This window comes from Panthera tigris, chromosome A1, assembly GCF_018350195.1.
Source record: "Panthera tigris isolate Pti1 chromosome A1, P.tigris_Pti1_mat1.1, whole genome shotgun sequence".
Taxonomy (NCBI): domain Eukaryota; kingdom Metazoa; phylum Chordata; class Mammalia; order Carnivora; family Felidae; genus Panthera; species Panthera tigris.
In genome coordinates, this window is record NC_056660.1 from 186,488,726 (window position 1) to 186,632,904 (window position 144,179).

Here is a 144,179-nt window from a genome sequence, read left to right on the forward strand (position 1 = left end):
CACTTTGTGGGTTCAAGCCCCATGTCGGGCTCTGTGCTGACAGCTCAGAGCCTGGATCCTGCTTCAGGTTCTGTGTCTCCCTCTCTCTTTGCCCCTCCCCTGTTCATGCTCTGTCTTTCTCTCTCTCTCAAAATAAACATTTAAAAAATTTAAATAAATATTATTAAAAAATTTTAAGTGATTTAACTTAAAATATACTGCACTTAATAAAACAAATGATCTTTGGGTATGGCAGAAATTGGAACAGTGATTCAAGAATGACTACAATTTGGGGAAAACTGACATAATTGATTGATTGAAGGACACACTAATCCCTGACTATTCTAAGGTGGTTATTGTTTGTTAACGAGGTGTCTAACAGGAAATTATTTTATGAGATTTACACATTTTGTAGCACGCAGGATAGAGTGCTTTACAAACCCCTGTGGTTAAGTGAAGGCCAAACTCTCTTAGCTTCTAATTAATTCTAATATCAAGATAGTGTACTATTTATTAAGAATCTAAGTATAGATTACATTTAATTTTATAGTATTTTTTTTTAATTTTTTTAACGTTTATTTATTTTTGAGACAGAGAGAGACAGAGCATGAACAGGGGAGGGTCAGAGAGAGGGAGACACAGAATCTGAAACAGGCTCCAGGCTCTGAGCTGTCAGAACAGAGCCCGACGCGGGGCTCGAACTCATGGACCGCGAGATCGTGACCTGAGCCGAAGTCGGCCGCTTAACCGACTGAGCCACCCAGGCACCCCATAATTTTATAGTATTTTTAAAGTTTACTTATTTTGAGAAAGAGAGAGAGCACAAGCAGGAGAGGTGCAGACAGAGAGGGAGTGAGAGAGAATCCCTCTCATGGTCCCACTGACAGTACTGAGTTGAATGCAGGACTTAAACTCGTGAACCATGAGATCATGACCTGAGCCAAAATCAAGAGTCGGACACTTAACTGACAGCCCCCCAGGCATCCCCCAACTCACATACTTTTTTAAAGAACTGGACCTTTAGGTAAAGTAATTCTCTAGTCACCACTTATTACTGCTTTCTAGCCTTACTTCAGTTTTCTTTCCATTTTTAAAATCAATGTTTGCTCTAGCTAACAGGGCACTTGCAAATGTGGCTTCTTTCTAGAATGCTCACTTACTTCCAGACATACACAAACACCACACACACACACACACACACACACACAAACACACACACACACACAAACACACACACACACACACACACACACACATCCCATCCAGTTACCTCGCATTGATGATCCTGATCTTAGCTCAAGCCCCACCTCATCAGCAACAAGGTCACATCCTTCTGTTATGTAATAGCAGTGCACCCTGTTCTCCTTTGTGGCACTTATCCTAGTTGGTGAGTATACACTTGACCCTTGAACAGTGTGGGGGTTAGGGGTGCAGGCACCCCACACAGTCAAAAATCCCCATATAACTTTTGACCCTCCAAAAACTTAACCACTAATAACCTATGGGAAGCCTTTTGGATAACATAAACATTTAATTAGCACATAATTTGTATATGTATTATATACTGTATTCTTATAATGAAGTAAGCTAGAGAAAAAAATATTTAAAAAATAGTAAGAAAGAGAAAATACATTTACAGTTCTATGCTGCATTGAAAAAATTCCACATATAAGCACACACATGTGGTTCAAAGCCATGTTGTTCAAGGATCAACTGTATCATTATTTCTATGAGTGTTTATTTATAATCTGTCAGTCTCACTAGAGTGCAAGTTCCAGAAGAAAAGAGATGTATAGGCTTTACTCACTTGGTACAAAACAAGAGTTCAACAAGTATTTTTTGGCTCAGTGAAAGACTGGTTGACCCCTAACAGTGAAAGTAGAATTTGCCAAAAATGGGGTTTACTCGGTTCATTAAAATAAAAAAGGGAAATGGGATTAATTGGAATGTGGGCTAGGCAAGATGGAGAAAGTTGAGAGCAGGAACAGGATTTGTCAGTAAACTGTACTTAGTATGTTAGGCTAATGGCCCACCATATAAAAATGTACCCCCCTAATACGCCTGGGTGGCTCAATCAGTTGGGCATCCAACTTCAGCTCGGGTCATGATCTCACGGTTTGTGGGTTCGAACCCTGTGTCGAGCTCTGTGCTGACAGCTCAGGGCCTGGAGCCTGCTTCGGATTCTGTGTCTCCTTCTCTCTCTGCCCCTCCCCCACTTGTGCTCTGTCTCTCTCTGTCTCTCAAAAATAAATAAATGTAAAAAAAATTAAAAAGAAAAAAATAAAAATGTACCCCCCTACCATCTAGAGCACATTTTGCCCAGGGGCAAATGATAGTGGTGCTGGAAAGAATTACTACTTCAAGCCAGAAGGATCTGAGTGTAAATTAGTAAAACTAGAATATGTTCAAGTTTATTGTTAGTGGGAGGTACCGTTTCAGAAAATTAGAATGAGAGACTTTATCAGTGACCAGACCTTGGAGAGATTCTTCAGACATGTCCCTCCCTTTATGAAAGCAATAAACTACACCTCAGATCGAAGGATTGCACAATCTCCCTTTGTTTCCTGTTCCAATTTTGGAAAGAAATAGCTTACTTGGAAGAAAGAGGAAGCAATGGGTTAATGAGCTACTTTCCTGTCCTCTCCTGGCCCCCGTCCCCAGTCCATCGTTGTGTGCTTCCACCAGAACAAAGCGTGGGATCCACAGCTGTGGTCATGTGTTTCGATGCCTAAAACTCTTCAGGACTCCTTTATACTCTGAGCATAATAAATAGCCTTAACAGGCCATCTGGTCCTTGTCTGTGCCTCCATCCGCAACTGTGACTGTTCTTTGTCCCTCACTTCATGTATTCTATAGGACACTCCTATGAACTGTGTTTCCAGAGCCAGTTCTTCTACCTGGAACACCCTCGCACAACCTTCCTACCTAGCTAAGTGTGTATGTGTACATATGTATACACACACATATACAAACATGTACATTATTTTCTAAGCCATTGAAACAACTTGCCCCTTTGCTCATAACTACTTTAGGATGGATTTCCTAGGAACAAAAACATTTTCTTACATAACCACAATGTAATTATTATAATGGAGAATTTTGACATTATTGAAATATTATTACTAATCTTCAGTTCATTTTTAAATTTTATGCATTGTCCTATTATGTTCTTTATACCCACTTTATCTCCCCCAATCCAGGATCCAATCCAAGATGGATCCATTTACTTGCCATATCTTTTTAGTCTCTTTTAATCATAAATAGTTCCTCTGCCTTTCTTTGATCTTTGACACTTGAAAAACATAAGCTAGTTATTATGTAAAATAATCCCCAGTTTGAAGTTTTTCAATATTTCCTTGTGATATCAGAAATGATGCCATGTCCTTGGTACATCATATCAGGAGGCACAGAATGTCAAGTTATACCATATTGGTGATATTGCTTTGATCTCTGGGGTAAGGTGGTATCTGCCATGTTACTTCACTGCAAAGTGATTTTTTTGTGTGTGTGGCCATTGTAATTAATGATTTGGGAGAAAGATACTTTGAAACTATGGAAACATTCAGTTCCTCATCAAACTTACGTCCACTAGTTTGGCGTCCATTTTGCATGTGCTTTATTTTTAAGAAAACTTATTTTACAGTGTTAAGAAAAGTAAAGACAACTAAAATAAAATTAAGAATATGATACAATAAATGAACTTTTTAAACCACCCCACCAAAAATACCTGCATCTCCCATATCAACCCAATCTTCTTTTTTGAAGTTCTTATAACCTAAAATTGAGAGAAGTCTGTTATGTATGGCATTAGCCACAGCAAGATTTCTCATTTGCATTTTCAACTCTATTCATGAATTATCTTTTCATTTCCTTTTCTTTTATAATAATAAAAAAATCCACGAAAGGGACATTTTTTAAAATGAGAACGAAGATATACAATATTATTTCTGGCTTACCATCTGTCATAATATTGCTTTTGGTCACATAATAATGGGCATCAGTAATTGCATTTATTTTTTCATGCTTGCTACAAGGATTCACTTAAGACTCTGAAGAGCTCCTGTGGATTGAAAATCATTTGGATTGATTAAAGTCATGAGAATTATGATAAGGGTCCGATCATATGGGCATCAGGAAAGTAAAATATTATCACTTAAACTAGAAATGGAACTTTTTCTCCTTTAAAGGATTATGTTTTCAATGACAGGTGGAGTTTCTCATAATAAGATTAATAATACCTGATGTTTACTCATCCATTTATTCAAAAGAAAATCATCCTGTGAGCCTACTAGGTGAGAAGCACCATTATATACAATTTCTAACCTTTCAAAGTATGTCTGAATAATATCCTTCATGGACTTAAGTAAGAATGGCTAGAGGGAACCTTAAAGTTTTGCTTATAGGTTCCATTAAAAGAGCTCAGAAATGGCAATATCCTAAATAACACAGCATTCGTCCATCATCTAGGAGGATCATCTGAATAAGTGCTCAGTTTCAGAAACCACTAAATTGAGTGGAGAGGAAGGAAGGGGTTTCCCACCCTCACCCCCAATCAACACATTTAAAACAAAAAAAACAAAACAGGTGGTGTTCATGGAACAACATTCTATACAGCCCAGTCACCTCAGGCCAAAGTTTTCTAGGAAAGAAACTATCTCCTTTGTACCACATATTACTCTTCTATGAGGTTCTGATCACAAATGAGGTTCTTCAAAATATCAGTACCCAATACCTGAAAATTTTATAGCTAGGGAACACCTTTCCCTTTAAGACATGACTCAGCATACTTTATATACTATCAATTTCATTCCTTACAAAAAGCTCGTGAAAAAGTAGAATAAGACTAGTTTTCCTCATATTACAGTGAGGAAACTGAAGACCGGGAAGGTAAACAGACAGTTCAGCATTAGGAACAAGCCACAGATAGCATTCTGACCTCTGGTGTCATAGCCCATAGGACCATACTTTTCCTCATAGGCCCAACAAGGTCATCTACACCTTCCCCCCACCTTAAATGCTTTCATGGTACTTGTCACAGTGTTAGTTGTATATTATTTATATATTTATATGATTATTTGCTTTACATCTCTCACTCTTAAACATGTGGTTTGTAGGGATTGAACCTATTTTCCTCACATTGTATTCCATAATCTACCTTGGTTGGATGGGTGAACAAGTGGGTGAGCCAATATACCATATATTTTCTTCTGCCCATAACAACTTCATGTGTCTGTTTTAGACCATAGCTTGCTGCCAGAAATGGCACTCTCAGTGGACTCATCCTGGCACCGGTGGCAGTGGCGAGTCAGAGATGGCCTCCCCCCGTCTCCATCAGAAGCCACACCACTATTGTCTGAAGAGAAGAAGAGGCAAAGCTACATCCTGACACAACAACGGGTCATCTTCCCCAACAACAGCACGTGCCACCGAGATTGGGCAGAGATCACCAGGAGATACTCCGGCAACAGAATCTGCACAACCAAATACACCTTTCTCACTTTCCTGCCTCAGAATCTCTTTGAGCAGTTTCATAGGTACACAACCACTTGGCCAAACGATACACGCTTTAACCAAGTATTTGCCAGTATTTCTGAAACAAAGATGCTGCCCTCTGGGTTACCTATCCTTTAATATCTAAATGCATGTACCTTAAAAAGACTTGTCATTCATTTGCTCATTCATTCATTCATTCAATAAATATCAGATTCTACTGTGTTAGACCATGTGTTCACTGCTGGAGATACATGAGGGGGAAAAGAGAGACATAGTCTTGACTATATTTTCTCATGAAAGAGACAGACATTAAATTTAAGAATTATATAAACTGATGTCAAATTAGAATTTAAATAGATACTTCTAAAAAGAGGTATATGGTGATGTTAGAGTAAATAAGAGGGAGATCTGGGCTAGTTAAGAAAGTCAGGAAAGACTTCCAGGAATAAGTGACAATTGAAATAATCTGAAAGAAGAGAATGCATTAACTTGGTAAAAACAGAGAGAAGTCAGGAAGGGAGCCAGGAGAATGTCCCTGCCAACAGACCTTCATGTGCAAAGGCACAGTGGCAAAAGGATGCTAGATGCACTTGGAAAAGTTAAAAATGTAAGCCATAATTTTGAGATGATACATGCAAGATCGTATTTTAATTATAAAGCAAAATATACACTTAGATATCATCCTAAATTTTGTAATTATCATTACAAGTTGTCATTTATTGAGAAACTACTATGACTGAGAACCCTCTATTACATATGTAACAAATATAATCCTATGTAATATTTATAAGAGCCCTTTAAAGTACATAGTACTAGCCCCATTTTACACAAGTTGAAACAAGCTCCAGAAAGTCACACAACTAATAAACAATTTGAGTTTGAATATAGCTGGATCTGGCTTCAGAGCCCTTACCATAATTCGAGATCACCCTAAAAGAGAATGTCATTTTAGTTGATAAAGGCCAACAATAGGGAAGAAATAGTGTGGAAAGTATATTTCCTTCTCCATGGTTTTCACTCACACTTTTCTTGTCCCTTCCAGATGGGCTAATCTGTATTTCCTATTCCTGGTGATTCTCAACTGGATGCCCTCCATGGAAGTTTTCCACAGAGAAATCACCATGTTACCATTGGCTATTGTGCTGTTCCTCATCATGGTCAAGGATGGCATGGAAGACTTCAAGAGATATCGTCTTGATAGAAAGATCAACTGCTCCAACATCTGGATATATGAAAGGTAAAAGAAATCACCCTTCTCTTTTCTTGCTTCCAAATAGGTTATGAAAACTCATCAGCATTTTCAAAGGATTGGTCTCTCTTGTCACATTTTATTTTCTTAAGTTCACTTAATTCAGTGATTCTCAACCAGAGCAATCTTTCTGAGGAGGAAACATTTGACACTTTCTGGAGACATTTTGGTTGCCATATTGAAGAGAATGCCAATGGCAGGTAGTGGATAAAAGCAGAAGGATGATGCTAAACATCTTACAATATACAGGACAGCCCCTCCACAACAAAGAATTATCATCCAGCCCAAAATATCACTAGTGCTGAGATTTAGAAACCTTAATTTAGTACATGTAAACACTCAAAATATTAAGCACAAAAATGTTGTATTATTGAGAGTAAGGTTAAATCTCAAGAATTGGTCTCTAGAATTTACTGGATCATCTCAAGAGACCAAATTTAAGAGCGGCTCTTTGGAGAGTGACAGGCGACATCTCTCAAACAAGAAAACATATACCATTTTTAAAGCATCTGAGGCTCTTGGCTAAAAATTCTTGTTTTTAAAACTTAACCAGGTAGGTTTTATGACTAGAGTTGGCACACTTGTTCTCAGCTGCCTGGGTGGAAAAGGAAGATCCCTGTGGGTGACGTCTACATTCCAATAGGTGGAGTCCCAACAAGTAGAAGGAAGTGACCTGACAAGTGCACACCTGTTCTCTGCCAGCTTTTTCCTTGTCATTTCTCCCCCAGCATTTGTAAACCAGCCTTTTGTTTTTAATTTTCCTTTTGAAAGAAGAGAGAGAAATTTCCAGCAAAGAACGCAAATAAAAGATATCAGGGACGTGACTCACTGGCAGCTGAACAATGGAACTGATTAGGGGAAAAAACTCTTTTACGGAGAACTCACATGCCATCCCATGAGAATTCAAGAAACGGGATTGAGCAGAGATGGGAAAGGAAGTCAAAAGAAGGCAGAAAAGGAAAGAAGACAAGAAACGCATAGTAATCTCCAATCTGCCCTTTGAAGTATGGTCCTACAAAGAGAATCCCAACAGGCATTATTGTGGGAATCAAATTAAGACCAGCAAGTACACCGTGTTGTCCTTCATACCCAAGAACATCTTTGAACAGCTACACCGGTTTGCCAATCTCTATTTTCTGGGCATTGTGGGTCTGAATTTTGTTCCCGTGACCAATGCTTTCCAGCCTGAGGTAGGTGTGATACCAATCTGTATCATCCTGGCGGTCACTGCTATAAAGGATGCTTGGGAAGACCTCCGAAGATGCAAATCTGATAAAGTGATCAATAACCAAGAATGTCTCATCTATAGCAGGTAAAGCAAAACCCATTGGGGAAGTCTGGTGAGTCCAGAAGATCTTTCTGTGCCTGCTGCCACTGCTGCTACTTTTTATAGAGGGGATACTGTAGGGAGATAGCATCATTTTATCTCATTGAAGCTGTTTAATTCTCCAATGTCAGAATTATTACCTAAAACCAAAAACCACATAGAAAAAAAGGGTTGAGTCCATGTTTATTAAAATTAGGAGGTCTTTATTATTTGGTGTTTTCTTTGCTGTTTCAAATGTGTTTAGCATTTAAGAACTTTGCATAAATTCTCCTCCATTCCTAGTCCAGTGTATGAGCACACTGGAGCATATTTAGAGACCATTGGTGGGAAGAGGCATCACTGTTTTTCAGGGGAGCGGAGCAGTAGAGCATTGTATTAGATGAACTGGAGACACACTGCCTGGGTCGAATCATTCATTAACTACATGACTTTAGGCAGGTTACCCAACCTCTCTGAGCCTGGTTTTGTCATCTGTAAAATTGAAACCTCTCCTGGGGTGCTCGTGAGAATTGCATCCTTGGAAGGTGCTTAGCACTATGCCTGATATATAGTAAATGCTCAATGTGCAAGCTACAATTGCTCTATTTTTATAATGTAAAACTCACAGTAGCGCCATCATCAAGGTTTTCTTTATAATTCCTCTCTGACATCCCAACAAAAGCAAAACCTGCACACCACCCATCTTGCCACATTATTTAAAATTATTTTAGGGGCGCCAGGGTGGCTCAGTGGGTTTAGCGTCCGACTTCGGCTCGGGTCATGATCTCGCGGTTTGTGAGTTCGAGCCCCACATTGGGCTCTGTGCTGACAGCTCAGAGCCTGGAGCCTGCTTCAGATTCTGTCTCCCTCTCTCTCTGCCCCTCCCATGCTCATTCTCTGTCTCAAAAATAAATAAACATTTAAAAAATAAATAAATAAATAAATAAATAAATAAATAAAATTATTTTATACATGCTGTCACTTTACAAAGGTTCCATTGAGCATTTGGCAAAACAGGGTTGTTAGGGAAAGGATATGATCTTGGTCAGTCATATCTATATTCTTCTCCAGTGAAAGAGAAGAAGATAAGAGTTATTATAGGTCTCAATTTTATGACTGCACATATAGCCAAGATAGAAGCAAGAGAATCGAGAGACTTCCATGACTGAGTGCTTTGTGGGCTAGCCTTTGATGATTGAGTCACTAGCAGGTGAGGGCTTGACTTCTTGGCAGATAAGGAAAATGTCCATCTCTCTCTCGACGAGCACCATTCCTGTCTGACTTTTTCCCTCTGACTTTATCAGCCCTAAATGGCAGAAATTCTCCAGTCGCTCTGGTCCCTCTTAAGATGAAAGGGGCTGGCTTCAGGGTGTGCACTGTAGCCATTTAGGGGCTTCTTTCTAAAGAGGGGTTCTCTTCCCCAGGGGAATGGCAGGTAACCAACTTGTAGCTGGCTGATGAGAGGATTTAATGGGAGACTATCGAATGCAAGGGACTCATTTGTCTTCAGGGTACCTCTACGAAAATCTCCATGTCTCCCCTCAGCATCAGATGCACTTCTGGCCTCTTTGCTGGCAGGGCCACAACTGCACGTCTAAAAAAGTTAATCTGAAGGGTGTGTGTGTTTTCTAATTGTCTCGAATGTTGTTAGCACACTGAACATCTAGAGAAGGAAAATAATTGGCAGGCTGCCTTTTTTCAAAGAGACTGTCACCAACCCACACCTTTACTTTTTGTTTGCTACCTTTCTTTTTCCTTAGTTGTTTTTTTTTTGTTTTGTTTTGTTTTGTTTTGTTTTTTTTCTCAGAGAAGATACACAGTGGTGAGCCAGGAAGCTGATTCCTTAGGGAAGAATGAGTGTGGACCTCAATTAGCCTGATCCTATTCTCCCTGCTCTGCCAGAAATCCTCTGCCCTAAGCCTCCTAGAATCAGAGGCCTGTTCTTGGGGATAATCTCAGTGTTTATCAGACCCTAAATTGACCTGTGCTGAGAACTGGTTTGATGTATGCCAGGCTGTTGTTCTGTTCTCAAAATAGCTTCCAGGAAACAGTGAAAAACCAAGGTGGCAGCAATCCTAGCAAAAAGAAGCCTTAGTTCATAGGTTCACTGGCAGGGAGGGACATAAGAGGTTTTATAATAGCAATATTTCCTGAAGTGTATTCAGTGGAATAATAATGACTAAGAGCTGGTCTCTGAAAAAAAAGACACTCATGATCAAAAAATTATACATTAGCCCTCCTAACCCATGTTCCATGGGGGAACTAAGATACGCAGTAAAGATATCTGTCCATCCTTAACTCAGTGTTGTTCCAAACTTACTAAACCTTGGAAATTTGGGGAATTTTACTTTCTTCAGTATAGCAAAATAATTGACTAGAGGGTCAGGCAGGTAATTGAATGAAATAAACTAAATACAAAGAGGGGAGCAATGTTGTCTGTGTGCTGATAAATGGGGACTGATACTCAGCATCAGCGTTAGATTAAGACAGGGAACGGTAGGCATTGTAGCAAATAAGGGGACCCAGGCCCTCACATCAGAAGGCAGAGCTAGCCACCATGTGCAAATATAGACCTAGTGTTGCCAGATTGTCTGAATTTTGTTAAAGGAGCTAGAAGTTCATGTTTTTATTTGAAATAACCTGGCATTTAAGTGAAATAACCTAATATAATTTTTCAATTATTTCACACCTATTTTGTTTGACCTAAAGTTCTTATTTTACCTGTGAGCCCCAAATTTGCAGACTTTGCTTTATAATCGAGTCCTAGGAATCTGGATCTCTGCAAAAGAGTGATTAGATTCTTCTTTTGAGATTCATCTTCAGTGAGGGAACCACTTAACCTCTTAGGGCAGAAATGGGGTATGACTTTGAAGTAAGAATGCAGGCCTCATACTCAGGAGGCCTAAACTTTAAGCCCAGACCTGTGACTGACTACTAACAACAGCTTAGAAAGTCATTTAAATCCTGGATCTCAGTTTCCACTTCCTAAAAAACTTTGTTTAATGTTTATTTATTTTTGAGAAAGACAGAGTGCAAACAGGGGAGAGGCAAAGAGAGACACACAGAATCCAAAGCAGGCTCCAGGCTCTGAGCTGTCAGCACAGAGCCCGACGTGGGGCTCAAACTCATGGACTGCAAGATCATGACCTGAGCCAAAGTCAGGCACTTAACCAAGTGAGCCACCCAGTTGCCCCTCTCAGTTTCCACTTTGTAAAACCTGGGAGTCAGACTAGATCTTGTCCTGTGAAATATGCTAGAAAGAACAGAATCCACAACCAAATAAATTTGGGAAATAGGACATACTTGATCCTACCAGGACCCTCAGTAAGTAGCCTATCCAATTTTGTGTAACTCAGTTGTGTCCTCTGAAATACTCTCTGTTGTAAGCAGCAGAAACCTCAACTCAAATTTAAACAACAAAGGGACTTGTCGCTTTTTAAGTCACTACAAATATTCTGAGATGGGCAAGTGATCAGGCATGAATCTGCATCCTAGATCTCACACTTGGCTGTCCATTTCATTCAGTCCTCTCTGCATCATTTTTACCCTCAGGCATACTTTCCTCATGGCAGTGAGATGGCTGCAACAGCTCCAGCCTTCACGTCTATATGTGGTAACTCACAAAGGGAGAAAGAAAGGCACTTGTGGGATCATTCTTAGAAGGTCAAGGAAGCTTACTTTCCAGATCCTCCTCACACCTCAGTGACCCCAGTGAGTCACATGTCCATCCCTGAACCACTCCTGTGAGTAGGGATTATGCTTATTGAATTTTACCTGAACCACAGAGTTCATCACAAAGTCAGCTTCCCTGAAAGCATATGTGCCACCCAGAGAAGATGTAAAACCCAAATGGAAAAAAATAAGATAGTTTCTAAGTGAAAGGGGAATAGATATTGGAGATGCCACCTTTATGTACTCATCTTAAAATATTTTTGAGCCTAGACTCTTTGTAAATTGCTTTCCACATATTAGGAACATACACACTTGGTGTCATTCTGTACTATAGATCAGTGAAGCTCTTCCAACTCTGAAGTGGATTGATTCTATAAAATATTCCAGAATAGGAAGCCAGGAAATGCTAGATAAGTGTTAGTTATTATCTTAACTGATGGATGCTGAAGGACATTTTCTTTTGCCAAATATCGATGACACATGATAGGATGTTAGGCAAAGGATACAAGATCCGAAAGGACAATTCGTTTGTTCAGGACAAGATAAAAGCTTCTCCCTCAAGCACTAGCTGTATCCATTTTGTCTCAGAATCATACACTTGAGAAATGATATCTTTGTAGCGGGTGGGGGTGGGGGGAAGGGGGGAGGTAGGGGGGAGGATTTGCATACGCTTGTATGTAATTGAATACTAGGGCCCTTAGAATGTTGCTTAACCCAGTCCCATGCATCATACGGTCCAGACTTGTTTATACTGTGAAAGAGTCCTTTTGCAAACAGCAGAAGGCTTGTTAACAGAATTACAATCCTTTTAGAGCATTTTCTTTTAATATAGCAACTGTGCTTGTGGTCTAAAGGTGACCCATTAATCAGATTTATGGAATGACTTTAAGAAGAGATTAGCTTCAGAATTGTATTAGCTTAGTTTCTCCCAGGGCTCAGTTTAATAAATCTGGGAACCATACCCAGCAAGAGATTTCTATCCTTCCATTCAGCTTAGTAAATTTTTATTTGTATTCAGAAAACGTGGTAAGGAAGCAGGGGTGTGAACAGAGGAGATCCATGATGGGCTTTGTCTCCATACTGCAATGAAACAAAAGCCCTCCAGTGTCTCAGCAGCTGAGCAGTCATTTGGTCCCAAATATTCACCCAGATCTGGTGTGTGTGCACCACATGGTAGGCCCTGAGTGCCCTCCGGGGGCTCTCAGTCCAGTGATCACAAGGAACTTGTAAACAGCCACGGTGTCCCATGCCTCTGTACAAAGGGCTATAGTCGTTAAGGGGATGAGGTGACTCATCTACCTGCAGAAAATATCAAGGCCAAGGGAAACCTTCCCCAAAGAGGTGACATTTCCAGAGGCATCAAAAGATGAGTAGCATTAAACAGGCAGAGGAAACACAATTTTAGCTCACAGCCTCTTCATGTGTCAGCTAAAGGTTGTATGTGTGGCTTATGCTGATATCAAAAAGACTAGAATCAAGAAATGTCAGAAACTTAGAAGAATGACTCCGATTAGAAAGTTTAAAATTCTGGCTCTTTGATTAATACTTGGAGATTCTCTTTTCTGGAAGCCAGGTGGCTTCTATAACAGAAAAATAATTCCAGATGATACGGGAGAGTGGCCAGTCTTCAGACAGCCTAGCACTGAGGGTCTGATTTCCCAGTAGTAGCCAGCACTGGTGGGAAGAAAGAAGCCTGGCCTGTAGCCTGTTTTTATTTGTATGTCAGTTGCCTTTCATGACAGAGCCCACATTATTGGAAAGCTGAGAACGAGGAAACCAGAAGTTTTGGTCCTGGGTCTGCCACAATTAACCGTATGATGTCAGTGAAGTCACTTAAGTGGTTGGGGCCCCATTTGTCTCATCTTTAAATAGTGATCATAATCTCTATGGTATATTTTGCAAAAAGACGTGCAGTTGATGAGCAAGAGTGCTTGAAAATAACAGAGCTATAGAAATAAACTATACAATGCAGTACCAAAGGAGGGTGAAAAATGAGTCTCAACAATGGTGTTTAAAATGTGACATCTTACTAGGTGCTTAGCTTCAAGGACTTTGGCATCAGACTTAGGATTGTCCCAGAACTGCTACTTACTAAAGCTGTGAATATATGTAGTCAGTGGATCACTTGAGACTTTATTTCAACATCTCTAAAGTGGGAAAAATACTAGCACCTATTTCCTGGAGTCCTGTGGATTGAATGAGATCATCTTTATAAACCCATTTAAGTCTGCCTCTGTACCATAAGTAGCACTAAGCAATCTTTTTTTAATTTCCAGTGACTTCAACTCTAATTTTTTCAGTGCCAGGCCCAGCCTCAGTTTTGAACTTTCATACCATACTCCCCACACATACAAGGGAGGAATCACTTATATCATTAGTAAAAATCAAGGATTCTTTGAGCTGCATTTATCAGTGGGCAGAGTTACAATGTTTTCAAAGCAAAAACCTATGCTGTGTTCCCTCATAAAATTCTGTATGGCAGAATTTTAAACCTGAAATCAAGAAACCCCTCTGGAGCCTGGCCATCTTTCCCCCTCCTCCTGTTCTACAGCACACCTGAGCACACCTATACCAACATTTACACTCAGGCAAGGGATCTAGATGGCCCCAACCAGCCCAGAGCCTAGGGCACTTTGGCCAATGCAACTTCTAACACAGAGTGTGCTTGAGAATATCACACTTGTGTGGATATTAATAAAGCAGGTATTTGGGCCCAATTTCACTATTATTTCCTCTGGGTAACAGCTCTTTGGGAAACCCAAAGGAGATGAGATGATTGATAAGACAGAATTCAGGCTTTGCCAGGGTTATTCTAACATCAAGACATATAAACATGCTTTCATCCTAAAACTACCTCCCGGGGTTGTTGTGGGTACTAAATGAGAGAATGCATGTAAAATACTTACATAGTGCCTGGCATTCAGAAAATGTTAGCTAAAATATTGCTAAAGAGAGTTCTATAACCTTGCTACCCAGGAGTTGCCATGAACTTGACCCAAGAGGATTAAGGAAGAAATGCCATTGGCTAGCATTTGAAACTACATGAGAGAAGACAAACTCTTAAGCTAAAGAACTTGAATTCCAGGCTCTTAATAACATAGCGAAATGGGCCTGAGGGAAGAATCTGAAAAACGCAGACAACAGAGAAACATCTGGTGTCATATGAAGCATGACCATGAAAAGCACCACTGGCTGGAGTTTACAGACCAGCAGACCATTTCTTTCATCGCACACATCTTTGCTTCACATGTGGCATCAGCAAATGAGGCTCTGCTCTGAAGCATCAATTTTACAAGTGCCCACCCTATACCCACTGCCTGTCCTGTGCTCACAGAAGGCCATAAACTATTTGGACCAATTCATTTGTCATTTCAGTATAGAATGCATTAGGTCTTCTCCAAAACTCAATGGATGGAAAAGTCATAAAACAAGAATTCAGGTGTCCCTGAAGCTCTGCCCTCATGTCAACAGGCATGATTTATATTTATATTTTGGCAGGTGAGGATTTAAAGCTTCTGTTAAGGAGCTCACAATTCCAAAAGGTAAGGCTCCAATTTTCAACCCAGCTTCACTTGTTTATGTCACTAGCTTCTGAGGCTTCATCTGCCTTGTACCTCACTCCCATACAAAACCAAGGGTCCACAGTAAGCCATGAAGCTCCTATGGCTGTCACTTGTATGTCCTTGTAGACATACCTATGTGACCTCACCCAAGTTAGGTAACCTTTCTGGGCCTGCTTTCTCATCTATGAAATGGAGATAATGATAACAAAAGTTGTCTCATTATTAGGCAGCTAAATAAGTAATGTAGGTTAAGTGCTGGGCCCAAGACAGATAAGCGTATTGTATTGTATTGTATTGTATTGTATTGTATATTATCAGAAGTCTCCCTGCTGAGTCCATAACAAAAACAAATTGGATGTTAAAATGGCTAAAGGTTAGGAAAAGCTTCCCTTCTACTGCTTCATGTTCAAGACAGATCTACACAGAATCAGTTACTGAATATTTACTGAACACTTCCCCATATGCTAGACACTCCACCAGACCCTATAAAGGAACAGAAATATAAGGCCCAGGGTCATCCTAGCTCTCCACAAGCTTATTAGAATGTTGAAAATAAGAGATACATGAAACAGCAAATAGGGCCATAATGTGTCAGGAAATGGGACAAAGAAAAGTGCACCATTGACACTCACTGCCCAGAAGTGAAAGTGAAAGGTAGTGTTTGGATCTGCAGAGGCTCAAGGTAACATTTGGGGTAACATCTCATGCCTTTGATGCCCCCAGGCTGTTTCCCCATAGTCTGTGAATGTGATCTTGATGGAGTGCACCTGTGAATCTCCTGTCCCCTAAGCAGGGTGTTTCCATGGCCATCACTGTTTGTGCCATTCTGTGCTCATTTCTGCTTTCTGCATGTGACAAAGTGCACAAAGAGGTTAGAGAGTAGGCTGCTCCTTGGAGCTTCAATAAAGATGGGGCTCTTGGAGTGCTTGGGTGACTCAGTTGGTTAAGCGGCCAACTTCAGCTAAGGTCATGATCTCACGATTGGTGAGTTCTAGCCCCGCGTTGGGCTCTGTGCAGACAGCTCAGAGCCTGGAGCCTACTTCGGATTCTGTGTCTCCCTCTCTCTCTACCCTTCCCCTGCTCATGTTCTGTCTTTCTGTCTCTCAAAAGTAAATAAACATTTTTAAAAAACTTAAAGCTGGGGCTCTCGGTGTAAAGAAGGACTTTAACAGCAGATGTGACCTGTTGTGTTAGGCCTCATTGGCCTCTAGGTGAGGTCATATTAATACAAATACTCCAGTGACAGTTAGACCCAAATTGCTGATTTGAGATGTGTCCTCCCACCCTAATTTCAAGCATCCCCAGATATGCCTGGGCATACTTACATATGGCGAATGTCACTGTGTCCACCAATATTTCCAGCCAAGCCAGAAATCAAGGTATCCTACCACTCCTCTGGCCTCCATTGTCTCCTTCCGGTACTTTCCTCAATCTTGTGAGCCTGAAGGCCACTCACTGTGGTCTGTAGCTGACAGTTAGATGCAGAGGACAAGGAATAGCCAGGCAGGGGGCACTCACTGACCAGGTTCAGACTGTCTTTAACATAACTGCTTTAGCTTCTGTTCCACTTCCTGGGGCCAGGTCAGGGACAAAGGCCACACAACCTGTTGTCCCTTTTCTTTTCTTTTTTTTTAAATTTTTTTAATGTTTATTTTTGATGGGTGGGGCAGGGACAGAAGGAGAGGGAGACACAAAATCTGAAGCAGGCTTCAGGCTGTGAGCTGTCAATACAGAGTCCAATACAGGGCTTTAACCCATAAGGTATGAGATCATAACCTGAAGCTGAAGTTGGACGCTTAACTGACTGAGCCACCCAGGCATCCCTTTGTTGTCCCTTTTCAAGTCTTCTACACTCTCTTGCCAGATTCCTCCTCCAGCAAAACTAAAAACAAAATCCACAAAAAAAACAAGCAAAAAAAAACCCCTTATGTATATGACATCATAAAAATAGACAATTAACACTGTCTCCATAGCAGTGACCCTGTTTGCTCCAAGCTAATAATAACTATAATGGTAATAATAGCAGCAGTAAAGGCCATTTGCTGTGTGGTCATTAGATACTTCTCACATATTATTTTAGTTAGCTCTCACTATAACCTATAGAATATATTTTAGTTGTCCCATTTGATAGATGAATAAATTGAGTGTCAGATAGTTAAGCAGTGGGTCCAAGGCATCACCACATATAGGAGATAGTTCCAGGTTTCAAATCAGGTTCAACTGACTCCAAAGTTTTTAACCACTCTGTGGGACTGCCTCTACCTCAACATACCACTGGCAAAACAATTGGGTAGTACAAGTATTCATGAGCCAGCCACAAGGCCCTTGGTTCTCTTTCTTGGCACTGTAGAAAGAGTAGAGATTCCAATGCAAGTTTCATCACTGTGTATGTTGGCCAGGTCACTCAGCCTCCATTTTCTCAGCTGAGAATTAGAAATCCATCAAATCCCTTCAGCTCTGATTTGTTTTGTTTTGTTTATTAAGACTTTATTTTTTTTAGAGTAGTCTACTGTTGGTTCACAGCAAAATTAGGGGAAAGGTACAGAGATTTCCCATTTACCCCTAGCCCCGCTCATACATAGCCTTCCTCATTATCAACATCCCCCACCAGAGTGCTACATTTGTCACAACACATCATAATCACCCAAAATCTATAGTTTATGGCTCACTCTTGGTATTATATATTCTGTGCATTTGGACAAATGTATAGTAACATGTATCCATCATTATAGTATCACACAGAATAGTTTTAATGTCTTAAAAATCCTCTGTGTTCTGCCTTTACACCTTCTCTGCCTCACCCCCACAACCCCTGGCGACCCCAAATGTTTTTATGCCTCCATAGTTTTGCCTTTTCCAGAATGTCATATAGTTGGAATCAAGCAGTATGTTGCCTTTTCTGATTGGCTTCTTTCACTTACTAACATGCATTTAAATTTCCTCCCTGTCTTTTTGTGGCTTGATATCTCACTTCTTTTTAGCATTGATTAATATTTCATTGTTTGGATATACCAGTTTGTCCATTCACCTACTGAAGGTCATCTTTCTTGCTTCCAAATTTTGGTAATCGTGAATAAAACTGCTATAAATATCCATGTGAAGGTTTCTGTGTGGACATAAGTTTTTTAACTCCTTTGGGTAAATACCAAGGAGCATGATTGCTGGACTATGTGGTCAAAGTATATTTAGTTTTGTAAGAAACTGTTGAACTTTCTTCCAAAGTAGCTATCCCATCTTTCATTCCCACCAGCAATGAATAAGGGTCCTTCTTGCTCCACATCCTTGCCAGAATTCAATGTTGTCAATGTTCTGGATTTGGGCTGTTCTAATAAGAGTACGGTGATATCTCATTTTAATGTGCATTTCTCTGATGGCATATGGATCTTTTCATATGTTTATTTGCCATCTGTATATATATGTTTGGTTAGGTGTCTGTTCAGCTCTTTTGCTCATTTTTCAGTTGAGCTGTTTGTTGTCTTATTGTTGAGTTTTAAGTTATTTGTATATTTTGAATTGCAGTCCCTTATCAGATGCGTCTTCTGTAAAATACATATTTTCTCCCAGTCTGTGGTTGTGTTCTCATTCTTTTTACCATGTCTTTTGCAGAGCAGAATTTTTTAATTTTAATGAAGTCCAGTCTATCAATTATTTCTGTCATGGATAGCACCTTTGGTGTTGTATCTAAAAAGCCATCACCATAGACAAGGTCATCTGGATTTTCTCCTCTGTTAACTTTTAAAACTCTTATAGTTTTTAATTTTTCAATTAGGTCTATGATTCATTTTGAGTTAATTTGGAAGATGGGTGTAAGTTCTGTGTCTAAATTTCTTTGTGGACATCCAGTTCTAGAACCATTTGTTGAAAAACTGTCTTTTCTCTACTATATTGCCTTTGGTCCTTTGTCAGAGATTAGTTGAATTTCTGTTATAAATAGATGAATAAATTGAGGGTCATATATATATATATATATATATGTGTGTGTGTGTGTATGTATGTATATATATGTCTGTATATATATATACATATATATGTGTGTATGTGTATATATGTGTGTGTGTGTGTGTGTGTGTGTGTATATATATACACACACACACACACACACACATATATATATATATATATATATATATATATATATATATATATATATTTCTGAGTTCTCTCTTTTGGCCATTGATCTGTTTATCTGTTCTTTCACCAGTACCACACTGTCTTGATTACTGTAGCTTGAAGTCTTGAAATGAGGTAGTAATCGTCCTCCAGTTTTGTTCTTCTCCTTCAATATTTTATCGGCTGTTCTGGGTCTTTTGCCTCTTTTATATAAACCTTAGAATCCAGTTGTCAACATCTGCAAATTAACTTGGTGGGCAGCACTGATTTTAAGGATACACTTTTCTGGGAGTTTGTGCCAGTAGCCAGATACCTAAGTCTTCAATTGGCTGGATTTGAATCCCTCTTTTCTGAGCTTGAGGGAACGGATTCAATTTTTAGAGTTTCTTGTGTTTGTGTGTTGTATAACTGGGCTCAAGCCACAAAATGCAATCATGGGCATAAAATGGGTGTCCCAATAGCATGAAGGAGAGAGTGCTGGGGCTGGCAGAGTGGGGGGTTAGCACGCACCATGATATTAACAATCATTGTCATCATTATCATTGTGGTCATAGTCATCATCATCATCGTCATAAAAGAAGCTTGTATTTATTGAGTACTTACTAAATGCAAAGCTTAGCTCAGTCCCCTACATGGGTCATGTCACCAATCCTTTCAACAACCCTCTGAGGCAAGTGCACATATTACCTTCAAGTGAAGAAACAAAGGCTCCTAGAAGTTATATAACTTGCCCAACATCACATGAGTAATAAGCTGTGAATCTGGAATTCAAATCTACTCTTTATCCCTCTACTGCACTCATTGTCCCTGACATTCCCCTTTCATTATGGGGTAGTGATGCTGACTGTTCTGCCTCTGGCATTCAAGCTTCCAGAAAGACAGCTGAGGTCAGTTCCTAACCCTGTTTTGAATAGGAAGTCCCACAGATACCTAAACCTCCTGATAAGTCCTCTTTACTCTAGTTCCTTCAAGCCCTTTTCATAAAACCCACACACTTGAGAAATGGAGCCTTAAGCATCCTCTCCTCCCCTATTTCTCTCCTTTCACCTGCTCCCCCATGGACTCCAGTTGGTTAGAAACCTCTCTTGCTGTTTATTTCCCTCTTAATAAGCCCCATCTCCTCTCAGAAAGCCGTTTAGCACGGCACCACTTAATTTCTCCTCGAAGCAGAATCTGCCAGATGGAGTCTTCATCCCAAGCCATGTTGATTTGTCTTATTTTTAAACAGCAGTGAACATCCCATGAAACTAAAATAGCAGTCAGTTCCCAGGTGTGACTCACTGAGCATGGAGGTGATCAAGAGCGTATGGACACATCCACCTGAGGCAGCTGTTCCAAATGACTTCCTCAGGTGGCACCCAGCCAGCTGCTGGCCACATCTGGATGTCACTCAATGCGGGGACATGCTGATTTTCCGCATCAACTGGGTTCAGCCACTCATTACCTCCTCTGGCTGGACCCCTTGGGCTGTGCATCCTTGCCTTTTCCACAGACATACTCATATTCCTGATTATAGGAATATAGGGAGACAAAGTGGACTCCAGAGGACCAGAAGACTAGCACAAAGTAGCCAAGTGAAAGAAGGTCTCATTTTTTACCCTGATATCTCATTGTTTTCCAAAAAAATTCCTTTAAAATTTGACTCTGATTTTATAACCTAACTATGCTAGGGTTAATATAAACATAATTCTTCAAATTATGTACCAGCTAAATTACTAAACTGTATCCTCTCACCCAGCCCCCCAAAAAAACATGTTTTTTGAAACTAACATCCCAAAATCATGTTGATTCCGTAGCCTCTGTATTCCCAGACACACATAATGGGATGTGTGCCTGAAGCATGCATGTCTCTGTTTGAAAAGCACTCATTCTGTTCACAGAGATGTGCATTCTCTTTCTTGGGGATGGTAAGCCTACAACAGGGACTAAGAATGTTTCTTTACCACCGCATATCATCCTAAGGAAAAGAGGATTAATATAAAGCAAAGACAGAGGTGATTGTTACTAGTAAGGCAGTGACTTCCCTGAGATCCAAGAAATAATAGAAGTCAGAGACTGGTCTGACTTACAGCCTCTTGGGCGGCTCCACTTACCACATAACACCTATCATCATGATGGGAATTGACAAGACAACATGCCAGCCCAGCTCACAAAAGTGACCACTTATAAATATGTATATACCATAAGCTCATCTCCATAACCCTCCATCTTCCATCACCCTTATAGCCCAGATCCCATAAGAAGCAGTGGTGTCCTTTATTAGAAGGGGGAAGAATGAAATTCACTATTCATGGATGGAGGTATGTTGGCCTTGCCTCCAATATGTCTATATATACACCAATCCCAACTAGCATTTGACAATCTTCTGAACCAGTGCGCTCTGGAATAGTTGGCAATCAGGATATTCCTCAGAGTCAAAGCCATTCTCACTAAACCCAATCTCAAATACCAGTCAGAATGCTGAGATTATAGCAATCAGCTGATACCCACCATCCCCAAAGGCATTATCTGATAGGACACAGAACTCAAAGAGGGGAGGTGGGGAAGAATGTGGACAAGTTCAGTGATAATCCTTTATCACTTGGAACAATTTTGCTACAATATTTAGGAATTTTTTGTTTTGTTTTAAGCACCCCCTCAAAAAGAACAATAACAACAAAAAAGCAAGAGAGAAATCCAATCTTTCTTTGGCCCTGTGAGATTCCTTTTCCCATGGAGAGTACAGGCCATTCCAGTTTCTTTAAGTAGTCTTATAATTGAACATTTAACAGGTGTTCTCAGGGCTACTCTGAAGAAAAAAACAAATCTTTCCCTGAATCAGCAGAGAAACCATGAATTATTTTACAGTAATGTTCACCTTTCTGATGGAGGGGTATCCACCCTAAATATATCCATAAACAGATAAATATATTTCTGAAGTGCCACTGAGAAATAAATATGGGGGGTGGGGACTGACTGTCCTTGTTCTTCACGGGGGAAAAAGAAGGTGATAAAATAAGCTGATGGAATCAAAAATTGTTTAGAAACCTGTTAAATGTCTTTCCATGGAAAGAAGAAATATTACTAAGATGCTACAGATGCACTGCCTCCCAAATCCTCAGAAGTGATTTCAATAGACATTTGGGTGATACTGCCCATCGACTGATTTTGCCAGTAGCTGCCGTGCTGTGCTTTCTGGAGCCACAGGAACTTCCAAAGAATTCTATGGGTCTTTAGCATGGCAGGGTGTTCCCCAATACTAATGTCCCTGATTATTTTGTAGACTCCGATCAGACCTTCCCTTGGTTGGCCTTCCAGATAGAAGCACACTCATTCAGGGGACTAGGGGAGTCATCTTCATAGATCTTTTATGACAAGGACAATGGGGTCTTAGGAGGGCTTGTTCAGGGTTCTCCAGGGGGCACCAAAGAGGAAGCAAGACCTCAAGCCCTTATCCTTCTTAGGGACTTTTATGAAGTCAAAAGAGAAATGTGAAATTCCAGTCACATCTCTTTCTCTGTGGAAGAGTAGTCTTGTCATGCCTGGGCACCCAGATTCTAACAGACACTGAAGCAATAACATGCCCAGAGGGGTTCAGCATCCGTAGAGAAAAACAGCAAAGGAGAGCTTACCTCCTTAGGCCTGGCTGGTCTGAGAGGCATCCAGCTGCAAGCCAGCTGGGCTCAGTTGAAAAGACCACATGTAGAATATTGGTTTGGTTCCACATCCCATATTTAAAGAGAAATATTTCCAAATGCAGCCTTAGACGAAACAGCTCACACCTCCAGGACAGCTCTTGAAACTATCATTCATACAAGAATAACAGAGGACACTTGGAAAATTAAATTTGACTTGGGAAGCCCAAAAGATTTCAGGGGACACCTGATGAATGCCTTAAAATATTTACAAAATGGTAGAAGATGGAATATATCAGGCTCTCCAGGAGAGCAGATCTAGCTCAATATTTGGCTATGTAGTTGGAGGACTTTCTAAGATGAAAGCTCCTTGAAATAGTATGTCTTGCCTTGGGTAGTAGGGAGTCCTTTTGCTGTTGGTGCAAAAGCTGAGGCTGCATAACCACCTGAGACCCGAGGAGGGAGGGGGATACTTTTGAGGCAGTAGGATCTCCAAGCATTGAAAACTGTAGGGATGTGTGTCAAGCTGGACCTGGTCTCAGGTTTCAGCTCTATTTTTGTAAGACCTTGGAAACTTTTCTTGGACCCTCAATTTCCTCATTTGTGAACTGGGTCTAACAATATCTATTCTAGTGGGTTATTATGCAAGTAAATAAAGTATTAACAAACATTAATGCTTGGCACAGTAGAAATCCTACATTTGTGATTATTGTTGCCACTGTGATATCTGAGCTTGATAAATTGAATAGAAAGAGACAGTTCATAATCTCCTCAGATTTCTTTAGCCCTCTGATTCTATGATCACCATGGGTCCCATCTTGTCAACCTTACTGTTGCTGTCTTCCTAATTCCCTGACTGCCCAGAGTTTTCTGTTTCAGCACAGCCCCAGATCTTCCTCCACAATGGTCTATATCCTCACTTTCCTACTGCCACTTTCCTCTCATAATTAGAAATAATCTTTCCTTGCAACCTGCTTTCTACAGGTTAGCTACCTATTCTGGAAAATTATGTGTATTAAGAGTACTATAATAATAATATAATAATATGACTATGTAGTCACCTTCTCCCTCTTCCTTCTTCGGCTAAGAAGCAAAGCTAAGCACAGTCAACAGCCAGCAGTCAATCAAAACTCTAAATGATCGTGAGAACAGATCTTCTACTAGTGGTATTCTATAGGTCATGCTTAGCTTTTCTAGAGAGATTATGATGGTGGTCATTTGGAGGTAAAATACTAAACAGTCTTGCGACAGGCTTCCTGTGGGACATTTAGGCACAGGTGGGACCTTCTTCTGTTCACTCATTTAATTTTCTAGAGAACCTTAAAACTCACTCTGACCCCTGTTGTTCTCCCACCCAAGAAAACAGCAGAGCTACGTGAAGAAGTGCTGGAAGGATGTGCGTGTGGGCGACTTCATCCAAATGCAATGCAATGAGATCATCCCAGCAGACATACTCCTGCTCTTCTCTTCAGACCCGAATGGGATCTGCCACCTGGAAACTGCCAACCTGGATGGAGAGACAAACCTCAAACAAAGGCGTGTTGTGAAGGGCTTCTCACAGCAGGTAAGGATCTTTCTAAGATTTCCAAAGGTGAGGTCAAAGGGAAGAAGCAAGCCAACTCTACTGGAAAACTGAACTCAATCTGGTGCCAGAGGGAAAGTAGGAGATGCCTCCTTTTCCCAAGCACTTAGGTACACTTAATCTTCCCAGCAAGCCTCTTAATGGGTATTATCCCTATACCACTGATGGGGAAACTGAGGCTTAAGAAAGGTAAATAACTTGCTAAAAGTCTCAGAATTCCTAAATGGGGGCCCACTATGTTTAAGGAAACTGTGGTCTCTGTTCTAAACCAAGGAGTCTAATATCTATTTGGTTACCCTTAGGACCAACCCGCTTTCCATGTTTATGCAGCCCTGCCCATCCTGCCCAGCTCTGCTCCCTCAACCTCTCCCTCCCTGAACCTTCTGTAGTACTACTTTGACCCCAGCATAAACTTATAGGAAGGTATTGGTAACTATTTTTTCACTTGTGTACATCTTACCTTCCCTCCTAGACAAACAGGGAACAATTGCCAACATCTTTATTTAACTCCCACATTTATACATATGGTACCTTGAACATCATGGGGAAGTCATTATTGTCTGGAGGTTTAAGAACCCAGGCTCCGGAGGTTGACAGAGCTACACTACCATTTATTAGCATTGTCACCTCAGGAAAGTTACTCCTCTCTCACTTCTTTATTCCCTCACCTGGAAAATGGGTATAAAAATAGTACCTTCTCCATTAGAGTGATTCTTAAGACTGAACAATATGTATAGCAATTACTTAGTATGAAGGTAAACATATAGTAAGAGACCAGTAAATAGTCTGCAGTAAATATCAACAGTGTTCATAGGCAATGTATTGAGTAATTGAAACTGGGTGTGATTGATATTCCAATTTTTAATTAAAAGTCCCCTTGAAAGGGTTGATTTTCAATCTGGAACCTTTCTCTGCACATGGAAAAGAATAAAATTCTATCACTTTCTTCATTCTGCCAGTCTTCGGCAGGAGAGAAATTGGATGAGTCAGGGGATTTACGGGTGAGAAGGCAAGTGCTTCATTCCTCAGAGATTATCATAAGCTAGAGTTAGGTTATCTAGATCGAAACTTCTTGAGAGAAGACAACTCCACTTACCTCACTTTGCCCCTCCCAAAGCACCGGATGAGCAGTTCTCACAAAATCTCTTTGGTACGATGGATTCCTCAGGAGTCTCTTCTCTCGCCTCTGCGTGTTTCTCCCCTAGTTCTGTTATGAGATTCACATGAGATAAAGGAAGGAGGGAATGAAATATAGGGCTTGGTGCATAGTAGGCCCACAGTAAATGGTCTGTTGCTGATACCTCAGCTGCACTTACTGCCCTGGGCATGGAAACCACCATGACCACATGGCTGCCATCTGCTTTTCTTGTCATTTCTCACGTTCAGTTTTCCATTGGTCTCCAGGCTCCACCCGAGTCAGTCACTGCACTGGTGCTGGGTGTCTAAGTTTTCTCTCCTTTGCTTGTCCCCACCACATTCACCAAATCACCCTAGAGTTTACAAGGGCAGGATCTGAGGAAAGTTCACAAAGCCATTCTAGATACACAGCAATCTATTTCCTGGCTCAGGGCCCTGTGGCCTGCCCTCTAGATCAGAGACTTTTAAGCTTCTTTAAACATAATTCACAGTAAGAAATACATATTATGCATGTGCAACACACACAGGTGGATGTGTGTATGTGAGATGTAAAATTGCCACCTGATACTACATGCAAAGCACTCTGAGACTTTCTATTCTATTTCATTATTTTACAAAGCTCTGGGAGCAGTGAAACTTGTGTTTGCTTACAAACCTACCCCTCTGCCGCCCCTTCCCAATCTCCTCATCTCTGTTCTGAGTCCTCTTTATTCTCTCTCAGGCAGCGGGTTTTCAGGGTTGTTGAGTTTCAACCAGTAGCTTCTCTTTTTGTCTCTGGCAGCAGCTCCCAAGCTGTTTCTTGTATTTTAATTAGTCAGATAGTTTGGGATTTGACTGGAATGAAGAGCCAGATAAAAGGGTCATTCACACTCCAGTGCCATAGACCAGCCAATTTAATAACATCTCTCAAACTCTAACCCTGAATTCTCACAGGGTAGTTGGCATAATGATTTACAAAAAAAAAAAAAAAAAAAAGTTAAATTCATTTGTGAAGGGAAGAAGATTTATTTGAGCTTGAAGGTTTTTAGCGTTCTCTATTTGTTCCTTCATTCTCCCCCTCACTTTGCTTAAGTGTGTTTTTCCATTTCTGTAATAATAGTTATAATGATGACGTACTTAATTATTAAGTCCTTACTGAGCCTTTGCATGATTATCTCCTTTATCCTCACAAATCCCCACTGAGAGAAGGGCTATTATTGTCCCCACTATACACCTGAGGAAAATGAAGCATAGGAAGGTTAAGTAACTTGTCCAAGGTCACTGAGCCAGGAAGTGCTTGAAATAAGATTCAAAACCAAGTTTATCCAAAGTCTCAACTCTTAAGGTTTGTAGCAGCTCATCTCCCTGGCCTATTGACTATTACCCAGAGTTTACCCAGAGATGTTTACTTGAAAGCACACATTTATCATTTTTAATATTCTTTTCACATATAATAGTACATGGTAGGAAGAATAAAAGTAGGCTTATCCAGGTCCCTGAAAAAGGAATCTGGGCTGTTCTTTGCTATCTTGCTTCTCCCTTATGTCATCAGTGCAAAAAGATTTCTGAATATAGGTAGAATTCTCTTCTAACTCTATAGCATTTCTCAAATGTGTTGGGCAGACATTGATGACAGTTGCAGAAAAATACATTTTGCAAAATCAAAAAGACAGAAGACATTAGGTTACAAATTTTCAAATATTTCAAATATTCCTGCCAGACAGCTCAGGTACTTTGGTAAGCCCAAGGAGGAGAGGGGACAGGTACTAGTATGTAGCATTTCTAAACACTTAACCACAGAAACCTTTTATTCCAAGGAACACATTCCAGGACTACTACAGGAGATGTGGGATCACAATTTAGGGATTTGTCCCAAATACATTAGAGGTGTTCAAGATGTACCATAATTACCACAGAAAGAATCTTTTAAAAATATACATGCATCCTTCCACATTATCACTAAGTTATGGCTCACCAGGACTGAGTAGGGGTCAAGCGTTCATATGTTTTATTTTTATTTATTTATTTTTTTTTATCTAAAAGGATCATTTTTTTTTCAGATGAAAATTTGAAGCATAGCGATTTTATTTTTTTTTCTTTTTTTCCCAATATATGAAATTTATTGTCAAATTGGTTTCCATACAACACCCAGTGCTCATCCCAAAAGGTCCCCTCCTCAATACCCATCACCCACCCTCCCCTCCCTCCCGCCCCCCATCAACCTTCAGTTTGTTCTCAGTTTTTAACAGTCTCTTATGCTTTGGCTCTCTCCCACTCTAACCTCTTTTTTTTTTTCTTCCCCTCCCCCATGGGTTTCTGTTAAGTTTCTCAGGATCCACATAAGAGTGAAACCATATGGTATCTGTCTTTCTCTGTATGGCTTATTTCACTTAGCATCACAGTCTCCAGTTCCATCCACGTTGCTACAAAAGGCCATATTTCATTCTTTCTCATTGCCACGTAGTATTCCATTGTGTATATAAACCACAATTTCTTTATCCATTCATCAGTTGATGGACATTTAGGCTCTTTCCATAATTTGGCTATTGTTGAGAGTGCTGCTATAAACATTAGGGTACAAGTGCCCCTATGCATCAGTACTCCTGTATCCCTTGGGTAAATTCCCAGCAGTGCTATTGCTGGGTCATAGGGTAGGTCTATTTTTAATTTTCTGAGGAACCTCCACACTGCTTTCCAGAGCGGCTGCACCAATTTGCATTCCCACCAACAGTGCAAGAGGGTTCCCGTTTCTCCACATCCTCTCCAGCATCTATAGTCTCCTGATTTGTTCATTTTGGCCACTCTGACTGGCGTGAGGTGATATCTGAGTGTGGTTCTGATTTGTATTTCCCTGATGAGGAGAGACGTTGAGCATCTTTTCATGTGCCTGTTGGCCATCCGGATGTCTTCTTTAGAGAAGTGTCTATTCATGTTTTCTGCCCATTTCTTCACTGGGTTATTTGTTTTTCGGGTGTGGAGTTTGGTGAGCTCTTTATAGATTTTGGATACTAGCCCTTTGTCGGATATGTCATTTGCAAATATCTTTTCCCATTCCGTTGGTTGCCTTTTAGTTTTGTTTGTTGTTTCCTTTGCTGTGCAGAAGCTTTTTATCTTCATAAGGTCCCAGTAATTCATTTTTGCTTTTAATTCCCTTGCCTTTGGGGATGTGTCGAGTAAGAGATTGCTACGGCTGAGGTCAGAGAGGTCCTTTCCTGTTTTCTCCTCTAGGGTTTTGATGGTTTCCTGTCTCACATTCAGGTCCTTTATCCATTTTGAGTTTATTTTTGTGAATGGTGTGAGAAAGTGGTCTAGTTTCAACCTTCTGCATGTTGCTGTCCAGTTCTCCCAGCACCATTTGTTAAAGAGACTGTCTTTTTTCCATTGGATGTTCTTTCCTGCTTTGTCAAAGATGAGTTGGCCATACGTTTGTGGGTCTAGTTCTGGGGTTTCTATTCTATTCCATTGGTCTATGTGTCTGTTTTTGTGCCAATACCATGCTGTCTTGATGATGACAGCTTTGTAGTAGAGGCTAAAGTCTGGGATTGTGATGCCTCCTGCTTTGGTCTTCTTCTTCAAAATTACTTTGGCTATTCGGGGACTTTTGTGGTTCCATATGAATTTTAGAATTGCTTGTTCTAGTTTCGAGAAGAATGCTGGTGCAATTTTGATTGGGATTGCATTGAATGTGTAGATAGCTTTGGGTAGTATTGACAATTTGACAATATTTCTTCTTCCAATCCATGAGCACAGAATGTTTTTCCATTTCTTTATATCTTCTTCAATTTCCTTCATAAGCTTTCTATAGTTTTCAGTATACAGATCTTTTACATCTTTGGTTAGATTTATTCCTAGGTATTTTATGCTTCTTGGTGCAATTGTGAATGGGATCAGTTTCTTTATATGTCTTTCTGTTGCTTCATTATTAGTGTATAAGAATGCAACAGATTTCTGTACATTGATTTTGTATCCTGCAACTTTGCTGAATTCATGTATCAGTTCTAGCAGACTTTTGGTGGAGTCTATCGGATTTTCCATGTATAATATCATGTCATCTGCAAAAAGCGAAAGCTTGACTTCATCTTGGCCAATTTTGATGCCTTTGATTTCCTTTTGTTGTCTGATTGCTGATGCTAGAACTTCCAACACTATATTAAACAACAGCGGTGAGAGTGGGCATCCTTGTCGTGTTCCTGATCTCAGGGAAAAAGCTCTCAGTTTTTCCCCATTGAGGATGATGTTAGCTGTGGGCTTTTCATAAATGGCTTTTATGATCTTTAAGTATGTTCCTTCTATCCCGACTTTCTCAAGGGTTTTTATTACGAAAGGTGCTGGATTTTGTCAAAGGCCTTTTCTGCATCGATTGACAGGATCATATGGTTCTTCTCTTTTCTTTTGTTAATGTGATGTATCACGTTGATTGATTTGCGAATGTTGAACCAGCCCTGCATCCCGGGAATGAATCCCACCTGATCATGGTGAATAATTCTTTTTATATGCTGTTGAATTCGATTTGCTAGTATCTTATTGAGAATTTTTGCATCCATATTCATCAGGGATATTGGCCTGTAGTTCTCTTTTTTTACTGGGTCTCTGTCTGGTTTAGGAACCAAAGTAATACTGGCTTCATAGAATGAGTCTGGAAGTTTTCCTTCCCTTTCTATTTCTTGGAATAGCTTGAGAAGGATAGGTATTATCTCTGCTTTAAACGTCTGGTAGAACTCCCCTGGGAAGCCATCTGGTCCTGGACTCTTATTTGTTGGGAGATTTTTGATAACTGATTCAATTTCTTCGCTGGTTATAGGTCTGTTCAAGCTTTCTATTTCCTCCTGATTGAGTTTTGGAAGAGTGTGGGTGTTTAGGAATTTGTCCATTTCTTCCAGGTTGTCCAATTTGTTGGCATATTATTTTTCATAGTATTCACTGATAATTGTTTGTATCTCTGAGGGATTGGTTGTAATCATTCCATTTTCATTCATGATTTTATCTATTTGGGTCATCTCCCTTTTCTTTTTGAGAAGCCTGGCTAGAGGTTTGTCAATTTTGTTTATTTTTTCAAAAAACCAACTCTTGGTTTTGTTGATCTGCTCTACAGTTTTTTTAGATTCTATATTGTTTATTTCTGCTCTGATCTTTATTATTTCTCTTCTTCTGCTGGGTTTAGGCTGCCTTTGCTGTTCTGCTTCTATTTCCTTTAGGTGTGCTGTTAGATTTTGTATTTGGGATTTTTCTTGTTTTTTGAGATAGGCCTGGATTGCAATGTATTTTCCTCTCAGGACTGCCTTCGCTGTGTCCCAAAGCGTTTGGATTGTTGTATTTTCATTTTCGTTTGTTTCCATATATTTTTTAATTTCTTCTCTAATTGCCTGGTTGACCCACTCATTCTTTAGTAGGGTGTTCTTTAACCTCCATGCTTTTGGAGGTTTTCCAGACTTTTTCCTGTGGTTGATTTCAAGCTTCATAGCATTGTGGTGTGAAAGTATGCATGGTATAATTTCAATTCTTGTAAACTTATGAAGGGCTGTTTTGTGACCCAGTATATGATCTGTCTTGGAGAATGTTCCATGTGCACTCAAGAAGAAAGTCTATTCTGTTGCTTTGGGATGCAGAGTTGTAAATATATCTGTCAAGTCCATCTGATCCAATGTATCATTCAGGGCCCTTGTTTCTTTATTGTCCGTGTGTCTAGATGATCTATCCATTTCTGTTAGTGGAGTGTTAAAGTCCCCTGCAATTACCACATTCTTATCAATAAGGTTGCTTATGTTTATGAGTAATTGTTTTATATATTTGGGGGCTCCGGTATTCGGCGCATAGACATTTATAATTGTTAGCTCTTCCTGATGGATAGACCCTGTAATTATTATATAATGCCCTTCTTCATCTCTTGTTACAGCCTTTAATTTAAAGTCTAGTTTGTCTGATATAAGTATGGCTACTCCAGCTTTCTTTTGGCTTCCAGTAGCATGATAAATAGTTCTCCATCCCCTCACTCTCAATCTGAAGGTGTCCTCAGGTCTAAAATGAGTCTCTTGTAGACAGCAAATAGATGGGTCTTGTTTTTTTATCCATTCTGATACCCTATGTCTTTTGGTTGGCACATTTAATCCCTTTACATTCAGTGTTATTATAGAAAGATACGAGTTTAGAGTCATTGTGATGTCTGTATGTTTTATGCTTGTAGTGATGTCTCTGGTATTTTGTCTCACAGGATCCCCCTTAGGATCTCTTGTAGGGCTGGTTTAGTGGTGACAAATTCCTTCAGTTTTTGTTTGTTTGGGAAGACCTTTATCTCTCCTTCTATTCTAAATGACAGAGTTGCTGGATAAAGGATTCTCGGCTGCATATTTTTTCTGTTTAGCACACTGAAGATCTCGTGCCAATCCTTTCTGGCCTGCCAAGTTTCAAAGGAGAGATCAGTCACAAGTCTTATAGGTCTCCCTTTATATGTGAGGGCACGTTTATCCCTTTCTGCTTTTAGAATTTTCTCTTTATCCTTGTATTTTGCCAGTTTCACTATGATATGTCGTGCAGAAGATCGATTCAAGTTACGTCTGAAGGGAGTTCTCTGTGCCTCTTGGATTTCAATGCCTTTTTCCTTCCCCAGTTCAGGGAAGTTCTCAGCTATTATTTCTTCAAGTACCCCTTCAGCACCTTTCCCTCTCTCTTCCTCCTCTGGGATACCAATTATGCATATATTATTTCTTTTTAGTGTATCACTTAGTTCTCTAAGTTTCCCCTCATACTCCTGGATTTTTTTATCTCTCTTTTTCTCAGCTTCCTCTTTTTGCATAACTTTATCTTCTAGTTCACCTATTCTCTCCTCTGCCTCTTCAAGCCGAGCCGTCGTGGTTTCCATTTTGTTTTGCATTTCGTTTAAAGCGTTTTTCAGCTCCTCATGACTGTTCCTTAGTCCCTTGATCTCTGTAGCAAGGGATTCTCTGCTGTCCTCTATACTGTTTTCAAGCCCAGCGATTAGTTTTATGACTATTATTCTAAATTCACTTTCTGTTATATTATTTAAATCCTTTTTGATCAGTTCATTAGCTGTTGTTATTTCCTGGAGATTCTTCTGAGGGGAATTCTTCCGTTTGGTCATTTTGGATAGTCCCTGGAGTGGTGAGGACCTGCAGGGCACTTCCCCTGTGCTGTGGTGTATAACTGGAGTTGGTGGGCGGGGCCGCAGTCCGACCTGATGTCTGCCCTTGGCCCACCGCTGGGGCCACAGTCAGACTGGTGTGTGCCTTTTCTTCCCCTCTCCTAGGGGCGGGATTCACTGTGGGGTGGCGTGGCCCGTCTGGGCTACTTGCACACTGCCAGGCTTGTGGTGCTGGGGATCTGGTGTATTAGCTGGGGTGGGTAGGCAAGGTGCACGGGGGCAGGAGGGGCAGGCTTAGCTCGCTTCTCCTTAGGTGATCCACTTCAGGAGGGGCCCTGTGACAGCGGGAGGGAGTCAGATCCACTGCCGGTGGTTTGGCTCCGCAGAAGCACAGAGTTGGGTGTTTGCGCGGAGGGAGCAAGTTCCCTGGCAGGAACTGGTGCCCTTTGGGATTTTGGCTGGGGGATGGGTGAGGGAGATGGCGCTGGCGAGCACCTTTGTTCCCCACCAAACTGAGCTCTGTCTTCCGGGGGCTCAGCAACTCTCCCTCCCTTTGTCCTCCAGCTTTCCCGCTTTCCGAGCAGAGCTGTTAACTTATGACCTCCCAGACGCTAAGTCGCGCTTGCTGTCGAACACACTCTGTCCGGCCCCTCCGCTTTTGCCAGCCAGACTTGGGGGCTCTGCTTGGCCAGCAGGCTGCCCCTCCACCCCAGATCCCTCCCGCCAGTCCGTGGAGCGCGCACCGCCTCGCCGCCCTTCCTACCCTTTTCTGTGGGCCTCTCGTCTGCGCTTGGCTCCAGAGACTCCGTTCTGCTAATCCTCTGGCAGTTTTCTGGGTTATTTAGGCAGGTGTAGGTGGAATCTAAGTGATCAGCAGGACGCGCGGTGAGCCCAGCGTCCTCCTACGCCGCCATCTTCCACATCTGACCAAGCATGGATATGTTTTAAATGTTCCCCCTTATATCTCAACATGAACCTACTACCTTCTTGAAAACCTGTACAACAGGTGTCACCTGTGTCACCTTGGGCACCTAAAAAAAACACTTTTAATAATAAAAACAAAACTACCATCTCTGTGCTTCTTACATGTGCTAGTTTCTTTGCATGCATTGTCCCTGTTAGTCCTTGCAACCACCCTGCGAGATGGATATATCTATCCTCCTTTACAGATGAAACTCTGAGGAATAGAAATAGCAAATTTTACCATTGTCTCAGAGAAGGTTTTGAGTACCTACAGATATGGTTTGTATGGAAATTTGATATCTTAAGTAATAAGTATCAATGGCTTTTGTTTGTTTTCCTTCTAAATCCTTAGGGGTTAATACCTTCACCTTGCCAAAAGGGTTTTTACTAACAGATTTCTAGAAATTTTCCACCCCATTCGTACACCCACACTCATTTTTACATCTTGTGGATGATGAGAGATTAGTATATTCTGTTAATTCAAAATCACTAAGACAAACTTTGTCCCAGCTCCCCTATATCAGCATTTCTCAAAGTGAAGTCTGCCAAATGCTTATCTCAAGAGAGAGTTGTTGAAAAACAAGGTTCATGGTCAAATCTGGATGGAAAAATCTGTGTCCTGTCGACCTCTCTTAGAGGGTCCAGCATACATCAACATAGTAAGGTCTTTGAGAAGATCTGCAGGCAACAGATCTTTTAAACTTTAACCCTGAGTTTTCAGAACTGTTCTTCAAGACAACAATTCTAGCATTCCCATGAAAATTTGGGGGAAAAATTAACCTGGATTGTGAAGCACACATGATCAAAGCAGGTGAGCAGTAACAGAGAAGTTAACAATCTTCATGACTTAGGCAATTCATTCTCCACTTACCCAAACAGGTGCCAATGAAATTATAAACATAAAAGAGCTTCTCAAAAGTAATTTCCTCCCGTGACATGAGACATCATTCTCAAGGTTTCCAAAGAGTTGCTTTCTTTTTTTTATAATATTTTTAACGTTTATTTATTTTTGAGAGAGAGACAGAGAATGAGTGAGGAGGAGCAGAGAGAGAAGAAGACACAGAATCCGAAACAGGCTCCAAGCTGTCAGCACAGAGCCCAACGCGGGGCTCGAACTCACAAACTGTAAGAATCATGACCCAAGCTGAAGCCAGCTGTTCAACCGACTGAGCCACCCAGACGCCCCCCAAAGAGTTGCTTTCAAATTCTTTTTCTCAGAATTCAACTTGGACCAGGCCAATTGTTTTTTCAATTCAGACTTTTATCATGCTGGGTGATCTTTGAATTCACAAAATTATTGACCTATTCTTGCAGTATTTATTCCTACATCCCATTGCTGAGGAAAGGGAAGGGATCCAAAATTAGTCTTATGCTAAGGTCTGCTGAGCAGGTCAGAGGACTTTATTAGAGAATTAAATTGTACCATTTTCTCTTTGGTGACATTCTGATACCTGAAATCTCATCTTTAAAAGGATTTCCTAGATGAGTACTGGGAATTTAATGCCTGAAAAGGAGTATGTGACATTTATTTTGGTAGATGTAAATTACCAAAGCCAAAGAGTCAGAAATGAATTCTTCCAGTTAGTATTTCAGATCAAACATATTTCTGGGTATATCTTATCCAAGTCACTGAATCCTAAGTCCTACTAAAACATGTGTCAGATCATTTCCCGGTACTAAACAAGTGCTTGCTACAGCAAGTATGATATATGGACTAACCTCTTCAGCATCAATTGAAAGCTTGTTAGAAATGCAGAATTTCAGGCCCTGACCCAACTCAATTGGAATTGGCAGTTTAACAAGATCCCCAGGTGATTCCTGTGCACAGTAAAGTTTGAAAGCAGTGGCCAAGGGCATCAATGATTAATGTAATAATTGTGCTTATCTGTTTATTGCCCAAATTAAAGATTTTTAATTGACTCTCCTTTTTAACTAGCTTGCATTCCATGATGATTAGTGATTTTAAACCATTTTCTCAATTATGAAGAACCATTGTAGCTTGGATCCTCTGCAGTGAATGTGTACACTGACTTTAACATACTTAGGCAGGAGAGCACTTTGCCAAAAGATTGAGATAGGGTAAATGAGTTATTTATCACCCTCGTGGTTCACTGATGATGCACCTGGAATGAAGCAAAAGGTAGATGTTCTCTCAACTCTGCCTACCCTGACAACCAGAGAAAAAGTCCCTTTCCTGGTGGATTTTGTAATGGAACCTGCCCCTGATAGGCTGTTCCAAGTTTCCTTAAGAAAGACCCTAAGGGGTCTTTCAGGGCCCCTGGGTGGCTCAGTTGGTTAAGCGTCCAACTCTTGATTTCAGCTCAGATCATGATCTTGTGATTCATGATTTCAAGACCCACACTGGGGCTCCACACTGCTGACAGCACGAAGCCCGCTTGGGATTATCTCTCTCTCTCTCTCTCTCTCTCTCTCTCTCTCTCTCTTTTTCCCTCCCTCTCTCTGGCCCTCCTCCACTCACACACACTCTCTCTCTCAAAATAAATAAATTAATTTAAAAAAAAAAAGAACGATAGCCCTTCTACCTATTATCCACTGCTTAAATGTTGAGCAGAGATCAAATTTTCTAGTATCCTTTTAATATAAAATCTACATGATGATATATAATGATAATAAATAATGTCAACAGATAGGTTGATTAAACATACTGTGTGCCATAGGCAGTTCTCCTAAGTGTTTTATACCTATTATCTCTTTATACTCCCCATAAATAACCCTGTGAGATAAGCACTTTGATTATCGCCATTTGACAGATGAGTTAAGTAACCCTGCTAGCAGTGGACTAAGCTTGGACTTAAACTTAGGATTATCTTATTTTAACTCTTTACTATGAAAATTTTCAAGCATATCCAAAAGTAGGGAGAATAATATGATAAGTTTCTAATGTGCCCATCACCTGATTTCAACAATCAACTCATAATCAATCTTGTTTTATCAATAGCCTCACCCTCTTCATTCTGCAATTTATTTCAAAGCAAATCTTCAATGTTGCAACATTTTACTGGCAAACATTTTAATATCTATCTCTCAAGGATAGGATTTCTTAAAAATGCCCCTATACCATTATCATTCCTAAAATATTAGCATTAATTCCTTGATATCAACTTTCAATTCAGTGTTCAATATCTTCCAGTTTATTTGAATCAGAATCCAAACAAGTCTAGAGGTGCATGGGTGGCTCAGTCAAGCAACCAACTTCAGCTCAGGTCATGATCTCATGGTTCATGAGTTTGAGCCCCACATCAAGCTCTCTGCTTTCAGCACAGGGTCTGCTTAGGATCCTCTGTCCCCCATCTCTCTGCCCCTGCCCCACTTTTGCTCTCTCTGTCTCTCAAAAATAAATAAAAACATTTTTTTTAAAAAAAAGCAGAATCCAAATAAGTCTAAACACTTAGATAAGCTTAACTCTCTTTTATTCGATAGGTTCCCTATTCATCTTTCTTTTTTTGTTTGTTTGTTTTTCTTGTATATTTAGTTCTTGTTGCTGAATCAATAAGATTGTTTGTCCTATGAAATTTCCCATAGTCTGGATTTTGCTGATCGCATTATCTCCCAGTTATGTCATTTAACATGTCTCCCTGTTCATTGTATTTCTGTAAATTGGTAGTTAGAGCTAGTGCCTAAATCTGATTCAGGTTAGATATGTGTTTGTGGGTGGATATGTCACTGTTGCATGAATTGATTCCCTACCATCCTGCACAGGTGACCAATGAGTTTGTCTATTTTAGTATCAATATGCACTCATGGATTTAAACATATTTGATGTGTGTCAAATCAGTGCGTTTGTTATCTTTATTGATTGCCCCATTTTTAGCCAGCGGGACCTTCTTCACATTGGCTCCTGAGCTCTTTTTCATGACCTCAATAGTCTTCAATAGATCTAGTCACTTTTAAGAGAAAATGGTGTTTAGAAATCACAATAAGTACATGTTGAAGGTACATATTGGTATTGGATTGATCATTATTTCTGTGCCATTAAATGGACAGAACTAGGACTTTTTAAAGATTAAATAGATGAGGATTTATGCTGGTACTTGAAATTCAGGACTAGAGGTCTTTACACAACCTCACCAATATTAAATATGTAAGTCCTTCTCCCACATTAGACAAAGTCAATTAGCCTCTGTAGTACGAAGTATACTGTATTTTGATATTTGACAAAAACAATCCTTAGAAGTAGAAAAGGGAAGAATTAGTAATAATTTCAAGATGGGGAAACAATTTCTAAAAGATTAAATCTTATCAAAGATTACTCAGCTAATGCAGGGTTATGCCAAACTTGGAAGGCAATTTGGATGTACCTGATTAATTTTTCCTTTGCTAAAGTAATTCTTAGATCCCTTTACATGTTTATTTCTCAAATAAATACAATTTCACAAATATGAAAATAATGAAACTATACAATTATTTGCAATGATAATAATGAGACCATGATGGACACAACCCTACAAAAAGCTTACTTTTATTTTTTGCAGTCCTCTGACCTTTTTTTGGTGATTCTCCCCTCCAGAGGTCTTCTAAGGCATGAGTGCGTGCGCGGGCATACACACACACACACACACACACACACACACACACACACCACAAACATGGGAGATCCCTTCTCCTTCCCAGTGTTTAGCACTATTTGAAAACTTCTATTAAAAAGTCTTTTTTAGGGGTGCCTGGGAGGCTCAGTTGGTTGAACGTCTGACTTTGGCTCAGGTCATGGCCTCATGGTTCATGGGTTAGATCCTGCTTCCAGTTCTGTACTGACAACTCAGAGCCTGGAGCCTCCTTCAGATTCTGTGTCTCCCTCTGTCTCCGCCCCTCCCCTGCTTGTGCTCTGTCTCGCTCTGTCTCTCAACAACAAATAAATGTTAGAAAACATTTTTAAAAAGCCTTTTTTTAATTTTTGTCCCTTTAGGGCCTTATGAGGAAGCTCTGCTAGGTTATAGGAAAGATATAATCATCTAAAGGTGTTAATAGATGATAGCTTCAAGTTTTCTTCTTTCCCACTGTCTCCCTGCCCCATGATAACATATTGACATTTTGATAGTGGTCTTCACAGTCTTAACCACTAAGGATAACTGTGAGTATTTCAGCCCAATGTGGGAAATATTTGATGCCTCAAAGGAGAACCATACCAATCTAGTATAAGGATTAGTCAAGACTCTTGACTGCATGTGACAGAACCCCAATTCAAAATAGCTTAGACAGAGAATTTATTGAAAGAAAACAGGGTGAATTGGGCCTTAGGGTCATGTCAACCAGAAATTTGGAATCCATCAGTGCAATGCTCATTTTTTTGTCTGTGTTTCTCTCTGTATTTGGCTTTCATCTCTCACAAACAGACCTACACTCACAGCTTCACCTCCTGAGAGGGACTGGGAAAGAGACACAGATTGGTCTGGCTGGTATTATGTACCCACCCCTAGACCAATTAACTCAGGCCAGAGGGAAAGGCATCCTCTGCTTCAACTGTATGGTGGAAATTGGTCTAGGTGCAGGAGAGTTCTGAGCGGCTCAGTAATAAATATCCATTATATAATTATGCTATATACACCCAACTTACTGTTGACCAATTCCTCTATCCTTAAGGAGAAAGGCCTGAGGTCGTCTGTCTCTCTCCCATGCCCCTAGTGTTATTCCCGCTTACAAAACCTTCCTTCCCTATCTGCCTTCTCTCTGCCTCCAGGACATCCTCTGCAATGTACCCAGAGTGAATCTCTCCTTCCTCTGTGCTTCCATAGACTTATCACTCTCAGCAGTAGTGCCTACCTCACTGTGTTTCAGTCAATAAATTCATTTACCCAACTAGTATCTGATTAGATCTGTGCTAGGATATTTTGTTGTTGTTCATGAGAGGTAACACATTATGGTCATCTCTTCTGTGACTAACTTAATATTGAAGTTTCTCAAACCAGAATTCATACTGGTTTTTTTTTTTGTGATCTTCTTTGCCAAAAATATGAGGTACAAAATATTGGATGTCATGTTACTTTCTTTGGTCTCAGTTATCCACAGCAAGAAAAACGGATGCAGAAAAAATTTGCCAGTTTAACACTGTATTCTGTTAAGGCAGCACTGCCCACTTGGTGGCAGATGTCCATATTTCAGGTATCATGTATTCACTCATTGATTCACCAGTGAGTCCTTGAATATATCCTCTGTGCCAGGTGCTATAGTGTTCAGCTGTAAATGAGAGAGAGGCTGTGACTCTATACTCTAACAGGGAATCACAAAGACATTTATTAATAAACAGTCCCACAAACAATTAGTAATTGTTTCCTTTTAAGAATGACAGAAAACATCATTCTTTTCCCAGTATTTTCTTGCCATGTCAAACCCATGCCTTATAGCTTGGAAAGTGTCATAACTTGATTTTGAGATTAAATTTAGTCTTAGCCCTGAATAAGAATCAGAACATTTGTACACTTGAAAAAAGGCCACACAAGACTGTAAGGAATCCTTAGATTGAATCTCCTGCCCACAGCCCTGTAACCCAGTCTGTGTGCTTTGGTGGGAATCTCTTGGGCAGGCAGGGACACACACCCAGGTGATTGCATATGCAGATCATTTCCTCACCCAGAGTCAGAAAGGAAAGTAACTGCCAGTCACTCTGTTGCAGGTTATCTTGAAAAAAACCTCAACCACTGGCCAGGAACAGGAAGGTTATCAAATGCTGGTAACTGTCATTATTTTTCAGACAGAATTCTCAGAAATCAGAGGGTTGCTTATTTGTATGCCAGGAAGGAAACCTCAGTCACCTGGATCAGCAGCTAGGGAGTGAAGAACATTTGATTTGAGCATTCTCCAAACTAATAAGCTTTAAAAAAGAAGTGAAACTTTAAAGAGTATTCTCCTAAGGTTGCATGCGGTATATCTCCTGTGTAGCCCCTGGAAGGCTGTAATCTGTGTATCTGAAACCTGGCTCCACCTCCATGAGCCCTCCACAAAGACTTCGTTCTGCTTTGCCATCCTCTCTCCAGTATGGGGCTGATTTTCTAGTCATCTACCCTGAGGGTCATGTAGAAACAGAGACAGAGCTGCACCAAAGCTTGGTCATCCCTGATTCAATTCTTTTTCACACATGTCCCTGGATCAAAGTAAAAACTCTGTAAATAAGTACATTCTGTGTTTAAGGAAAAAATTTAGCTGACTTCTGTCTCTCTTCTACTAACAGACTCTTTCTTGAATATTTCCTAATGACCGTGGTGGGGTTTCAAAGTGATCTAAAGTATACTTCTTATCCTCTAAGAATTTAAGACTGTGGGTACCTATTTTTTTTTTAATTTAAAGACCCTTTGTGATTATCAAAAATCTTTGAAAACCTTACCCCTCCCCAACCCTCCTACCTGAAAGCAATTGTCCTTTGAGTGTCCATTATTATGAAAATAAAACAAAAAGCTGTGGATTTGGATTTGTAATTTGCTGATCTCAAGAATCCCTGCAGAAATTGGAAAACCATGTGTATGAGACTTATTTTTACTCTGTCTACAGATGGCTTCTTGCTGCATATAGGGATTTGTAGATAAGTTGCAATGTTGAATCTACCAATTGGCTTGTAGAAATGGCTTGGTATTTAACTATTAAAAGTGTAAGATATTACAAGTTCCAAGTGAGTAGTATGGATATTAAGAATTGTCTGTTCAAAGGAAGGAGAGATTGCTATTGTCTGTGGTGGACACATGGGTCCTTAAGAAGTCTAATACTTGAGCTTGGCAATGGAAGTTTAAGAGAATTATCAATATGGAAAACCTGCAAATAAGCATGAAAAAGGCCCAGAGAGGGGCACCTGGGTGGCTCGGTCGGTTAAGCGTCCGACTTCAGCTCAGGTCATGATCTCACGGTCCGTGAGTTCAAGCCCCGCGTCGGGCTCTGTGCTGACAGCTCAGAGCCTGGAGCCTGTTTCAGATTCTGTGTCTCTCTCTCTCTCTGCCCCTCCCCTGTTCATGCTCTGTCTCTCTCTGTCTCAAAAATAAATAAACGTTAAAAAAAAATTTTTTTTTAAACATTTAAAAAAAAAAAGAAAGAAAAAGGCCCAGAGGGTTTTTTTTTCCTGTGGGCAGATAGCATTAAATGCTTACATTAAGGAAAGGACATGTATAAGCTTTAGAATCAGACAAACCTTGGTGCTCATGAGCTGTGTGACCTTGGGCAAGCTACTTAGTACAATCACCACTCAGTTTTCTTTCCAATAAAATGGGACTAGCCTGTCCTGAACTCTCTACAGGAAATCTGGGAAGATCGATTAAGATCAAGTAAATAAGGGGCAGCATTTTGTGAACTGCAATTTCACCAAATAAATAAAAATCATTAGTTTTTAAAGATGGAGATCTATCCATGCAATTGAATAGGCCACTGTTTTTATCAGACTTCTTTTTGCAAGAAGCAGAAATAGTTCTGGCTAACTTAAGCAAAATAGTATCCTTGCAAAAATGTGGTGGGAGGTAGGGTAGAAGGGAAGAAGAAGCACACAGTCTGGCTCACAGAATCAAAAGAAAGTTGAAACCCCAGCTCCCAAAAAAGAACCAAAAAAAGGAAATCTCAGTGCAATGGGAGAGTATTGGAAGAAGCAATTACTTCATGATCTCATTTGTTTTTCCTTCCTTGAGTCATTGCACTCAAGTCAAAGTCCCAGAGTGAGCGAGTCTAATGGGAAGGGCATCCTGACTTAGAATTCATCATTACAAAGCACAGAGGAGAGGTAATTTCTCAAGAGGAAGTCAAAGGATTGTTAAGGAAAAGAGAGCAGATTGGAAGGTGGGTAGCCAGAAGGCAACTATCTACTACAAATAATTTCAAAAACTCATTCATACATTTATATAATCATATTTATTAATCAACTTGAAATTCATTTGTGAAGAACAGTGGAAAATAAGTCTAGGAAAATAAAAGTTGAGGTCAGTGCAGGGGAAATAGCCTATTCTGGCTACTAGAACATATGTCATCCTGTTTGCTAAACCTTGGCCTTCCCAGCGGTCCTTGGGGGATGCAGCTTGTTGGTTCTGAGCCGTAGGTCAGTGAGGATACCTTAACCCCAAAGAAGGGGTTATACATATTTCCATTGATGTACCTGGGATAATCTGGGAGTTTTGAGTTATTTTATGATTGCAATAATTGACTTGTGTCAGAAACCTCTCCCTGGTGGGGCACCTGGGTGGCTCAGTTGGTTATGCGTCCAACTTTGGTTCAGGTCATGATCTCATGGTTCATGAGTTCAAGCCCCACATTGGGCTCTCTGCTGACAGCTCAGAACCTGGAGTCTGCTTCAGATTCTGTACCTCCCTCTCTTTCTGCCCCTCCCCTGCTCATGCTCTGTCACTCTCTCTCAAAAATAAATATTAAAAAAAATAGTGAAGAAACTCTCCCTTCTTTCTGATTCTCACTTTCCCCCATGCCTCATATATAATGGATATTCAATAAATGTTTGAATACATGAATGAATGGATAAGAGACTAGTCTGGCCCATGTTGGAATGTTGGGATCTAGGACTTTATTTTTTTTAATTAGTTGAGCCAAAGAATTTCCTTACAAGAAGTCCTATTCCCATGAATCAAAGTTAAGATTTGTCCCTGGGGCTTTTCCCAATTGTTTTGGGTGATCTTTACAGAGAGGTCTTCCTTTCATCTCTTCATCCATCACCTTTCAATATATACATTCCTAATATCACCCTCTCCAGTACTAACCTTATCTCAACAAGTCTTGGTGGTATGCCTGTTGCCACAAGGTATTATGGGAGATGCCCCAGAGGCAGCTAGCAGGCTATGAGAGGAAGCATAGATTCAGATATGTAAGTGTTAAATGGAGTCATGAGCAGTGTGGTGTGGAAGCACATAAAAAGGAACAATTCTCATTGGCTGGGTGAAAGGGTCTGTGGAGATTTGGGTGGGCTTCACAGAGGAGGTGGCAAAAAAACCCCTCTTGAGTGCTTAAAAAATTAATATATGTATATGTGTATGTATGTATGTATGTATGTATACAATCCTCAAAAGAATGTCCCCTATCTGGGTAGGGTCTTAACCTCTACCCTTTGAAGGTACCCCACTTTAAAATGCAAATATACTTGGAAAAGATAACACATTGCATTGGTTATTAGTTGTGGTCTTTTCTATATATTTTCTACTATATTTTAGACAAGGAATTCACTTTTTTCCATTATCAGTTCCCTTTTATTTTTAACCTTAGCACAGTACATATATTGCAAGGAAACCCCCACCATGCTTATATAATAGACTCCATAGTTTATATAGTATAGAATGATATATGCAGATGTCTCTTATTACAAGTCATTAGGACCCTCCCTCCCCCCAGTCATAAAACCTAACCTTTTTTTTCCAATTGAAGAGAAAGGAAAAAAAATCCTATCATGTCCTCTCCTGATGGACAGATAGGTTAGAGGGTGTTCTCAATCTGGGCAACTTTATATCTCCTTACCCTGAATTTGTTCTAAAGCAATGCTCAGTTCTATGCAGGAAACACTGGGCAATGTCCTTAAACATTTTTGGTCATCACATCTGGCAGAAGGGGAGAGTGCTACTGGTATCAAGTTCTTAAAGACCAGGAATGCTGCTAAAAGTCAAAGAATTATCCAGCCCAAAATGTCAATAGTGCCAAAGTTGAGATACTCTGGTCTAGAAATGCCTTGACCTGCCTACCAACTAGCTGTCTATATAGATCTTAAGAAAAAGGATGAGAGTGAGCCAATGACTCTAAGAAAAACCTTTTATAAAACATAGAAATCTTTTAGAAACAATCAAAAACATTCAATAGAGGCAAATCAAAGGTCAGTATGACAATATTATGTAATTTAGTTTTTTTATGCTTCCTTATTTGACCCACATTAAAAAGGATGATGCTGATCATGATCATGATAATAATGATGATTTCTAGGCATTGGGATTTGCTTATTTTTTTATTAAGATATAAGTCACTTACTAGTTTTAGGTACATAACATAATTATTTCATATTTGTATATACTGTGAAATCACAATAAGTCTAGTTAACATCCATTACCTCACATAGTTATAATTTTTTTTCTTGTGATGAGATCTTTTAAGATGTACTCTTAGCAACTTTCAAATATACAGTACAATATTATTAACTATAGTCTTGCTATACATTGCATTGCATGACTTATTTTTTAACTGAAAGTTTATTATCTTTTGATCCCCTTTACCCATTTCACCCACCCCACCTCTGGCAGCCTCCAATCTGTTCTCTAGATCTATGAGCTCAGTGTTTTGGGGGTTGGTTTTTTAATTCCACATATATGAATTTATTTATTATATCAGATACTTCAATTATAGAAAGTAGGAAAGGAACATAGGAAAGGAAATGGAGCCAAGAGGAGACCTTAAACACTGATCTTTACTTTGTGCATCAAAATAACACCATGGTTTAAGAGAGCAAACCATATGACATCAGAAGTCCTATGGTTAAATCCTGTGTTCTCATTTTGCTATCTGTGTGTCACTGGGAAAATCACTGGATCTCCTTGACCTTAATTCCTTCACTTGTAAAATAGAGATAATAATCATACCTACCTGATAGCATTATTGTGTAATTTAAAGGCAATAGTGTATATAAGATATTTAGTTCGTTCTTGGCACACAGCAAGCACTCAATAAGTGCTGTGGCAAGAACAGTAAAAATAGGAGGACAAAGAGGATTAAACACATCGATGATGGTAACACCAATTGACCATGTCGACAACAATGATGGTAATTAGCTTTGGATTCCAGTGATTTGAGGGGCAGTCATGGTCCTGTTACCAGCCACAAGACAATTGCTTTACTTCAGTCTCCATTTGCACATCTACCAGTTACTGTGAGAACCTAATGACAGGTGCCTGGCACATTGTGTGTGTTCAGAGGAGGTGGGTCTGGCCTGAAGAACTGCAGAGACATACACCTTCCTCTCTGGAAAGGCTTTATCTTTTCCTGGACCCTGATGGCTCCCCAGGCCTTTTTGCTTATTAGTGGGGCTTTCTCAGGTAAAGGGCTGAGTCGGAAAGAAATGTCAGATAGGTAGGCTACATCCGCAAGCTAAAAAGAGCTGTGTGGTAATGAATCAGAAGGGAATCAGAAACTTCTGACCAAGGTCAGAACCTCTGACCAAGGTTAAAATGAGGACCCTCAGGACACCTGGGTGACTCAGTTGCTTAAGCCTTGGGCCCAGATCATGATCTCAGAGTTCATGAGTCCAAGCCTCACAATGGGCTCTATGCTGACAGCTCAGAGCCTAGAGCCTGCTTTGGATATTCTCTCTCTCTCTCTCAATCTCTCTCTCTCTCTTTCTCTCTCTCTCTTTCTCTCTCTCTCTCTCCCCCTCCCCCTCCCCAGCTTATGCTCTGTCTCTCATAAATAAACATTAAAAATAAAAAATAATGACCCTGACAGATTTATAGGGTTTCATATAGTACCCCCCCCCCCATGCCTTCCTATCCTTGGTTCTCCTGGCAGCTGCCTGGAGTGGCTATAGCAAGTCCTTCAGAACAAGTAATCCTGAGAGGTTATCTTGGAAGGTAGCAAGACCCACATGCCCCTCTTCACAGCCCATCTTGAGGAAGGAAGTAGGAAGCCCAGGGAAAAGGTAATTAGAAAGGGCAAAGTCACTTCTCCAGGATAGAGGGAGACAGAGGACCCAAGGCCAGTTCCCAGAAGAAAAAGAGAACATGGGACACTTGAGGAGGAAGGTGACCAGGAAGCCCCAGCTGAGGGACAAGGGACGCAAACTTCACATTGCTGGCATCTGCTGGGTGTGATTAAACAGACACCGCGGACTGACTGCAGCAGGATCATTAGCTCTGAGACCCGCTGCCACTCATACCTGAAATGAGTTTGGATTTAGAAAGCCTGCAATGAGCCGAGAGGTATAGCTCAGAGTGAAGCACACGGCTTAATCAGAGGCATGAAAGCAGCTGACAAATTACAGCGTGATTTGTCATCATCTCAGGACTCGGCAAGTGTTTGTCCCTGAAAGGATCGATACCTGGAGAGAAAAGGACCATATTTTTAGAAACTCCTGGATGGGTAATTTATTTCAAGTGAGTGGAGAGTTTATTTATGTTGGCGCCCCCACAGATCCAATGGACAGTATATTTATACGAAGCCAGAAAATGCTATCATTTCTTCTAATCAATTTGCCCCTTTGAACAGCTGTACCTTGAAGCTTTTGGCAATAAATTCAGCCCCCATGCCGAAAGCTCTACCCAGGAAACCATTTCTAATCCCATCTTTAACACTCCTTCCTTCTACATAGCATGTTACATCTGCTAAAACTTTCCACATGAATTCTATCTTTCCAGACACAAATGAAATGGACAGGGAAGGTGGTGTTAGCCCCAGTCTACAGAGTAGGAAACTGAGGCTTGAGAATTGAAGGGAGTATTAGCCAACGTGGATAGAAAGCAAGATCTCCTCTTCTCCAGTTGTGTCCCTTGCCCCCAACATTGGATTCTAAGATATTGTACAACTAGATAACCTAATGAAAGAGAAATCATGGAGAAAAAGGCAAGAATGTGTCTGAAGTACTTAGCTATAGGAATGTTTACTTGGGCGGGAGGGGGCAGCATGCTGTGCAAGTAGAAAACAAGGGGCCTGCAGTCATACTTGGGTTCAAATCCCAGTGCTGGTACAGCTATGAGCAGCCTACCTACCCTTCTGAGCCATGGTTTTTCCATCCCTAAAGAGAGGATGATTAGTATTCTTCATAGAATAATTATAAATGTAAAAATAAATAATATGTGGGGCATCTGGCTGGTTCAGTCGGTTGAGCATCCAACTCTTGATTTCAGTTCAGGTCATGATCTCACGGTCATGGGATCAAGCCCTGCATCAGGCTCTGCACTGGGTGTGGAGCCTGCTTGGGATTCTTTCTCCCCCTCTCCTTCTGCTTCTCTCTCACTCTCCCTCTCTCTCCCTCTCCCTCTAATATATATTTATATAATGATAGTATGTCCTCCTCACAGCATCTAGAAGAAGCAAGAGTACAGCAAAGCCTGTTTATTAGCTACAGTTTTCACATCATGTTTACAACAGAAAAACAAATTGAAACAATATAACTGTTCTCTAGTGAAATGGTTAAATGAACATGGTGGCATTCATACACCAGGTTTCTATCCAGGTGTTAAGATGTATAAAAAATTTAAGATGTAAAAACTTTCAGTTTATATGAACACCATCTCATCTTCCAAAATCCATAAATGTGTGCACATTATAGATGTATGTGTTTTGTACAATTTACACACACACACACACACACACACACACACACACGTATATATGTATTTTAACCCTGGAAGTATTATACACACAAGAATATTAATTCTGGTTACCTTTAGGTGGTGTGATTTATAATCTCTTTTTTATTACTTCTGTGCTGTCCGATGTGGTAGCCACCTGCCACATGTAGCTATTTAGCTTTAATTAAAATTAAATAAAATTTCAAAATCGATTTCTCGGTCCTATTTCCACATTTCACCAGGTACACATGATTAGTAGCTTCCACATTGGGCAGTGAGGATTTAGGACACACCCATCATCGCTGTGAGCTCCGTTGGGCAGTGCTGGTCAGGAAACTCAAACCCAGGACTGCCAGAGAAATGTGAGCCAGGCAGGAGCCTCCCTCTGCCCTACATCTGACTTTCTAGCATTTTCATTGCACCTACTTCCTCCTTCTTAATGAGGATTTCACTTTTCTTCTCACATTTTATAACTCTTGCAGTGTGACAAAGCAGGGATTACCTTATTCACAGTGCTTCTAACAGTGATTAGCTCTCCTAGTGATCCTATTAAAACTGGATTCCTCTGAATTAATAACCTCATGGTGATCTCTCTCACACACAGGAGGCACAGTTCGAACCCGAATGTTTCTGCAACACCATCGTGTGTGAGAAACCCAACAACCACCTCAACAAGTTTAAGGGTTATATGTAAGTATCTAATGCCCCTGTGCTGCTGGAAACATTTGTTCTTGAAATGGCCAAAGAGAGAAGCATTGGGGTCCTGAGGATGTGTCTTGCTTTTTGCCTTAAAGAAATGCTAGGGGCACCTTGGTGGCTCAGTTGGTTAAGTGTCCAACTCTTGATTTCGGCTCAGGTCATGATCTCACGGTTTGGTTCCTAAGACTGATTCCTAGTTGGATCTGAGCTGACAGTGCGGAGCCTGCTTGGGATTCTCTGCCCTTCCGTTGCTCGTGCTCTCTCTCTCTTTCCCTCTCAAAATAAATAAGTAAACATTTTAAAAACTGCTAGAGAAACCTAAATTGGGAAACTTTTCCTACTGTTTGTTTTTTTTTTTTTTTTTTTTTTTTTTTTTTGCCAGCATGGCAGTTAATTATCTTGCAGGGTTAAATTTAACAATCAGACTACACTCTCAGGAAAAGCTAGTATGACGTCATTAAGGTCAGTTTTCTAAAAGAGCTTGTATCACATCACAGGTAAGAACAGGGACTTTTTAGTTTGACAGACTTGGCTTTGAGTAAATTAACCTCTCTGGGTCTTGGTTTTCCTATCTGTTAAATAAAGATTCTGAGATCTACATCATAGGACTTTTCTAAGAATTAAGTTATCACATGAGAAGCCCTTAGCACAACAACTAGCACAGAGTAAACACTCAGTTAATGGTGGCTGCGCTGTTGCAATTGTTATTCTTATGCCTCAACTTTGGTTTGGCCTCAGAATCTTACTGTGTTTCTGCTCCCACATCAGACTACTTCATGCAGAGAAAGACCAAAAACAAGCAGTGGTAACAGATGTGAATACATGCCCTTATAATAGCCTTTAGAGTACTTACACGGGACATCACCTCATTGAATCTGTACAACCATCCAAGGAAATGAGTATTATGATCTCCATTTTTCAGATAGGGAATCTGATGATCTGAGGCTTTTCCATATAGACCCAAAGGTGCACAATAGGTACCAGACAACACCAGGACTTAAATTCAGGTCTTTCAACTCCAGTGTGTTTCCTCTTGTTGTGCAGAACAGAGCTCTGCTTGATAAGGGAAACTCTTGACCAAGCAAGTCTGGAATGAAGCTTAAGTAGACTTCTTAGAAGGCAGATGTCTGTGCTTTCTCTCCACCCACATTTTCTCAGGCGTGTATGGGATGTCATGAAGAGCAGTATGAGAGGGGAAAGAATAAGAACAATACAAGATAACCAGCAGCTCTTAAACACATATTATTTCCAAACACACAGAACAGATGGAGACAGGCAGAGAAGGGCCTGAGCTCCTGGCAAAGAGGAGAATTCGTTGCAGACATCTGTTCAGGTAGAGCTTGCCACCTGCCCCAGCAAAGAGGCCCTCCCTCATGCTGTGGTTTGTGGATTTGATTCATCCCAAGTCAGCTGTGAAACATTCTCTTGTTAGAATCAAAAGAATTACAAATCAAGGGCGCCTGGGTGGCTCAGTCAGTCAAGTATTAGACTTCAGCTCAGGTCATGATCTTGCAGTTCATGGGTTCAAGCCCCACGCTGGGCTCTATGCTGACAGCTCAGAGCCTGAAGCCAGCTTTGGATTCTGTGTCTCCCTCTCTCTCTCCCTCCCCTGCTCATGCTCTCTCTCTCTCTCTTTCAAAACTAAGTGGACATTAAAAACAAATAATCCAGTGAAGAAATGGGCAGAAGACATGAATAGACATGTCTCTAAAGAAGACATCCAGATGGCCAACAGGCACATGAAAAGATGCTCAATGTCACTCCTCATCAGGGAAATACAAATCAAAAACACCCTGAGATATCACCTCACTCCAGTCAGAGTAGCTAAAATGAACAAATCAGGAGACTATACATGCTGGCGAGGATGTGGAGAAACGGGAACACTCTTGCACTGTTGGTGGGAATGCAAACTGATGCAGCTGATGTGGAAAACCGTGTGGAGGTTCCTCAAAAAATTAAAAACAGGTCTACACTATGACCAACCAATAGCACTGCTAGGAATTTACCCAAGGGATACAGGAGTGTTGATGGACAGGGGCACTTGTACCCCAATGTTTATAGCAGCACTTTCAACAATAGCCAAATTATGGAAAGAGCCTAAATGTCCATCAACTGATGAATGGATAAAGAAATTGTGGTTTATATACACAATGGAATACTACGTGGCAATGAGAAAGAATGAAATATGGCCTTTTGTAGCAACGTAGATGGAACTGGAGAGTGTTATGCTAAGTGAAATAAGTCATACAGAGAAAGACAGATATATGTTTTCACTCTTTTGTGGATCCTGAGAAATTTAACAGAAGACCATGGGGGAGGGGAAGGAAAAAAAAAAGGTTAGGGAGGGAGGCAAACCATGAGAGACTCTTAAAAACTGAGAATAAACTGAGGGTTGATGAGGGGTGGGAGAGAGGGGAAAGTTGGTGATGGGCATTGAGGAGGACACCTGTTGGGATGAGCACTGAGTGTTATATGGAAACCAATTTGACAATAAATTTCATATTTACAAAATGCAAATGGAAATCACTCTGTGATTCCATGCAAGTTAGTGGGGAACCCTAGTGTTGGAAAAATGCATGAGGGCTGGTATCTGTGGCCTGGGTTTTTGAGTCCTAGGATATCCCATGTACTAGGTGTGCAAACTTGGAAAATTCTCTCACCCTCTCTGGGCTTTATCTTTTTCACAAGGAAGGATAATCACCCTGCTAACTTCCCAGAGCTATCAAGAATCAAATAAAATGATGTAAGTAAACTTAGGTTATAACTACTGTAAGGAATAGTTGGCATTAAAAGGCATATTGAGTGGCAGTATAGCACTTTAGAGCCAGACTTTGTGGACTTGAATCCCTATTCTGCCATTTACTAGCTTTATGATCTTGCCTCAGTTTCTCTGTCTATAAAGTGGGTATGATAACATAACCTATCTTACAAGGTTGTCATGACGATTAACTGAGTTTGTAAATGGAAAACAATTATAACTGGACCTAGAGAAATGAAGCATTTAAGAACTGAACAGAGAAAAGCCCTACAGGTTCAGATTACTATTTTTTTTGTTCCTCCTAATGTTTTGGGGAAGTTATATTTAAATGACCTGAATATCCCCAAGGAAGAGCATTAGGATCGAGTAAGGGCCAGATCCCAAGTAATAACAGGTGTTGGTTGGCCTCAGAAGTTTCTGGTGAGAGGTGGAAAACTGCCATGCACCTGAGGCTAGAGCAGAGAAAGAGCTCTCCCTCTGCTTTAAGGAGCTGCCTCCCATACACTACACAGAGGGCCACGTCCACCTCCTTGGAGGTCTGTTTATTTCACAAGAGACTGAGCAAGAGGAGGGTGATACAGGAGAGAGGCGTGTGAGAGATTTAGCTCCAAACAAGAGGAGCTTTGCCATCTCACAGTGTGAGAAATGGGGACTGTCTGGTGACTTTGATGTTGACAGACTTGCACATTGAACTTGTGCCATCTGGTCCCAGCTGTGGGGTGAGAGTGAGCAGGGAACACTGCCTGAGGAAACACAGCACAATCTTTGTAGGGCCACAAGCCAGTTCCCACACTGTGTCCCAAAAATTGTTTTGAGTGAGAAATCTGAATCAGCCAAGGCTTTTTCAGCAGAGCTCTGACTTGAAGGTGGGTGAGTGATGATTTCCAGAGGAATGGATAATCCCCTTGTAATGGTCCAGTCCCCACCAGGACTCCCAGGAGCAGTGGAGTTTGCACTTGAACATGAAGATTAGACACAAAGTTAATAATGTCCACCGCTCTTCTGAAAATGAGACTGGAGAGAGGTCGAGTTCACTCACCACTTCTAGTTTTACGACACTAACCAGTGACAGCATAGAGAGGCCACCAAACCACTCTCCATATTTCCTCATCCCCAGGGAGCATCCTGACCAGTCGAGGACCGGCTTTGGCAGTGAGAGTCTTCTGCTTCGAGGCTGCACCATCAGGAACACCAAGGTGGCTGTTGGCATTGTCATCTACGCAGGTCATTGACTTATCTTGTGGTTTCCCCTTATCCTCCCCCCTCTTTGTCTTCCAAATCCATCTTCCATTAGTGGGAATTCACATTTATAAGTGGTACAAGAAACTTCCCATTTCTCAGCTAAGCAAAGAGAGGCTAGAATCCTAACAGCTCACTCCATCTACAAGAAATATATTTAGATTCCAAGCTAACACCACTCATCTGAACAGAAAGAGAAATTCATACTTATTCACCTCGAATGGTGTTTTAACACTAACTAAAGGCAGGAAAAAGAGTGTATCTTGAGCCAAACTTAACAACTCCACCTTTTTGTGAGAAGTGTGATGAGTTTCCTCATCTATGCAATGGCAAGAACATTTGGCTCAGACTCATAGCATACTCATGATGATAAAATGACCCAACATAGGAAAAGCACCCAACACTGTGTCTTAACAAACTGAATTCTCAGTGGGTTTTAGTTGTTGCATATACAATTATGCATTTATTATTATCTTTATTCATTTTGAGGTGCTCTAGTTCTCCTTTATGCTTTGATTTTGCTTTCCAATGGGGAAAAAAAGATAACATTCACAGTGAATCTGAAGTCTGAGGGTGCAGTCTTGGGACTGCTATATCCCTCCTACTTCGTGTCCAGCATTCAATTGGGGCTCCATCAATTTCTTTTCTTATATGAACAGCTTCAGACTTCTTCCACAGAGAAAACACAGTCTCCCTTGAGTGTCTACCTTCATTGGAAGATCCTAGAACATGTTTTCCTGGGTCTTCGACTCCCTAGGATGTCTTGATATATTTTGCTTGTTCATTATTTTCCTTGATGTGATTTGTTTCAGAATTCATAGAACTCCACTTTTGATGGACATGGAAGGGAATTTAAGATGCTAAGATTCACTTTTTGGGACTGTCAAAGAAAAATAGATCAAGGAAAAATAATGTCCCAATATATCTAGCTTTACCTAACTTGGTGGAGGCTGGTTGTGCATGTCAGTTCAGGTAACTCTTTTCGAGGGTCTTTGGCAATGGAGTTCAATGCCATCTGGTGGACCTACTAAAGATGAACTCCCCCCCCAAATGTCCACCCCTCCAAAAAACCTCTGGTCACTTTTCTGCCTGATCAGAAGCAAACTCTGAGTGGGTGATGGATGTGGTAAATGAGGGGGCAGAGTTGGAAGAGAGTGAATCATGACTCTGAGGAGTCAGGCTGCCTGGGGGTGAAATCCACTCACTGGATGCATGTTCCTGAACATGATGGTTAAGCTTTCAACACAAGGAGACTAATAGTTCCCACCTTATAGGGTTATAAAGTTCAAATGAGATTGTCTGTGAAAAGGGGTTTAACACAATGACTGGCATATATTAGGCTCTCAAAAATTGTGAGCAAAAATGGTACTAAGTGTTTTTAGTGTAATTGTCTACAGCAAGGGGTTCTCCACCTTGGCACTATTGAAATTTTGTTCTAGATTGTTCTTTGTGGTCAGGGGCTGTCTTGGGGAATGTTTAGCAGAATCCCTGGTATCTAGATGCCATTAAGATGTGACAACCCAAAATTTCTCAAGACATTGCCACATGTCCCCTGGGAGATAAAATCACCCCTGGTTGAGAACGACTAGTCTAGAGTCATATTTTCTCCTCTGATTATATGGATGGAAAAAATAGAAGCACCTCAGAGACAAAAAAGGCCAAAGTTAGCCTTCCAGAAGAAAGAGATACAATGTAGAGGTGTTTGCTCCTCACGCCAAACATTTGAGCCCCTACTGTGTTTAAGGATGTAATTTGTGTACTTTGTGTATATTAATTCACTCTCCTACCCCAACATACCCACAACTATTATCTCTCATTCTGAAAATGAGGAATTGAGGTACAAAGGGATTAATTCACCCAAGGTCATTTATCTCCTGAGATTAATTCCTTATAACCTAATGTCAAGTATCTGCAGGGCCAAGCCCTGTCTGATTCTGGAGACCACATTCCAACCATTATACCATGCTACCTCCCCTATGAACCCAATGTTTTCCAGGAGAACAGAGGAATCTCAGAAGGTGAGAAGCAAGATGGGTGGAAAGGGTGCTCTGAGGACCCCTTACATGGGGTGAGCCTGAAGGTAGGAAGGCCACAGTGCCTTCAGTGCAGTCATCCTGTGCTCATTGTCCTGTGGAAATCCCCCCACAACTACAGGGACTGGAGTCTGGTTAATAAGCCCAGAGTTTCCTCACTCCTACTGTTTTGCTGCCACTTTAAATCCACCAGGCAACCAGCTAAACAGCATTAAAGCCATTCACTGCTGGAGCTGATGTATTGGTTTTCTTTAATTTTGCACAGCAAATATGTGGTGTTTTTTAATTTGCTGAGGAATACAGCATGGTGGTTAAGTTTAGCAGCCCCAAAGGACTGTCTAAAGACAGTCTCAGTTTGGCTCTCAGCTCTTAGCTGTATGGCCTGGGTAACATGGGTTGGTGGAAGGAGAAAGAGAATGGGAATCAGAATCCTGGGTTCTCAGTATGGCTCTGATGTTATGGCTTATTTCCTTTGGGCAAGTCCCTTCTACTGACTGGTCCCCAGTTTCCAACTGGAACAAGGGTGACTTAGATGAGATTGGTACGTTTCAAATTTGTTGTCCTCTCTTTGAACAAAATTTTATGCAGAACTCTAAGATAGGCATGGAGCAGCTCAAGGCTAATGCTGCGGTGGAGGCCCTTACCACTCTTGCACAAGTGAAACCAACACCTTAGGCTAAGAAGCACATAGAAAACTACTGGCCTCAGACACTGTCCTGTCACAGGGCCTTGGCATGTACTGTTCCCAAGCCTAAAACCCTGTTCTCCCAACTCTTCTTTCTCCCTTAAGGTCTTCCTTATATGTCACCTCCTCTGAGAAGCCTTCCCTGACCATGTTCTCTAACACCATCTCTTATTTACCAGCCCATTGCTTATTTCATGGGACTTATTACTGGCTATAATTATTTATTTGTTTTCTTGTGTGTGTATTTTCACCAAAATGTGAGTCATCTGTCTCATCCTTGTATCCTACCATTAGCCTGTAACAGTGCCTTTGTGCAAATTAGAAAAAAATAGCCCTTCCTCCAGAGAGCTTTCTGTCATTTGCATAAATTTATCCTAATAAACCTACAAATCTATGACAACTTAAAAAATGAGGGGTGTTTCTAGAGTTGTGCTGTATACAACCTGTACATAGTAGCTTTGTCAGCACATACCACAGCGTCTGGTGCGTAGGGGATGCTCAGTAAAACACGTGGTAACAAATTGTGTAAGGCCTCTACAGCTGTTCTCAGCAATCTCCCTGAGGCAGAAAATATTTAGGTTAGAGGATGAAGCCTCTTTTCTATTATAAGCTCTTGGAAGAGGTAAAGACATGATCCAGGCCAGAGAAAAACAGAAGCTAAAGGACTTACTACGTCATTTTCTTCCAAAGGCCATGAGACAAAAGCCATGCTGAACAACAATGGCCCACGATACAAACGCAGCAAGATAGAGAGGCGCATGAACACAGACATCTTCTTCTGCATTGGGCTCCTCTTCCTCATGTGCCTCGTCGGAGCTGTAGGTATGGAATGTTCGGAAAGAACAAGACCACAATAATCTTCTGTTTCTTTAGGCAAGTTGTTTCTTTAGGCAAGTTGTTTCAGCTCTCTGAGCCTCAATTTCCTCATCTACAAAAAAGAACTAATAAAAAATAAGTCCTATCATGTATTTGAATAGGATATCAATTGAATAAAATGTTTGTGAAAATCTACATGCCTATATAATCTAAATATTAGGAATATCATCTGTTGTTTATTTCTCTGGGAAATACTAATTAAACCTAGGCACTCTCTCAGAATAAAAGAATAAAAAGATGTATCAGTATAAGGACTGGTCCTCAAAGAGCTCATAGTTTATCAGGAAGGAGTCCAACTGTGAACAGGATTGATAACAATTTGTCCTACACATTGAAGACTGCAGAGAAGTACTGTATTAGTTTTCTATTGTTCCTATAAAACCACAACACAAACTTAGCAGTTTAAAACAACATTTGTTTATTCTGTTATAGCACTGGAGGTCAGAAATCCAAAATTAATTTCACTGAATTAAGGTCAGGGTGTCAGCAGGGCTTACCCCTTCTGGAGGCTATGAGGGAAGAATCTGTCCCTTGTCTTTTTGACATTCTAGTGATTCCTTTCTCTTTCTTCATAGTGCATTACTCCAATCTCAGCTCACATGTCCTTCTCCTTTTTCTATAGTAATATCTCTCTTGTCTTCTTTTTTATAAGGACATTTGTAACTACATCTTTGGGCCCATCTGGATAATCAAGGATACTCTTCCCCATCTCAAGACCTTTAACTTAAATCACATATGCAAAGCCCCTTTTGCCATATAAGATAGCATATTGAGGGGCACCTGGGTGGCTCAGTGGGTTACGTGTCTGAATCTTGATTCTGGTTCAGGTTATGATCTCATGCTTTGTGGGTTCCAGCCCCGCATTGGGCTCTGTACTAATGGTGCAGAGCCTGTGGGATTCTCTGTCTCCCTCTCTCTCTGCCCCTCCTCTGCTTATTCTCTCTCTCTCTGTCTCTGTCAAAATAAATAAATAAACCAAAAAAAAGATATATTGATGGGGCTGGGGAATTAGGATGTGGGCTTCTGGGGAGGCTATTATTCACCCTACTATTGGTAATATGAGAGCATCAGGGGAGGAGGTCTTCCTGGAGGAGGTAGACAGAGCTGATTCCTGAATGCAGTAGGTGTTCATCACAGGAGGTAGGTGGTAGAGGCAGAATGGGCAGGAAGCTTTAAAAAGAGAGAAGTTACTCTTAGCCCTGGAAACAGCACAAGCAAAGCACAGAGATAGGAAGAAGAATCATTTTATGCAGAGAAGCATTTGACTGTTTGGCGTGGCAAGAGCAAAGCCAACCATGGAGACCTGATTAGAACCAGGCTGTGACCAAGTTCTACAAATGCTGAGTGTGGGAAGCTGCAGGAGGTATAGACATTGGTAATCTCAGCCATTTAAAGTTGATTCTCAGAGGGCAAAGAGGACACTTGCTGTTGCCCGCTTTCTCTAAGAATGGCCCTCAAGACCCTAAAGGAACCCTCCCCAAAAGAACGAGGGACATTCAAAAGGAAACACTTATGTGCTGGCTCCAGAACCACCCCCCCCCCGCCCCGTTGACCCCAAAACAGTGGGCAGCAATTGTATTTGCTCTTTATTTGCCTTGGTTGGAAATTGTGTCCATTGCAGTTCTTGGAAAATCATGACTGAAAGGCTAAGACCTCCTAGACCTCAGAGAGATTTTGTGTGCCACCATGGTGAGGACAATGGGATTTAGCTTTGTGAGTAGCCTGCAGTTTTTAACTAATACGCTTCCCAGTTGTGTCTAATGGCACTCCAGGTGAGTGTCGCCCACAGCTGGAAGGAGAACACCTGGAGGGCCAGGGAAGCAGGCAAACAAAACCATCCCCATGTGGCCACCTCATGTCCTCAGAGACACTGCAGGAACTGTTGCCTCTGCTTCAGAAAAGGCTTTTCAGGGAATGTCCGAGCTGGAAAGGACATTTGAGATCATCTCACTGTGTCTCCAGAGAAAGGAAGTTAATGATTAAAAGGTCACACAGTGAGATAAGGTATAGGCAAATAGAATCTACTTGGCAGATGGCCCAAAATAATAAATAAATTGAGAAAGTAACAGGAAGGGGCAGAATTGTATGCTGAGAATCAAGACTCATACACAGTGACAGGCCTCTGGTGGCGCCTAATTAAAGCACAGCCCTTGCTGTGAAAGCTCTCTAGTGAGTGCCATTTCCAGAGTTCTCTATCACCTGCTTACTTGGATTGTGTCAGGGTAGTGTTTCTTTTTTCTCTGCCCAGAATGCCCTCCTCAGGCATTTCTGATCACCTTATACCTTCCTTCCTGGTCTCCAGGACACCTCAAGGACTCCTCCTCTGTGCAGCCTTCCCTGGCTTCCCCTGAAGACCTGAAGACCAATGGTCCTTACTCTGAGTCATGTATTTGGCCCTTGGTCATTTGCCCTATAAAATTACCTTCAAATAACCTCATGTCAGTAACTCCCCTTTCTTCAGCCATATATAAAGGCATTGGGGCCAGCCTCTAACGTCTTGGGCAAAGAAGCATCTTGGGGGCAGGGTACATCCGTTATATCTTTAATCCCCTGTAGTTCCTACCCTGGGGCTGAGAGCATTATACACACTCAGTCTATTTTCATAATAACCCTACAGAGGAGGTATTATTACTAATTGGCAGATGAGAACACTGAGATTCAGAGAGCTCTGAAGCACTTCCTCACATGACAGATCCCTGTCTGCAGGCAAGGAAATGGGGCTTGCTGTGCATTTGCAGATGCTCTGTGTAGTACCTCTCACAATCTGTGGGATTTGTCCCTTTACATCTGGCCTCTGGATTTTTAGCTACCTGCTCAAAGACAAGAACTGAGATTGACTCCTTCCTGAATTAATAAATGGATAGGTGGGTGGATGGATGAATTGTGAAAGGGTGGATGTGTAGATGGATAGATGGGTATGTGCATGGGGGAAGGAGAGGGCCCAGCATACAGGTCTGTTAAGATCCCCGACCATGCACTTTCTGCCACACAACTAAAAAGAACCGTGTTCCCTTTTCTCTTTCCAATCCTTATATAACATGACTTCATCAAAATATAGGTAATCCCAATGCTAGTCTCCTCCAGGTAAGACAGACTTTAATGTCTATCAAGAGATTGAAATGTAGGTTATGTGAAGGACCACTTTAGATGAATACTCACACACTAGGACTAGGATGTAAAGAATAAGAATGGGTTCCTCCAAAGCACACTCATTTCCAGGAATATATTAAGGACTACTATAATAGACCAATTTAGAATTAATTAAGGATTCTGCTTCATCTCTGATTTTGCCTCCTCTCAGGTCACAGCCTCTGGAATGGGACCTTTGAAGAACACCCTCCCTTTGATGTTCCAGATGCCAAGGGCAACTTCCTTCCCCTTGCCCTTAGGGGCTTTTACATGTTCCTTACAATGATCATCCTGCTCCAGGTAGGAAGCCTTCCTTAACTAGGGGCTCAAAAAGACCTGTGGCCAATACTCACTCAATTTTGTGAAATAAAGAAAAATAAAATTAAAAAAATAAATTAGTTAAAAACTGGCTGACTCAATTAGTTAAACATCCAACATTGGTTCAGGTCATGATCTCACAGCTCATGATTTTGAGCCCCACATAGGGCTCTGTGCTGACAGCTCAGAGCCTGGAGCCTTCTTCAGATTCTATGTCTCCCTCTCTCTCTGCTCTCACTCTCTCTCTGCTTTCCCCCCGCTCATGCTCGCATGCATTCTCATTCATTCTCTCTCTCTCTCTCTCTCTCTCTCTCTCTCTCTCTCTCGCAAATATAAATAAACATTTAAAAATTTTAAAAAAAGAAAGAAAAATCAGTGCTGGACCCAGGAAAGAACTAACTGAACTAAGATGAGAATATGGTCATTGCTTTCTTGTGGGTCTTTGAAAGTACTCAAATTTGGGACAATGTCAGGGCCAGCCCTACCTTGTGGAAGGAACCTTGACCCAGATAATAGTGGACAAAAATATTTATCAGGCTTTACTGCTTAAGAGTAAGATTACAATAGTGATCCAAGTATACCTGTACCTTTGCCAGATATAATAGAACAGGTAAAATCCTAATGACCTTGGGACAGAAGAAGATAAAATAGCCCAGAGAACTACAGGGAACTGTCAATCCCCAAGCATGGGAGAAAGGAACCACAGGTTAGTGTTTTAGCATCAAATAGACTGAGAGGGAAAAAACACAACTGGCCCTGTAAAGAAAAAAAACACAAAAGCATAGAGCCACCTACAAGAAAGGGGCAGTAAGGAATAAAAGGATGAATAAATTCTTCAGACTCTGTAAGAAATTACAGTCGGTGAAAAGATGAAGTTGCAGTTTTGTTTTATGAAGCTCCATTTACATTCAATTTCTTGCAGTATTTGAGGGTGTTTTATTGTCCTCTTAAAGGTGAACTTTTTCAGTCATTAGTTCATTCATTCATTCAGCAGAGCAATGCTTTTTAAATGTGAGTTGAGTCATACCCTTCCTTTGCACAGAACCATCCAACGGTTTCACAATCCACTCAAATCCACAGTCCTTATGGCAGCAAATGAGGCCCTATGTGATTTGGCCCCTGACTCCCTCATCTCCTAGCCAACTCCTGCTCATTCATACCAGGCCTGCTTACTCTTACCCCTCAAATACCCAGCCCACTCCCACTGCCCAGGCTTTGCCCACAGTGCTCCTCTTCCCACAGATAAGTTTCTGGTTCACACCCTCATTTCTTCAGGTCTCTGCTCAAAGGTGATCATTTATAAAAGAGTCCCTCCCAGCCACCTTCTACCCTCTTGATTTTTCTCTTTCAATGCCTGATATATATTTGTTTACTAGAATATGAGGTTTTCAAGGCTAGGGATTTTTTTTCTGCTCACTGCCATCTTCAGGACCTAGAACAGGATCTGACACATGGCAAGCACTTGATAGATATTAGGTATTTAATCAGTGGACAGTAATCAACAATGGGTCTGAATACGTTTAAAAGTGAGTGGCAGCCACTGGTGGCATAGAGATCTGAGGGGTGTCAGGAAACTGTGGACAGAGGCACTAGAGCTCCTCATCCCCTAACCACCCAGGCACCCAGATGAGTGCCTACTCCAAACCAGATCTCCCTTATTAAAGAAGGCACATACTTTTTGACTTTTTAAATACAATTTATTGTCAAATTGGCTTCCATACAACACCCAGTGCTCATCCCAACAAGAGGCACATGCTTTTCAAATGCCCCTAAGAATTCTTAGGGAGGGATGAAGTCATTGACCTTTAGTTTCTCAGAGAAAGTCTATGAGGTAAGCTGACCACAGCTTTCCATTAAATGCCTTCACTGCTCACTGGTGAGAGTTCTAAGACTTGGAACTAGCCTGCTCTCTGACACAGTGGGAATCAATCTCTCCACAGGTGCTGATCCCAATCTCCCTGTATATATCCATTGAGCTGGTGAAGCTTGGGCAAATCTTCTTCCTGCAAAATGACCTTGACCTGTACGATGAAGAGACTGATTTGTCCATCCAGTGTCGAGCCCTCAACATCACTGAGGACTTGGGCCAGATCCAGTATGTCTTCTCTGACAAGACGGGGACGCTGACTGAGAACAAGATGGTGTTCCGGCGTTGCACTATCATGGGCAGCGAATATTCTCACCAAGAAAATGGTACAAGGATTCTCAGGGGCTTTCACCACTCTTTCTAAATGAATCACTCTGCTCTCCTAAAAGAATGGTAATGAAAGACATTTCCCTGGTTCCCCACAGTTTTTCCTGGTTCTGTGGCAGGTTGCTTCTTATAGCCCTGTGGGCTTCCTTGTCCTAGATCAGTGCTGTTTTTATCACCCGTAAAGTTTCCTTTGTTCACAAAGGCCATCAGTGATCTCCTGTGTGGTAGCCCTCCAGTCAGTCTTTGGTGCCATTTACACACAGGATTTCTATCTGTCAGGAATGGATTGGGGATATGTCCAAATTGTGTACCCATTATACAGCCAAGTTTTAAGAATTTGGGGGGTCACTTTACCTGACATGCAAGACAGCCTCAGTGTAGGTACATGGTCAGATTCAATACATCCAGGAAAAGCCTTCCATGTTAACTCATCTCTTGGATTTTTACTGAGGGAGAGCTTCAAGTTGGGAGGTGTGGCTGAATAATGCCTGAAATGTCATCATGCATGAACTAAAGCTGGCCTGTAAAGCTGACCTGATTTTCTCAGCAACCCTCTGCCATCATCACCACACACTGCCCACACTTTCTAACTAAAAGAAGGAGTTTCAAGAGAGCAGCATTCATTCCTTTGAGTGAAAGGAACAGAGAAGAAGAAAGCAGGAGATACTATGGGGAGCCCAATCACCTTTGCCATGTTGGTAACCATTTACATGGGAGCTTCTGATCTCTTTTTAATAATAATAACAACTACCATTACCAGTACTTAGAGTATTCTGATCACTTTGACACATTATTTCATTAAGTCTTCAAAATAACCCTATGATAGGTATTTTTTTAAAACCCCTAATTGAGGAAATAGAGGCACAGGTTTAGTCAAAGCTCAGTCACCTAGCTAGGAAGTAGTAGAGTCGGATTTAAATCTGTGCAATTTAGTTGCACCCTTCCCTCTCCAGTCAAGGTAGTCCAGCTGCCCGTGCTCCAGGGCAGCAGAGTGCTCTTATCCTGTGCCCTTTGCTCCCCCCCACAATGTCCGGGATTCCCCCACCTGTGACTTGGCCAAGGTGGACTGGTGCAATAACAGGACTCCTTTCTTGCAGCCAAACGACTGGAGACCCCAAAGGAGCTGGACTCAGACAGTGAAGAGTGGACCCAATACAAGTGCCTATCCTTCCCAGCCCGATGGTCTCAGCGCCCAGCAACAGTGGGAGGCCAAGGACGAGCCCAGCCTCTAAGGAGGTGCCACAGTGCCCGGGTACCTATCCAGGGTCACTCCCGACAAAGGTCTGTGGGGCACTGTGAAAGCTCACAGCCTCCTGTGGCCTTCAGCAGCTCCCTAGTAAGTCCCTGTCTTTTTCTCTTAGAGTTGCAGTGGCTTCTGTTGCAGATAGATGGGAGAGGACTCTGGGGTGTGAAAGAGAAAAGACCGTATAAGCCCTAAAGACCTCTTAAAATGGCAGCCCTTTAAGTCTTATATGCAATCTGCATTTGTGTTTTGTTGGGTAAATACAACTCTCATTCATTTTAAATGTTTAGTGTTTAGAAATTGGGAGATGTCACATAAACATATAGATTTCTGGCTTCTTTTTTATTTAAAAAAAATTAATGTTTATTACTTTGAGAGAGACAGAGACAGAGTGCGAGTGGGGGAGGGGCAGAGAGAGAGGGAGACACAAAATTTGAAGCAGCCTCCAGGCTCCAAGCTGTCAGCACAGAGCCCAACGTGGAGCTCGAACCCACAAACCGTGAGATCATGACCTGAGCCAAAGTCAGACGTATAACCGACTGAGCCACCCAGGTGATCCTCTGGCTTCTCTTTTAAAAAAGGAATTGGAAAATTTCTTGACACTAAGCCAGTATTTCCTTGTGGCAATAATTGGTCTTAATGACCAAGTTGATGCTCCTTAGACATGCTCCTTAGAAGCAGGTGGGCTTCTGTTCAACACAGACTATCCCCCTTCTCTGTTTACCCCCATCACTAAACTGAAGGCCAGCAGTGTGTCCATGATACATGTGTTTCCAAAATACAGTTCAAGAAAAAAGAAACAGTTGTCATGCTATGTTTCTATAAAGTAAAGAAACAAAAGACGGGCCTTAAGGCTTGCAGGTTTCAAAAATGAAGAATGTACTTTTTTTGTGATAATCAAAAAGAGTCTTAAAGCAAAGAACTTCTATATCAAAATCAACCAGTACATTTCATTCCCTTAAATTAATTGCCTGGCCCCTGTGGGGATTTAACTCTGGTCTGGAGTTTTTGTATATGGTTCTTTCACATGTGATCCAATGATAAAGCTATCACTAAACATCCAGGTAGCATGTAAAGAAATTGAGTTTCTTCCCCAAGGTTACACACCATTCCCTCAAAGGCAAGGCCAGAACTAGGGCTTTCTGACTTCTGTTCCATTTTACTTTCCTCCATACCATGTTCTTTCTCTAGGAAACACACCACCTAGAATCTTCTACACTTACAGAAAAGACCACAGGGAGCCCCAGCTATCTTGAACAAAACACACATATTACAAGAAGGACTGAAGTGCTATTATATCATTATTAGAAAATTATCCTCATAATTTCAAAATTATCCTCATAATGAATTTCCTTCCAATTTTTATTTTCTCCATTAATACACACATAACTACATATATGTAACATTTTTGCAGTCATAATACCTATAAATTAAAGGTTCTGGGTTTTTTTTTAATCTGATATGATATCAAAAGTACCAAAAGTGTCTTCCATATTGCTACCTGGTTTTCATAATCCAGGACTGTGTTTTCTGATCATGACAAAGTAATGCTGTGAATCTGTGTGTTCTGGGTTAGAACTTATCTAACTTCAGGTGAGTACAGTTAACTCTCATGTACTGTCTTGACCAACAAATGCAACATTAACAAGGATAAAACATGAGCCAGGTGTTAAGGCCTATGATGCTCATAAACATACAAGAGGAATGATCCATGGATGCCTTTGGAAAGATTTTTTATTTTCTCTTTTCTCAGGTGAGATAACAGGGCATGCATATTGCATCTTTTCCTTCTTTGATTTAATTCTGACCCCTCTGAATGAAATGCTCTTCCCCAGCTCATTACCTAAATATTTGAACAACGAATTTAGTGAATTCTCATCAGGCACATGTTCTAAGTCTTGCACTACTTTGTCTTTTGGCACCTTCCAGTTCTAAGCACCATGGGCATCCCATGTGCCTGAGAATGTCTGCCCCAGGACACATGGGCAGAAGCAGGAAGATTTCCTTTGTAGACCTCAGTTGGAACACACAGATTCACTGCCCCTTGTTCAACCTGACAAATCTTAGTCACCCAGAAAAAGTGCAGCCCTTAGCCAGCCAGTGTGACTTTTATTTAGGACCTATCATTAAGGCCTACAACCATCACTGGCTGTCCTAAAACTTAAATCACATGATGTTTATGATGCCCTGCAAGGTTCCTTCCAGCTATAAATTAGCACATTTGGGGTCAAATGTCCCAGGTTTTCATCTCGGCTCCATCATCTATAATGTGACTTTGGTCAACTTACTGAGCTAGAACCTCAATGTCCCCATCTTTAAAAAGGAGTATTGTTCTGTCTCATTACTTTATTTTGAGGACATAACTCTTAAAATTATAGGTTCTAGATAGATAACCAAAAGAAGTCTTAAACTTCTAAATCTTTCTCAAGGAAATCTGTCTTCCTTGCACAAATGTTTGTATCTGATGATATGGAGTGGGAGATGGGAGCTTTCATAAAATGCGATGTCAAGCTCTCTCCCCTGAAATTCTGGTATATTGGTCTAGAATAGGGCCTGAACATTCATATTTTTTTTAATTTCTGATGATTCTAGTGAGCAACCAAGGTTGAGAACCTCTCTAAGCATAGCATTGCCCCGCTAGGAAATAATCTTCATTTGGCTCAAATGGGTATGTTCTACGGCTTGGGAGGCATTGGCTGAATGGGATGATTCATGCTTCCTTAAGGGACTCTGATGCTAATCCATAAAATATCTGTGGCTGGAGTGGCAGATCCTTGAATTAGCCTATAGAGAATATCTGTGGCAGCCCCAGGTGGACCTCCTGGCTCCTGCCCCCACCCAATCTTGGCAGGCTCTCTGAGCTTGCTTCCTCTTCCACCCGCCCATCTGGCATCCGGTCTGGTAGGGTAATACTCTCCAGGCACCACCAGGTCTTTATCTTCCCTTTGTAAATTAGTCAGAACTTTCTCTGAAACCTCCATGATGCCAAATCCTGGCAGTGCAAGCACCCTTCCACATTCTAAAGAAACCAGTTGTTGGTTTTCTTGGAAATTTGCCCTAAACCCCAAATAAAATGAGCATCAAGGCAAACAGCAACAAAAGATGGCTTTTTTTCTTTTACTACAAAGAACAAGGAAGCATCAGTTATTGCTGTCTAATTGGCTGCTATAAAATCTGTGGCTTTAGGGTGGGGATAATATACTTAGGAAAGTGGTGATTTCTGAGCCAATGTTTAAGAGTACTGGCAGATGGAAAATGAAACCACCCCCCCTCCCCTGGTGTATAAGAAGCCAAGCTTTGAGCAGAGAGTCTTTAAAAGTGGCACTTGCAAAAGGTTTTCCAGAACCATCAGACCAAAGAATATCTTCCTAATCATAAAATTTGCTGCTTAGGCTCCTCCAGATGGCACCACAATTTCCTTCCGTGGGCCTGACTTCTGTCTGGAAAGAACACAGTTAAGGTAAAGGCGGTGTCTTTGGCCCTCTGCCTCCTTTCCTTAACTTGGTTTTCCTTCCTTTCTTTCCAGACTGGCAGGGACAGCCCACAGATACACACTCCCACTTTAAAGTTAGGTAAGAGGGGCGCCTGGGTAGCTCAGTCAGTTAAGTGTCTGACTTCGGCTCAGGTCATGACCTCACGGTTTGTGAGTTCGAGCCCTGCGTGGTCGGGCTCTGTGCTGACAGCTCGGAGCCTGGAGCCTGCTTCTGATTCTGTGCCTCCCTCTCTCTCTGATCCTCCCCCACTCATGCTCTGTCTCTCTCAAAAATAAAAAAAATAAACATTAAAAAAAAAAAAAGTTAGGTAAGAGTCCTGATTTAATTAGCCAAGCACACAAAATCTTTTTGGAAGTAATATGACCACACAGGGCAGTAACAGATAAAGCCTATCTCAGCTGGGCCTACCTTAACTTCCCAAAGGGTCCCAAAGGGCAGCACACAATTGCAGTGACCCTGTTCACAAAGGGTGGGGTCTTGCAAGATCTAGAAAACTCCCTTCTTGCTCACCCACTTAATTTCTTTCCTTGGGGTTATGTCCCTTTTGGACAAAGCTTACCTTAACAATCCACATGCTTCTATTTAAGCAAATATTTGTTAACATTGGGTTCTCTCGGTTCTTGAATGGAAGGCAGTATCCTCTAGGCCACAACCTCAACCTGGGCAAAAACATCACTCCCCTAGGGGCACCTGGGTGGCTCAGTTGGTTGAGCATCCTACTTTGGCTCAGGTCATGATCTCACGGTCTGTGAGTTTGAGCCCCGCGTCGGGCTCTGGGCTGATGGCTCAGAGCCTGGAGCCTGCTTCCGATTCTGTGTCTCCCTCTCTCTGCCCCTCCCCCATTCATGCTCTGTCTCTCTCTGTCTCAAAAATAAATAAACTTTAAAAAAAAAAAATCACTCCCCTAAAACATATTTGAGCCTCCAGCTTCCCAGCAACCAGTTAAGTTTGTTTCCACGATAGTGATATAACCACATGGTTAAGTAAGTAGTGGTAAGTAACTAAACTTCAAAAGGTAAAAAGTAAGTCTCCCTCTCTTCTATGTTCCCCACAACCCCAGCAGCAACCATTATTTGAAGTTTCTCATGTATGACCCAGAGGTGTTTCACCTATATAGAAGCATACAAGTGTGGTAGACACATGAGCACATCCTTTACTGCACATAGGAGCATCCCCTACACATTGATTTGGACTTTGGCATTTTACTTAGTGAATCTGAGGGAATATTTCATATCTGTAGACAGACATTCTGGAGATCTGCCTCATCTTTTTATTAATGGCATTAGAATTTGTTGGATGGTTGAGCCATTGCTTACACATGTATATTTTTCTATAGTATTCATTCTTCTAGCATAATTGTTAAACTGTGTATACCTTTTTTATCTTGATTGATACTTCCCAAGAGGTTGTGCCAGTTTAGACGCTCACCAAAAATATATAGAAGTTACAGCCTAGTAGAGAGGTGAGAAGAACGCCAGTGCCTACAGAAAACTGCTCTTGGTGCTGAGTGTATGGGTACAGAGGGGCTATAGGCATCCAATGAATGATAGTCATCCATGTGAACTTGAGTAAGTTATCATTAAAACTGAGAAGAGACCTGAAATCATTATTACACTCTGTGTTAACTAACTTGGATTTAAATACAATTTAAAAATTTTATAAATAAATAAAAAAAAAAACTGAGAAGAGAGTAGCAGATTAGCGGTTGGCCTCCTTTTCCCAGCCTTCAATGTGGAATATACCCCAGTCATGTAGCATACAGTGTCCATATAAATCCTCACTACTCAAACTGTGGTCCTCAGACCAGCAGCATGAGCATATTTGGGAGCTTCTAGAAATGCAGATGCTCAGGCTCCACTCCTGACCCACTGAATCAGCATCTGAGTTTAAGCATCTGAGTATAAACAAGATGCCCAGTTGATTTGTGTGCGTGTTAAAGTTTGGAAAGTTCTGGCATCATGTTTAAGGGTTCAGCTTTTGGCATCAGGAGGCAGAACTGGATTCAAGACCCAGCCTTTTTCTTGATTTTGTGACCTTGGACAAGTTACTTAAATTCAATGAGCCTCATTTACCTCATAATTAAAATGGGAGAATAATAGTAGCTATTTCAATGCTGTCATGATGAGTAAATGATGTAGATAAACACACTTAGCAAAGCACCTGACTTTGTTGTAAATTGTCAATAAATGTATTCTAATGATAATAATAGGATCTTTGAGGGTATAGTGTGAGGCCTGAGATCACCTTCATCAAAGGTTTGTATGAGCTTTACATGTTCTGCAATAGAAAGAAATCTAACCAGTTGGGTACCTGACTGCCACAAAGCTCTAATCTGAAGAACTGGTAACCCACAATTTTATTTCTTTTCCTTCAGAGAAATAGACTAGCCAAAGGGCCCAGAGGTGGGTGCGGGCACTGCTTTCTCTAAGTATCCTAAGTGCCAAGTTCCTAAATGTTAATGGGCCAGACAGGAAACCAATGGGCTGTGGGCAAGAAGAACCATGAAGAACCTTGCCCCATGAAAACAGTCTGTGGTGACTGGATAAAGCGTAACTGACATCTACGGCTGACACCTGCAGGCTGGGCTTGCTGCCATTCCCAGAGAGAAGTAGGCCCTTTGCAGAGATTTTTTTTAATGCATTGCTTTATGATTGGAAGGAAATATACTAAAGAAGTATTTTAACAAAGAGATCCCATGAGTTAATCAGTGGTGGGATAGTGTGGTATCCTAGATAGGAGTCTGTCAACAGAAGTTTGAATGCCTGCAGTCTGCCAGGCACTGGGGACATATCACAGATTGCCTCTGCCCTCATGGCACTCATATACTAAAGGGTAAATGGACATGCAATAAATAACCCTAAATCATTTTAACTGTGTCACCATTTGGAAAGACGTAATACATAGCTTAGAGCAAAGCAGTGTGTTGTCAGAGGTTGGGAGTCAGGTGGTATGAAAGCTGCCCTAGTTCTGACCCTAATTCATTGTGAAGTCTTGAATAGTTCACCTCCCTTCTCTCTGCCATTCAATTTTGTCATCAGGAAAATGAAAGATTTGTTTTGGTGATGTCCAACCTTGTTTGCAACTCTGGGCATCTGTGGTAAGGGTTAAAAGCATCCCATTTATGGGGTGCCTGTGTGGCTCAGTTGGTTGAGTGCCAGGCTCTTGTCATGATCTCATGGTTAATAAGATGGAGCCCCATGTCTGTCTCATGCAATTAGCACAGAGCCTGTGCTAGGAGTCTCTCCCTCTCCTGTTCAACCCCTCTAAGAGGGACTATGCCTCTTTCTCTCTCTCTCATTCCCTCTCTCTCTCAGAATAAATAAAAGGGGTTTTTAAGCATCCAATTGGGGCACCTGGGTGGCTCAGTCAGTTAAGCGTCCAACTTCAGCTCAGGTCATGATCTTACCATTCCTGGGCTTAAGCCCCATGTTGGGCTCTGTGCTGACAGCTCAGAACCTGGATCCTGCTTCAGATTCTGTGTCTCCCTCTCTCTCTGCCCCTCACATGCTCGTACTCTGTCTCTGTCTCTCTCTCTCAAAAATAGACATTAAAAAATTTTTTAATAAAAAATAAAGCATCCCATCATGTATACCCCCCCAAATGAAGTCTATTTTCTAAAAAAAAAAAAGGAGATTCCCATAATATCTTTTATAATCTCAAATACTATCTGATGAGCCTTAAGGACTGGATATATAAACCTGTTGTGCATGGGATGCCAAACACTAAAGATGCTGTCTGTCAGCAAGTATCAGAGGCTACTTCCTTCTTGTGGGGGACCTTGTCTGGCACAAAGGTTAAGAGCATGAATTCTAGTTGGACTATGTCAAATCAAGTGAAGGAGTCTCGCCTACTTACTGTGTGACCTTAGGAAAAACACTTAATCTCCCTGGATAGCAATTTCCTCATCTGATACACAGATAACCAGGAGGAGAATAGTACTCAACAGATAATGTTGCTGTGGAGATACAATGAAATAATGGATGTACACAGAAGAAGCACTATATGAATAGGAACTATCATTACTACTTTGAGAAATGAGCTCAGAGCTCCTTGAGTGATGATTGTACACTGATGACAGGCAGTAGATGGAGCCTGGAATCTGGTGAGGGGAGTCTGCCAGGGAGCATTAAGAGCATTAGTAAGGGAAGAAGTCAACTTTACCATGACCATGGAAAGGACTCAGTTAAAGGGTCTGACATCTGATTCTGGCTTTCTGCTGACTCACTGAGTGATATTGGTCATGTCAGCCATCTTTCTCGGTTTCAATTAAGTTGAGACTCATTTCATCTCAACCTGGGACTGTGAGAAGCCGGTGAGGTCACATAAAAGACATTGCTTGGAAAAGTAGGAAGAGCTTGATCAGTGTGAACTATTGCTAGGAAGATGGCATTCAAAGGCTGAGAGGTTGGATGATACATGCTCCCTTCCTTGGCTTTCTGAAAATAGTGACACCATATGGTGTGGATCGTTCACTGCTGCTTATCACAAGGCAATGAGAAGAAATGCAGATTTGTTTCAGTCTTACTAGCACTCTTCCTTTTAATAAGAAGTACTTTTTTCTGGTTGTTGTCTTCTTAAGAGGGTATGAACAAGAGGAGGTACAGTGTTGACTCTTAGAGAACACTCCAAATGAAAGCTAGAACTCTCTGCTCCCGTCCATTTCTTTTCACCTCCCTGTGCTATTGGAAAGCCCAACTCTCATCTCTGCAGGCATCAAGCATCTCCCCTGTGTGTCTGGGTTTCCTCTCCTGTGGCTCACCTGTGCCAGCAGCCCCAGGGAGTATAGAGTCTGACTTTTGAAATCATTGCATTTGGTAATCAGAGAAGACACAGTCTGAGGACTCTTTATCCACAGGGTTTTGTTTCATTTTTTTTTTTTTTTAATCTCAACCTGGGTTCTTATTTGTAAAATCTGTTAGCTCATTGGCACTCAGTCTTACCCTGCATAAATTAATCAAGATTTCTTCAGTCCACCATTTTCAACCATTAACTCTCTTTCTTCTAAACTTTAATTAACCTATGAACTATTAACACTGATATAAATGGTTTTGTGTGGCAATTTCTTTGCATGGTGGCTTTTGTCCTATCTGTTAAGAGCCAGTGTTTGTTGAACTTCTGCTTCAAACAAAACAATAGTTGGGGCTCTAGAATGTACAACTTTGTGGAAAATGCAGTCTCTATCTCTGAGGCTATTATCTCTAGAGAGATTCAATATGGATATAAAAAAAATAAATTTAAAATATAGGTCAATATGTGGTGAATTCCAAAGGGATGGTACAACTGGAAGCTTCTACAAGGATGTGAAAAATTGGAAATCCATGAGTCAGATCCTGCCCACAGATTTTTCTTTTCAAAAAACAGGAGTTGTCACATCATCTCTATCTTGAAAAATCAATAGATTTGGCAAACTGGACTAGCACCAGAGCATTTCACCAGCAGAACAGTTGCCACCTTTCACACAGGGTAGCACTTGCCAGGTCTCACAGCCCCCGCCATCCCACAGTGTCCTCATCTGTACCTGGGCAACTTCCCTCATCCACCTTACCTGCCTGATTGCCATGGAGATTCTGAGTTCAAGAACACACTATTGTGGCTCAGAAGACTGAGAACTCATTGTGGGCTGGATAAGATCTCATGAACATATGAATATTTCTCATGGATCCTGAAGTCTAGGTAGCATTTTGGTAGGCAGGAGAGGTCTTTTCAAGCAAGGTATGATCAGAGGCATAAAAAGGGAGTACATATCCAGGAAGCAGCAAACAAACCAACAGGCTGAGCTGAGGGCCTACATTGAGAAGCGGTGGAAGTAAAGAGTAGAAATGCAGACTGTGAAAGCATTTAGATGCCAGACTGAATTGCTTGTGCTAACAATGAAGATCTCCTGAAAGTTTTCAAGCTCAAAAATACCTTGAGGGAAAGGATGTTTTAGGAAGACGCATGGATAACACATATGAAGGGTTAGAAAGAAAAGAGGTAAGAGGTAGAAATTACTTTAGAGGCTGATGCAGGAATCTAGATTTGAGGGCTAGAGGTCTGAGTCTGGCTGAAAGCATCAGCAGTGAAAGTGGGGAGCCACAGTGAGGGAAGGGCTGCCAGAGTCTATAACCAATGAGTATGTGACATGTCGAGGGAAAGGGAGGAGTCACATAAGAATGCATTGACCAGGCCTGTGGGAGGAAGAGATGTGCTGGAGGCAGGACTTTCAGGAAGACTGTATTATCCTTTCTGCAGGTGTACAAAGAATCTTCTGGAGGGGGTCTTCCTCCCCAATCCCTTCATGAAATATTCTCATCCAGGCCTTTCTTTCTCAGGAAAAAGATGTGACTCCAGACAAAAATCTACTGGCCAAAGTACAAGATGCTGCTCTGTGGCTGGAGACCTTGTCAGACACAAAACCAGCCAAGCCTTCTCTCTCCACCACCTCCTCCATTGCTGACTTCTTCCTCGCCCTAACCATCTGCAACTCCGTCATGGTCTCTACAACCACTGAGACCAGGCAGAGAGTAAGGACCACCGATAGTGGGTGGTGGGATGGATGGGAGATGGGACAAGGGGTGAAGCCCTGAATAGAAAGACAAGATACTTGGACCCTAGTCACAGCATCACCATTTCACCACTGTGGGACCTTGAACAGATTTTTTTTTTCTGGGCCTCAGTTTCTTCATTTTTTAAAGGAAATGGAATAAGTTATAGATGAGCTTTCTATGTAGCTTTTAAACTTTGTATCTATCTGTCTGTAGGGTAGATATTAAGAGTTAATATTTACTAAGCAGTGCTGTGTGTCAGTCTCCATGCCAAACACATCACCTGCATTATCATTTAACCCTCACAACCCAACAACCCTGTGAGCTATGTCCTTGCATTTCACAAGTGAAGAAACAGTGGCTCAGAGAGCTTGGACAACTTCACAAAGGATGTATGGGAACTACACAGCAGAACCCTTTGTACAGCTACATAATAATATCACATTATACTGGTCTCTGTTTTTATGTGAGGGCAAATAATAATTAATAATAATAATAATAATAATAATAAAAACCATGGGTGAAGCTCTGCCAATTTTGAGATAATGCAGCTGTATGGCCATTTATAGAAGTTTATACTCTGAATTGTTTTTTTCAGCACTAAAGATAAATTGATCTTCAATTATCCACAGACTCTCACCCAAGCTCCCTTATGAGTGACTGAAGAGAATAATTGAGTGTTTTAACTTGTGGCTAATGAAATCAAGAAAAAGAGGGTTCACCCAGGTACTAAACCAAAGCCTCCCATATTACACTTAGATCCCATTCAGCCACTAAAAAGTCACCAAGTTATCAAAAGTTTTTAGGGAGGTTTGGGAGGCAGGAAATGTTTTCTGAGAAATTAACTCTCTTTTCAAGAAAGGAAGAAGTACATATTGGGAAGGACAGCATCCAACTCCCAATTTTCAAGTTAATGGGGAGATGTTAGCTGACAGGTAACTCAGGAGTCCAATCTCTGGAGCCAGGAACACCCAGATTTTAGTCCAGCTCTACTACTACACTCTAGGTGGTCATAGCCAATTTATTGAACCTCTCTGTGCCTCAGTTTCCTCATCTAGAAGTTAGGATTACATGGCATCTGCTAGAATTGCTGGGGAGGGTGAGATAAGATACTGCATGCAAGGATAAAGCAGACAAGGTCATGGGAAAGGCCCGGGGAATGTAAACTCTTACTATGGGTCTGGCTTTTGTCTCCTTTTCTTTCCTTTGTCCATGACCAAAGCAGGATTGTAAAATTGAGCATTACCAATCCCTAGAATGTCAAGGCTGGAAAGCAATATCTGGCCTAATCTTCTCACACTGTAGGTAGGTAAACTGAGGCTCACAGAGGTGAGACTTGCCTATAATCCCTAAAGCCCCAAATAATCCATTTATTGTAAAATGACCTTCCTCTTCTGCCATAAAACAGCTTGATATTTTTTTTTTCCAACACTGAGAGTTAATGTTCCACTTTCCTCCTTTTACCACAAGGTCACCATGCCACCCTCTGCCAAGGCTCTGGGGACGTCCCTGGAGAAGATTCAACAACTGTTCCACAGACTGAAGCTTTTGAACCTTAGCCAGTCATTCTCATCCACTGTGCCCTCTGACACTGACCTGGGAGAGAGTTTGGGGGCCAACATTCCAACCCCAGACTCAGAAGAGAGAGATGACATGTCTGTGTGCAGTGGAGGTAACTCCACTGATGGTGGCTATAGGAGCAGCACATGGGACCAGGTTGACATCCAGGGGTCTGGATTAGACGCTTCCTTGGAAGAGGTGCTAGAGGCCCCAGCTCTAGGCCTGGCCAGCCCTGAGCTCTGTTATGAGGCTGAGAGCCCTGATGAGGCAGCCCTGGTGCATGCTGCCCATGCCTACAGCTTCACTCTGGTGTCCCGGACACCAGAGCACGTGACCGTGCGCTTGCCCCAGGGCACCTGCCTCACCTTCGATGTCCTCTGCACCCTGGGCTTTGACTCTGTCAGGAAGAGAATGTCTGTGGTTGTGAGGCACCCACTGACGGGTGAGATCATCGTCTACACCAAAGGCGCAGACTCAGTTATCATGGACCTGCTGGAAGACCCGGCCTGCGGTGAGTCCCACCTCACCAGGGCTCCAGGAAGAGGGGTCCTTGGTTTAGGAGGCAGTATGGAACAGTAATGAGGAGCTGGAGTTATAGTGTCATTTAGTCCAGCAGGTCTCAGCTGGAACAGAGGCCACAAGATGCTTTCTTCAAAGGAGTTCTCTTAAATCATGCTGCATTCTGCATCTCCTCACCCTGGATTATTACAGTGCTCATGAGCTTATTATAGTCTTATACTGAAGAAACTTCTTTATTTATCCCAGTTTCTGGTTTTCCAAACTCATTTTTTAAACATGGATTATCCACACACAATTTTTTTTTCTACCAGGACACTCATTAACATAACCTAGAACACACTGTGGTCCTCTTACTTGTGGAGAAAAGCCAGCTGAACACAGAGAAGGAAGTGACTTAATAGAGGTGGCACAGCTAACCAGTGGTAAATCCTAGGCCTAGGTATATTGAATCTCAGTTCAGAGTTCTTTCTATGCCACCAGAATTCTACACCAGGCTCAGTTCTCTCTGGGAAGCCTCAGGTGTCCCCCTTTATCATCCTTTTCCCCAGCCTCCCCCAAATGGATTTTCATAAACTTGCTCCAAGCCAGAAAAATGTTCCAAAGTCCCTACATATCAGTGTCCAATTTTGCAGCATGAATTAGTGTGTAGCCGCTTCCTTATTGCTAACAAGAAGACAGTTATGGGGCTGTGATTCTCCCAGGATAGTAGATTCCAGCCAAGCTTTAGAATTGCCCAGGCAGCCCTGTGCCTCCTGCATTATCAGCTATGGATTAAAGCCAAGAGGTTCATGGGGATTGATGAGTATTTAGAATGGGAAGGGAGCTAATTAGGTCTCTTCATCCCCAGACTCTGGCAGACAAGTGAATTCAGTGTTCCTGAGTCAAGGGAACCACGGCACTCTATCCCTGGGCAACAGCCATCCAAGCTGCCCTGGAGATATTTTTTTTATTTGTCCCTCACCTGATTCAAAAATAGAGATGCTTCCAATAAAAGGCATGTACACAATATTACTATTAAAACTGAGAGTCAAAGCTTTGAAAAGCAGGGAAGAAAATAACCCGAGATGTAATATATTTACAGTGTTTGAACATTCAACTTGACCCTGAGGTTCCTAGTAGCCTGAGAAAAAAAAGTGAACACTCCAGGGCACACAGGTAGAAGGCAAAAGGGTTTCATCTTGGGGAGCTGATGTCTTTGAAAATAAAATATTGTAGATAGTGCTCAATAAGACAGTAGTGCTCAATAGGCACAAAGATTGTGCTTCAGGCACTAGGGGAAAAGTAGAACCTGAAAAATGAGAAGATAATCTTTAAAAGGATTTTTATACTGCATAAAATATCCTTGGAATAATACCATGGGAAAAATCAGAGATTTGTTGGATTTCCTTATAATTATTTTACCGTAAAGAATTGTATGTTTAATTTTTGCATTATATGAAGGGAGTAGATGAGGTACATAAAATCTGCTTGCTACTTCTGGCCTCCAAAGATTGCAATCCAGCCCTGGTAAAGAAGGATTCTGAAGCTTTCTCCCAGCTGACTTTTACACAGTGCTGCACCTGATTAGTGATGTCTGTAACCTCTTAGATAAAGGAGGTGGTGATGGCATCAATCCTGCCCCATACCCACCAACCCAGGCTGAAAAATTATTTTTATCTGATAGATAAAAGTACTATAATTGCAGGAGAAAAAGATAAATTTCTTCTGAAAGAAACATGTAAGACTTCCTAAAGGGGACTTTGAGCAACACAATGAAATATTTTTATACTGGAGTTATAGGAAATGCAAAAAATATTTTTTCTAAGGCCATTTCCTATTATAGAAAGAAAGCCTAACTCAGAAAAACACCCCCCTATGTGGTGAAGAACTTAACAATGAGATTCAGATCTGTGGCTGTCTTGGGATCTAACTTGATATAAAGACTGAAATAGATGACACAGGGGATGATGGATGATATGTCTAAGACTTAGCAAACAGTTTATCCAGGGATAAACTGGCTACCTGGAAAACACCTGAGGTAATAACAAAGATTCAGACTTCTGGTCCATCCCCTGATTCAGAAGGACTTCAACTGGACCTGGGAATCTCTATTATTTGTTTAAGTTCCCAGGTGATTCTAATGCAAACAAGTGTTTGGGAACAATACCTAAAATGACCTACCTTCCCTAAATAGAACTTTTCTCAGCTAGGCCTTTTTGGTCAGATACAGAAGGCAGAGAATTTAAAGACTCCTGGAGTCATCACCTTTTGGGACGTCCTGACAGCCAAGAGAGATCTTCTATGTTTCTGGGGTGGGTTATAAGGGGATTCCTCCTCACTCATGGAGGACAATGACTATTTTACAGCAACTGATTCTGATGTGGAAAAGAAGGTGAGGAAAATCCGAGCCAGGACCCAGAAGCACCTAGACTTGTATGCAAGAGATGGCCTTCGAACACTGTGCATCGCCAAAAAGGTAAAAATAAATTTCTCCTTTAGTGGCTTTAAGGTCTCAACACTGAGTTGGTCATTTCTATTCCATTTTAGAAGGCCCTTAATAGTGGTTGTTTTAATATTTTCAAAATTAGCTATTTCAAACATTCCAAATTCTGACTCACCACAAAGACCAAGGATTTTGATAATTATTCTGGGACAAAACTCTGGATGGCAAGATTCCATATTAGCATGGCTTTGTTGTTCCCCATTTTTCATTATTTATACATATAATTGGTAACCCATTACTCATAAAATAATTTTTACTGTTATAATTTTACCTTCAAAGTATCCTTTTAAATTTTGCATTATTTGCCTAGATTTGAAATTCAAGAGATACTATGTGATCACATAAAATTCTAGATTTCTGATTTCTCTTATAAATGTAGAGCATCTGATGAATGGGGTCTACATTCTTGAAAGGCAGCTAATAGCTAGAACCAAGTAGTAGCTGATCCCTTTGATGAGGGATATATTCTCCTGTGTTCTGTAATTGGTCACAGCCCCTAACTTCCCTGTTGCATTGCCCTTGGCTCAGCTATAGTCATGTATTTACCCACCTCTCACCCTGCAGGCCTTTTGACTTTGCAACACCTGCAAGGAAGGCAGGCAGAGAGAGATGAATATCAGATTAGAGGCATCTAATGAGGCACCTAAAGTCAGATGGGGAGTTATGATGACATCCACTGCTAGATGGCTAAAAGTAGTTTCTTCTCTGCAGATCCTCAGAGCTCTTCATCTTTTATGGTGCTTAGTGCAGCAAAGTTTAAGAGCACCCACTTTAAAGTCAGACCTACCTGGGTACAAGTTCCAATCTCACCACTTACCTGGTGTGTGACCTTGGGAAAGTTTCTTCACCTCTCTGAGTTTGGGATTTTCTTATCTGTAAAATATACTAATGCCTCCTACCTCAAACAGTTGTAATAGAGATTACTGAAATAACACATGTGTAGTGCCTGAGACAGTGACCAGTGCTTACTACTCCACAGATTATAATTATACCCTTACCACCTTCTATTTTCCCCTGAAATTATTTGTGCCTACTTTGCCTCCTCCAATAAGACTGTGAATTCCTCAAAAGCAAAGGCCTATTGTGTCCCCTTGGTTTTCCTTATAATTCCATGTTGGACAAAAGAATAATTTATTGTAATAAGAGACAGTATGCATGTAATGCTAACAGAGGGATATAAATGTGCTGTGGACTCCAAAGGAGGAAGAGATGCCCTCTAGTTTGGTTCTTCCAGCTATTGGGTACTCCAATTGCTGCCACCTCTCTACCTGGCTCTCCATCCTTCAACTGATGTCTTCAAGGAACAGAAAGAAAGCCAAGTCCATTGCTTGCATTTGCCCCTCCCTGTGACTGACCCCTTCTTATCAGTGTATCTCAACTTGGACTTCACTTTGTCTAAGAAAACTAAAAATCCAAATGAAATAATCCTTCTTCCCACAGCTATCACCCTATCCAGTCACATTCTATCATGTCACTCTTTATTTTCCTAAAATTATCTGTTCTTTTAAATAATTTACATGGATTAATATCTCTCACCCTCCACTACCCCATAAGCCCAGGAATCTTGTCTGTCTTAATCACTGCTATACCTCCAGTGCCCAGAGCATAGCAGGAGCAGGGGCTCAATGGATGTTTGGTGATAATGGAACATGAGGATCAATCCTTCATTGATTCATGCATTCAAAACAAACAAACAAACAAAAAAACATTGAGGAGAAATAATTGTGTAGGGAAGCTCAGACAGGCCAGGCACATCTGAATTGGCCAGTATTCACCCAGCATTGTGAAAGAGCCTCTTCCTGTTCCGTAGGTCATAAGTGAAGATGACTTCCGACGATGGGCCAGTTTCCGGTGTGAGGCCGAGGCATCCCTCGACAACCGAGATGAGCTTCTAATGGAGACGGCACAACATCTGGAGAATCAACTCACCTTACTCGGTAGCTAAAAATAAGTCATCATTAAATTTAAAAAAAAATGCTACAAGCTGGAAAGGGAGTTCTTGGCCCGACTCTGACACTGTTACAGATGTGTCTCAATTAGGAACCTTCCCTGGAGTGCCCTTCCAGGTATTTGGCACAAATGGTGCCAATATCCAACCCAGACTCCACACACCACTTCCTGAGGATGCCCAGGAGCATTCCCACACTTTCTGTTGGACAAAACCCAGGAGCTTGGTTTCTTCTCCATTTTTTCAAATGCTTATTGAGCACCTACTATATGCCAAGGTGCATGCTAAGCATTGGGACTAGGGAACAAGAGCCACAGGCCCTATCTTCTCAGAGCTCAATCTAGCAAGGAAACTGGATGATTCAACAAGGAATTTCAAGTGAGTGTGATGAGGGTTGGGCTGGAAGACATGCCTGGTTGTATGGGACGACAATCTAGACTGGGGCCAAGGAGAGTGCAGGAAGGTAAGAACTGAGCCGAGTAATGGAGCTAGTCAGGCAAAGAGGAAGAATTTTCAGACAGAGGGAGGGGACAGAATGAAGAGATAGAGGTGAGACAGACCCAAGAGGCTAGGAACCCCAAGGTCTGCTATGACTGGACCACAGAGTTGGGGGGAGAAATGATGTGAGGTGGGAAAGGTCAGTATGACCCAGGTTATGAAGGCACTTAAATCATATGCTAACAGTTTAGAGAGAAGGGAGTAAAAGCAGGGACAGGTTCATGCTTTACAAAAATTACTCTGGCTGCTGCTGTATGGAAGTTCGATTGATACACTGAGGGAAGACAAGAAGCAGGGAGACCAGCTAAGACTGTAGTATTGTGTTTCTGTGGGAGGAAAAGCATTTACCCAGGTAGAAGGAGGAAGCTTTATTTAATCAGGGTTAATTATCTCACAGCTCAGGAGCAAGGTCTGAAAAAGGCAACGTGTGACAGCACCCTGCCACTGGCCACATGGCTAAAGCCTTCTTTCATCTTGGGAGGCAATGCTGAACTGGGGATGAGGGCCACATCTTGACCTTGTGCTATATACAACCCCCACCCCCCTGAGCTTTAGTTTCTCTTCTGTATAAACCATACTGCTCCAAGCTCTCAGCCACGCAGGGGTGCAAGGCGACAGACCTAGGGTTGCTGAAAGAAGATGGTGATGCCTTTACATACTAAATATAGCAACAGGATTTGGCAGGAAGAGTGGCAAGCAAGGGGAGACCATTTGTTCCCCACCTCCTTCTGCCTTATTTTTGTTCCTGTGTTTTGATTCCAGGACCTTTGCCTATTGCCTCCCAAAGCCCCTCTGAAAGCTGGCCATGAGAACTTATTTTAACAGAAACCAGAGGGTAGCCAGGCCAGACAGCTCTATCCACCACACAAGGCCACAGAATGTCATCCCATTAGGGCATGTGACTCCTTCCTCACCTGCCTGAGGCTGCTTTTGTTTCAGGGGAGGGTTCTAGTTTCAGTCAGTGAGAGGTGCTCCTCAGCTGGTTCGGCATGAAAGAGAACGTGCTTGTCAAGATCTGTTGGCTTCCCTTGCTGGAAAGACTTTCACCACCTCTCTGTTTCATTCTTTCTTTCACACAAATAAATGTGTTTTTCCTCTCTCCTCCTTCACTCTGCCTCCCTATAGTATAAATCAGCTTCAGAATCTCACCTTCCAGGCTAACCCTTGGAGAGAAAGACAAGGATTGAAGCAACACTTATTATGGGGTTGTTTACCTGCACATCTGAGCCTGCAATACAAAAGAGGCAGTTATCAGGATAGAGTCATCATTTTTGTTCCCTCAAGGTGGCTTTGGAAGGAGAGGACTGGGACTGGGAAGAGATTTCATCTTACCACCAAGAATCTGCCCTGTCACTAATACTGCATTTGCATTTACACTGAGTCCCACACTATGAAATGGTCTTTTCAGTATCCATCCAGTGTAACTGCTTTGCCAACCTATTGTCAGTAGGGATTGTTAAAAGAAATGAAATGCCTTGCTCCTGCCCAGAGTGAAGTGGGTAGCCATTAGTCTGTAGTCTGAAAAGAATCTCAATTTAAATACAGATTTTTGCCTAATCAGTAACTATTTGATATTTGGGTATATATTCATCAGGGTTGGTGCAAAGCTTGAGATCATTCAAAAATTATGGAATCTGCATGTTTAATTCCAAGATTATCATCAAAAACCTGAGTCCTTATTTTGCTGTGAACTGTTAGAGAGCAAAGGTCTCAGTCTCTCTACTTCTCTCCACTCCCATTGCTGGTAGGCCCACAGGGGCTACTCCTCCACAACTCTGCTAAACCTCTAATCTCATCCTGCTTCCCAATCTGTTCCCTAGAATGATCTTCTTAAAACTCAAAACTGATCCTGTCACTCTCCAACTTAACTCCCTTTAATAGCTTTCTTGTCTACCAAATAAATTCCAAATCCTTTAATGCTCTGACAAGGCTCTGCATGATCCAACAGCCTTACTTCCCTTCCTGGCCCCATCTTTCACCCCATTCTGCCTCCCTTTCTTCACCTTCATCTACTCTGGCCTCTGAGCCTTCATACATGCTCATCACTCTACCTGGAATTCTCTTCCTTTGCCACTTCTTGGCCTTATCTTCCAGGTCTGAGCTTAAGTAGCACTTCCTAGCAAGGCCTTCCCTGACTATCTAGATGAAGCTCAGGTCTTCTAGTATATGTTCACCTGGCATCCTGGGCTTTGCCCCTCATATAGTTCAGTTATAAATTCTTTTTCAATAATCTTTTCAGCTGCAAGAGGGACCAGCTCCGTTTCACTGCTGTATCTTGGGTGCTTAGCAGAGCCTAGAACATTGGACATATTTAGTAATCATTGTCTGACTTGATAGGGCTTTGGGGAAATTAAACAGCTACTTTTTCACTCTAAATGTAAGCTCTGGTGTCTTTGATCACTCCAGGAGCCACTGGGATTGAAGACCAGCTGCAAGAAGGGGTTCCAGACACAATTGCTGCTCTGCGGGAAGCTGGGATCCAGCTCTGGGTCTTGACTGGAGATAAGCAGGAGACAGCAGTTAATATCGCCTATTCCTGCAGATTGTTAGATCAGACTGACACTGTTTACTCCATTAATACAGAAAATCAGGTGAGGCCAAAGTAGGGACCACATGTCCAAGTGCAGAGCAGCCCCTAGACCAACGAGAGATAGGGTTATGGGAGGGATTTGGGTGCAGAGGGGAAGCACCCCTACCCTTAAAATATCACTGAACTTTGGGGCTCAGAGGTCCCCAGAAATCATCCACCTCATCCCCATGCATGGCTGACCAGTTTGATTATATTACATCTAGTAGTACATGTTAGAAAGTTTTGATCTTCCAGATTTCACCTTTGGCCCAATCTCCTCATTTTACAAATAAGGAAACTAAAGACCCTTGAGACTAAGTCACTTGCCCAGGGTCACCCTGATAGTTTCTAATAGAACTAAGTCTAGAACACCGTTCTCTGCCAGGCCAGTGCTATCTTCATTAGACCACATTGTTTGCTCACAGAACCCCTGTTGTTAGTTTCTTATACTTTGGACTAACTCTTCCATTGAAAAAGCCCCAACTAAATTGAAATGATTATGAGTTTAAAACTGCAGCTCCAATTTGTATGTCAGATTGGTTTGCCACAGAATAAAACCTGAAGGAAATGATTCATGAGACCAGTAAATTTTGACAGGATAGGAGAGAGAGAAGCAAAGTCCTAAAACTGCAATTTTAAACCCCAGTAGGTTGTGGGTGGCAGGGGATGGGGTTTGGAGAAAGGGCTGTGTAAAATCTGGAGAAGAGTATTCAAAGTTATAATACAATTTTATATTTAGGAGAAAAAATCTATTTTCACAATGCAAACCACAGAAAGTGAAATTTTAACACCTTGGTTAATGAATATGGGAAGTAGGCATTGAGATGTATGCTTCCAAAAGGAAGCAGGAAAACATTGTCCTGGAAGGGCAGTGGGAGCAGGGCACTGGAAGGGAGACCTAGACACACCATGGGAGAAAGGATGGAGAAGAAGGAGGAACATGGGAAAGAACAGCACAAAAACAGGATACAGGGACGGTGCCGGAACCTCTTTTGGTTTTTCTTAAAACAGATATGGACCCAGAATAGAAGTTCGGAAGATTTAACTCTGGTTTTTATTCCGTAACAAATCCATATCACATACTTTTTAAACAGTAGTGTATACTATGAAAAGTGCCTGAGGCCCTTTAGATGAATGGGAAAAATCACTTTCTTGTCAGGTGCACAGATTATGCTCTGATTATATTAAACTCCAATGAATTTTCAAAATGAAAATAATCTTGGGGAAATCTTTGGCATTAATATTATGCTTAGGAAAGAAAGTAATTTGCTGCTTGCTTGAGTACTTGATCCCTGTAATAGCGTTGATGTCTGCCTGCCCTACTCACAATGGAAATTCTGTTTGCAATGATCATTTCACTTCAGGTAATTCCAGGAGGAGGACATGGGCAAACTTGTGAGTCAGCCAGTCCAAGGGGGATAGAGTGGGCTTCTGTGGTTTCTGTTAAATACAATGCATTCCTATAGGAAGCTGAAGATGTTTAACAATTAATTATCCAATGTTCCTAAGGAATAGCGTGTCACATTTCATGTTTGGTTCAGTCACTGTTGAATCATTCAAAGATGTTTGGGACCCTGATGGTACCTGAATGTTAGGACCAGCCCATGCCCTGAGTCCTTTAAACCTGTAAGATTAGTCTTTCTACCTGAGAAAAAGTGGTGGGTACATGGAAATGTTAAGCCAAAAACAGGAAATCCATTCCAAATCTCAGATTTATTTAAACCTTAGTTTAATATAATTATGTATTCAGTGGATATTTCCTCCAAGGGTTTTAATCTGCCTAATTCATTATAAATTGATTTAGGGCTACTGTTTCTTTGTTATGTATCTTAAAGCTGTAAGCAGGTTATGGGACCTCTCTAGACCTCAAGGTTCTCTTTCATAAAATGAGAGAATTACTATCATCATCAGTGGAAGTGCTGGTCTGTCAAGGAATTTAGAAGGAACTAGAGCATTAAAAACCAATAACAGAAATGATTATTGTCATTATTAGTAGCATATATTGAAAGCTTAATATGGTCCAGATATCATACCTCCCTAAACTTCACCCTCATCATATGTAAAATAGGGATTAGAAAGATTTATTTCAGAGGCTATTGGGAGGATTAAATAAGATCATAGAAGAAAAATACTTATTAGCACAGTATTTAACACACTCCAAAATTCAGTGGCTGAAAACAACCAACATTTATTATCCCACAGTTTCTGTGGGTTAGGAGTCCAGGGTCAGCTTAGCTGGGTACCTCTGGTTCAAAGTCTCTCTGAAGGCTGAATTCAACCTGTCAGGTCTGTGGGCTCATCTAAAGGCCCCAACTAGTGGGTTGTTTGGGAATGAAGAGAAGGCCATCCTCAAAGCTTACAGACATGATTGCTGGCAAACTTCATTTCCTTACCACATGGGCCTCTCCATAGAGCTGTTTCACAACATGGCAGCTGCTTTCTCCCACAGCAAGCCATCCAAGAGAGAGGGAAAAGAGTGCCAAATTGGAAGCCACAAGTCTTTTTATAAGCTAATCTGGAAAGTGACATCCTATCATTTTTGCAGAATTCTCTACATTAGAAAGGAATTGCTAGGTGTGGCTCATAACCAAGGGGAGGGATTGCACAGGGGCATGCATCCCAGGATGGCAGAGATCATTGAGAACCATCTTGGAGGCTGTCTACCACAGTACCCGGCATACACTAAAGGTTAAATGAATGGTAACTATTGTGGTTATTACATCATACTTTGAAATAAGCAAATTCAGAAATTTTATTTTGAAACATATCTCCAGTGACTTCCTGCAGTCCTGCGTTGGAGGAATTTATATAATTTATGCTGGCCCCAACTCCCAGCAAGGACTATCTTGATCTCTTTCCCAGATAAGTGCCTCAGGCATAACCACCCACCCCTGGCACAGCTTCCTGTCACCCCTCTAGGTTCTGGGCATACCCTACTGCTTGCAACACTCAATTTAGCATCCCCTAAGGGAAGACTCAGGAATGATTAACTGCAGTTCTGCTCACTCCAGAAGAAAGTATCCCAAATAATCTCAGAAGCTTCTAGATCAATGGTCCCCAAACCTGTCATATCAGAAAAATCTTCACAATTTTTGCTTAAATCCACATATTACCTGTACTTTTTTTTCCAGTAATGAATTCATTTAAATTGACTCACTTTGAACACTTTTAAATTTATTTTTAGAATAATTTTTTAGGACTATACTAAATGATAACCATCATCCTTGCCATGGATAAAAGAACACTGCTAAATAAAGATCATGTGAACAAAACAATGCTATCAAAATCAATAATACTACTGACTGCCACAACTTTATTTGAAAGTAATGTTGCAAAATCTAATAAGGTACTAAGGATATATTTAGAACCAAAATCTGACTTGATCTCTGATATAATCAAAAGTAAAAGAGGAAATGAATGCTTCACTATGTTTCGAGGTAAATGTCAGAAAAAATACATTTCTTTACATCAGTAAAATGTTCACATTCATAGTCAGTTTTAACATGTATGAGCAACACATTCATATCAACAGGTAAACACGCAGTGTATTTTTTCAATTGGGAAGCGATAATTCAAGCAGTGATGATCTGCCTCCACTAGTAAGTTGGATGAGCTAGTGCAAGTTACTAAAGATTTCACTGTTTCAACTTCATCACTCAGTTTCCTCAGGAGAACCAAAATGATTTGTAAGAAATAAGAAGCACTGTATTATCATGACATATTATCATTATTTACCATCACATTCATATTTATTAGCTTATACCGTCCCTGTATCATTCCCCATCTTGCTGAGCTATTTCCACTCCCATTGCCTAGCAGTCTCTCCTATTTTGCCATTAATTTGCTTCCAAATTAATATTGCTTTGATGCTTTTTGAAAGGTTGAAGAGAAATGTAAGAATCAGAAAATGATTCCTGGGTAATCTCTATGGTGGTAGAATTTCATAACTATTTTACTAAAAGATAAAGTGAGATCTTTAACCTACATTTCTGTGTTGTTTACTAATACCATATTTGTTATTCTGACTCTATAGGAAACCTGTGAATCCATCCTTAACTATGCACTGGAAGAAGTGAAGCAATTTCATGGACCACAGAAGCCAAACCGCAAGCTCTTTGGGCTCTGCCTACCTTCTGAGACACCACCTCCTACCTCAAGAGCTGCAGTTCCAGAAGTTGGATTGGTCATCAATGGGAAGACATTGAATGCCATTTTCCAGGGAAAGCTGGAGATGAAATTTTTAGAGCTGACTCAGTATTGCCGGTCTGTCCTATGCTGCCGTTCTACCCCTCTCCAGAAGAGTATGATAGTCAAGCTGGTGCGAGACAAGTTGAGCGTCATGACCCTTTCCATAGGTACCCATCATGCTGAGATGTGGGTGCAGCTTGTAAGGCTGATCTGACAAAAGTCCTGGGCCAGAGGTGGGAGGTCACATATCAAAGTCGAGACAGCCAGGCTGAGGATCATTTTCTCAGACTGAGAGAGTTCAAAGTGACAATCAATACGTGGCAGCTGGAGATGAAACAGAGGCTAAGTAGAGTGAGAAAGTGATTCACAGCTCTGAGGATTAGCAGGTCACAAAGGAAAACAGGGCTTGGATGGAGGTCAAAGCCAAAAGAGACCTCAAATTTAGAACATTCACATAACTCAATAATGTACACTCAGGCCAATCAGTTCTGGGATGCAGACCATTTCCCTTTCGATACTTAACACATGGCATAATAACATAAACCTAAGATGTTTGTGGATTTGATATTCTGCGTATTGACGGCTGGTGGGGAGATTTTAGAAGCTGAGACTTTCACATATGTTCATTCCTAAATACAAGGCCCAGCACAAAGCACATTCTCAACAAATGCTAGCCTCTTGGTTGATGAGAAAATTTCTCATAAGTGACTAAACTTTAATCATGGTTAAGGCAGAGAAATAAAAACTGTACCTACATCAACAAGCAAACCTGGTTTGCAGGAATCTTCATGATGTAGTCTCTGCTAACCCTCCAGTCATGTCCTTAACCACAGAAACCCCTGTCCCCAACATTTGAACTCCATGCTCCAGTCAAATGGAACTGCCTCCATTCTCCATGAGGTTTGTCCTATCTCTCTCACTCCCAGGCCTTTGTACAAGCTATTTCCTCTATAAAACACCTTCTTCTAATCCCACCTAACTTTCCTTATCTCTGAGAACTCCCACAGCACACAGCCCTCAGAGCTGCAGAGCACCGGTTTGCCTTCTGTGAGGGCCTGCTCAGTAGACCATGAGTTCCTTGAATAGAGGGACCATATCATTCATACCATTTCATCCCATGCTCTGCACACTCCAAGCACATAGTAAATATTGCATTCATTTAAGGATATTCTTGCAGATGGTTCCAGGTTCTATCCTTCCTACACAGACATGGAAAGAGATTTTCCTTCCTGGCATTTCAAATAAGTCTATATTATATATTGTTTTTTTCTCCCATTCTTCAGGTAAAAGCAGTTCAAAACAAAAAGGGGAGGGGAGGAGTGGGTAGACAGGATACAGGGAGCAAAACTTTAGCAACTGCATCCTAATTTTATTCCCTGAATTGCCCTCTTCAAAACTTTAGACACACACAAGGCAACAGCCCAGGACTGACTCCCTGAGGTAAGAAATTGGTTCTGCTGCCATAGAGGCAGAAATAAAAACAGCAGGGTAAGCAGTGGCATGATTCCACACCTCTACTTACAGTAGTTTGCTAACAGAAGAGGTTAAAGGGTGGACTTGTTTGCCATGGGGAAGATAAAAATTATGTCCTGTTATGCTATCATGAAAAAAAAGTAATCATTACAAAAATAATGGCTACTTATAGTGAGAAAATTGTTAATATTAACAAATTTCATTGCCAAATAATTAAGGGAAGAAAATTCTCCCAATCCCATAGTCTCTATGGTATCTAATATAAATTTAATTACATATTATTATGAGAACTTACTGGAAAAAGAGGTGTGGCCAGGGGGAGAATAAAGGCAATGCAGTCCACAAACCAGTCCACCAGGATGAATCCAGCCCACTACATGTTTTTGCAGGGATACTAAGAACGATTTTTATGTTTTTAAATGTAAAACTTTGCTTCTTGGCCACAGAGCTTAAAATATTTACTATCTGGCCCCTTACAGAAAAAGTTTGCTAAACTCTATTCTGAAAGATAAAGCTCTGGGAAAAGCCAGGTTTGTAAGGAAAGCCTCAATTGTATAGAGCTGTGCTGTCCAAAATGGTTGACACCCAGCTCTGCATAGGTATGGAAATTTAAAATTAAACACAATTTCACCAGCTGCATTTCAATGGTCACATGGGGCTAGTGGTTTCCCTCTTTGACTGTAAAGATATAGCACATTTCCATTATCACAGAAAAAGCTATTTGACAGTGCTGGAAGCTATGTGTATATGTGTATTTCCATGCCCTAACCTCCAATTTTCTGAAACAACTTAGTTCATTAAATGGGAACTCAGTGTGATTAAATGTTCCTCAACCAAAAAAACCCAGTCGATCCTATTTTCCTATATTCAGAAACAAAACTGAATACCATCCCTGTCCCTGGACACTATTGACAATCTTTGATGATTTAGCTGTCCAGACATTCTAGCAGTCTTAATATGGTCAGTATTTTAAGTTATACTGAGTTAGGAAAGTTATCAGAAAGATCTTAGTGCCAATGCTCCTGGGCCTTTTCCCTAGCTGTATTACCCTTGCTAAATCTCTACTTTGCTCAAATTCTCCATTTAGTCATTAGTAAAGTCCACTGTAACATTTGTGAAGGCCTTTTTTGTAAACTGTAAAGCACTGCTCAAGTCTCAGTCACTACTGTATTCCCAATACCTCATGTGCCTAGAAAAAAAGACACAATAAACATTTGTTGAATAATAGAGCTTCTTGTCAAAAAAGAAAAAACCTCTCTCAGGCCAAATAGCAATGACTTTTCCTATAGGACTAATCAGAGCATTGTAAAAGGATTCGATTATATACAAATAGGGACATGTTAGAGCCACTCATGTAACATCCTTTTCATGGTCATGCAGCAATTAGACCAGCAATAAAGATACCTCATGACCTCTCTTCTTTCAGGTGATGGAGCAAACGATGTAAGCATGATTCATGCTGCCGACATTGGAATTGGAATATCTGGACAGGAAGGCCTGCAGGTATTGTTCCCCTCCATTCTTCTCCTTTCTACCCTAACTCTCCTTATTGGAGAGTTATGGAATTCCCCACAGTGTTGGAGGAATCTCTCCCCAAGAGCTTTGCAGAATTATCATCTTAGAGTTGGGGGGTGGGGGGGCTTCCTTCTTATGTAACTTACTTCCTCTTACATAACCTCCATCACTATACCCCTGCTGCCCAGTCCCTCTGGTACAGAGAAAAATAGGATGTTTGGCTTTTTATAGACAGCTGGCAATACCTGTATTCTAAAGCCAAAGAGTGCCTAACCATTCAGGTAGGGCTAAGCCTTCCTCTGACTCCATATTTCCTCCCTGTAGCCTATACCCACATCCAAGGGTATAGTGCCCTCCATGAGCAGTGACAGATATAAGAACATTTGAAAACACATTTCAATTGCCATTTTAGTCTTGATGGCTAGACTGACCTATAAATTGTTTGGTACACTTTAATAGACATACCTAAGTCAAAATTCAGCTTGGGACAAGCATATAACTTGAGCTACTAATGTCTCCCATTAAAACAAACCCCACCTTATCATTCTGAACTATTAACAATCATATTCCCACCTCTGGTGCATATAATAGGTATTGCCTAAGTATGTTGATAAGGATGAAAGAACACAGTTACCTTTTGAGTATCTACCATATGCCAGCACTCTACTAGGCACCTCACTTGATACTCCAATTAACATGAACAATCACAACCCCATGTGTTAGGGATTATTACTCCATTTGTTCTTTCAAATGAAACTTAGTCTGGGAGAGGTTAAACAGTCTGACCAAGACTCACACCAGGATTTATAACCAGGCATATTTCAATTTTATACTCTTAAAAGAGTACTAAGAGCTATGTCTTGTTCTAAGCAATCCTAAGGGCAGAAGACATATTTCAGCTCCATGTAAAGGAAGAACTATCCAACCATCAGCTCCATCTAAGAATGGATCAAATGGTCTGCCACAGGAGGTGACCAAGGGAGTTGAGAGGTTTGAGAATTACTTGCACAGAAGCCCCTACTCTCTGGTTAGCCATCGTATCTCTAGCATGGTGCCAACACATTTTAGGCCATAGTTACTGTTTATTGGATAAACAGAAGGAGACGAAGGGCCAGACTAGACCAGTGGTCCCTTATGAGCTGCCTTTCTTGGATTCTAGTAAGGTTTGGCTTTTCCAGAAGAGAGGATGGGGTGAACCACCCAAGGGTGCCACATAATTACAAAGGGTCTTTTCGGCCCTACCAGCTGTGGACCTAGAACAAAGCATGGCCCTTGAGGGAGTCTCTGTGGTTCACTGGCAGCTGTGGATAGAGGCTGATGTCTCTGTTCTGCCCTCTCAGGCTGTCATGTCCAGTGACTTTGCCATCTCCCGCTTCAGACACCTCAAGAAGCTGCTGCTTGTGCACGGCCACTGGTGTTACTCACGCCTATCCAGGATGGTGGTGTACTACTTCTACAAGAATGTGGTGAGTAGCCCTATAGCAACCTCCCACCCAGGCCTTGGGAGGCCCAGCCAGGGACCCAGCTCCCACCACAGTGGTAGACAAACCTTTTCAGCATAAGGGAATAAGTCAGGGTGGCCTGGATTTTGAATCCTGAGACTGTCTCCTACTAGCTCTGTGAACTTGAGCAATGTAATTCATTTCTCTGAGCCTCAATTTCTTCTTTGGTAAATGGGCTAAGACTGTTGTGTGAAGTTATTGTGAGCATTAGCAATACTGTATGGAAAGCACCTGGCACACAGAAGGCAGTATGAGTGGTTACAAGCACAGACTCTTGCGTCAATCTTATTTGGTTCAAATCTATGCTCTTACATTTGATAATGGCCTTACACCTTAGTTTCACCAGCTGTAAAGTGGGGATGATAAGAGTACCTTTCTTGTATATTTGCTACAAGGATTAAATGGGAGCTTGTATATAAAGTGATTGGCACATAGTAATCACCTTATAAAGTTAGCCATTATTTTTTATTATTGTTACTATTGTCATTACTCTTAGATGGGCTCCATAAATGAGATTTATTTTCTGACTGCAAGGAAGAAAAAACTCGAAAAACTAGCCTGACATGTATCTGAGATTTTTCTCTCCCTATAGAGCCACCCCAATGCAAGAGCTATAGCCTATCCCTTGGGAGCTATAGCCTATCCCTTGTACAGGTTAAGACCAGTCTCCTAGCTTTCACCTGAGACTCTATGTATCACTTCAACTTTGCCAGCCTTCCCAGCAGAGAATTCATAGAGGTCAGGATATTTAAATAAAATATCTATTAGCAAAAATGTTTTAAAGGGGGAGATCATCTGGATTTTAGTTTTGCCTGACTCTAGCATGCTGTGTGAACTTGGAAGAGTCACTTAACCACTCTGAGCCTTGGTTTCCTCATCAGTAATATGGAGACACTATGACTCCCTCTTCCCTAGAAGTATTATTTAAGAGGCTTTAGAGTCAGAGCTCAGGAAAGTATGTAACACTATAAAATACAATCCTAGGAAGATACCATTGTTTCTCCTGAAAAATAGTTCATTTTTGTCTTATTGATAAGGGCCCAAAGCAGGCACACACCAACTGAGGCATTAAAGCTGTCAGCAGCTTTTGTTTGAAAAGTCCTTGATTAACAATGGGAATTAGAAGAAGCCAGAATATTGCTGTACTAAGGGGAGGTGGGGAGGGACAGGGGAACTGAGTTTTCATTACCTAGTTCAAGGACCTTTGAATAATCCCCAGGAGTCTGCAAATAGAATCTGATTCCTGTTTGCATAAGGAAAAAGGGAGGATTAAGAGCAGGGTGGTAGAAGAAAAATGCATTAGCCAAGTAGCAGCTATGAAATTGCATTGTGTCCCCTTATTCCACTCTCCCAGTCCTGATTTAGGCATGTCACAGTTGCCCTTGCTCAAGAGTGAGCATTTTTGTGCAAAGTTCAATGTGTATGTAAATAAACAGCATGACAAAAAATAATGTAAATTCGATAAACTGGATGGTAATATTCAGCAAGTCTATGCAAACAAGTCACTCTATTTAACTTGAAACTCACTCTGAGCATGAAAGACTGTTTACTTAGAATTCAAAATGCCCATTTAATTTTTTTTCTTGCCTCCAAAGGAGCCGTTCTTTTGAATAAGCACAACCTCTTCTCTGCATTAAATTTGTGAAATAGAAAAGGAAACGTTTCCAGCCAGCCATGCTTTCAAAGCTTAAATGGTATTTATTTCCAGCCCAATGCCATGCTTGAAATTGTGGTACTGATGCGGCATTATCTCCCCATTGCAATTAGAGGGTGGAGAACTATGACTTCCACATCCAAAACCAATTTCAGAGGGGATTAAAACCCTGCATGCTCTGAAATTTGAACAATGAATTAATTACTGCACTGTAGCCACTTGGGAGGAAAACGCAGGCCCCAGTCTCCGTGAGGTTGTCACTAGGTTCAGTGGGTGCCCTCAGAGGCGCAAAGATTCCAACCAGAGGAAGTGGAAGCAAACAAGGTCCTAACAGGGCCTGCGGAGGAAGGAAACACTTCAGTGTTAAACTCCAGGGTGGGTATTGGGACAATAGAACAGCAAAGATTTATTTCATTTATTCAAATCATCATTGAACAGCTGTGTCTGGAACCTTATCAGACACTGGGTATAGAGAATTAGACAGACGTGGTCCCTGCCTCATGAGGCTGACAGTCTAAATCAGGGCTCAGTAAGCTTATTCTGCAAAGAGCCAGATAATATTTTTAGTTTTGTGGGCCATATAGCCCATTGTACCTACTCAACTCTGCTGCGGCCACATGAAAGCAGCTATAAGACAGCATGCAAATGAATCCATGTGGCTGTGTCCCAATAAAACCTTATTTATGGCTTGATTCAGCCTCCAGGAAGTAGTTTGTCATCTCCTCATCTTAATAAATCTTGCTTCTCAAAATGTGGCTCCTGGACCAGCACATTTGCATCACCTGGATGCTTATTAGAAATGCAGATCCTCAGACTGCATCCCAGGCCTCCTACCTCAGAATCAGCACTTTTAGTAAGAGTCCTGGATGATTTGTATGAACCTTAAAGATTGAGAAGCGCTGGTATAGGGGAAGGAGATTAAAGTTTTACAAACATTTTCTTAGGCACATCTCCCTCAAAGAAGGTCAGGGTGCTATGGACATATCACCAGGAGATTCTTGACCAAATAAATTAGAAAGACAACAACGTTTAAGCTATGACCTAAAAGAAGAATTTGCCAGTTTCCCTGCCAAGAAAAAGAGGCTTAACAACCTGAGTCTTTACAATTTTATGTCATATGCTATATCTAATTCCAAAACGAGATGTACATGACTTACAGTAAGAACACAAAGCAATAGGGAAGTTACAAGAGAAATTTATAAGAGTACAGACCAGAACCATAGAAAGAGAAGAGGTAGTTTGCACCAGGAACTTCGGATAAGATGCTAAGTATTAAATGTTTGGTTAAAACAAGCAGACCAATTCTTCATGAGGAATACCCTCTCTTTGCTTTAAATGCAGAGATCAATTATTCAAGGAAATCCTTAGAAAAAGGTCACACAAAAACCTTCAGGAAACTGTCTTCAGTGGCATTTTTGTAGGAAATGAAAATTAACCTCCATCTGGCCACTCTTTTTCTCTAACAACCCTTAATAAAAATCAATATTAAATTATAATTCAGTAAGAGTATTTCTATGGAAAAATGAGCAAGTGATATCCAAGCAGTGTTTTATTGCTTTGACTAGGGCTTAAAGCCCTTTAATACTGCAGTGTGTGTAGTGTAAGACAAGTTCAGTAAATGCTAGTCCTCCAACACCCAGGTCACCAACGTTCCCCATGCCACCCTTGATTCCTGTAGTTTTTTTGGTACTTACACAACTTGGTACTGTTTGGCATAGCATTATTAACATTAACATCCACCATCATCTACAGGGAACCTACCACATACCAGACACTGTGCTAAGAACTTTATGTATGTATGTAACTATGAGAGACAAGTGTAATATAGGGGTTAAGAGCGTATGTGCTAGAACAAGGCTGGGTTCAAATCCCAAAACCACTCTGCTACTCAGCAGCAATATGGCCTCAGTAATTTACTTAAGCTCTGTGTCTCAGTGTTTTCATCTGTAAAAGGGAGATACTACCTAATTCACAGGGTTATCGTGTGCATAAATGAGTTTACATGTGTGAGGTACATAATAAATGCATCATTTGTCCAGATTAAACTAGGATGATGATGATGATGGCAGCAGGTGCTAACAACCCTGTGAGGTGGGGACAGTTATCTCTCTATAGATCTGGTTGCTGAGAGCCAGAGGGGTTACCCAGGTCACATAACTAAGTACATCACAGAATCGGGATTGGACCTAGTTCTACTGTACTCCAAATTCCCCAGACTGAATGCCCTCACTACCATGGCACTCAGTGCCTCCTAGAGGTCTAAGAAGCCTGTTCTCCAGTGGTTGCCAAACTCTTTGAAGGCAGAGATCACTCTGATCCATGTTGTGTGTTGTCCACTGTCCAAGCATCTCTAGCACTGTGTCTCAACATAAATTGTTCAAGAAATATCATGTGATGAGATCATCACACTTGGACACAGAGCTTCAAACAGCCTCCGACACCAGCCAGGTTACTGCTCTCTTCCTCCCTTGGCTTTAGCCTACGTCTGAGGCTTGGGTGAAAACTGGGTCAAGCATCACAGCATCCACCGGATAAGATTGCACAAATTAAAAGCTGGAATTTGGCAAGATGAAGTTGATGGAGAGGAAAGACTGAGGCTTAGAGTCAGAAGGACCAAATCTACATTGCAACTATCAGAGCATGGCCTATAACTGGCAAACTTCCTCCCTTGGCATCCCTGGAAGAAACTGCCAATCACAGCATTCTGTGTCCAGTACTTTCCCCACTTCTAGCACTTTAAAATGGATCCTACTGGCCTCTCATAGTGTAGAATCAAGGATTCTGGACATTAGTGCTGGAGACTGAACTGTGATCTCCGACCTTGAATTCACTTTAACAAGTGCATCCACTTTCCACATCAAGTTCATGAGGATGGATTCTGCATCCAGAACCTCTGGATTTGAACTCCAATTTTGTTACTTACTAGCTCTATACCCCCAGCCCAATGACTTGACCCCTCTCTGAGGCTCAGTTTCCTAAATTGTAAAATGAGAGTAGTAATCACTACCTCAAAGGGCTGCTAGGTAGATTTAATGGGTCAGAACATAGCTTAGCATATAGTATGTGCTTTATGTGTCTTTGTTGCTGTTGCTATTTGCTGTTGTTGCTATTATTGGCCTCATCTGTAAGATGGTGTCCCTTCCAGCTCTGGTATCCTAGGCTACTACAACCTCAAGTCACAGTTCCAGCCCCAAGTGGCCAAGGGCATTTGGTGTGGTCACTTAGCTCATCTGAGCCACTTGACCTACCCATGTGTAAGAGAGAGAAGAGTTACTATTTTTCCCATTTAGCTGAGGAGGGAGAAGCGAGACAAGATTCTCAAAGGGGAAAGAAAGTCAAAGCTTCATAACAGCTGCTGAATGATAGTATCAAGGGAACTTCAGTACTTCAGTTCTTCTTAAACCCACCACATCAAGTGCACAAGTGGTTGCTGTCGATCTGGAGTCTCAAAGTCTTCCCATAGTGCATTTCAAACCTACCTGTAGCTCAGTAAACAGACTGAGCCTTCTCCCTTCTTTGGACACAAAGGTGCAAGATCCAGGAAATCTCAGGGCATCAGGATCTCTTTCAGAACCAGAAAACTTCCCACTGGTCACCAGAAAAGCCAAAGGATGGAGCTCTTTGGCTAGAAACCTCTCAGTCAGCATTGTTATTGTAGAATCCAATAGGAGATTGAGAAAGTTTAGGAATGGTCAAAGAGGAAGGCTTGAAACTCAGATGCTGGTTGTGTGATTTTCTGGCTCTGAACTTAGGCAGGAAGTAACTGAGTATCTTAGAGCGTTAGGTTCCTTATCTGTAGAGTGGGGCTAATAATATTATCATTGAGATATAACACTAATATAATATGTACTATCTTTAGCAATAATCTTTCAACATGGGACAAATTATAAGGTCTATTGCACATCTAATATACTATATAGTAATATGCTATAATATATATCACACACCTGGCACAAATAGAAGCTCCAGTATAATCATTGGTGTCACTAATAACATTAACATGCCCATATTATTACATCCTTTTCAAAATAACACTAGTCTGGCAGTTAGGTTATGGGCGTTATAGTTTGTACACAAACCTAAGGAACAATTTCTTACTATACTTTTTATCCTGTGTGCCTCAGCCACACAGGACATTCTGGTCCCAGCACTGGGAGCAGCAGCTTAAGTGATGACTTTGGTCAAGTCACCAAGCCACATCGCAGGGGGGTAAACAATACTAGTGATCCCAGCCCATCTCAGGTGGGCAGTCTTTTTTTTTTTAATTAAAAAAAATGTTTTTATTTAAATCCAAGTTAGTTAACATATAGTATAATAATGATTTTAAGAATATTATTTAGTGATTCATCACTTACATGTAATACCCAGTGCTCATCCCAACAAGTATCCTCCTTAATGCCCATTGCCCATTTAGCCCATCCCCCACCCAACACTCCACCAGCAACTCTGTTCTCTGTATTTAACAGTCTCTTATAGTTTGTCTCTCTTTCTCTGTTTTTATCTTATTTTGCTTCCTTTCCCCTATGTTCATCTGTCTTGTTTTTTAAATTCCACATAGGAGTGAAATCATATGGTATTAGTCTTTCTCTGACTTATTTCAATTAGTGTATGTTATAGTTCCATCCGTGTTGTTGCAAACAGAAAGGTTTTCTTTTTGATAGTCAATATTCCATTTTATGTACATGTGTGTGTGTGTGTATATATATACATATACATATGTACATACGTATATACACATAACATCTTCTTTTTCCATTCATAAGTTGATGACATTTGGGCTCTTTCCATACTTTGGCTATTGTCAATAGTGCTGCTATAAACATTGGGGTGCATTGCCCCTTTCAATCAGCATTTTTGTGTCCTTTGGACAAATACCTAGTAGAACAATTGCTGGATCACAGGATAGTTCTATTTTTAATTTTTTGTTTTCCAGAGTGGCTGCACCAGTTTGCATTCTCAGGTGGGCAGTCCTGAGTGGAAAACAGCTTCAGAAACCATAAAGCAACAGTTAAGGAGAAGATATTCTTCCTCACCTGTCTGAGTTGCATCACCATTAAGAATATATTGTGAGGAAAATCTCATGAAATCATCTTTCCACCAGGCTTTCTGCCCAGTATCTGGTCTTTCTATTATCCCTTCCCTGGGACACCCCCTTCTCTTCCCACACTACTAATCGTAACTACTGCCTTTTGATATCCTGTGCCATGGTCTAAGATGCTACTATTCCCATCTGAAAGATGCCAAAATGATGTTCAGAAAGGTTAAGTGATTTGCTCAAGCTCACACAGCTAGTAAATAACAGATGTAATCATTCCAAACCAGCCTTTTCTGCCTCCATAACCTGTGCTCTTAACCACCCCATTACACTTACCTTAACAAGTTGGTGCAATTCCCTTCAGGTCCCGAAGAGCAGTAATAGTAATGGTAGTAGCAGCAGCAGCTCTATAGATTAGTTATCTCTGATGCTTACACAACTCTGCATGTCACAAATGAGAAAATGGAAGCTCCAAGTCAGCATAGTGACTTGCCAGAGGCTTCTAAGCAACAGTTGTTGACTACTGCCCATGGGTCCTCACTCACAAGGCCACTCTTTCTGCCTGCAGTGTTATGTCAACCTGCTCTTCTGGTACCAGTTTTTCTGTGGTTTCTCTGGCTCCACCATGATCGATTATTGGCAGATGATATTCTTTAATCTCTTCTTCACCTCCTTGCCTCCTCTCATCTTTGGAGTCCTCGATAAAGACATCTCTGCAGAAACACTCCTGGCATTGCCAGAGCTGTACAAGAGTGGCCAAAACTCTGAGGTAAGCTGGAGGGGCCTCAACTCCTCCCTGTCTCTGAATCCTCCCTGCAGGTGTCAGAGAAAGAGCACTGGCCTGGGGTTAGGGGCCCTACACTCTGGTCACTACCCTGCCTCTTAGCTCCTTTGTGACCCAGTAGCTCCACTCCCTGTTCCTGGTCTGTTTCGCATGTGCTGTTGAGGGCGATGGACCAGACCAGTGGGTATTTTTCTTTTTTAGTTATTTGTTAATTAAGTAACATGGGACTGCCCTAGTTGAATGCGGAGAGGACATGCAGAGAGATCCCATTGCCCTCAACTGGCCCCTTTCTCCAGGCCTTTGACAGAACCCCCAAGGCTTGGTTTGGGAACCCCTGGGATTAAAAGCTAGTTTGCTCATCACTGGGTGATAAATAAGGGCTTCTACTCATGTTGGGGAATACAAAGCTTAGAACACAAGATTATACATGGTCTAGAATTTGCTGGTAGCCAGTAGACTAAAGAAGGCCTGGGAAACCATCAGGATGGTTTCCTGGAAGACAGAGGTCACACTGACACCCTTAGTGATTTGGAGAAGCCAGACCATGGGCAGTGAAGCACAAAATGAGAACACTGGTCTCTGAAGCCACTGAGCCCTGTCTCTTGGGAATCTGTGATCCTGGGCTGTGATGGAGAGCTCCCTTTCAGAGGCTATATAGAAACCTTAGAATCTCTAAACTTACCCATTGTGTATTAGCACTAGCGTGGTGCTAATGAATGACAGTTATTGATAACTGAGCACTTACTAGGTACTACAGCACAACCACATTTAGATTTCTTGAAACCCAAGGAGATAGTTGGTGTTTTCATCCTTTTTTATGGAAGAAGAAGCAATTATCAAAGTGGTTTAGTGACTTTCACAAGGTCATTAGCTTCGGGCAGAGCTGGGACTTGAACTAAGGTCTGTCACCCCCAGGTCTGTGTTCTTAATGGTCCCATTCTATTGCCTCTAAGATAAAAAGCATTCTAAATACCCTATTGTTTGCCCCAGATAGCACAAGAACATTCCTTACAAAGGCTTGCTTTGATGGTGGTTGATGTGTTCTTTCCTGGCAGTGCTATAACTCTATGACTTTCTGGATTTGCATAGTGGATGCATTCTATCAGAGCCTTGTCTGTTTCTTCATTCCTTACCTGGTAAGTCGTATAGTCCCTTTCTAATCATACAAATCACAGAGTGAATTGCAACTGGTACTGTAAACATGAATCCTAGACTAGTAGTGTCTTTCTGGATGATGCAGCACAGAGGATCCAAACAGGTGGTCTGCAGACTATATCCAACTCAGGGTATTTGAAAAATCAGAATTTTTTCCAAAACATCTTAATTTCTGCCACCTTTTAAAAAACTGGAAACTGTCACTACACTGGGTCATTTTTGCCACGTGGCAAAAATCCAGAATTGATTCACAGCCCTGCTTAGATGGGGTGCATGTTCTTCAGTTTGCCATAGTCCCTACCACTACATTTTGTCTTATACCTAGCTTTCTTCACTCATTTACTATTTCTTACTTGAATATTGAAGGTATTTGAATTTACAACCCTTGATTTATATTTAGGTTTCTGCTTTCAAGGTCAAGGCCGCACACATCCAGGAAATAAGTTCTGATAATAAAGGATACTACATTATCTGAAATAAAAGCAAGAATACAGATAGCAAGGGATACCAGCCCCATCTCAATTTGGTTCCCAGTTTGAAGACTGGGAACAAAGATAGCAGAATATAATCCGTATTTCTCCTGGACAGGGAAAACGGAATGTGGGTCAAGTGCTAAACTGTGGTGTCTACCCTGCCTCACATCCTTTTGCAGTCAGCAACAAGATGGGTCGAGTGATTTTGTGCTTCATTTGAATTTCCCTACCTTACAATACCTTCCTTCTCTAGGACTCTGCTTACCTTTCCTACTTCATTTTTTTCCCCTACTATGTGCTCAACTAATGGACCATCTGGGACCTTTTTGAACTTTTCAGCATCAAGTTCTCACTTTTCCCTGGTCTGCCTTTCCTCTCTTTTCAAGAGATTAACTCCTCTGATTATGATATATATTCTCTTCTGTACCCCCTGGGGTACTTTGTATACCTGGTACCATTGTATCATTTTCTACCTTAAATTGTACTACATTTTCCCTGCCTAGTAGACTATAGACTCCTTGAAGGTACACAGAAGCATCTTCAGCAGTTGGCATTGTGCCTGCTGGTTACTCAATAAATTTCTTGTTCATCCATTCTGCAATGTTCTGGAATACCCATCATGGCTTCTGCTACAAATATGTTTCCAAAGAATTTAACCATATTAACTCACTCCTCATCTTGTCTGTTCCTTGGGTCAGTTCCCCAGGGATGGCAGCTGAGTATCTTCTCATTCCTTCCCCTCCCATGATACCTGCCTTCACTGATGCTTTATTATCACTGTGTCAAAACCAAGGCCTTGAATCCAAGGATACATCTGACAGTGCCTGTTTTTTCCTCCTCTGCAGACCTACAAAGACTCTGATATTGATGTCTTTACCTTTGGGACACCCATCAACACCATCTCCCTTGCCACAATTCTCTTGCACCAGGCAATGGAAATGAAGACCTGGGTAAGCACCCAAGAGCCCCTTTGACCTGAAAAATTTCATTCATTTTACTCTGTATCATTGATCTAATCAATAACTAACTGCTGAACTCCTACACTGTGTCCCATTTGTACAGGAATGAGGGAGGTATAAAAGATGAAGTCCCCAGCCTCAACTTGCTTATTATCTATCCAGAATATAAAACTAAGACCTATAAAATAATGAGACAATTTTTTGCAAAAATAGAATGTATTTTCCAAATTTTTATATAAATTCTAGTTAGTTAACATACAGTGTAATGTTGGTTTCAGGAGAATTTAGTGATTCATCACTTACATATAATACCCAGTACTCATTACAACAAGTGCACTCCTTAATGCCCATCATGCATTTAACACATCCTCTGACCCACCTCCCTCCATCAATCCTCGGTTTGTTCTCTATAGTTGAGACTTTGTTATGGTTTGCTTCCCTTTTTTTTTCCCTTCCCATATGTTCATCTGCTTTGTTTCCTAAATTCCACATATGAGTGAAATCATATAATATTTGTCTTTTTCTTACCAACTTATTTCACTTAGCATAATACACTCTAGCTCCATCCATGTTATTGCAAATGGCAAGATTTTATTCTTTTCATGGCTGAGTAATACTCCATTGTGTGTATGTATATATACACCATATCTTTATCCACCCATTAGTAAATGGATGCTTGGGTTCTTTACATAGTTTGGCTATTGTTGATAATGCTTCTAGAAACATTAGGGTGCATGTACCCCCTTCAAATCTGTATTTTTGATTTAAAAAATCGAGGATGTTTCAGAGATGAGGAAAATGGTAGCCTGACTATACTTGAGGCTGTGTTAGGGAGGTCTGTTCTCTCCATTTAATTTCAGGGTAAGCACATCACAAGCATGTCTAAATATCACATTTCAGTATCTAAAAACGGCAATGCCAGCTTTCTCATTAAATTCTTCTAAACAATGGTAATAACAACAAAGAGCTTAAAATTATTTACCAGGTACCTATTTATATGATTTTTAGTGTATTATCTCATTTAACCTCCTAGAGACCTTTGTTGGTGGGTGGGGGGGTCAGTGTCAGTCTTACTGAGGTATAATTGACTTATATAGCACTGTATAAGTTTAAGGTGTACAGGATAATCACTTGACATACATATATTGTGATATAATGGATGTTAACTAAACCAGATCAGCCCCTGACATGATGTGCAGTAGCTAGTAATAGCCACCCAAGGAAACTTCAGATCACAGACCCCCTGTTCCAGTTCATGCCAAAGATAAATAGAATAAAGTGATAAACCCAAAAAATGTATAGCAGAGCCAAGTACAGGATAAATTTCCTCAAGAAGCACCAGCATGAGGAGAGACTGAAAAACAGTGGGACAGGGGAGGAAGAGGTACTGGGCTGGCCCAAACTGAAGGCTTTCTGGAATCCAGGACAGGAAACTGTGGCAGAGGAGAGTCTTGTTCCTATGGGTTAAGAAAGACTGGAGCCCTGTTTACTGCTAGGTCCAGGGTCTGGGCTGAAATTCCCCACTCAAGAAAGCAAGCTGAAGAAAAGTTGACATGCTATTTGGAATTCCAGTTTTATCAGAAGCCATGAGGAAGGTGGTTAAGAATCAAAGAGACAACTTTAATCCTGGGAACTGAAGCAAGCTAGGGAAACATTTAGAACTCTTCAAAATGAAAATTTTGTCATTGAAATTAAAAATTCAATTCATGGGATCCACTCTAGATCAGACACTGGCAAGGAGTAAACTACCAAATTGGAAGATATTACTAGGAACTCATCTGGAATGCCACACAAATATGAAAAAAGTAATTCAAAGGAATAATGGCTAGAAGAAGAATGGTAGAGAAGCAATATCTGAAAAGATAATCATTGAAAAAGAAAATTAATATAAATCTGGATATATCATAGCGAAACTATACAATGTACAAGAGACGATCTTAAAGTCTACCAAAGACTATGGACAACTTACTTGAAAAGGAATAGCAGTTAAACTGACAAACAATAGAAGCTAGAAAACAGTGGAGTAATCATCTTCAAAGACCTGAGGGGAAATAAAGAGTTGCACATCACGTAAGACCAGGGCAAAATAAATGACATTTTCAGATACTGAAACAAAAGTAGAAACATACTTCTGCAAGAACATGAAAGCTAAAACTGTAAGAAACAACATAACGGTAAGAAAGAGCTATTCAAGGGGCGCCTGGGTGGCTCAGTCGGTTGAGTGTCCGACTTCAGCTCAGGTCACGATCTCACAGTCCATGAGTTCGAGCCCCGTGTCTGGCTCTGTGCTGATGCTGGCTCAGAGCCTGGAGCCTGCTTCCGATTCTGTGTCTCCCTCTCTGTCTGCCCCTGCCCCATTCATGCTCTGTCTCTCTCTGTCTCAAAAATAAATAAAGAAACATTAAAAAAAAAAAAAAAAGAAAGAGCTATTCAATAGACAATTTATGCTACAGCCTTTGTCATTAATGGGAGGAAGATAGAAATAGGCATTTAACTATCAATTTTTCCATAAAAGTCCCTATTTAGTGTGTCTAAAGATGTAAGGTATCTTAATACTTGAAAATGTAGCTTAAAAACTTAAGGTTAACCATAAAGGAATGGAAATAAATAAGAGGAAAATAGAAAACTATCAATTCTGCAGGATATAGGAAAGATAAAAAAATTAAGAGCAAAGAAAAATGATTGCCCCCCAAAATAAAACACAAGATGTTCAAGAGAAACCCAAATATATCAATACCCATAATAATGTAAATAGATTTAATTCACCTGTTAAAACCAAAAATTATCAAATTGGATATTTTTGTCCAGCAAATATAAGGGGAAATAGACAAATTCACAATTATACTGTGAGAACTGTGAGATTTATATAATTCTATCAGAAATGGATCAAACAAAAACAATATAGAAGCCTTGAATAAATTATCACATAATATATAAAATCCTGTTCCAAACAAATACCAAACATGTATCTTTCAAACACAGATGATATACCAAAAATTAAAAGACCAAATTCTCACAAAGGAATTTGAAAGAATCATAAACAGATTTTCTGACAACACATTTAGATTAAAAATGAGCAATAAAAAGAGAGCCAAACAAACTTAACATGCTTGGAAATTTCAAAATGTACTTCTAAATAATTCACAAGGTCCAGCATATATCATGATGGAAATTCTTGCTAAATGCCTATAAAAGTACCATATATGCAAACTTATGGGATGCATCTAATGCATTTATTATTTAAAAAAAAAAGAATTCAATTCAAGAACCTAAACAGAAAAATCAAGGAAACAATTGAAAGGATCGGTAAGACCAATAATGGAGTTCCTCAAAACCCTAATAAAAACTAATCTGTGTTACTCAGCCATAAAAAAGAATAAAATCTTGCCATTTGCAATGACATGGATGGAGCTAGAGAGTATTATGCTAAGTGAAGTAAGAAAAATACCATATGATTTGACTCATGTGGAATTTAAGAAATAAAATAAACAAGCAAAGGCAAAAAGAGAAAGAGGCAAACCAAGAAACAAACTCTTAGCTATAGAGAACAAATAGAGAGTTACCAGAGGGGAGGTGGGTGGAGGGATGAGTTAAATAGGTAATGGGGATTAAGGATTGCACTTGTGATGAGTACAGGGTGTTATATGGAAGGGTTGAATCACTATACTGTACACCTGAAACTAATAGTACACTGTATGTGAACTAACTGGAATTTTATTTTAAAGTTTATTTATTGTGAGAGAGAGAGAGAATCCCAAGCAGGCTCCATGCTGATAGCCACCCAGGAACCCCCAAACTGGAATTTTAATTAAAACTAATCTCTGGCAAAACTGATCCAGGAGAAGACACACACACACACAGACATACACAAAGACCACAAAAACAAGATGAAAAAGACTGATAAACATAGCTATAATCATTTTTTAATATTTTTTGAAAATTTAAACCAAGTTGATAATTTCTTTAAAATTTACCAAAACATAACCGAGGTCAGTCAGCAAACCTGAATAAACTAGTCACCATTACAGAAATTAGCTAAAATAATCCTGATACCGAAATAAGCATAGGTCACAAGGAAAGAAAATCATAGACCATAACAGAGATATAAAACTTCTAAATAAATTATTGGCAGGGTGCCTGGGTGGCTCAGTCTGTTAAGTGTCCCCCTCTTGATTTGGACCCAGGTCATGATCTCTCAGTTCTTGAGATGGAACGCTGCATTGGGGTCTGTGCTCACAGCACAGAGCCTGCTTAGAATTCTTTCTCCCTCTCTCCCTGCCCCTCCCCTGCTGGAGTTCTCTCTCTCTCTCTCAAAATAAATAAGCATTTTAAGTGAATGGCAAATCGACTCAGCAGTGTGTTAAAGATAATAAGTCCCGACCAAAGAACTTTTATATCCTGGTAGTAGACTACAAAATATAAGCTAATGCCATCACTCTGGAGAGCAATTTGAAAATAGCTGGAGGAGTTTAAGTACTCATCTGCTATGACACAATTCCACTTCTAAGTATGATGCATCCTGAAAATTACTCTTGCATGTGTATATACAGAAACATGTTCAAGAATTAATCATTCTTAATAGAAAAAAAAAAGAAAATAAAAAGCATAAGTGTTCATCAATAGGAAAATAAATTGTGGCATATTCATACAATAGAACAGGTAAAATAACTAACTAAAGCCATATCTATCAACATGGATGAAACTCCAAAAGGATAAGGTCTAGTGAAAAAAAAGTTGAAGGATACATATACATGATAAAGTAAAAAAGTATTCATAAACATGTAGGTATAAAATGTGTCTGAGAGTGATGAGAACACTGAATTTATGTTCTAGACTAAGGAGAAAACATTTGCAGGGTATTATGGGTGCTTTAATTGTATATGTTAAACTTAATTTTTTAATAAAAATTGGAGGCAAATATGACAAAGTTAAAACTGATAAAGCTAGGTGCTGGCTATATGAGGTGTACTATCTGTATGCTTGAAGTATTTCACAATTTAATTCCATTTTTTAAAAAACTAGCCCAAGATATTTCCCAAGAAGAATTCTACTCTCTTTTAACTTTTCAAAATGCCTTGAAATGCATAAGCAGTCCTCAACCATATATTATATGGGTGATGAGACTAAAGATTCTATATCCTAACTGGTCACTCAGCCCACTTTCTCACAGCACTGCATCTGGCTGCTTTCAAAGAGGGTACCTGTTCCTTTCACTCACCATTCAGCATTATTAACTCACCTAATGCATCTCTAGACTAGCTAACCCAGTGGTTACTGGCAATTTCCAGTGCTCTTGGCAAAGGAGTCAGCTATTGGAATCATTATGAAAAAACGCATTTCTCTTTTGAAAGTACCTGAAGCAGAAGGACAGTCTCTTTGTTTTCCCAGATAGAAATCTAACATGAATTTGAATAACTGTCAGTTTCCACAGTTCCCACCAAAGCAGCTAACTGCTACCTAATAAAACTAACTAAATAACCACAACAACAACAAATAGCTAACTGCTTTCTTCTTCACGAACAGGGGCTGGAGTATTCAGATCATCTCTCCTACTGAAAACTAAAAATGAATAATTAAAAAAAAACTCTTCAAAATCATAAAAAAGCTAACAGGATAGTAACAAAAACCTTTGAGAAGGGGGGATTCTAGACAAAGACCCAAATCCTGTTTCCTTGAGGGTATTTGCAACCCTGCTCAAAAAGAACTGTTTCTGGCACCTTGACTGAGCAAAAAGTTCAGAAATCAAACCCAGCCACCCAAGGCAAGAGTCTAATAAGAGCCCACATTAAATTAGGACCCCCAAAGAAAGCAAACTGGTGCAGCACTCTGGAAAACAGTATGGAGGCTCCTCAAAAAATTAAAAATAGAACTACCCTATGACCCAGCAATTGCACTACTAGGCATTTATCCACGGGATACAGGTATGCTGTTTCAAACGGGCACATGCACCCCAATGTTTATAGCAGCACTATCAACAATAGCCAAACTATGGAAAGAGCCCAAATGTCCAACGATGGATGAATGGATAAAGAAGATGTGGTACATATATATCCAATGGAGAATTACTCAGCAATCAAAAAGAATGAAATCTTGCCATTTGCAACTACATGGATGGAACTAGAGGGTATTATGCTAAGTGAAATTAGAGAAAGACAAAAATCATATGACTTCACTCATATGAGGACTTTAAGAGACAAAACAGATGAACATAAGGGAAGGGAAACAAAAATAATATAAAAACAGGAAGGAAGACAAAACAGAGGAGACTCATAAATATGGAGAACAAACTGAGGGTTAATGGAAAGGTTGTGAGAAGGGGGATGGGCTAAATGGGTAAGGGACACTAAGGAATCTACTCCTAAAATCATTGTTGCACTCTATGCTAATTTGGATGTAAATTTTTAAAAATGAATATAAGAGAAGGGAAGCAAAAATAATATAAAAACAGGGAAGGGGAGAGACAAGAGATTCTTAAATATGGAGAACACACAGGGTTACTGGAGGGGTTGTGGGAGGGGAGATGGGCTAAATGGGTAAGGGGAATTAAAGAATCTCCTCCTGAAAGCATCGTTGCACTATATGCTAACTAACTTGGATGTAAATTTTTAAAAAAGAGAGAAAAGAAAAAGAAAAACATCAATCAACTACTGATACCACTTGATGCTAACCAGGTGATGGATTTTCTTCCCCTGGAAGCCATGAAAAGTTATTTTCAAAGACTTTTTTTCAAAGAAGTTTTTATGATTTATTGCTTCCATCTTTTTAGAAGGCAAATAAATGTTTAATTCTTAAAAATAAATAAATTAGGACCCCAAAGCTATACCTCAGGGTAATGGTACACCCAAAAAATGGACCTACCTATTCAATATCCCCAGCAGGTACTGTAGGAATCATTCTCATTGTGAACAGGGCTTGGAGAATCTGTAAAAAAGACCTGTCCTAGGAAAAGAACCATGGGCTGGCCTCAGACATATTTGCAGCCCAAGTTTCTAGTACTTCGTTGAGCCAAATTTTGACATATGAATTCAGTTTAAAGTGAATTCAAGACTGACAGTTGCCAAGGACATTGCAAAATAAACACATACACCCTCTCTAGAGAAAGGTATCTCATCCTATGCCTCAAACTGTTCCTAGCAACTTTAAGGGCAATGAGCATCACATAATCCAAAGTAACCAACTCTCAAAGAAACAAAAACCAATTGGTGAGGATCAAAAAAAAACAAGCATCAGGGGCACCTGCATGGCTCATTCAGTTAAGCAGCTGACTCTTGATTTCAACTTAGGTCATGATCTCACAGTTCATGAGATAGAACCACACACTGGGCTCTACACAGATTGGAGCCTGCTTAGGCTACTCCCCTGCTTATGCACTCTCTCTCCCAAAATAAATAAATTAAAGAAAAAAATATATTTCAGATGTTGGTATTATCAGATATATATTATAGAAAATTATCTTTACTATGTTTAAAGAAGTAAAGAATAAGCTTTAAAATATCTGCAAGGATTGGTAAACTATATAAAGCAACCTAGCAAATTTAAAAAGAAACCAAATAAAACATTTAGAAATAAAATACAGTGGCTGGCTTAACAAAAAATCAGAAAAAATTGAAAGGGAGATTTATTGAATTTGTCAAGAGAAATTATGCAAAATATAAAACAGAAGAAAAATAAAACTTATGGAAAAGGTACAAAATGTATAGAGGATAGTGTGGCATCTGAAAAGGTCTACATACATTTGATCAGAGTCTAAGGAAAGGAGAGAGAAAATGAGATAGGCAGTAAGTTTAAAAGATGGTTACTAAATTTCATATATTAAAAAAATAAATAAATAAAATGTAAAACACACACAAAAAAAGATGGTTACTTAAGAATTTTGCAAAAATGAAAACGTCTATCCACAAATTCAAGTTCAACAAAACCCAAGATAAAAGAAACACATACTTACCATAAAGAAACTATAGAATACTAAAGACAAAAACCATAAAAATAGCCAGATCTTAAGACATAAAGATTTCATTCTTAGAAACAAAAGTTAACAGACATCTCAGTAGCAAAAACATAAGCCAAAAACAATGGAATGCTATTTTAAATATGCAAAGAAAAAAAGAACTGCCAAACAAGAATTCTGTTATCTGTCAAAAATATCCTTCAAGTATGAGAATGAAATGAAACATCAGAATAGATCACCAGCAGATTCCCACTAAAGGCAATTCTAAAGGAGGTACAAAGCAAAAGGAAAAAAATCTCAGATGGACAGTCCAAGATGCAAGAAGGAATGAAGTCATAAACAGTAGTCAACATGTAACTGAATTTTATGAATATTGACAATATTCAACTATAAGGAGGCAAACCATTAAAGACGCTTAACTACAAGGAACAAACAGGATTGCTGGAGGGGAAGTGGTGTGGGGATGGGCTAAATGGGTGATGGGCATTAAGGAGGGCACTTCTTGGGATGAGTACTGGGTGTCATATGTAAGAGATAAATCACTGGGTTCTACTCCTAAAACCAGGACAACACTGTATGTTAACTAACTTGAATTTTTTTTAAAAAATCAGAAAAAAATGCAGTAGCAATAAGTCAGGAGAGAGGTTAAGAGTTAAAGTGTTCTAAAGTTCTTGTATAATTCAGGAGGAGGGAAAAGTAGTTACATATTTTAGACTGTGGTAATTTAAGATTGCTTATTATCGTTTATTGAGTAATCACTGAAAGAATAGAAATGGAGTGTATAACTTTCAAACCAGTAAAGGGATAAAATGAAATTGTACAAAATAGTAAGTTAAAAGAGGATAAGAATGGGGAAAGAAACACAAAACAGAATAAGATCAGACAACAGAATACGGTCTGCTTTGAAAATAATAAACTGCAGCCACATGTGAAAAAAATGGATTCATCACACCAAATAGGATTCTATTTACCTAACATTTAGAAACAGTAGATAGGCAGTGAAATGACAAAGGATGGCTTGGAAATTATCACCAAAGTCAAGGGTGAGACAGAATCTTTCAGGGCTCTTTGGGTAGGTGTGTTCAAATTCTGGATTATAGCAACATGGGTGTTCACTTTATAATGATCCATTAAGCTGCATGTTTTTATTTTAAATTTTTTATTTCCCCCAAAAAAATGTTTACAACAAAGTTAGCCAAGTGCCATGATTGTACTGCCTCCCGATCTAAGCTATACTTTTAACAGTGTTTACTTCTCCTTTCCTTCCACAGACCATTATCCACGGACTTGTTCTGGCAGGCAGCTTCCTGATGTACTTTGTGGTGTCCCTTGTTTACAATGCCATCTGCATCAACTGCAACAGTCCCACCAATCCCTATTGGGTGATGGAAGGCCAGCTCTCAGACCCCACTTTCTACCTCATCTGCTTCGTCACACCAGTCACAGCTCTTCTGCCAAGGTTTGAGCACAGGGGCTGTCATCTTCATAGAACTACCAATGCCCACTTATTAATCCAAGAGTCAGGAGTTTGATTCCTGATAGGAACACCTTGAGACTACAGTTTCAAAGACAGGGTACTAGGACAGAGAGAACAATAAACTAAAAAGCAAATAACACAGAGTGTGGTCCCAGGTCAGCCACAGAGTAGCAAAGTCCCCAACTGGCTTGGCCTCAGTTGTGGTATCTGTAAAATGAGTATTAATTCCTGCCCTCCTGCCTTACAAATTTTGTTGTACATAAGGGATCATTTATTTACTAGCCAAGGAGTCTCATACTCAAATATCTACAGGGACAGACAAGCAACTGCAACAAACCAGGTGAAGTACAGACATGGGGAAAAAGACCTTCTCAACTTCACCCTATCATTGCCACCAGGAAAGATCAAGTCTTAGCATTCCAGAGCTTTAGATTTTTTGTTCATAAATCCAGATTTTGCATGAAATAGTCAACTTTTTAATGTTACTCAAATTTGTTTAACACACACACACCCACAACCTGTATTAGCCAAATAAATCATTTATGCCCAGGGACTATTTCTAACATTTCTAGCCTAAACCTTCTGCATTTGCCTTATCCAGAAAAACAGCAACAATAATACCTTATATTTCCTTGAAGCTCACTCTTGCCACATGCTACCTAGCACTTCATTTTGCTTTTGCCATCACCTAGAAGTTAAACAGAGCTATGGTTCTAGTCCCACTTGCTCATGGGACAGCTAAGTCCCAAGAAAGAACATAATGTGTCCACAAGTCCACCACACATAACAGTGGGAGCTGGATTCTCCCAATTCAATGGCCAGTGTTCTATTCTGCAGCCCACACTCTAGTCAGAGCAGTCAGTGAACTTCACAATGATGTACCCCATGGGCAAGACTTAGCCCCTCTCCATTCTTAAGATCTTTCCACTCTAAACATCAAAATTCAGCCTCCCTACCATTATAAGCTATAGTAAACAGACTATCTCAACATTGCACAGAACTTTTTCTAATCCAAAATTAGGTAGAACTATAGCAGACCTTACTTCCTTTAATAAATGTGGCACCTTGCTTAACCTAGGTTGGTTTCCATTTCCTTGTCCTAAGCCAACTCAGAGCCTTGACCTCTGATGCATAAAGGCTGAAGATACCTAGATGGCAAACATAAATACCAGTTGAGTTCTAAGTATGCTCTATGTGCAATGCCTCCCTCCTTGTCCCTTGCTGGTGTCTGCAGCATCAGTCCTCTCCCACCTCCCTGCTTCAAAGTTTGGATTCAACACCACCAGGCTTCCTGTGCTCCCCTGAAGGCCCATGCCTTCTCACCTTCCTGCCCTTATTCATGCAATTTCTTCTACTTGGAATACACTTCCTATTACCAAACCTCCTCATTCTCTGACATCATTTCAGGCATCAATTCCAACCCTTCTGTGACTTTGCCTACCTTCCTACCTGGAAATACATCCCCCTCTCCTATGTGTTCCCATCACCTTGGTGTAACCCTGTCACTGCCTTTAGCCATTTGTTGTCTGTCTCTGTCTGACCATTAACTCCTGGATAGAAGGTATCCTTCTTACTATTATATAACCAGCATTTAGCACGGTTCCTATCACATATGCTGCACTCTGAGATAAATGAGCAATAGATGTTAGAAGAACAGAAAGGTGAATAAAACAGAGCCCTTGTTCTCAAGAAACCTGCAACTCAGTATACGATTCAGACACAACTGTGACCATAATACAGGTGAAAGTGACTAGTATTGATAGAGGGCCCTGAGTGAAGAGCAGGAAGCAATTAAGAACAAGTACAAACCTCAGAGGAAATATTGCCCACCCCACACCTTCTTCAGCCCAAACCCTTGGGGGAGACAAAGAAGATCGTGCTCTCATTGGAAAAAAAGCATCAAATATATGGGTTAAGTATTTTTGTCCACACTTTTGGGTTACACACAGTTATGATCACCATTACCCAAGGATTGAGCTCCCTGTTCTGTATCAGATTTAGGATATGGAAAGAAAATTATCATACATTCTTTGCTTACCCTTGGCTAGAAAACACTTAGAGCCAACAGCAACCAGTTTGATGATGATCCTTGGAAAGAATGAAGACTGTTGACAAGACGAACCTTCAGTGTTATAGATTGTTAAAACAGATGAGGGACAAATTAGGGGAAAGCTGGAAAATATTTACTTGCTAGTTACCAATAACACAGAAGTTAAATCTCTGCTATTCTTTATTATCATCGTAAAGTTGGATTTCTGCTTAATGTTGTTTACTAAGAAAGGCAGAGGTTTCCTCTGATAGAGAAACAATTATTTTAATAGTTCCAAGGACTGTGGACTTATAACTTTGGAACAATAAATGTTTCTTAAATCTACATAATTGAATGTTCACCGAAAACTATTTGTTCACTTGAAGTTATAAGCTATATTTATCATAATGGAGATTGATCTCACTCACCAAGCTTGTGATAATTAGCCCACTAGCTGTGACCTCACTTATCTTGGTCTAATTAATTCAAGCAATATTAAAGAACTGTACTGAGTCTCTTAAACTAGGAATATGTAAATTATTTTACAGATAAGACAAAAGAAATAACACACTAACTTTACAACACAAAGCAGTATCTTAATTAGCTACAAGAGAGGATAACAGTCCTTGAACACTCTTTCCTTGGCTTAAATCACACAACATTCTCTTCATCTTTCTCCTAATTCTCCTTTATTTTCCTTGCTGCTTCATGTCCTTGACATAGTTGATGTCTAGTCTTAGTCTTGGGTTCTTCTGTCTTCTGACTTTATGTTCTCACCATATACATAGCAACCACTATTGTGAAGTTAAATATCATTTTTAACAGACAAATCTCCAATATAAATTCCCAGTCCAGACCTCTCTTCTGAATTCTAGATACATCTTTCTAGATGCCAATCATCACCTCCACTAGGCATGTTAGGTCTGAGGAAACTGAGAGACCTCTATAATTTAATTCATAATCCATCCCCTGTCAGCACCACCATCAAAGAAACTTGGGTCTCCTCCAGAGTTCTCTCAAATGCTACCCACACAGGACCAGGACAGACCCCTGGGAGTTATCCTTGATACCACTCACCACCTCATATCTGGCTTGTCACCAAGACCTGACAGTTTTGTCTCGTACCTATTTCTCATATCCATCTGCTCTTTCTATTTCTAATCTTTTTACCCCAAATTACTTCAGTAGTCTCCTATTGGGTTTGCTCTAACCTATTATTATTGTGTCAAAGTGTAATCATGTCACCCGTGTATGTCCCTCCCAAGAGCTTCCCAAGGTCATCACAATAAAGCACAAAAACCAAGATATGGCCCCCAGACATTGCCTGTTCTGACCTTACCAACACCTTCTGTGTCATATTTCCACACTCTGTCCTCACTATCCATACTTCAGCCATCATGCTCAGGATTTTGTTCTCTCACCCCCTCTTTGCCTGGCTACCTCCTATGCATCTCTCAGTCCTCAAATGTTTCCTTCTCAAGGAAGTTCTCTCAAACTAGATCAGGTGTTTGACACTCTCTGTGCTCTCCACATTTAGAAGTCTACGTACGTGCTACATGAGAGCAAGAACCTTGTCTTGTTCACACTTTAATCCCTTGGGGCCTGGCCCATTGTAGGGACTCTACAAATATTTGTTAAATAAATGGCTGGAAGAAGGAAAGTGATAGCTTGGAGGAAAGGCTTAAACTGAGAAAATTCAAATTTCCAAGCAAGAAAGTTAGTATTTCCTGAAACATATATATGGTCACCAGTACTGCCTCACTGGGTGAGAAGAGAAAGAATGAGAGAAAGTTTATCTGATTCCATGGAAACTACTGTTGTCTTCAGAAACCCTTTGGCCACTGTAATGTCACCCTAAAGTTTTTAGACAATAGTGGAAGGATGGAGTCTTTCTATAAGGCTTTAGAAATAAAAACTTTTAAAGGATTATTTTTGGAAAAGATCACAGGTATCCTGAGCAACTGAATTACACTTTAGGTTAAGAAACTGACACCAAAAGAGGGAACATGAATTGCCCAATATCACAAAATGATGTAATGGTGTGATTTTTTTCTCCATATACCACATGGTTTTATTCACCTTCTCATTCCTTTTTTCCCTAAACTTAGATTCTAAACACAGATGGAGACTCCCAAATCCAGAGTCCACTACCTTCAACTTGGCAGGGGGAAAGAAACACCTGAGTTAACCATTCAGGGAGGTCAATTAACTTCTCTGGAAATCTTGGGAAACCCTTCTTATCACTTAGGGACTCAGTTTCTTCATCTAGCAAATAGTGATAATATAGTGATGCTGTCAAGTCAACCCACAGATTCAGGGAAAGAACATGTATTTAGAAACTACTTAAACATTAATAAGTTAGACAAAGCATTGACATTACAAAGGAAGTACATTTTCCTGATTTAGAATTGCCCAGAAATAGAATGCACCACCTTGTACATGGTGGATAAAAGCCTTGGGATCCAGAGTGCTTGGTTCTGATCACCACTCCATCACTGTGTGGCTCCCCTGGACAAATCACTAATCTCTTGGTGCCTCAGTTTCCTCATCTGTACATACAGGGAAACGAAAGTACAACTTCATGGGATTGTTGGAAGAATGAAGTAAGTTAACGCCTAAATCACTTAGGATAGCCCTGGTAGATAATAAATGTTAGCTATTATATTTTGTTATTGTTGAACTCCCCAATTCCAGAGATGCCTAGACATAGATTTGATAGCCAACAGGAGTGTAACAAAGAGGATCTTGCCCTGTGTGGGGAGTTAGATTCTAAGGTCCTTTTCAATGCTAAAATTCAAGAAGTCAACAAAAATCAAAATGCCTTTATTCTTTTATTTCATGCCAGGTACTTTTTCCTATCTCTACAAGGGACTTATGGGAAGTCTCTGATCTTAAAAGCTCAGAAAATCGACAAACTCCCTATGGACAAAAGAGATCTAGAAATCCAGAGTTTGAGAAACAGACAGAGGCCTGCCCCCATTCCTGAAGAGGCTCAGCATACCCACCATCCAGTGCCACCTGTCCCAGAACAGGACTTCAGAGCCAACAGCCCAAAGAGCTCTAGCCCTTCCAAGTACAAGTGAAAGAAGGACTGGGTGCTGCATGGAGAGAAATGCAGTAGAGACCATCTGAGGAATGACCCATGCCCAGAGGACTCCTCAGCTAAACTCTAATCCAGGGAATACCTTCTTCTGGGTCTAGTAGGACAATGGCTTCTGGAACCTACTCAAGTGGACAGATTGCTGAGTACCGGCCCTCAAGCAGGAGCAGTCATCGCTGATCCCAGAGTTCACTGACCATATGAATAGCCTGCAGAAATCTGTATAAACTCAGAAGAAACCACCCAATCAATGGCCTAATTAACCCATGACTCTTCCTCTTCATGGAGGAAAGGATGTGTCATTCTTGTTCTTTTCTCCTGACCAGGTTTGACTTCCTTGAAGAAAGTGCTGGCCCCAAGGGCTTTGACATAAAAAGACTGGAAACCAGTCACCCTCTACCTTTCTCCTGCTGCCAGGTAGCAGATCATGCAAACAGAATTTTTATAAGGAAGGTATGTTTCTCATGCATTGAGTTTTAATTTTTTTTAGCCCAGAGACATTCCTGTGGCCCTTTAGATAAGTATAGCCAGTGGCCAATGCAACTAGGCCATACTTTTCCAATATTCTAAGACATATATCTACCCAGGCAATTTCTCAAGGTATGGAAGTTTCTGGGCTTGTCAAGCCATCACATCACCTCGTTGTGCCAAGAGTTAAAGTTTCAAAAGAAACCCATACACACAGGTACTTTATCTTGAGTATATGAATTCTTGAGTATATGAATTCTTTCATTCATCAAGAATTGGGTTGTTTTTGTCTCTAACCCAAAGAAAACCATATCTAAAGATTAAAACTAGATTTTAACTCAGTGTCACAGAGACTTTTGAGAATTATAGGTCCACACCTAGTGTAAGAGGCAGAAGGAACATGCTAAAGCAAATGGGTGCACTGGAAACCCCAAGCTTTAGCTAATAGACCATATGTCCACAATCTGTACCAAGAGGATAGGAGCAGTATTCTTTTTTAAAGCTATTTATTCATTTTTAAAATACAAGTACACATCCTCATTCAGCTCTAAGATTGGTAGACTTTAATACATCTGCACCCGGAATAGTATGTATGAGAGCAACACTGAGCCCAAACAATTACACCTTAAAGACCTGGAAGACACTGACCCATGCTTCAGTTATTTTAGGGAGAATCAGAGTAAGTCTCACTGTAGAGGTAAAAGGATTACACAACTTCTTATCCATAGAGTTATAAGTGCCAAAATGTAAAAGAACTCAAAAAAGTATTGAAATTTTAAAAATGACTGATAGAATTCTAAGAGGCTATCAAGAGAATTAAGGTATACTATGGGCAAGGATAGCCTGTCCCTAGTTGTTAAGATAAGCCAGAGAAGGCTACTGAACCCTCTCCTCTTTAAGATAGTACCTATATATTCAGCAAAATCCCTGTATATTAGGGGATGGATGCAATGTTGTGATAAGTCTTTGAGCCTAAGAGTCATAGCACCCCCCACACACAAGTTGACTTAACACTTGAGTAACTTTTCAGCAAAGATGAACAAAAAGATCTCAACAATCAAGTTGGCAAATGGCAAACTGAGCTCATCCACTGACCATTCTGCTAACAAACCTAACTGGAGGGACCATTTGAAGCATTATCCTGGAGTCAGTATGCTGTATCTCTTTTACTGACTGTGCCACATGATGTTACTAATAATGGCCAACAGGAGAATCCTACATGGAGATTGTTAGAGAGGCAAAGCAGTAATGATATGAATTGTTCCAAATGAGAAGATTGAGCCAAAACTTGGATCTCAAGGTCCTCCCTTTCCCCCATTTGATTCCTGCCCACTCCTGCAAGCCATATTGAGACAGGTGGGATGTTTCAGAGAGGAAGAGAATAGTGGAAAGAACACTGGCTTCAGGAAATCTGGATTGAGTCATTGCTACTGTACTCTCTAGGAGCCTTGAAACAAGATGCCACACCTGCAAATTAGGTTAGAACTGGCCTACCTCCTGGACTTGGCCTAAGGATCAAGTCTAAATTACATAAGGGACGTGAAAACCCTTTGAAAGTTGTAACACCCTCAACAATAACACAGGAATTTTTATTTCAGAGCTAAGAGGAAACAAGGTAATAGGAAAGTCATGCAGATGTCAGACCACTGTACCTAAATGCCAAGCCATACCCAACATTGTGATGTCGCACTCTTTCTTGCATGACCAACCATCCCAGTTTGCCTGGGGTTTTCCAAGTTTTATACTGAAAATTTCCTCAGTCCTGGGCCACCTGAGATAGCTGATTACCTACTCTTGCCCCCCTTTGAAACCAAAGCAACTGTGACCACCCAACATGCCATTTAGGGGAAAAGGTTATAATTTTTCCTATAACATTATGCTAATGACTGTACTTAGTAATTTTTATACTTTTTCTTTTACTGATTGACTGGAAATGTGCTATTCTTTATTAGAAAAAAAGAAATAAATATTGTTTTTCACAATTGCCGGCAGTTCTGGGCACCATCTCATTTGTTCACCCATCCTTCTTCACACTCATTCATTTATTCTAGTCATCTGTCCATCCATTTATCTATCCAATAAACTTCTGTTAAGCCCCTACTAGATGCCTTGTGATGTGCTAGGGGCTGTGAGTTTAAGACAGAGACTCAGTCTTAAGACTCAGTCTTAAACTCACACTTTGTCAGACAGACTATCAGGAACATATTGGATCCAACATGAGAGTGTGACACAAGCCAAAATGGCTGTAGGAATTAGAAGCAGCAGCACAGAGAGTCTCCTCTGTCTGAAACTCTAAACTGTCTACTCTCCTCTTGCTGGAATCCTGACACTAGCCTCAATTCCAGATTGATACAGGTGCCTCTTTTCAGTCACTCATTCAGAAAATATCGAGTGCCTGCTATACACAGCACCGTATTAGGCAGTAAGGATAAAATAGGAAACAAAACAGGGCCATCTCCTCCCAAGGAATTTACAACCTAAAAGGGAAGAGAGGCAATAATCAAGTAAATAAATGGGATCATTGTACTCCATGAGGAGAAAGAAGAATGGAGAAGAAGGGACCGGGTGGTTCCCAAGGTGATCAGGAAAAGGTCTTCCCATGGAGGGGAGGAGAGGAGACTTCAACCATGAAAATAAGACCGGGCCATTCCAAATGGAGAGAATTAATTACAAAAGTCCTAAAAAGGACAAGTTTGGTATACAGAAGGAGGAGGAGGAGAAAAAAAAAAAAGGAAAGGTCAGCATGACTAGAACACAAATAAAAAAGAGATAGTGACCCTGTGATAATGCTTATAGGAACAACTGTACTAGCTCACTGTGTGCTACACACTAGACTAAGTGCATATCATCATGTAAACCTCAAAGCAACCCTCCAAGATAGGGACTGTTATTTTCTACTATTTCAGTTAGTTTCTGTGACATAACAAACCACTCCCCTTCCCCGCAAAATTTAGTGGACTAATACAATTACTTATGTTTTCACAATTCTATTTGAGGTGGGATGGCTGGGATCTCCCGTCCTTAAAATCATCAACCAACAGTGTCACATGTCAGCAATGTTCTGGGAGTGAGAACATAATCTACAAAGCCTCTTGAGACCTAGGCTCAGAACTCACACATCATCAGTGCCGCTGATTTGTATTCTATCAAACAAATCATAAGGCCAGCCCAGTTTCAAGGGGTTGGGAAAATATCCTCTACCTTTAATGGTAGGATCTACAAAGAAATTTGAGGTCATTTGCAATCCATCACATTACATTCGATTACAAAAGGAGAAACTGAGGTAAAGTCAAGTTACATAAATAGGACACAGTCTCACAACCCGTGGGGCGGCAGCATTCAAGAGTCTGAAACCAGAGCCTATACTCCTAGCCACAAAGCTACACAACTACAAGATGGGGCTGAAGGGGCAGATAGGAACCAGATGACAGAGGGTCTGGTTTTTTCCATTCTCCTGAGAGGCAAGGTAGTTCAGTAGTTAGTTAGCTAGAATTCCACCACAACTCTGTCACAGACTGGCAATGTGACCCGGAGAAAGACCACACCATGTTCAGCTGGATTGAGCACCCACACAAAAGTCTCAGAAAATACTAATAGCTAAGAAGAACTATAACTCATGCCTGCACATCCCTAAAATATCTTCCAGTGAGCTGATCACCTAGCCAGAACTTTCTATCCTGCACTGAGAGTCCTAGGAGAAATCAATCATACAGGAGCAAATTCTCCCAGGAAATTAGAGAACACAAACACACACACACCTACCTCTAACCCAGGCAGGATTTCACTGATGAGGAAGGTGGGGATGGGGTGCCTGGGTGGCTCAATGATTAAGCGTCAGACTCTTGGTTTCGTGTCAGGTCATGATCTCATGGTTAGTAAGTCAGAGCCCCTTGTCGAGCTCTGACAGCACAGAGCCTACTTGGGATTCTCTCTCTCCCTCTCTGCCCCTCCCTGCTCGTTTGCACTCTCTCTCTCTCTCAAAAATAAACAAACTTAAAAAAAAAAAAAGAAGGATGGGGATTGTGAGCTGGGGCAAGTAGGCCTTTTGAGAGCGCTACAGAAGGAATCTTGCCCATCCCAATTTTAGGCCTCCCACAAGGAGGATCTGGGCATTGTCAGACAGGAGCTGAGACAAGAGCCTTTTTGTTCAAAGGCGTTCTGGTGCCACCTAGCATCAGTGGAGGAGCTGCCGCTTCTGAGGACTCTTCTGTAGCTAGAGCAAGGTAAACAAGACAGAAGAGAACTGAGCCAGGAACCGGGAGCCTAGATTTTAAGTCCACTCTGCCAGTGGTATCCACTGTGACTCTGGACAAATCCTTCACCAGGTTTCAACCTCAAACTGAGGTTCTTTTGGTTTTTCTCAAATGCTCAAGGTGGGAACAGGACTGGTTCTAACATTCTGTGGTTCTAAGAGCTATTTGGGGGAGATTACAGTGCAGGAATGCCCCTGTGCAATCAAAGCCTTTAGTTTAGTATCTGTGCAGCTGTCTGATTCTCTGTCATGCACACACATGGTGGAAGATCCCATGAGGGAGAGACCCTGCAATCTTGTTCTCTGTTATGTTCCAAATGCTTAGCAAATGGCAGGGTTCAACAATGTTGTGAGTCTTGCTGTTGAAGAAACTCATTGATGGGGTCTGGTCTCGGAGTATAGCAGGCAGGAGAAGAGCAACACTATTTGAGAAGATAATGAACCCCCTAAGCCTTTTTGAGGTCCCTCGTTGCCTTTTTCACCTCAGTGAATAGTAAGCGGCAAATACCTAAAGCAGGTCCAGGACAGCCACTATCTCCAGCTGTCATGAGGGAAACCAGAGCTAGGACACCTCTTTCCCTCAAACAGGCCATAGGCTAACTCAAGGTGCTGAGGAGTCTAAGGAGTGGGGAAGAGCAGATTTAGTCTCCTATGACCTCCATCAATACCTCCACCTCCCCTTAAACACAACTGTTTTCTCTATAAATAAAGCACCAAGTTGAGTCTCCAGTAACCCCTTCCATGCATATCACTGCCCCTAAGCCCCTCCTCTGCTGATATTTAAACTATCACTGGGCTCCTGGGTAGCTCAGTCAGGTACACATCTGATTCTTGATTTCAGCTCACGCAATGATCTCCTGTTTCACAGATTCAAGCCCAGCTTCAGTCCCCATGCTGTCAGTGCAGGGGATTTTCTGCTTGGGATTCTCTGTCTCTGCCCCTCCTCCACTTGTGCTCTCTCTTAAAATAAATAAGCTTAAAAAAAAATTAAACTGCCACCATTTTTGCCCTCTCAGTCTGTCTTCAAGAGAAGCCAGCCCCTCAGAGGTCAGGCCTGAGGAAAGAGAAGCCCAGGCATCTCAAGAACCAAGACCACCTGGGAGGTGACATTATCCTCAGTGCCTGCCTTCAAACCCAGTTCAACAAAGGGAAGCTGGCTGACCAGACACTTAACTGAACTTTAAGGAAAAATGTTTTTCCCCCAGTATTATAGGCTTTTCCTACCCCAACTAACCTCTATCCCACAAGATGTGGTGAAAGATATTCCTGCAGATGCAGATGACAAAATTCAGATAACAGATATGAGTCCAAGGATTACCAGGTAATTTAGAATTAGAACTGAGACTGGAATTGGGGTCTCCTAACCATTCAGTGAGGGCTTTTCAACTATCTTGTCAGCCAGAGATTAACTGGCAATCCTTTCCAGGGCTGATTGGACATTTAAACATCAGAATATTAATGAAAAGGAGTAAAATTTTCAAAATATCAGGCCACATGGCAGGTGAGTCAGGGTAGACCTGTTTAACCATGGAATCCTTCCAGAACTCCTCATATCACCCTCTTTGCCAATGGGCAGCCTAGGGTTGAAGAAGGGGATTATACCAGTAAGCCAAATTCTCTTCTCCCATCTGCAGGGGCAGAAATGAATTCTGAAGCCCCACCAACTGCTGCTTCTGAGCCTCCGATTCTGCCTTCAAAACAACCCACCTTTTTCTGAAGAAAGAAGGAAAAGAAAAGAGAGGGAAAAAAAGAAAAAGAAAGAGGGAAGGAAGGACTGTATTATGCTTTTGTCCCTTTTACAAAAACAAATGTTTAAAAGAAACATCCTATTGCTTTCCCCATTTGTAACAGACCAGTATGTTGGGCAGTGAGAGCTCTCTTTCAAGAGGGAAGTACAAGAACCTAGGGCAGCTTAACATTTGCTATGCTTCTAGACAACCATTTCTCTTTTTGAAGAGCAAGGAACCAAAGAGGCAATGCAAGGCCCAGATAAGAGGGTGAACTTGCCAGAGAATGAGAATCACCTCTGCTACCCTCAGGTATCTCATGAGCTTGCCCCAGGTGGCTGAAAGACAGTAATTTAGAAGATACATTCTATGTTGAAAATAAAACTTATGGGATACCCTTAATAGGTGCTTTTACCAAATAGACCCATTCAATCAATTGGTTCTGGATAATCAGAGGATGTCTTTCGGGCCATGGTCTTAATATCATGACCTAATGTGAGATTTTGGTAACTCATCTATTTTAACAGCAGTTTGGGGTACTTCATAACAAAGAATAAGCAGGAGTTCAGGCAGGGTGGCAGGCCAGAGAAGAGGGGTAGGGGATATACACCTTTGACCAGAAGACCCTTTCTTTAGAAATCCCTTGCTTCACCCCCTGGAAGTGATGGCCTACACATCAGACAGCTCTTGCAATAGGACAAACAGAGACTATACCTCCTTTTTTTGTCCCCTGCAAATGCTAATGTGTTTTTCCACTTGGTTTCCTTGTTCCATTATATAGAGAAGCAAACTGATGTTTGATAACTTACCCAAAGTCAACAGGCAAATTTGTGGCTGAGAGCAGAAATTCAACCCCAAGTTGCCCAACTTCAGGGCCCAAAATATTAACCACTAGGCTATATACTTACATAGAATAGAAAAGAGCCCTGACTGAATTTAGAGTTGGGAGATCCAGACCCCCAAATCTACAAGTTTCTTATTGTGAAAGTTTTCTTCCCCTTTCTTTCTCCATCTGTAAAATTAGGAGATTGGTCAGAGACTTCTAAGGACCCCAGATTTTTCTGAATTCATGATTCTCACCTGTAAGAACACATACTCCGTTTACTCATAAATGCCCTTGAAGCTTTCACTCAACCTATCAATAAGAAATCTTTTTTCAAGTAGATGTGTTAGAAACCATACTAATCAGCTCTTGTAAAGGATAATTAAAGGCACTAGTAAGTCAACTGAAGACCTGCTGACTGGCTAAGCAAATCACAAATACAGCTTGGGGAGGTGAGCAGCAGGAGTAAGCAGGTGTTAGGGAAGAAATCTGAAGGATATTAAGATAACTCCCAAAGGAAATAAGAGTTGTGTGCTCTACTTATTTCCCAGATCCTGAGCCAGGTATACACTGGACCTCCATTACTTGGCCCTGATCTACCTTGCCAGGCTCAGAGCCCATGTTCAAGGAAACATAATTGCTCCCATTATATAACTACATTTTATACTTTCCCACCTCTGTGCCTTTGGTTTGAGCCATCTCCTCTACCTAAAATGCCTGCTCAAAGCCTGAATCTCAAATATAGCCCTCTACAGACCACTTCTTCCATAAAGCTATCCCTAGTTGCTGACCTCCCAAAGCTCTCTACACATAACTTACAGAACTCAATACAGACACATCTAGTTACTCAGATCTTTTTCTTTCTTTCTTTTTTAAATCATTCCTTCTAGAATGACAGAGCCTGAAGTAACAGGTCCTAAATGATTCATCCTAGGGCTAGACCAAGACTTGGCCAATGATAGTAGGGGACTAGCTCATAAGAATGTTCTTAAGAAAAAAAAAAATGTTTTCTCATCTACTCCTGACTACAAATCCAGGGGGCAGGGGTAGGGAGAGGCATTTCATCTACCTCTCCCCATCCCAGGAGGTCTCTGCCTTGGCCTCCTCCTTCTTCTCTTCCTAAAGGCAAAGACCAGAAGATGATACAATGGTCAATGTTCCAGGAAAATCAGTGGTTCTTGAGGGCCTAATCTTAAAATGGTTCCAGATACATCCTTGGCTCTTCTCTCTCTTCTGTTTCCTCCTTCCATGAGGTCAAACGGCACAACTAAGCTAAGATTCACCCCACAGGGAAGGCCCTCTCTTTTACTCCGTTTTCCCTCTTATACTTTGGGCCATGGGCTCAGTTGTTAATAAACTATTTCTGTTTCCATTCTTCTAATGACTCTGGTAGTACTAGTCTGGGGAGAAGGAAGTAGAGCAATGGGAAACTGGAGGCCCACAGAGGAGAGACAAAGTGACTATTCATGTAAGATGCCCACATTCTTGTATTCTATGTCCATGACACCAAAATAGCATCAAAATTTTAATTGGTATTTTTATTCCCATTTTATAAGTAAGCAAACAGACTCAGAAAAGTTAGGTACCTTATACAAAAATGCACTATTAATAAGAGGCAGGAATAGTATTCCAAACCCAGACCAGATTCCCAGCCCACTGTAACTAACAGAAAGCCTGGTGTTTGGTAAAGAGCACATCATGTAATTTTCCACAGTTCTGTCTCACAAACTCCCTCAGGGTCTTGTCTGTACCTCCAGCCACTTAAGCTTTCCACCCTCTTTCCCTCCCAGTTTCTCCATAGACACACCTTCCAAACACTGACACAGAGCCTAGGAGAAGGACTGGCACCCTGGAAGACATGATGACATTGGCCTAGCTCTAATTACAGCTCCAACAGCCTGTCTGTGCCTAGCAGACAAACCATACCAGAAGCACATTAATTTCTTCCCCAGCTGGCTCCCACCATGGGAAGGCTCACATTGCCATGCTCAAAGGGGCCCTGCCTGAACCCCTGATGAGGGAGGAATGTACCCAGCCCTGCCTCTCTTCTTATTTTTAATTAGAAGTTCCATTAAAACCACTACAGCAATGAGGCACACACCAGGCAACATACTTCAGAACAATTAGCACACTCTTCAGGGGGCTAAAATGGCCCCAGCCCTGGTCTGGGCGACATAATTGCACCAAAACATACAGCCTACCAGGAGGCTCCCATTTTAAGTGGAAAGAAACAATTAGTCACACAATCTATCAGGCAGTTAGATCTGTAGGAAATTATTCAATGTACATAATTTAAAAGTTTTCCAGGGGTTGAGGTATATGGAAATTATTACTTGCCTACAGCTTGGTACATCCATAAGCAAACCACTATCCCCACCCACCCCCACTCTATGCTATTAATGCTCTGTGTTTGTGTGTAGATAACCACTAAGTAAAGAGACTGGTTGTAATTACGTGTGTGAATCATGGTAGACAAGAGTATTTCATTCCTAAAACGTGGGAAATAATCAGTGGGGCAGAGAGGTTATGGAACCCCAATCTACCTCACTGCCACTTTCTGAATCCCCAAGCCACTAATTAAAACCTGCCCCTAAGATAGCTCCTGGCCAACTCATCCTGGTGATTTTGAGAAGTAAATAAAAAGAGCAAATTAGAAGGCCAAAAAGACCTTGAACACCAGGAAAGTTGCAGAAAACCACCCGAGGCTCCCTGGACTCTGTTTGAAGCCACACTCCTGGATTCCACATGCAGAAGCATCTTGCATGCATTCGATAATCCCTCTCTAGTGCTCATTGCTGAACCTTCCACAGACCAGCAGTGCTGCTATAATTAATATTCAACCGGCATTTCCACTGCGCACTCAAAGCCTGTTCTTTCAGCCTTTTCAAATCCAATTCAGACCAACGTAATCTTTGCCCTTGCATTTTGGTTCAGGCAGCAGCGATTGTTAGGATGGCAGATTATGCTTTATTAGCATCTATTGAACAGCAAAGAAGCCTGGCATGATAGTGGTCATCACTAGGTCTCTGAAACTGAACTAGGTCTCACAAACTAAAATTAACAAGCCAGCAGTACACAAATACTGGGGCAGGAAGGAGGCTGTTTCAGGAAGAATTATTATTTATAATTTTTCATACAAGACTAAAGATGGAGTGCAAGGTTATGAGGCATCCAAAAAAGGGGGTAGCCCAACTAATAGGCCACTGTTTGACTATTAACTTTAGAGTCTCCACAATTTCCCTTCAAGTGTCATGATTTGTGCATCTAGAGCAACTGGTATAGTATAAGGAAGCCTTAATTCAAATCCTGGACTAATCTACTGGATGACCTTGTGCAAATTCTTTCCCTCTCAGGGACTCAGACACTTGTGTTTAAAATCAGAGTTAAAAAGGATCAGTGGTATTTAAACTATCTCTCTGAGATGGATATGGTCAAATTCCCTTCCCTACATTACCCAGAGAAGCTCTCATCCTGTTTCATATGCCAGCCTTTTCCCTAAGATTCTTTTTTTTAAAAAGCATTTTTAACCTGTAGAATACAAGTTTGAAGCCACTAGATGATTTCATACCTACAGGGTCTATGAAGTAGTAAGAACTGAAATGGTACAAGGAATACACCATGCTAGTATAGAAGCAGCTGTATGAGTATATTTTGTGGCCAAAGAAATATAGGAGGTAGACAGAAGCAGCAGCAAATTAACACAGGATCTCAGCAAAGTGCAGAAAACACTCAGAGATGATACTAATGACTATAGATACATAAACATGGAGCACAGGAGACATGTGCTATGTCTGAGAGATACGTAGACTTTTTAGTAACTAATATAGCTCAGCAATATTCTATGGCAGATTTATTGGATATGTGAAAGGCCCCTGGGTCCACGTTGGTAAGTCCAGATTGTTAAGACTTTCTACCCCTTCTCTTGAATGGATGTATTGCTCATTCATACAAGCTTTGAAATTTGGGAAGATATCAGCAACTTGAAAAAAATCTTCTGAAGACAAATTCTTAAGCTTAAAAAAAATACAAATCTTCCAAGATGAAACCAAATGTCTCTAGTTAATGAAAGCCTGGCAAACTCAAATAACCAACAATAGCAAAGTTAACTTCTGAAAAATAAAAAGAAATAATCAGCTCAATTTCCACTTAAATGTGATGGATTGACATACACATTTTTCTCCATTATTTTATAAAATCCCATTAGAATATGAGTTAAGGAAGGAGAAAGTCTAAAACCTCAAGAACAATAAGACACGGAAAGAAATAGATGCAAAAGGGAGGGGTCAATGAAACTAAAGAAAATGGAAAAGAAATGAAGGAGTGATAAATAGATTAGATATCATCTTTCCTCTCTCTGCAAAGGACCTACAGGGTGAGAAACCAGGATAAAGTCAAAGAACCTCAGAATGGCTCAGAAATAGAGAGCAACGGGAATATGGTGAAGCAGGAAGATCCTGAACTCACCTCTTCCCATGAACACACCAAGGCAGCAGCTACATATAAAGCAACTCCCTCTGAGAATGATCTGAAGACTAGTAAAACAACTCTTCCACACATAAAAAAAAAAAATCAATGGTAGGAGGAGCATACATGTGATCTGGTCAAAATCAAATCCCTAACACAGCAAACCACATGGTTTGGTGCACCATGAAAATGAGCTCCCATAACATTTGGCTTTGAAAAATCAATGGAGCTTAACTGAGAGTTGCACAGGGCTATAGGAAACTGAGACTCCACTTTTAAAGGGCATACACACAATCTCACTAATTCTAAGATCCAGCAGAGTCAATAGTTTGAAAAGCCCTGGGCCATACAGGAAGATTTATTGACTAATTTTAGGGCATGTGCCAGAAGGCCAGGGATCTGTGGGAACTTTTCCTGGAAAAAGAAATACTAAAAGGTTCCATTTTTCTTGCCTTCCTTCAGCCTAACTGGCCAATGCTAGTAGGCATTAGTTCTGACACTCTCCATCTACTTCTTGAACACCAATTACTATGCCCCAGTGTTCCCATGTGGGCCGACCCTGCCCCTAACACCTTTCTTAGCAGGCACCCTTCCAAAGCACCTCCCTTCCTATAGCACGCAACAGGCAGCCTTGATCAGAACCATGTACCTTCAAAGTGACTTCTGCCCCAAGGAGGGTAGGAGCCAGTCCCACCCACCCAAACATCTATAGCAGCTACAGCATGTCTCTCAGCCAGTCATGCCCACCATTGTGCTTGCATCACTTACAGCCCAGTCATTAACAGGAGGACACATGCAGCCCACACAGGAGTACCCCTGGGGTACCTGGTTCTCATGACCAAGAGGGATTGCATTTCTGGGTCCCACAGGACACTTTCTATATGACACCACTCCCTTCAAGACCAGGAGACATAGCTAATCTACCTAATACATAGAAACAAACAGAGAGAGATAAAATGAGGAGACAGAGGAATATGTTCTAAACAAAAGAACAAGACAAAAATCACATAAAAAGAACTAAATGAAATGGTGGTAAGCAATCTACCTGATAAATAGTTCAAAGTAATAGTAATAAAGATGCTCATTGAGCATGGGAAAAGAATGAATAAACTCAATGAGAATTTCAACAGAAACATACATACATACATACATACATACATACATACATAAAACCAATCTGAGCTGAAGAATATAATTGCTGAAATGAAAAATACACTAAAAGGAATCAACAGATTAAAGGATGCAAGAGAATAGGTCAGTGATCCGGAAGACACATAATAGAAATTATCTAAACTGAACTGCAAAAAAGAAAAAAACAATTTAACAAAAATAAGGCTAGGTTAAGGGACCTCTGGGACAACAGAAGAAGAGAGAGAAGGGGGGAGGGAGAAATTTTAGCTGAAGAAAAAATAGGTGAAAAGTTCCCTATTTGGGAAAAGAAACAGATATCCAGGTCCAGGAATCAAAGAAAGCCCCAAACAAGATGGACCCAAAGATGTCTACACCAAGACACAAAATAATTTAAATGTAAAAAATTTAAAGATAAAGAAATAGTCTTAAAAGCAACAAGAGAAACACAACTAGTTATCTACAAGGGAACATCCATAAGATTATCAGCTGATTTTTCAGCAAAAACTTGCAGGACAAAAGGAAGTGGAATGATATGTTCAAAGTACTAAAAGGAAAAAACCTACAACCAAAAAGACCTCTACCCAGCAAAGGTAATATTCAGATTTAAAAGAAAGATATGGGGCACTAGGTGGCTCAGTAAGTTAAACGTCTGACTCTTGATTTTGGCTCAGGTCATGATTTCACAGTTCATGGTATCAAGCCCTGCATTGGGCTCTGAGCTGACAGTGTGGAACTTGCTTGGGATTCTCTCTCTTCCTCTCTCTCAGCCCCTCCCAGCTCACATGATCTCTTTCTCAAAATAAATAAACTTTAAAAAAAAGAAAGAAAGATAAAGAGTTTCCCAAACAAAAGTTTAAAAAGTTTGCCACCACTAACCCAGCCTTACAAGAAATGTTAAAGAAACTTAAACAGAAAAGAAATTGCCATAGCTAGAAGAAAATTATGAAAGATAAAATTTCACTGGTAAAAGCAAATGTATAGTAAAGATAGTAGCTCAATCACTTATAAAGCTAGTATGATGGTTGAAGAACAAAAGTATTAAAGTTAGGGGCAACTGGGTCGCTCAGTTGGTTGGTTAAGCATCCAACTCTTGATCTTGGCTCAGGTCATGATCTCACTATTCATGGGATCAGCCCTGCATTGGGCTCTGTGATGACAGTGCAGAGCCTGCTTGGGATTCTCTCTCCCTCTCTCTCTGCCTCTCCCCCAATCACACACATGCTCTCTCTCTCAAAATAAATAATTGTATTACTTTTTAAAAATGTTTAATTCTATCTATAAAAATTAGTAAAGGAAACACAAAATAAGAATATTAAAATGTGACATCACATACATAAAAAGTTAGGGAGGAGTAAAAATATAGTTCTTTTAGAATGTGTTCAAATTTCAGTGATCATCACTTCAAAATATACTGCTATGTACATAGGGTGTTATGTATGAACTTCATGGTAACCACAAACCAAAAACCTATATTAGATACATAAAAAAAAGAAAGAGAAAGGAATCCAAGCATAACACTAAAGATAATTATCAAATCACAAGGAAAGAGAGCAAGAGACGGAATAGAGAATAACTACAAAAACAGTAAGGAAACAATTAACAAAATGGCAATAAGTACATGCCTATCAATAATTACTTTAAACGTAAAGGACTAAATGCTCCAATTAAAAGACATATAGTGACTGAATTGATTTTTAAAAAAAATACCACCAGTATACATATGGATGTGTGTGTGTGTACACACACATACATACTACCTACAGGAGACTTACTTCACATCTAAAGACACATACAAACTGAAAGTAAAGAGACAGAAAAAGATACTCCATGCAAATGGAAGCAAAAAAATAAGTTGGGGTAGCAATACTTATATCAAACAAAATAAACTTTAAAACAAAGACTATAACAGACAAAGAAAGGCATTAGAGAATGATAAAGGGATCAATCCAACAAGAGGATGTAACAATTATAAATATGTATGTACCCAACAGACATATGTCTGTTATGTATTAACAGACGTTAAGAGAGAATATGATAATAGTAGGGGAGCTTAACACCCCATTTACATCAATGAATAGATCATCCAGACAGTGGGTTCAAATGACACAATAGAGCAGATGGACTTAACAGATACATACAGAAAATTCCATCCAGAAAAAAAACAGAATACACATTCTTTTCAAATTTGCAGGGAACATTCTCCAGAATAGATCACGTTAGGCCACAAAACAAGCCTCAACAAATTTAAGAAGATCGAAATCATATCAAGCAACTTTCCCAACAATGGCATGAAACCATAAATTAGTTACAAGATAAAAACGGGGGGGGGGGGGGGGAAGGGGGAAACAGGCACATGAAGACAAAACAACATATCAAACAACGAATAGGTCAAGGAAGAAATCAAAAAAGATAATAAAAAATATAGAGACAAATGAAAATAGAAACATAGTGTTCCAAAATCTTCAGGATATTGCAAAATCATTTCTAAAAGGTCAACTTATAACAATACAGGACTACTTCAAGAAACAAGAAAAATCTCTAACAATCTAACTTTATACCCAAAGGAACTAGAAAAAGAACAAAGTTCAAAGTTAGCATAAAGAAGGCAATAATAAAGATCAGAGTGGAAATAAATTAAATCAAAACTAAGAAAAAAGTAGAAAATGGGCACCTGGGTGGCTCAGTTAAGTGTCTAACTCTTGAACTTGGCTCAGGGTTCTTGGGTTCGAACCCCACATTGGGCTCCATGCTAATAGTGCAGGGAATTCTTGGGATTCTCTCTCCCTCTCTCTCTGCCTCTCCCTCATTCCCTCACTCTACTCACTCAAAATAAATAAACTTTGAATTTTTTAAAAAAATCAATAAAATGAAGAGCTTGTCCTTTGAAAATATTAACGAAATTGGTAAACCTTTAGACACACCCCTCAAGAAAAAGAGAGAGGGCTCAAATAAGTAAAATCATAAATTAAAGGGGAGAGGTTATGACTAACACCACAGAAATATAAAGGATTATGAGACTATGACAAAAATTTATGTCAACAAATCGGACAACCTAGAATAAGTGAATAAATTCCTTGAAACATACTATCTCCCAAGACTGAATCAAGAAGTAGAAAATCTGAAAGGATAAATCACTAGTAATGACATAATGAATAAGTAATAAAAAAAACTCCCATCCAAGTCCAGGACCAGATGTCTTCCCAGGTAAATTCTACCAAACATTTAAAGAAGAGTTAATATTTATCCATCTCAAACTATTCCAAAAAAAATTGAAGAGAAAGAAACACTTCCAAATCATTCTAGGAGGCCAGCATTCCCTGATCTCAAAACCAGATGAAGATACTACAAAAAAGAAAATTACAGGCCAATATCCCTGATGAATACAGGTACAAAAATCTCAACAAAATATTAGTAAGCCAAATTCAGCAATGCATTAAAAGGAGCATTTACTACAATCAAGTGGGATTTATTGTAGGTATGCAAGGATGTTTTGATATCTGCAAATCAATTAACATGATACAGCACATAAACAAAATGAAGAATAAAAATTATATGGTCATATCAATAGATGCAAAAAAAAAAAAAGAAAGAAAAAGAAAAAAAAAAGCAGTTGACCAAATGCAACATCCATTTGTGATAAAGATTCTCAACTAAGTGAATATACAGGGAACATATGTCAACATAATAAAGGCCATATATAACAAACTCACAGCTAACATCATACTCAACAGTAAAAAGCTGAAAGTTTTTCCTCTAAAATCAGGAACAAGGCAAGGATGCCCACTCCTACCACTACTATTCAACATAGTACTAGAATCCTAGCTCAGTAAGCACACAATAAAAAGAAATAAAAAATATCCCAACTGGTAAGGAAGAAATAAAACTATCACTGCTTGTAGATGACAGGATACTATATAGAGAAAACCCTAAAGACTGTACCAAAAAACTATGAGAATAAATGAATTCAATAAAATTTCAGGAAATGAAATTAATACACATAAATCTGTCACATTTCTATACACAAATAATAAAGTAGCAAAAAGAGAAATTAAGAACACAATCCCACTTACAATTGCATGAAAAAGAATAAAATGCCTAGGAATAAATTTAACCAAGGAAGTTAAAGACCTTCACTCTGAAAACTATAAGACTTTGATGAGAGAAATTGCTGATGACACAAATAAATGGAAAAGTATACCATGTTCATCAATTAGAGGAATTTTGTTAAAATGTCCATACTACCCAAAGCAGTCTACAGATTCAGTGCAATTCCTACCACATATCAATAGGATTTTGTGTAGAACCAGAACTAATACTCCTAAAATTTAGGTGGAACCACAAAAGACCCTGAATAGTCAGAGCAATCTTGAGAAAGAACAAAGCTGGAAGTATCGTGCTCTCAGATTTCAAATTGTACTACAAAGCTATAGTAATTAAAACAGTATGGTACTGGACAAAAATAGACACATATATGGCACAGAATAGATAACCCAGAAAGAAACCCATGCTTACATGGTTAATTAGTCTATGACAAAGGAGGCAAAAGTACGCAATGGGGAAAAGACAGTATCTTCAATAAATGGTGCTGGGCTAGTCAGAGTGGCTAAAATGAACAACTCAGGAAACAACAGATATTGGTGAGGATGTGAAAACAGGGAAACCCTCTTGGATTGTTGGTGGGAATGCAAACTGGTGCAGGCACTCTGGAAAACTGTGGAGATTCCTCAAAAAATTAACCTATTGCTATAACCCAGCAATAGCACTACTATAAATTTATCCAAAGGATACAGGAGTACTGATTCACAGAAGCACATGTACCCCGATGTTTATAGAAGTGCTGTAAACAATAGCCAAAATATGGAAAAAGTCTAAATGTCCACCAACTGATGAATGGATAAAGAAGATGTGGTATATACCTATACAATGGAATACTACTCGGCAATGAAAAAGAATGAAATATTGCCATTTGCAACAATGTGGATGGAGCTGGAAGGTATTATGCTAAGTGAAATACCTCAGTCAGATAAAGACAGATATATGTTTTCACTTATACGTGAAAGTGGAGAAATTTAACAGAAGACCATGGGGGAATGAAAAGAAAAAAAATAGCTACAGAGAGGGAGGCAAACTATAAGAGACTCTTAAATACAGAGAACAAACTGAGGGTTGAGGGGGTGGAGGTAGGGGGATGGGGAAAATAGGTCATGGGCATTGAGGAGGGCACCTGTTGGGATGAGCACTGGGTGTGGTATGTAAGTGATGAATCATGGGAATCTACTTCTAAAGCCAAGAGCACAGTTTTACACTGTTAGCTGACTTGACAATAAGTTATATAAAAAAAATAAAAAATAAAGTGCACAATTCAAAAAAAAATTTTTAATTAAATAAAAAATAAATGGTGCTTGGGGGAGGGGCCAAGATGGCAGAACATCATGAAAGTTTTTCAGCTCTGTCAACCCTGCAATTCAAGCAGATCAACACTAAACCATCTTGCACACCTAGAAAAATGATTTGAGGATTAACACAACAATCTGCACAACCTGGACCACAGAACTCGGCAGGTACGTGGCACAGAAAGGTGAACTGGGGGAGAGAGAAGCCACAGAGGACAGGGAACTGTTTTTGCTTTCAGAGAGAGGACAGAGATGGGTGGAGGGTGGGAGGGAGTATGGGAAAATCACCCCTGCCCCAAAATCAGCTGGAAAGAAAGTGGAAGAGTGGACAAGGGACCGAACAAAGAAGAGAAAAAGGAGAAAGGAGAGGGTTTAAATTCCCTTTCGACTCTATAGACGGGGAGATCAGAGTCTGAAACTCCACAGCTTGATACCTGGCGGTGCTCTGGTGGGAAGGGCGAATCCCCAGGAGTGGAGAGCAAGGTCCAAGGGGTCTTAGGGCCACATGTGGAGTGGTGGTTCCCTTGCTGGGAAGACATTTGGTAGAGGATGTACAGCCTCCACACAAAGGTCCCAGCAGACCCTGGAGAACAACCACTTAGACCAAGGATGTTAAGGGTGAAGTCTGGTGCCAGATGTATGTTGTGATTTACCATAATTCCTGAAAAGCTGCTGCTACACAATCGCATGAACTTTTTCTGGGGTGGGCTGGCACCTAGCCACAGTCACTGGGCATTAGCAGCAGCACAGTCTCATAAACATTCCTGGGGATGGGCCAGAGACCCTCCCCCAGAGGGTCTGAGCAGGTCAAAGGCACAGTCCCTCAGAAGTTGGGGGTTGGGAAACACAGCCCCATCTGAGATAAAACTCAGGAGGCAGGTAATGCCTGGTGGCCTGACGACTTGATCAGGGACAATGTAGAAGCAGGGAGTAGACAAAAGCAGGAAACAATGGAGGGATGCTTGGTTGCCAGTAGGGGAGAACAGAGAGTTCCGATACTAGAGACTGTGTAACTGGGTGACGCCATTTTCACCTCTCCCACACGTGCACATATATGCCTACACATGCCACAACAATCCACCCAAGTAAGCTAAGCATTGCAATCTAGTGGAGAACGAAGCCGTTACACTACACCCCACCCAACTGGGCCAAGAGCAGCTCAACTTCTCTTGAGAAACACCACAAGTCTCTCCACCTGCTTAGTTTACAGGCTATAAAGTGCTTCATAGTTTGACTTCTAGGGGAAACCAGATGTAATTTTAATCATATTTAATTCTGTTTGTTGGTCCATCTATCTAACTTTTTTTCTCTTTTTCTTTTCTTTTCTCATTCAAATACAGGAAGAGGATTTTTTTCCATTTTTATTAAAAAGATTTTTAATTTTCTTCTACTCTATTCCTTCATTTTTTAATTTTTAAATTCTAATTTACTTTCATCATTTCATTTTATTCTATTTTATTGTATTTATTTTTTCAAATTTTCAAACGTTTCCTTTTCCTTTTTTTTTTTTTTTTTTCCTATCTTTCCCTTTTTTTTTCTTAATCTACCAAGCTTCTTTCAACAACCAGACCAAAACATACCTAGGATCTAGCACCCTTTATTTTTTGTGTTGTTTTTAATTTTTTAATTTTTTAATTTTTATTATTTTACTTTATTAATTCCTTTTCTTCCTTCAAGATGATGAAAGAAAGGAATTCACCCCAAAGGAAAGAACAGGAAGAAATGACAGGCAGTGATTTAATCAACACAGATACAAGCAAGATGCCTAAACCAGAATTCAGAATCAGGATAATAAGAATACTAGCGGGGTTGAAAATAGATTAGAAGAATCCCTTTCTGCAGAGATAAAAGAAATAAAAGCTAGTCAGGATGAAATAAAAAATGTTATAACTGAGCTGCAATATCGAATGGATACTACAGTGGCAAGGATAGATGAAGCAGAGCAGCAAATCAGCAATATACAAGACAAACTTCTGGAGAATAATGAAACAGGAAAAAAGAGGGAGACTAAGGCAAAAGAGCCCAATATAAGAATTAGAGAACTCAGCGACTCATTAAAAAGGAATGACAGGGAGAGGAGCCAAGATGGTGGAAGAGCATGGAAGCTTTTTGTGTGTCTCACATCCATAAAATACAACCAGACCAACACTGAACCATCCTACATACCTAGAAAACTGATTGGAGGATTAACACAACAATCTGCACAACCTGAACCACTGAATTCAGCAGGTACGTGGTGTGGAGAGCTGAACTTTGGGAGCAAGAAGCCCTGAAAGGTAGGGAACCAATTTGCGGGTGGAGAGAGGATGGAGACTGGGGAGGGGGGTAGAAAACGGGAAAATCCCCAAAAGCAGCTGGAAAGAAAGTGGAAAATTAGAAACAGCCACAGGGCTAAACTAAAAAGGGAGAAAGGAGAAAGGCGAGGGTTTAAATTCCATTAAGACTGTAAACAAGGGGAGTGCAAAGGCTGCAATTCTGCAGCTTCATACCTGGTGGTGCTCTGGTGAGAAGGGTAAATCCCCATGAACGGAGTGGGATCTGGGAGATGCCAGGGCCACATGGGGAAAAGCGATTCCACTGCTAGAATGACATTTGGTAGAGACTGTTGAAGCCACCTGGTTCCAGCAGACCCCAGAAGGCAGCCAAGTTCACTGGTCTGGGGCAAGGTTGTTAAGGGTGAAGCCTGGTGCCAGATGTGTGTTGTGATTTTCCATAATCCCTGAGACAGGGCTGCTACACTGTCTCGCGAACATTTTCTGGGATGGGCTGGCACCTAGCCGCAGTCTCAGGGCACCGGCAACAACAGGGTCCAGTGGGCATACTTGGGTGCAGGCGATATTTGGCCATTGCTCATTTGGCCATTTCTTGGTGAGACCCTCCTGCAGAGGGGCGGAACGGGTCAAAGCCACAGTCCTTCGGAAGTAGGGAGTTGGGGAAAACAGCCGTATCTGAGAAAAGGTTTGGGAGAGAGGTGCTGCCTGGGGCCAGGTCATGGAGAGTGAAGAAGCTGGGAGTGGACAAGAGCTGAAGACAGAGGGTATATAATGGCTGATCGGAGAGAACAGAATGGGTACCTGGGTGGCACCATTTTCACTGCTCCCACGCATGCACATACGCACCTATGAGCCCCGCAACAATCCACCCCAGTAGGCTAGCAGCACCAGCTAGTGGAGAGCAGAGCTGTTACACTGACAACCGCCCAACCAGGCTAACTTCGCTCTTCAAGAACACAAGTCTCACTGCCATCTTAATTTATGGACTCTAAAGAGCTACATAGACTGACTTCTGGGGGAAAACAAAACAATTTCAGTCCTACTTCAATCTATTAGCAAGTTCATCTATTCAATTTTCTTTCTTTCTTCATTTTCCTTTTCCTCTTTACAATTCTTTTCGTTTTCTTGAATAAAGAGAAAAAATTCATTTTTATTTTCAATTTTCATTAAAAATATCTAATTTTTATTACTATACTTTTTATACTTTTGTGTAAATTTTTGTCAAATTCTACTTTACTTCCATCATTTTATATTAGTCTACTTCAGTGTATTCACCTTTTCAAATTCTCAATTTCCTTTTTTTCTTTTTTTCTTTCTTTTTTTTTTCCTTTTTCATTTCTTTTGCTTTTCTTGATTGCAGAAAGAGAAAACCTCCATTTTTACTTTCAATTCCTATTAAAAATATTTATTTAATTTTTATTACTATACTTTTTGTTATGTTTTTTCAAATTCTATTTTAATTCCATCATTTTATTTTAGTCTACTACAGTGTATTCACTTTTTCAAATTTTCAAATGATTTTTTCTTTTTTTATCTCTTTCTCTTTTTCATTTTTCTTTTTTCTTAAATACAGAAAATTAAAAATTCATATATATTTTTAATTTTTATTAAAAATATTTTTCTTTAATTTTTTATACTACATTCTTTATTTTTAAAGGAAAAGATAAAGAAATATTTATAACAGAGCCAAGTATCTTGCTGCAGAATGTTTAGCTCTGTCTTAATCCAAAGTCTATAAAGAGAAAGTGCCAATACTCTTTCTTCAACAAATTCTTGAATTCAGAATTCACATTCTTAGTTATGTGCCAACTTCTCTTACACATAAAAAATTTAACTTTTAATTACATATAAAAAATTTAAAATATCTCTTAGCAAGGAAGACAATTAAGAATCCCCAAAACTAGAAGTTATTCCAGGAAAGAGGTTATTAGACCATAGAAAGAGGATAAGGGAGTAGAGGTCTTAGAGACATTGAATTAATGTTCTAAGACAGGGCCTCTGACCCAAATCTGCCCCACCTGCTTCTATAAATAAAGTTTTATTGACTACAACAATTAATTATTCTTAACGTGTTGTCTGTGACTGCCTTCACATAGTTATAACAGAAACCGTAAGGCCCAAATTATTTAATAAAGCCAATATTTTGGGGACAGAATATTTAATATCTGTCCTCTTAAATAAAAAAAAATTACTGGCCTAAATTTTAAGAGCATGATTCTACAGACTTTATTAAAGGGGAAAGCATGAAAAGAAAAAAGAAGATTCCTAGTTAGAAGAAAGCCTATATATGTAACTGAATTTAATAAACTCTTTGTCATAGAAAGATTAGGAACCAAGGAAGCCATACTAATACGAATATATTATTTAAGAAATAAAAATGGAGAAAAAAGACAAATCTCCTATGCAGAAGAATTCCAAATGGTTTGTGTAAATATCCTGCCCTTAAGGAGATGGGACATTTACTTCCCATTTTTTTTTTTTAAGATGGAACTAGTTTTTTTTATTTTTTTCAATATATGAAATTTATTGTCAAATTGGTTTCCATACAGTGCCCAGTGCTCATCCCAAAAGGTGCCCTCCTCAATACCCATTACCCACCCTCCCCTCCCTTCACCACCCATCAACCCACAGTTTGTTCCCAGTTTTTATTTTTTTTTAATATATGGAATTTATTGTCAAATTGGTTTCCATAAAACACCCAGTGCTCATCCCAAAAGATGCCATCTTCAATACCCATCACCTACCCTTCCCTCCCTCCCACCCCCCATCAACCCTCAGTTTGTTCTCAGTTTTTAAGAGTCCCTTATGCTTTGGCTCTCTCCCACTCTAACCTCTTTTTTTTTTTTTTCCTTCCCTCCCCCATGGGTTTCTGTTAAGTTTCTCAGAATCCACATAAGAGTGAAAACATATGGTATCTGTCTTTCTCTGTATGGCTTATTTCACTTAGCAGCACAGTCTCCAGTTCCATCCACGTTGCTACAAAGGGCCACATTTCATTCTTTCTCATTGCCACGTAGTACTCCATTGTGTATATAAACCACAATTTCTTTATCCATTCATCAGTTGATGGACATTTAGGCTCTTTCCATAATTTGGCTATTGTTGAGAGTGCTGCTATAAACATTGGGGTACAAGTGCCCCTATGCATCAGTACTCCTGTATCCCTTGGGTAAATTCCTAGCAGTGCTATTGCTGGGTCATAGGGCAGGTCTATTTTTAATTTTTTGAGGAACCTCCACACTGTTTTCCAGAGTGGCTGCACCAATTTGCATTCCCACCAACAGTGCAAGAGGGTTCCCGTTTCTCCACATCCTCTCCAGCATCTATAGTCTCCTGATTTGTTCATTTTGGCCACTCTGACTGGCGTGAGGTGATATCTGAGTGTGGTTTTGATTTGTATTTCCCTGATGAGGAGTGACATTGAGCATCTTTTCATGTGCCTGTTGGCCATCCGGATGTCTTTAGAGAAGTGTCTATTCATGTTTTTGCCCATTTCTTCACTGGGTTGTTTTTTGGGTGTGGAGCTTGGTGAGCTCTTTATAGATTTTGGATACTAGCCCTTTGTCCGATATGTCATTTGCAAATATCTTTTCCCATTCTGTTGGTTGCCTTTTAGTTTTGTTGGTTGTTTCCTTTGCTGTGCAGAAGCTTTTTATCTTCATAAGGTCTCAGTAGTTCATTTTTGCTTTTAATTCCCTTGCCTTTGGGGATGTGTCAAGCAAGAAATTGCTATGACTGAGGTCAGAGAGAGAGGTCTTCTGCTTTCTCTTGTAGGTTTTTGATGGTTTCCTGTCTCACATTCTGGTCCTTTATCCATTTTGAGTTTATTTTTGTGAATGGTGTGAGAAAGTGGTCTAGTTTCAACCTTCTGCATATTGCTGTCCAGTTCTCGCAGCACCATTTGTTAAAGAGACTGTCTTTTTTCCATTGGATGTTCTTTCCTGCTTTGTCAAAGATGAGTTGGCCATACGTTTGTGGGTCTAGTTCTGGGGTTTCTCTTCTATTCCATTGGTCTATGTGTCTGTTTTTGTGCCAATACCATGCTGTCTTGATGATTACAGCTTTGTAGTAGAGACTAAAGTCTGGGATTGTGATGCCTACTGCTTTGGTCTTCTTCAAAATTACTTTGACTATTCTGGGCCTTTTATGGTTCCATATGAATTTTAGGATTGCTTGTTCTAGTTTCCAGAAGAATGCTGGTGCAATTTTGATTGGGATTGCATTGAATGTGTAGATAGCTTTGGATAGTATTGACATTTTGACAATATTTCTTCTTCCAATCCATGACCATGGAATGTTTTTCCATTTCCTTATATCTTCTTCAATTTCCTTCATAAGCTTTCTATAGTTTTCAGCATACAGATCTTTTACATCTTTGGTTAGATTTATTCCTAGGTATTTTATGCTTCTTGGTGCAATTGTGAATGGGATCAATTTCTTTATTTGTCTTTCTGTTGCTTCATTACTAGTGTATAAGAATGCAACTGATTTCTGTACACTGATTTTGTATCCTGCAACTTTGCTGAATTCATGTATCAGTTCTAGCAGACTTTTGGTGGAGTCTATCAGATTTTCCATGTATAATATCATGTCATCTGCAAAAAGTGAAAGCTTGACTTCATCTTTGCCAATTTTGATGCCTTTGATTTCCTTTTGTTGTCTGATTGCTGATGCTAGAACTTCCAACACTATGTTAAACAACAGCGGTGAGAGTGACATCCCTGTCGTGTTCCTGATCTCAGGGAAAAAGCTCTCAGTTTTTCCCCATTGACAATGATGTTAGCTGTGGGCTTTTCATAAATGGCTTTTATGATGTTTAAGTATGTTCCTTCTATCCCGACTTTCTCGAGGTTTTTATTAAGAAAGGTTGCTGAATTTTGTCAAAGGCCTTTTCTGCATCGATTGACAGGATCATATGGTTCTTATCTTTTCTTTTATTAACGTGATGTATCACGTTGATTGATTTGCAAATGTTGAACAAGCCCTGCATCCCAGGAATGAATCCCACTTGATCATGGTGAATAATTCTTTTTATGTGCTGTTAAATTCGATTTGCCAATATCTTATTGAGAATTTTTGCATCCAAATTCATCAGGGATATTGGCCTGTAGTTCTCTTTTTTTACTGGGTCTCTGTCTGGTTTAGGAATCAAAGTAATACTGGCTTCATAGAATGAGTCTGGAAGTTTTCCTTCCCTTTCTATGTTTTGGAATAGCTTGAGAAGGATAGGGATTATCTCTGCTTTAAATGTCTGGTAGAACTCCCCTGGGAAGCCATCTGGTCCTGGACTCTTATTTGTTGGGAGATTTTTGATGACTAATTCAATTTCTTCGCTGGTTATGGGTCTGTTCAAGCTTTCTATTTCCTCCGGATTGAGTCTTTGAAGCGTGTGGGTGTTTAGGCATTTGTCCATTTCTCCCAGGTTGTCCAGTTTGTTGGCATATAATTTTTCATAGTATTCCCTGATAATTGCTTGTATCTCTGAGGGATTGGTTGTAATAATTCCATTTTCATTCATGATGTTATCTATTTCGGTCATCTCCCTTTTCTTTTTGAGAAGCCTGGCTAGAGATTTACCAATTTTGTTTATTTTTTCAAAAAAACCAACTCTTGGTTTTGTTGATCTGCTCTACAGTTTTTTTTAGATTCTATATTGTTTATTTCTGCTCTGATCTTTATTTCTCTTCTTCTGCTGGGGTTAGGCTGTCTTTGCTGTTCTGTTTCTATTTCCTTTAGGTGTGCTGTTAGATTTTGTATTTGGGATTTTTCTTGTTTCTTGAGATAGGCCTGGATTTCAATGTATTTTCCTCTCAGGACTGCCTTCGTTGCATCCCAAAGCGTTTGGATTGTTGTATTTTCATTTTTGTTTGTTTCCATATATTTTTTAATTTCTTCTCTAATTGCCTGGTTGACCCATTCATTCTTTAGTAGGGTGTTCTTTAACTTCCACGCTTTTGGAGGTTTTCCAGACTTTTTCCTGTGGTTGATTTCAAGCTTCATAGCGTTGTGGTCTGAAAGTATGCATGGTATGATCTCAATTCTTGTACACTAATGAAAGGCTGTGTTGTGACCCAGTATGTGATCTAGCTTGGAGAATGTTCCGTGTGCACTCGAGAAGAAAGTATATTCTGTTGCTTTGGGATGCAGAGTTCTAAATATATCTGTCAAGTCCATCTGATCCAATGTATCCTTGTTTCTTTATTGACCGTGTGTCTAGATGATCTATCCATTTCTGTAAGCGGAGTGTTAAAGTCCCCTGCAATTACCACATTCTTATCAATAAGGTTGCTTATGTTTGTGAGTAATTGTTTTATATATTTCAGGGCTCCTGTATTCGGCGCATAGACATTTATAATTGTTAGCTCTTCCTGATGGATAGACCCTGTAATTATTATATAATGCCCTTCTTCATCTCTTGTTACAGCCTTTAATTTAAAGTCTAGTTTGTCTGATGTAAGTATGGCTACTCCAGCTTTCTTTTGACCTCCAGTGGCATGATAAATAGTTCTCCATCCCCTCACTCTCAATCTGAAGGTGTCCTCAGGTCTAAAATGAGTCTCTTGTAGACAGCAAATAGATGGGTCTTGTTTTTTTTAATCCATTCTGATACCCTATGTCTTTTGGGTGGCGCATTTAGTCCATTTACATTCAGTGTTATTATAGAAAGATATGGGTTTAGCGTCATTGTGATGTCTATATGTTTTATGCTTGTAGCGATGTCTCTGGTACTTTGTCTCACAGGATCCCCCTTAGGATCTCTTGTAGGGCTGGTTTAGTGGTGATGAAGTCCTTCAGTTTTTGTTTGTTTGGGAAGACCTTTAGCTCTCCTTCTATTCTAAATGCCAGACTTGTTGGATAAAGGATTCTCAACTGCATATTTTTTTCTGTTCATCACATTGAAGATTTCCTGCCATTCCTTTCTGGCCTGTCACGTTTCAATAGAGAGATCTGTCATGAGTCTTATCAGTCTCCCTTTATATGTTAAAACACGTTTATCCCTAGCTGCTTTCAGTATTTTCTCTTTATCCTTGTGTTTTGCCAGTTTCACTATGATATGTCCTGCAGAAGATCAATTCAAGTTACGTCTGAAGGGAGTTCTCGTGCCTCTTGGATTTCAATGCCTTTTTCCTTCCCCAGATCAGGGAAGTTCTCAGCTATTATTTCTTCAAGTACACCTTCAGCACCTTTCCCTCTTTCTTCCTCCTCTGGAATATGAATTATGCGTAGATTATTTCTCTTTAGTGCATCACTTAGTTCTCTAATATTCCCCTCATACTCCTGGATTTTTTTTATCTTTTTCTCAGCTTCTTCTTTTTCCATAATTTTATCTTCTAGTTCACCTATTCTCTCCTCTGCCCCTTCAATCCAAGCTGTGGTCATTTCCATTTTATTTTGCAGCTCGTTTATAGAATTTTTTTTAGCTCCTCCTGACTATTCCTTAGTCCCTTGATCTCTGTAGCAATAGATTCTCTGCTGTCCTCTATACTTTTTTCAAGCCCAGCGATTAATTTTATGACTATTATTCTAAATTCACGTTCGGTTATATTGCTTAAATCCTTTTTGATCAGTTCCTTAGCTGTTGTTACTTCCTGGAGATTC

General features: G+C 40.5%; 1 protein-coding gene across 2 annotated transcripts; it reads left to right on the forward strand.

Annotated features, from left to right (window-relative positions):
- The first annotated feature begins 46,088 nt into the window (after window positions 1-46,088).
- On the forward strand, window positions 46,089-116,371 carry ATP10B (ATPase phospholipid transporting 10B (putative)). Of its 2 annotated transcripts, XM_042992945.1 has the most exons (20): window positions 46,089-46,792; window positions 48,594-48,679; window positions 52,564-52,670; window positions 56,094-56,225; window positions 59,581-59,708; window positions 61,667-61,919; window positions 63,018-63,256; window positions 72,969-73,160; window positions 74,652-75,252; window positions 77,606-77,715; window positions 79,553-79,679; window positions 82,595-82,779; window positions 86,791-87,112; window positions 89,845-89,921; window positions 91,274-91,399; window positions 98,693-98,893; window positions 99,964-100,044; window positions 101,382-101,486; window positions 110,715-110,902; window positions 115,795-116,371. In XM_042992945.1, exons 1-20 carry the CDS (start codon window positions 46,775-46,777, stop codon window positions 116,030-116,032), a joined length of 3,516 nt encoding a protein of 1,171 aa, XP_042848879.1. In that variant the 5' UTR covers window positions 46,089-46,774; the 3' UTR covers window positions 116,033-116,371. The 2 variants fall into 2 exon arrangements, with proteins under 2 accessions (XP_042848879.1, XP_042848887.1); XM_042992953.1 differs by lacking the exons at window positions 46,089-46,792; window positions 48,594-48,679 and adding an exon at window positions 51,418-51,431.
- The last annotated feature ends 27,808 nt before the right edge of the window (window positions 116,372-144,179 follow it).

Bases quoted from the DNA above. Each gene is read 5' to 3' on its own strand.
- ATP10B (XM_042992945.1), top strand. The intron at 61,920-63,017 runs GTACAAGGATTC...CCTTTCTTGCAG, and splicing joins ATATTCTCACCAAGAAAATG to CCAAACGACTGGAGACCCCA. The intron at 73,161-74,651 runs GTAAGGACCACC...TTTTACCACAAG, and splicing joins CCACTGAGACCAGGCAGAGA to GTCACCATGCCACCCTCTGC.